The following is a 134,804-nucleotide window of genomic DNA, read 5'->3' as shown; positions in this document are numbered from 1 at the left end:
TGGTCCCCCTGTCTCCACCCCCAGGATCTGAGCCCCTGGGGATCCCCGAGACACCCCCCTTCCACCTGTGGGGCCAGGTGACGGACAGGCTGCCCGCCGGACAGACAGGGGCTCTCCCCGGCTGCCTCCCACACCCAGGGGCAGCCACTGAGTTTCGGGGCTGCGTAAAGGCCCCCCTGGAGCAGTGGGGAGCCCGAGCGACTCGTCCTTGTGACTAGCGGGGGAGGGGCAGGTGGCTCTAAGGGAAACCGTGATGGTCAGGAGGAGGCTGGCCAACGTTCGGTAAGTAAAGGGTTAAATCAGGTAGGTAGGGGGTGTCGGCAGGGAGTCAGGACAGCCAATGAGAGAGGGTGTTGAATGGGAATGGGGAGGGATACCTGCCTGCTGTTTCCTGTGTGTGAGTTTTAAGTCAGGAGCTGGGGGAAGGAAGATGAATGGAACCAGGCAGAACTGCCGGGCCTGCAAACAATGCAGGGCTTGGAAAAGGACCGAACCTTGAAGCTCGGGTAAGCGAGTAGATAGGAAATGGCTGTTTAGACACAATGAGGTTATTTTCTTTGTTTTGTTGTTTGATTAAACTTCTCTGTGCTAAGTCCATGTGCCCCACCCCTCCATACACTGTATCTAAGTTGTACCCAGAGATACTGTTCTTCTCTATGGTTTCATGTGTTCTTTTCTCAGTTGCTCTCTAACACCAAGCAGCCATGTCTGCTCTATCAAGTGTATCTTTTTGTTTGGTTAATAAAATCACTTTTTTTAAGGCGACGATTTGATTCCTGTGTCCTGGAAGGTAAGAGGACGTCTGTGGGTGCATGCCTCAGACTGAGAGGTCAGCTGTCAGAGACTGCAATTTTTTTTTACATTTCCCACCCTCCCCCAAGCTCTCTTGTGTTAAGAGCTGGGGAACCCCTCTGGAAGAAGTTCCAAGTGCTTCCTCCTGGGTTTAAGAAGAAAAGGGTTTTTCTCACTCAGGTGGTGGCAGCCTGTCTCCCAAGGCCTGAAAACCTGTCCCCCTGGGGAGCTGTGAAGCAGAAGCCGATAGAGGCAAGGTATCTGTAATGTCTCTGGCAGCCCCGCACCTTCTGCACTCAGCGCCAGAGTGGGAACAGCCTTGAGACGGTGGCAGGGCTGGTCGGATCATTTTGAACCAGGGACACAGACGTCAGGTTTTTATTAAAAGGACCCAGGTTTTTTTCTTATTCTCTTTAGCTGTTGGCAGTTTTATTTTCTTTTGCTGCCTGAAAAGGGGGAGGGGCACGTGGACTTAGCGCAGGGAAATTTAACCAAACAACAAAACAAAGAAAATAATCTGATCGTGATTATATGTTCGTTTTTCCTATGTGATGGGGCAGCGGCACCCCACACTTTGGAGCGTGGTGGCGTGTGCTCTGGGGAGACAGCCTGCCACCACGGTGTGTCTGCTGTGCCTGGGCCCAACCCTGCAGGCACAAGGACCCAGGGGAGAGCCGGGCGCCATGCTCGACGACGCAAAGCGCCCAGCACCGGACATCACCAGGGAAGCTGGCTTCCGGCAATAAAAGGGAGGAGAGTCAGACAAGCGAGGAGGTGGGACGACCCTCCAGGGAGGTAGGGCTAGTGGTGCGCTCCGGTGCACAGAAAGCACTGCAGCTGGGGCTTTCAATGGCCATGGGACAAAAGGGGAGGGTTTGGGGCTACCCACTCGATCCCTGGGCAGCCATATGTGGCCAGCCACCCGGACAGCTGGGGAAAGGCGTTCCGGCCTGGCAGGTCCTAAGGGGTGGCGTGGAATTCACCTCAGGGGCAGTAAACCCCTCAGGGCAGTCGACAGGGTCGGCTGGTGTCTCCTCTCAGCCCTGGGACGTCAGGAATCCCGTTCGGACCACAACGCGAGGCCCCAAGGACGGTCACGGGACCAGGCTACACGAGCAGACCAGTCCTGCTGGATACCAGGGGGTCCCAACCCCACCTTCGCGCTGCCAGCATCTACACAGCAGGCAGTTATTTCAAAACAATGTTGGAATACTATCCAGCTGGAGGACTTCTTACTCCAGCTCCTGTAACCCTCGTTGTACGAGGAAGAGCAGTCGGGGGAAGAGGGCTCTATTGCGACATAAGTGCTGTGTAGATGTTCCCAATTTCAGTTTCGAAATAAGCTATGCAACTGACAGAGCTCAATTTGCGTAGCTTACTGGAGCTAAGCCCTGCAGTGTAGACGCACTCCAAATGCTGCCAGCACTCTTCATATCCATCGCTCTCTCGGAAGCGGATGGCCAAGAGCAAAGAAGAAACCTGAATCCAGACAACTTCCCCCGAGAAAGAGATGGGAGGGGGACACGGCCTTCAGCTCCCGAGGAAACACCGGTGAGTGGAGCATCCCTCCCACAACTAGACCAGCGCAGGTACCGGAGGGGGCTGGGCTGGCTCCGTTCCACAGCCCCCGAGGCCCAGTGGCCAGGCCCTAAGGAATGTGGGGACCCAGTGAACACCCCCCACGGGGCAGGGTCCCTTTCCTCACCTGCACACCCCTGTACCTCAGGGGGCTGGGCCACACGCCCGCCAGGAGAGACGCCGACCTCCCCGCTGCCTCCCGAAGGTAGCTCTGGTCTCACAGGGCTCTGACCCTGAAAGCTGAACACGAGATTGGCTGTCACCGCTCACTGCCTTTTCCATTCTCTCTCCAGGTGGGGAGAAAGGGGGAGAAGGGAAGGGGCCTTGCCAACGGCAGCCCCAGGGATTCAGGGGGACAGGGGGGTGGCAGGGAGACAAACCCACCTGTCACCACGGGACGGTGCATCCGCCTAGGGGGGAAGCAGAGAGACGAGGGTTCAGATTTCGCTCAGCAGGAGGGTTCTGCCCCTGCCCTGGGGACGTGTCGCCCTCTGCCACCCCCCCCCCCCCCGGCTTTGTCTCTGGGCTGGGATTGGTCCCAGGCTGCTCCCGGCCTGTCCCAGCCCTCGGGTCAGACTCAGCCTCCGCGCCCGGCCGGGCAGCCCCTGCCCTTTGCCACAGCCTGGGCAGCCCCGGCTCACCGGGCAGAGGGGGGCCGGCAGCAGGGGGAGGGACTGGGGGGTCTCTAGCCAAGCAGGCTGGGGGAGGGGCAGAGCCCGGCTCCCCGCTCTGGTCAGCCCTGCATCCCTTGCCCCCCCAAGTCCTGCTGGGGGCCCCCACCCAACACCAGTATCTGCTCAAAGGGGAATCCCCACAGTGTCCCAGGGTGAGGGGGGCTGAATGGGGCCTGCCCAGCTCCCCATCCCCTCCCCCCACAGCTGCTCCGGCAGCCCCTTGTGCCCCCAACACAGATGCAGCGGTGCCATTAAGTGACGTAGTCCTGGGGGTGGAGGAGGATTCTATGATTATATAAACTGAGGTCCAAAAAGGAGACCAGGAAGATGGGAAGTAACAGAAGCGGAAGGAAGGAAGAAAGGCTGGAAGAAGACCAGGAACACCAAGAGGAGGGGGAAGACCTGGAAATTTTATATAATTGAAAACTGCTCTCATGTCCCCCCTCAGTCTTCTTCTTTCCAAACTAAACAAGCCCAATTCTTCCAGCCTTCCCTCCTAGCTCCTGTTTTCTCGACCCTGCATCGTTCTTGTTGCTCTTCTCTGGACCCTCTCCAATTTCTCTTTCCTGAAATGTGGTGCCCAGAACTGGATACAATCCTGCAATTGAGGCCTAATCAGCCAACAGATGAAGAGGTCCCTGTCCAATGAATCAAGCACAGGAGCCAGGCAAGACTGATTGGCTTACGGACCTAACGGACTCACCTGCCGTAACATGGATAATTACTCTACATTGTTATCTTGTACCTTGGGTTCAGCATCCCCTCCTGTGCCACTGATCTTGTGAATTGCTGGGTCCAGCGATCCTTGGCTGAGTTCACATTTGTGGGTCAGATCCTCTTCGCCGACAGGACTGACATGGCTCCCCGTCTCCTCCTGCTTCTCAGCCGCTGGCTCGCTGCCGGGTTCCCTCCCTGCCGGTGAATGGACGGTGGGTTATTGGCACCTGCTCCCGGCTGCGAGTCGCTCCTGTCCCCTGCTGCCCGGCCTCCTCCCCGGCTGACAGGCAGCAGGAGCGTCTCCAACTAGAGCCCATCACCCACCCCCCAGCTACACCCCCCACCCCACAGACCCCTCCCCCTGTGACCCAGCCTGGCCCTGGCGGGGGGTCTCCGGCAGCGCTCTGGTACCCCCATGGGCAGGGAGTGAAACGTGCCAGAGACTGGTTGGAAAGGCCCCTCCGAAAGGGCTGGGTTTGGGGGATGCGGCCCCTCCCCTCCTCTCACGAGGGGCTCAGAGCTCATGGCCCCCTGAGTTTAACGGGGGGCTATTCCTCCAGACCGCGGAGAGTCAGGTCTGTGGTGGCTCAGACTGGCCGCTCCAAGGCGGGGACCCTTGTGCACCCTGGGGTGAGAGCGCCGGAGAGGGGAGGGGAAGGTGCCAAACACGGCGCGGTAGCTGGGGCCGTGGTCGTGTGACCACAGACGTGTGGAAATGGCACCTCACAGACACGGGCGCTAGGCCTGGGTTGCTCACCGGGGTCTGTTCTATCCGAGAACAGGGACGTGGGGACAGGCTGTGAGGGCACCGACCCCAAAACCCACCCGCATGCTCACCAGAACCGGCTTGTTACCTGAGTGTCGCTCTCGCTCTGTCCTCTTGGAAACTTCCCTCCAAGGGAATTCGCTTTCTGACAGTGATTCCTCTGACTCTGTCTGAGAACCTGGATCTTCAGACCTGAACAACAATAATTACTCGTCACATTAACTCTGCTCTTTACGCTCTAGCGCAACGTACTGGAGAGAGGCAGGAGGAAGGGAAGGAAGAACTTTCAAATAATCGTTTTTACAGTAACATGGGGTGTAGCATTGATAGTCTGACCAAATCACAGAACCCCTAAAACCTCTTCAGAGGTGGGCGAGAGAAGAGTTCTCTCTCTCTGTATATAAAGACCCTTTTCTTGCAGGACACAGAGTGAGCCCTCAGGGCAAAAGAAGAAGGGAAAAACAAATCTCTCTCTATAAATCTTCCCCCGTGTGAGACGACAGAATGGCATCATCACATCACTCTGCATCCCACAGGAACAAGTCCAGGCCCAGCGCTCTCAGGCGGCCACGTGGAGAGCGGGGCCTGTCTCGTGACCAGGGCGGTCCCTGCCTGTGGGGCTTGGAGCTGGGCCTGGTGCGGGCTGCAGCCTGGCCCGTCCCCACCCATGTGGGTTACAGTTTGGGGATGGAGAAAAAGATCCCTGGGCTAGTGCGGTGGGGGCGGGAGAGAGAAGGGCCTGGGCTATCAGAGGGGAGTGGGGAGGGAGAAGGGCTGGGGCTGGTGCACCCCCCACAGCTGGGCCCTGCCTGGTGGCCAGGGAGTGAGCCGGGCTGCCTAACCCCGCGAGAGGGGGCTGGGAGCACAGTGAGCCGGGTGCAGCCCCCGAGTCTCTTCAGTAATTTCTTTCCCTTTCCATTATTTACCCCCCTCTCCCCGGACCTCACTTCCGGCCGGGAAACCCAGACTGAGTCCGGAGGGACCAAGGGGAAACTGGGTCTCACGTCTGGCCCTGCCCCACCCTGACGGCCAGCCTTTGCACTGGGGCGTGTGGGGCCCATCAGCGAATTCCATCCACTCACCTTTGCCCGGGGGTCTCCATGCGCTCCTAGATGGGAAGAGGGAAAACGAGTCCCGTCAGTTCTCAGTGCGGTTCCTACGTGGTTCAGTTTGTGCTCCAGCCTGATCTGCAGAAATCCCTGCCGGGCGGCCCCCCCCCCCCCTCACCGCGAGGATCAGGGTCAGGTCGGCGTGAGGGAGGCTGGACTGTGGGCGCCTGGCCCTGGCCTGGCTCCTTAGCACCGAGCACAGCCAGGCTGTGTGTGACTTTCCCACCCGCCTGCAGTGTGGGGGTGTGACAGCGCGTTGCGGTTTTCCCGTCTCCTGCCCCCCGTAGTGGCACGAACAGACTCCCCCAGCCAGTAGAACAGAGGGAGTTTATTGCTTCTCCAGGATACAGCACAGCACAGATGTCATCTGGTTACAGGGCAGGCCTAGGATGCCTCACCCCCCTTGAGATGGGGGAGCCTGGGCCCCTAAATCCCAGCCCATTGCCTAGGCTGTCTCCTCCATGATACCAGACAGAAACTAACCACCTCACTTCCAGCCCTGCCCCCAGCCAGGGCTCCACTTCCCTTCTTCCCATTGTTCTGCTCCCTGGGAGATAACTGGTCAGACAGGTTCTTAGCCCCCTTGTGTAATGACTCATCCCCTGCCCTGCTGGGCCGTGCTACAGACAGCAGCCAATGGAGGTCATTCACAACCCACATTCAGCAACCAGCAAGGTACCCGCCACTGTGTCACAGGGGTTGCTCTCTGCCCCCTCGGCCCTGCTGCCATCGGCCCTTACGGGACAGGCCGGCCACCCAGCTCAGCCCCCAGCAGCTTCCACTTGTTCTCAGTGGGGTGGGGAGCGCCCAGGAGGGGGGCCCAGTGCTCCCGACGGGAACGGCCCGAGAACTCCCAGCCGGGATCTCCTACTGCAAGTGGCCCAGTCTTGACAGACAGAGAACTGTCAGCAGGGCCCAGAAGCTGTGTGCGTGCGCCTGCAGGCTAATCCAGGGGTGAAACAAACACACACACACACACACACACACACACACACACACACACACACACACAGAGGCTACGTCTACATTGGCATGATTTTCTGGAAATGCTTATAACGGAAAACTTTTCCATTATAAGCATTTTAGGAAAAAGCACATCTACATTGGCAGGATGCTTTTCCGGAAAAGCACTTTTTGCGGAAAAGCGTCCGTGCCAATCTAGACGCGCTTTTCCACAAAAAAGCCCCGCTTTTTTGCGGAAAAGAAATCTCTGCTGTCTACACTGGCCCTTTTCCGGAACAGTTTTCCGGAAAAGGACTTTTGCCCGAACGGGAGCAGCATAGTTTTTCTGGAAAAGCACTGATGATTTTACAGGAGATCGTCAGGGCTTTTCCAGAAATTCAAGGGGCCAGTGTAGACAGCTGGCAAGTTATTCTGGAAAAGCGGCTGATTTTCTGGAATAAGTGGCCAGTGTAGATACAGCCACAGAGCATGCTCCCTGCTGGGGCTCGTGAGTGCTGTCTTGCTTTGTTGCTCTTTTAAGGGGAAATTCTCATTCAGACGGATCATACGGATTCCTCTTTGTGCGGGTGCAAACAGAACTCGGTGCCGGCTGCTCCTGGCTGGGTTCCTAGCCCTTCCCCTTTGCCGTTCGCTTTTCCGTAGGGGAGCTCACCTTCAAATCTGTTAACTTCTCACATACTCTCGCCAGCTTGCGATGTTCCTCTTCTCGTTCATTCTCTGGCAGGTGCTTCCAGACCTGCTTCACAAACTGGTGCAGTTTCCCACAAGAGGACTCGATTACCCCCAGCTGCTCTGCCATTTTTCCCTTTGGTAACAAAAGTTACAACATAAAAATAAATACACTGGGATGCTGGAGTGTTACTGGCTGTTCTCAGCGGGACTTGCATCTGACAACATGTGATATTGAAACTGTATTTTGTCAGGCTGCATCCAAGGAGCAATAAATCCCCTTGAATCGTGTGGTAACTGGAAGGAAGGATTCCACCGCCCAAGGCACTGACCCTCCTGGCCAGGCCTCAGAAGAACCTGAGCCAGGGGAGCCGAGCTGTTCCCTGGATGTGAAGATGGGGAAGGGGGTCGTTTGAGAGGCTCCCCATGGGAGAGTTCGTGAGCCTGGGTTGTTTGTTCTTGGTGGGGGGTTTTACTCCCACTGCAGCAAGGGTGCGAATCCTGTGCTGGCTGGAACCAGGCTAAACGGGGGATTCTCTGTAACGCTGCCATTGTATTGCCGCCCCTAGTTTAGAAAGCGTCTTGGACAGACTCACAGATGGACGGACAGACAGACAGAGACACGTTTCTACAATCGAGGGGAAGAGAACGACTGGCTCTCCTTCCCCACAGGTATAAGACCCGCTCACTCCCTTATCTCTCTCTCTCCACTGCGGTGCCTTGCCGGGTGCCACTTGCTCTGGCATTAGCCTTCCTGACTGTGTTTCTACTTGAGCCCTGCTGTGCGTGTTCCTCAGCAATTCATCCCTGTCCCCGCTCTCTGTGGGGCTCCTTAGTTATTGTAAAGTCACAAAACAGCTCCTGAGGGGGCCAGACTGGCCTCTTCCTGTCCCGCCTGGCATCCCTGTGCAGCAGGAGAGGTGGCAGGTGTCTCCGTGAGATGCTGCCATGGCGCCTGAGCCCCTTCCAGCCTGGGAACGTCTCCCCTTGGGACCGTATGTCCCAGTTCCCTGACTCGGTCAGTCCCAGGCCAGTGTCTGTTCTGCTCCTCTCTTTTCTGCAGACTCGGGACATTTATTATTTCACCGTCACTTTTCCCCGGGGTGAAAGGAAACTCTCTACAGGTACTGTCCTATCACAACCTGCCCCTCCCCCCCGGGGGGAGGGGGAGTGTGCTACACAACCGTACCTGTAGGAAATGTAAGCGTGGGGTGGAGTGCAGGGGGCTCAGGGCAGGGAGTGTGGAGGGATCATAGAATCATAGAACACTAGAATGGGAAGAGAGCTCATCCAGTCCAGTCCCCTGCCCTCATGGCAGGACCAAGTACTGTCTAGACCAGCGTTTCCCAAACTATGGGCCACAGCTAGGTACTGGGCTGCAGGAAAAAACTACCGGGCCTCAGCGTGGTTGCCGGGGTGTTCTGGGCTCCCCGAGTGCCCGTGTGGCGCCGGGTCCCCCAAGCCCCCAGCCGGCCTGGGCAGAGGCTGCAGCCGGATGTTCTGGCTCCCGGCAGAGGCGTGGCTAGGAGAGGTCGGGGGGGAAGGCGGGGGACTGAGCACATCTACCAGCCAGGCAGTTCGACACTACAAACGGATACGTCTAGTAATAATACAACCGACCTAATGGGAAGGTACCAGACATGTTCTACGTTCTATGTCTGGTATTTTCTCTGTTTGTTTTTGTGTGTTTATATTTTTGGGCTGCAAAAAGCAGAACTGAAAAAAACGGGTTCCAACTAACGTAAAAAGTTTGGGAAACCCTGGTCTAGCCGCTTTCTGTCTGTCTTACTGTCCATGTATCCAATCCATATTCCTTCACTTGCTGGCAAGAACATTGTGGGAGACCACATCTAAAGCTTTGCTAAAGTGGGTACCGGGGGCTTCCGGAGGGCCAGAAACAACTTCTTTGAATATTCATCATTTGATTAATGAATATGCAAATAGGAAAATGAATGTTACTCATCCTCCAAAAGCTCGTGAATGGATTTACTGGTCCCTGTGTCCAACAGTTTGGGAACCCCTGGGCTAGACCATCCCTGATATGTGGGAGCCAGGGAGGGGGCTGGGATAAGAGGGGAGGGGCTGGGGCTGGGTTAACTTACCTGGTCAGATCCGGCTGCTGCAGCCAGGCGGCTGGACAGGGGCCAAGCCAGGGCTGCCGTGGTCTCTCTGCCACAGCGGAGGGGGGGGGCTCAGGCTGGGCCACTGTGGCCAGCCCCTCCCCCAGCAGATGGGGGCCAGACCACAGAGCCTACACCAGGATCGGGGTTGGGCCCAGGCAGGAGCAAAGCCAGAGGGGGCTGCCAGCCCCTCCTGTGGCCACCTGGGGGCCAGACTGTGGGGCCTGACCCAGGATCGGGGTCACGGCTGAGCAGCCAGAGCCAGAGCCGTGTCTGGACAGGGGCCAATTCTGCCCCTGCCCCTGTTGTGGCAAACAACGGAGCTAACTACCCCTCCCCTTTCTGAGGAATAAAGTCCCCAGCCTGGCCCTAGAACAGAGCAAACCCCACAGGGCCAGAGCTGCTTCTCCAGCGCATGGCTGGGGAGTGACAGGCACCCACCACGGGCAGGTCTGTGTGCCGGGGATTCCTGTTACTGGGTCTTCCGGGTTGGGTGGGATGTGATAGACCCCCCCCCCATGACATCACTTCTATCCCCCTCTCCCCTTATCTTTACCCCGGGACTTTCAGCGGGTCTGACTCACCTCCCCCTGTAGCTGAGAACAAGGGTATGAAGAGCTGATACCAACACAACACACAACCCATGTGTCCGCCTGTCCCCGGGCGAGCTGTACCCCTCTGTGCACACACTGCCTTGGAGTCTGAGCAAAGACAAATAACGGTGCCCACCTTGTACTCCTGGAGAGCCTCGTCCATGGGAGCCACCGTGTGACCCCGGTGATCCTGGGACTCTCTGCACACCAGGCAGATGGCGATCTGATCCTCTTTGCAGTAGAGCTTCAAAGGCTCTTGGTGTCTCTTGCACATGGTCCCTGCTGCAGGTTTCTCCTTTGCTTGCGACCTGAATAACGCCACAATGCTCCTCAGCTTCTTGTTTCGCCGTACGGTTCCCTTTTGCAGCCACAACCTGCACTGAGGACAGGCGGCATCTTCACGTCCCTGGCAGAGCCGGGTGATACACCGTTTGCAGAAGCTGTGTCCACACGCAGTCGTCACGGGGTCCCGGAGTAACTCCAGGCAGATGGAGCAAGTGGCTTCAGCTTTAATTCTCTGTACGGAATCTGCAGCCGCCGCCGCCGCCATGGTGCCGTCTAGGAGAGGAGGGAAAGTTCCCTGTCAGCTCCACGGACCCTGCGCTGGGTTTGTTCCACAACAGGAAGGGGCCTCGCCCTGCAGAACTCGCGTCCGGCCAGAGGGCCTCGCTGCGTTTGCGCTGGTCCTGGGCCAGGGAGCTGCACCCTAGAGACCGGACAGAGACTCCTGCCCTCTCAGCCCAATGTCGCTGGGGAGCAGCAGGGGAGATTGCGGGAGGGGGGGGGGGGGGACAGTGGCCCCTGGGAGCCAGGCTAGGGCGAGCGCAGGGATAACGACCCGGATCAGTCTGACGTGGCTGCGGCTGCTGCAGGCGATCCCGGTCCCAGACCCTCCCGCCCCACTCTCCCTGCACTCGCCCCCTCTCGCCTGCCCCTCTGTCCCAGGACAGGGACTCGCTGGTTCCCTCCGTGCTCGGAAAAGGACCTTTTTGTAGTGAACACAATCCCCCTCCCCTGCCTGAGTGGGCGTTGGAAGCAGCCTGCCCAGTGGAGGAGGGAGAAACCTTTTTGGATAACAGGCTCGGTCTACACGACACAGTTTTTCAAAACTCCACCGTGTCCAGGGAACAGTGTCTGCTCTCCCAAGAGAGGAGGGTTTTCCTAAAGTTGGCCCAGTGTAGACGGGCCAAATTTCAGAAAAGCCTCTTCTGAAAAAAGAATCAGAAAAAGATGCAGAAATTGCTGAGTGCGAGTTGGGCACCTTTTTCCAGATAAGCAGTGTGGTGCAGACGTAGCCACACCCCAGAAGGGGCCCGTCCACACCAGCCCAGGGCACCGCTCCGAGCTCAGACGGGGCTGCCGAGTCTCCCCAGAAACATTTCTCTGCAATGCCCCAGCGGTCCCGCCGAGAGGCCCAGTCCTGGGGCCCTGCAGCGAGAGCCGGGCTGCACCCGCCCCAGCTATCTCAGCTGCAGGGAGAAGGTCTGTTCCTCGTGGAACAGGTTGTACTGGTAGTTCGGATTAGAGATCCTAATTCAAACTACCTACTCCGTGCCGCATGTAGCCGCGGGCACGGAGTCCGAACTAGCAGGGATTTAAAAATGGCGGCGCCCGGGAAGTTGCAAATGAAGCCCAGGATATTTAAATCCCGGGCTTCATTTGCAACTTCGAATGCCGACATGAGCCTCCCTAGTTTGAACTAGGGGGCTAGCGCAGACGTACCCTGCCATCCTCAGTCTGAGGCCTGAATCCCACAGGCCAAGACCACACAGGACCGACCCCGGGCTCCGCGCGGCATTTCAAATTGGCAGCGCAGCACGGAGCCTGGGGTTAGCGGGGACTCTGAGCCGGGGCTCCAGGCTGTGCTTCCGCTTTGAAATGCAAAGAGTCCCTCCCCACAGGAGTCTTGTGCGTTTCAACGCTGGCCCCCGCGTGCAGCCCGGGGTCAGGGGGACTTCCCGCCAGTCCCAGGCTGCAGGTGCAGCTCTGCATCCTCCTTTGCAACGTACAAGAGCCCCCAAGGAGGAATGCGGACGTGCCTATCGACTAGTGATGGAAATGCCACCGACGACTCAGCTAGTCAATTAACCGCTAGTTAACTTCCCTACCTCGGACGGGCCGTTGGGAAGCAGGAAATGCTCAGATCCAGGCGCCCCCTCAGTGAACGCTAGCGCGGTGATAAAGCAAACCGCACCCCCGGCACACCGGGAAATGCAGAGGCAGGTGCAGCTCCGCACCCAGCCCCACCACCAGCGCCAGTGAGCAAAACCTCCCCCTTCCTGACCCCAGAACCTCCCCGGTGACTCTCCTTCCAGCCCCACAGCACCCTCAAGGGTACCGCTACCCTGCAGAGGTTTATTGGGACACCCACGGCATCCCGGGAAAACACCGCCACACCGAGGGAGCCGTGTGTTTTCGGAAGCCCTGTCGTCACCCTCCCGCAGAGAAGGGGGCTCTTCCGAAAGAGGAGGCTCTTCCGAAATTCAGCCCAGTGTAGACGGAAAAGCCTCTTCCGAAAAAGCTCAGGGAAATGGGTTCACACCTTGCACAGCGCGATTTGCGCACCTGTCCCCCATAGATCCCCGTAGCGTAGACGTACCCAGAGCCTGCGCTTCCTCCGCCCGTCTCCTGCTCCCATCGCCGGGGGTCTGGTCGGGCTCTGCCTGCACCCGCCAGCTTCCTCCAAAGGCGAGGTCAGCAGTGGACTGCCGGGCACCTGAAGCCCGAGGGGGCCTAGGAAGGGGGAGGGGACGCTGGGCTGTGCAGGGCTCTAGGAATGTCGGGGGGAGCGTTGGACGGGGTCCCCTCACGAGGCAGGAAGGTGCCGATAGCCCCACGTGAGCCCTGGGCCTCCTTACATCTACCGACACTGAAATACCAACACCAACGGGGCCCTGGGCTCAGGGCGTTAGGCCTGGGGGGGCTCAGGCTTTCAGCCCTGCAGGTCCAGTCTCTGCAGGGGGGCGGGGATGTTCTTGGGGTTAGGGGCTTAGCTACAAGGGGAGCCTTGTTTTCAGCCCCAGAGCTTCCCCCTGTAGCTGAGGTCCCAAGCCCGGGCATGGCCCCGTCCAGCTGAAACTAGGAGTGGGGCTGCGAGAAGTCCAGTGCTGCCCCCTCTCCACCCACTCCTCTGGGTCCTGCCCCCCTCTGCTCCCCTTCCCTGTGTCTAGCTCCCTGGGCCCTTCGCACCCTCTGGCCCTTGGCCACAACGAGGCAGGAGCCTCCCTCTCTAGCCCCCTGAGCCTAGCCTAGCCTAGCCTAGCCTAGCCAAACTGCATCACCAGGGTCCAGGTCCTGCCCCTTCCCTGGTCAGGGCTAAACTGCCCCCTCGCAGCTGGGCAGCTCCTTATATACTGAACTGCCCCCGCAAGCTGCACCCTGATTGGCTATTACAAAGCCTCTCCCTGATTGGCCACACCTGTGCTCAGGTTCCCTCCAGCCTGCATAAGCCTCTTGTGGCCAGCGTGGGGCAGCAGCCCCACCACCCCAGGGCTGTGTCTAGACTGGCAAGTTTTTCTGGAAAAGCAGTTGATTTTGCGGAAAAACTTGCCAGCTTGATTTTGTGCAAAAGCACTGACGTTCTACTGTCCGAAATCAGTGCTTCTTGTGCAAATGCTTTGAGGTTCCCGTTCGGGCAAAAGCCCTTTTCTGGAAGGCTACATCTACACTGGCATGATATTCCGAAAACTTTTCCGTTAAAAGCATTTTTGGAAAAGCGCGTCTAGATTGGCAGGACGCTTTTTCACAGTAAAGCGTCTGTGGCCAAACTAGACGCGGTTTCCCGCAAAAAAGCCCCGATCACGAAAACAGTACTGTGCTGTCTACACTGGCCCTTTTGCTCAAAAGTCTTTCAGAAAAAGACTTTTGCCCGAACGGGAGCAGCATAGTATTTCCGGAAAAGCACTGATGATTTTACAGGAGCTCGTCAGTGCTTTTCCGGAAATTCAAGCGGCCAGTGTAGACAGCTGGCAAGTTTTTCCGCAAAAGCAGCTGATTTTTCGGAAAAATTTGCCAGTCTAGACACAGCCGAAATGTTTTTGCGCAAGAGGGCCAGTGTAGACAGCTAAAAACTGTTTTGCACAAAAAAGCCCCGAAAATGCCGATCGGAGCTTTCTTGCGCAAAACCGCGTCTAGATTGGCACGGACGCTTTTCCACAAAAAGTGCTTTTGCGTAAAAGCGTCTGTGCCCATCTAGATGCTCTTTTCTGCAAATGCTTTCAACGGAAAAACTTTTCCGTTAAAAGCATTTGCGGAAAAATCATGCCAGTCTAGACGCAGCCCTGGGGTATAAATATTTTAGCACACACAGAGGGCGCTGGATGCAGCAAAGGCAGCTGAGCTGGAGGCGTTCCTGTAGCAGTAGAAGGGGGAATCGGGGACTGTGGTGTGATGGGGTCAGGCTGAGAGACTGTAGGATCTGGGGTGAAGTGCAAGGAGCAGACCCCGGGCAGTGCCCACAGTATGACCCACGCCAGGGAGCAGAGCACAGACGGGCAGAGCGCCGGCCTGGCCTGACGCAGGGGTGGGGGAGTGAGGCCCGGCCTGCTCTCAGGGGGGACAAGGGTGCCCAGGTCAGCCCCTTGCTCTGAAATCACCCCTGGCTCTGACAAACTAGACCCCCCCCCCATCCCGCTGCTGGGGACAGATCGACCCCTTTAGCATCAGCCAACAGTCCTTCCTGAAACCCATGGATTGACTGTGCAGTGCTGCTGTTACCAGCCCCACCCCAGAGCTGGCTGCATCTCAGCACAGAGCAGGGGATCCTGACTGTGCAGTGCTGCTGTTACACAGCCCCACCCCAGAGCTGGCTGCATCTCAGCACGGAGCAGGGGATCCTGACTGTGCAATGCTGCTGTTACACAGCCCCACCCCAGAGCTGGCTGCTTCTCAGCACAGAGCAGGGGATCCCTGACTGTGCAGTGCTGCTGTTACACAGCCCCACCCCAGAGCTGGCTGCATCTCAGCACAGAGCAGGGGATCCTGACTGTGCAGTGCTGCTGTTACACAGCCCCACCCCTGAGCTGGCTGCATCTCAGCATGGAGCAGGGGATCCTGACTGTGCAGTGCTGCTGTTACACAGCCCCACCCCAGAGCTGGCTGCATCTCAGCACGGAGCAGGGGATCGTGACTGTGCAGTGCTGCTGTTACACAGCCCCACCCCAGAGCTGGCTGCATCTCAGCATGGAGCAGGGGATCCCTGAGTGTGCAGTGCTGCTGTGACGGGTGACTGGGGATTGGGCTCATTAACCCTGTTGCCTCTCAGTGGGGCAGGCGGGTGGGGGGAATATTTGGGGCTATTGTGGGACAGGAGGCTGTGAGGGGGGCTATTGTGGGGCAGGCGGGTGGGGGGAATATTTAGGGCTATAGTGGGGCAGGTGGGTATGCGAGTATAATGGGGTCGACTCACCAGCGTGGTGCCCCCAGCGAGGCGCCGTGGGGAATTAGGTGGCTGTTTCGACGAGCACCCTCTGTTCACTGGTGTCTCCCCCACGTCCTCCATCGGTTCGGTTTTGTCTTCAGGGCACCGCCCTCCGGCCCTGCCCCCTCCGGTCTCTGTCTGCCCCCCCTTCCGGGGGGGGGGGGTTCTTCCTTCACTGCTCTCCGGGGCCCTCCCTGCTCCCTGGGACCCCCAGTGCTTCTGCCCAGGACCCCGGTTCCCCTGCCCCCTCCAGGCCTCAGTGCCCCTGCCAGTCCCTCTCTCCCCTGTGTCCAGGCAGGCTCAGTCCCTGCCGGCCACTCCTCCCTGGCCGAGGGTGCGGACCGGCTCCCTCTGCCTCCCAGGCGGCCTCCTGCCCCTCCGGCTTCAGGCCTGGCAGCCTGGGGCTTCCCCCGCCCCAGCCTCCCGCGTCTGCCTCCCGCAGCCCTAGGGCCTCAGGCCTGCTAGCCCGGGTTGTCCAGCCCAAAGCCGCCCAGCCTGCCCTCTGCCAGGAAGCCTCTTGCTCCCCCGGCCGTCCGGTCCCTGCTGCCCTCGCCCAGAGCCACAGGCAGGTCTCTGCTCCCTCCTGCTTCCAGGAGTCCCGTTAGAGCCTCCAGCTGGGCTTCCCTGACCCCCCTCTCAGCCCTTAAAGGGCCAGTGCAGGGCCACACCTGCCACAGGGCCCCGCCGGGTCTGAGACGTGGCGCCGGCCGGCCAATCAGCGCGCACAGCGGGGCACACGCAGGTCCCATCCCCGCGGGAAAGAGACTCAGGCAGCGCCACCCGTGGGGGGCAGGGCTGTGGGGCACCTGCCTGGGGGCTGGGATGCCCCTCATGGGGGGGAGGGGCTGCTGCTGGCAGGTGACCGCGGATGGGGCAGATCGGGGCAGCCCAGTACACACAGGTATGGCCGGACTGCCGCCCCTGGAAATGTGCCGCCCCCAGGACGTGCTTGCTGTGCCGAAAGCCGGCCCTGGGTGGCCCATCCCCGCAGCGCGGCACCGGCGTCGTGTCCTGAGTCCCTGCTAAGCCGTGTGGCCAGGCCGTCCAGACACGCCCCAGAGAGGAGAGACGCTTTGGAGCTGCCAGCCGTTCCCAGGCTTTGTTCAGCCCTAAATGGCCAGTGTCCGATCTGCAAACCAACGGTCGCGCTGCAGTTTCTCTCTGAAGTCTAATTAAATCGGCACAGTCCTGCGGTGCGGACGGGCAGGTCACAGATCACACGGGACTCGACCCGACGAGGGTTATGCAGGGCCAGTGAGGCTCAGCAAAGACACAGCAAAGGAAAGCTGCCTGGCTCTAGTGTCCAAGGCGGCCAGGGCCAAGGGGAAAAACATGTGTGAAGGGCGATGCAAGGCCTCTTCTGGCATGCCTGTCGTTCTGGGAGATAGCTTCTTCTTGGACAGTAGGAAAAAGTTCCCAACTGTCCGGGTGGTGAAACACTGGAATAAATTGCCCAGGGAGGTTGTGGAATCCCCATCTCTGGAGATATTGAAGAGCAGGTTGGACACACACCTGTCAGGGATGGGCTAGATGGTCTTTGCTCCTGCTGTGAGGGCAGGGGATTGGACTCGTGACTCGATGACCTGTCGAGGTCCTTCCAGTCCTAGTGTTCTGTGATTCTCCACACCTCGGCTTATGAACCAGCACCATTGCAGTCGGTTTAACACAAGGCAGGCACACGTCAGACCAAGGGACCTGGGACACAACATGCCCACGATCTGCCTGCCCACGGGCTGTGCTGGGGAGGTTACAAAAACAGTGCAGGCGGGAACTCTTCTCCCTGTGCTGGTGGGTGAAACGGGGCGGGCAGGGCCTGCCACTTGCAAGAAGACAGGGCCCCTCTCGCCCCCACTGTGCCCCGGGGTGCCCCTTGCCCCAGAGACCTCTAGGGGTTTGGAACAGATGCCATAGGAAGCGAGGTTAAAAAGACTGGGACTTTTTAGCTTAGACTAGAGGAGACTAAGGGGGGATACGATAAAGATCAATAAAACATGACAGGTGAGGAGAAAGTGAATAAGGAAAAGCTATTTGCTTGTTCCCACAACATAAGACCTAGGGGTCACCAAATGAAATGAATAGGCATCAGGTTTAAAAGGAACAATTGCTTCATGCAGCGCACAGTTAACCTGTGGAACTCCTTGCCAGAGGATGCTGTGAAGGCCAGGGCTTTAACAGGATTTTAAAAAGGAACTAGATAAATTCATGGAGGACACGACTATCAATGGCTGTTAGTCTGGATGGGTAGGGATGGTTACATAGAATCACAGAACCATAGAACTGGAAGAGACCTCAGAAGGTATCAAGTCCAGCCCCCTGAGCCTCCGTTTGTCTGGAAATGACAAGAGAGAGATCACTTGATGGACTCCTGTTTGTCTGGACAGGGGAGGGGTCACTTGATGATTCCCTGTTCCGTTCACTCCCTCTGGGGCACCTGGCACTGGCCACTGTGGGCCGACAGGACACTGGGCCGGATGGACCTTTGGTCTGACCCAGCCTGGCCACTTCTACATATGGGGGATTCACATGGACTCAGCACATAGGAATTTAAACAAACAACAAAAGAAGGCGGGGAAACAGCCTTGAGATGGTGGCAGCGGTGGGATGTGGAGGAATGGGTAGTGCCCCTCCCAGTCTCACACGAAGTGGCTTTGATGTTGGAAAAAGGAAAAAGAAGTGTCATTACTATAATGAGGTTAACTGACCTATGCACACTAGTGGCAGCTTTTAGACACCACCCGGTCTCTCCCAGCTGAGCCGTAGCAGATGCCAGAGCTTCCCGCTGCAGGAGAAACCAGTGATGTGGAGTCGCGGAATTTTCTTCCTTTTATTTGTTGTATTCATGCTGCACACACCAGCCACTGAGCAAAGGTCACCACCTGCCCCCAGGAAAACCCCTCTGGCCGCAGCCTCAGCAGCCACAAGACTGATCCAAGGAGACAGGAAACCTTCTTGCTGGTGTAAGCGCTTCCCCACAAAGCAAGGAGACTGCATGGCCAGGCTGAATTTGCCCAGGGATTGTCAGAGCTGAGCCTGGCAGCTCTCAGAGTGACGCTTCTCAGAAGCACCCAGGAACTTTTTCAGGGGAAAAGGCAAGATGCCGCCTTTATTGAGAGTACAGTAGAAAAGCTGTTAGCGTCTACACATGCGCGCACACACGTCCTGCAGAGGGTGCAGTTACCAGTCCATTGTAGATCAAGTCAGTCTTTTGCTACGTCTACACTGCACTGGTAAATGGGAAAACAACTCGCTATTTGTGGTCATTGCGGATCTTTTTCCAATTTACTTTTGAAAGAGGCTCTTCCCAAATTTGGTGTCTACATGGCACCAAATTGAGAAGGGAAGTGCCCTTTCGAGCCACCCCTTTTTCGTCGTAGAACGAAGTTCACAAGGACGGCGAACAAACGCCTCTGGTCTTCTCAATTTGTTTTGAAAAAGCAGACACGTTCCTTGGACACAGTATCCCGAAAAACCAATCCATCTAGATGTAGCCTGACTGGCCAGGCCAGGCTGACTGAGCGGGGCGTCGGGGTCCCTCTGAGGCTCCTCTGAGCCTTGGCTCGCAGGGCTGAACCCGGAGTTTTACTGGCCACAGACTCTCTTCTCACACACGTCAGTTCCCATTCGCACCTGTGGGTTTTGCAGTGTCCTGCTGCCCTTGGCCAGCCTTACGAGGAATTAATCTGTGTTCTCCGGAGTTCTGTGCGCAGGCTTCCTTAGCTCTCGTGTGTGTCTCACCTTCCGGTGTCTCCAGGGCCCAGCTAGTCTGCTCGTTTCTTCAGCCTCCATCCAGTGCCAGGGATGTTCTACCCCCGTCTCCAAGTGGCTCAAGTCTTTTTGGAAAAACTTAAACAGCAAATGGTCTGGTAGCACTCTAACAACTCACAAAACATGTAGATGGGGGCATGAGCGTTCGTGGGCACAGCACAAGGAGCTACCAGACTATTAGTTGTTTTTTAAGTTTTTCCTGTTACAGACTAACACAGCCCCCCACAAAGCTCAAGTCTTTTTGACTGTCTGACCCTTCCTGATGCCTCTCACACGTTCTCCACTCGCACCACACAATGGACAGAGCACTCCACACAAAGGACAACAGAGTTACTACAAAACAACTTAGTTTTCAAGGGGAAACGGGGAGCAGTGTCTAGGCCAGCACCCCTGGTGAGCCCAGCGTAACAGCCCAAGAAAGGAAACACCCAACCAGTGCTTCCAGCGAGCTGTGTCAGAAGCCAGACCCAGCAATTCAGGGCAGACCAGGCCTCGGCCGCGCTGCCGTTCAAGTGGGGAGTGGCAGACAGGAAACAGGAGTTACAGTCAGTATTTACAATAAAGCTACAAATCATCTTTGCAAATGGTAACACAATAGTTTACACAGCTCCCCTTCCACCTTCCCTCAACCCATCTGCGTGAAGAGGAAAATACAACGTGAGCGCTCAGACACCAGCTGTCGACTTGCACCCGGAGCCGTAACCTGGTGTCTATGAATGAGCAGCTGCCGTCCGTGTGTCTGTTCTAAACGGCTCCACGGGGCAGTGAAACGTTCACCTCTGGCACGGGGACAACGAGATACGGGATATTATAGACTGCAGGCGGAAGAAAGGGACGAGTCTCCCAGTGAACGTGGCTGTGCGAGAGGAGATCCGAGCCATGGTCTCAGCATTGTAAAATCTCACCTCTCCCCCTTCATAGTCCAGATAAACGCCGACCTTCCTGGGGACCTGAGATTTCTCAGAGGAGTCGAGAGCCCAAATCCCCAAGTCAGGTTTCAGTTGGATCCTTCCCTTCCTCTGCACAGAGTCTCTGGCGACCCCAATTGCCCAGCGTCCCCCTGATCCCACCTCCACCTCCCAGTAACGTCTCCCCGAGGTGAACCCCTCTGACCCGAGCACACAAACACAAGTGTCAAATCTCTCAGGGTTGTCGGGCAGATCCTGCCGTGGGTCTACACGTCTCACGCTTTTCCGATCCTCAGACAGGACGAGCCGGGGATGGGCCGTGGCTGGGTCCAGAGTCACCTCCACTGGGGGGGGGGGGGGGGAGAGAGAGAGAGAGAGAGAGAGAGAGAGCGCCAGTTTTACTATCAGGGTGACCAGCTGGCCGGATGCTGCAGGGACCGTGCTGGTATTTGGGGCTTTGTCTTGTACAGGCGCCTATTCCCCCCCCCCCCCCCGCTCTGGTTGCTGTCTGGTCCCCCTGTCCCCACCCCCTGGATCTGAGCCCCTGGGGATCCCCGAGACCCCCCCTTCCACCTGTGGGGCCAGGGGACGGACAGGCTGCCCGCCGGACAGACAGGGGCTCTCCCCGGCTGCCTCCCACACCCAGCTGCAGCCACTGAGTTTCGGGGCCGTGTAAAGGCCCCCCTGGAGCAGTGGGGAGCCCGAGCGCCTCGTCCTTGTGACTGGCGGGGGAGGGGCAGGTGGCCCCAAGAGCACAGAAGAAGCCTGAAGTTCCAGATCAGGGGTCTCCAACTTTTTTACAGCCAAGGTCACTTTTCAAATGTCAGAAGAAGCCAAGATCTACTGCCCCATCCTTCCCTCCGAGACTCCACCCCCTCCTTGAAGCCCCGCCCTCTCTGGTCTCCTCTTCTCCATCACGTGCTGTCCCCAGCCGTTATACACTCAGGCTACGTCTACACTGGCATGATTTTCCGGAAATGCTTTTAAAGCATTTTTGGAAAAGCGCGTCTAGATTGGCCACGGATGCTTTTCCGGAAAAAGTGTCCATGGCCAATCTAGACGTGCTTTTCCACAAAAAAGCCCCGATCGTCATTTTTGCAATCAGGGCTTTTTTGCAGAAAACAGTACTGTGCTGTCTACACTGGTCCTTTTCCGGAACAGTTTTCCGGAAAAAGACTTTTGCCCGAACGGGAGCAGCATAGTTTTTCCAGAAAAGTACTGATGATTTTACATTAGATCGTCAGTGCTTTTCTGGAAATTCAAGCGGCCAGTGTAGACAGCTGGCAAGTTTTTCCGGAAAAGCGGCTGATTTTCCGGAATAACTTGCCAGTGTAGACACAGCCTCAGGGTACGGCTACACTGCCGCTTTTTTTGTGATTCTTCTGTAGGAAGAGGTTTTTCCAACATTTGGTCTGTCTAGACTGGACCAAATGTCAGAAAAACCCCTTCTTTTGGAACGAGAAATACAGCGGTTGAGGAAAGAGCATGTTGGCCCTTCCACTAAAAAAAGTGGAAGAACAAAAATGTCCCTGGATGCGGAAGAGTTTTTCTGGGATATCTCTGGAATCCTGGAAAAACTCCTGGGTTGCGTCTAGACTGGCAAGTTTTTCCGCAAAAGCAAGTGCTTTTGCGGAAAAACTTGCCAGCTGTCTACACTGGCCGCTTGAATTTCCACAAGAACACTGACGATCTCCTGTAAGATTGTCAGTGTTCTTGCAGAAATACTGTGCTGTTCCCGTTCGGGCAAAAGCCGTCTTGCGCAGTGTAGACAATCCGGTATTGTTTTGCGCAAAAAAGCCCCGATGGCGAAACGCTCTTTTCCGCAAATGCTTTTAACGAAAAAACTTTTCCGTTAAAAGCATTTGCGGAAAATCATGCCAGTCTAGACGCAGTCCTGCAGTCTAGCTGGACCCTCGCTAGGTTGAGACAGGACGGGTGGGCTCTGCGGTGGGAATGAGGGATTTGGGTGTGGGAAGGGGTGAGAGATGCAACTAATGTGCCCCAACTGTGCTGGTGGGAGCAGGGGACGTGGTACTTGGGAAGGGTGCTAGTGGGTGCTGGGGCAGGGGACAGGGTGCCAGTGGGGACAGGGAGTCCCCAGCATGCACCTCCTCCAGGGACTGCTTCCCCCTCCAGAGGAGGGAAGCCCCAGTGTGCGCCGCCTCTGGGGATTCCTACCCCTCCCCATGCAGAGAGTCCCCGGCGCACCACAGACCTGGCTTGTGGTACGGCGCCAGCTGTCTGGGGGAGGGGGAGTGGCCTGAGCACATCCTGAAACCCCGGAAGTGGCGCACAGCTGCAGGTCTTCTGTCCACCCCGCAAGAAGCCGGCACTACCCTTGTCTCTGGAGGTAGGTAGTGGGGCTTCTTGGGGGAGGGGGGAGAGGAAACGGTGGGGGGCGAACATCTCATGATCAACTGGTTGGGGCCTCTCGATTGACCAGTCGATCACGATTGACCGGGTTGGTGACCACGGTCTTAGAACTTCCCCCGAGGAAGAGATGGGAGGGGGGACACGGCCTTTACTCCAGGGCATACACCAGCGAGTGGAGCGTCCCCCCGCATCCATGACGGAAAACCAGCGCGGGCACCGGGGGTGGGGCTGGCTCCGTTCCGCAGCCCCTGAGTCCCAGTGGCCAGGCCCTAAGGAATGTGGGGATCAAATTAACACCCTCCCACAGGGGCAGGGCCCCTTTCCTCACCTGCACACCTCTGTAACATAGGGGGCCGGGGCCACACGCCCGCCAGGAGAGACGTCCTGCTGGCTCCCTCCAGGATCCAGGGTTGCTCTGGCTAAAGTCAGATCCTGCAAGCTGAACGGGAGATTGGCTGGTGTCACTCGCTGCCTTTCCCAGGCAGGGACACCCGGTTCCCGGGGGGGGGGAGGGGAGCAGGGGCCTTGCAAACGGCAGCCCCAGGGGTTCACTGGGGTCAGGGGGGTTGCAGGGAGATAAACCCACCTTTTACTCAGGGACTTTCCGTCCACCTAGGAGGGAAGCAGAGAGACGAGGGTTCAGATTTTGCTCTGCTGTGCGGTTCTGTCTGAGAACCTGGAGATATTTCACTATGGGAGCAGCACAGGAGCCCCCTGGCTTTGTCTCCGGGCTGGGATTGGTCCCAGGCTGCTCCCGGCCTGTCCCAGCCCTTGGGTCAGACTCAGCCTCCGCGCCCGGCCGGGCAGCCCCTGCCCTTTGCCCGCAGCCTGGGCAGCCCCGGCTCACTGGGCACAGGGGGGCCGACAGCAGGGGGACGGACTGGGGGGGTCTCTAGCCAAGCAGGCGGGGGGAGGGGCAGAGCCCAGCTCCCCACTCTGGGCAGCCCCAGACATCGCCCTGTGGGGCAGGGCAGCCTGCCCAGCACCCCCCTGAGCCCGGCTGGGGGGGCCCTCCCAGCACCAGTCTCTGGTCCAAGGGGAATCTCTGCAGTGCCCCACACAGGGGAGAGGGGCTGCCGGGGCCATGGGCTGGGGGGCTGAATGGGCCTGTCCAGCTCCCCACCCCCCACACACAGCTGAGCACCTGTGATCTCCACCCCCCCCTCCCGGTCTCTCCCGTCGTTGCTGCTCTTCCCGTGCCCGTGTTGTCTGCAAACGTCCCCTGTGGGCGCTTGGACCGTTCACTGGGACGGGACCAGGCAGGGTGGAGAAGGGGGGGGGGGGCAGTACAGACCCGTCGATAACCCGACTGATTTGGGAAGAAATTCCCGCTGTGAGGGGCAGGGGTTGGCCTGTGTACGGAGCCGTGTCTGGGCTCCCCCAGGGCTCTGAGCGGCTTGGGGCTTGTCTGGGCTCCCCCGGGGCTCTGAGCGGCTTGGGGCTTGTCTGGGCTCCCCCGGGGCTCTGAGCGGCTTGGGGCTTGTCTGGGCTCCCCCGGGGCTCTGAGCGGCTTGGGGCTTGTCTGGGCTCCCCCGGGGCTCTGAGCGGCTTGGGGCTTGTCTGGGCTCCCCCAGGGGCTCTGAGCGGCTTGGGGCTTGTCTGGGCTCCCCCAGGGCTCTGAGCGGCTTGGGGCTTGTCTGGGCTCCCACGGGGCTCTGAGCGGCTTGGGGCTTGTCTGGGCTCCCCCGGGGCTCTGAGCGGCTTGGGGCTTGTCTGGGCTCCCCCGGGGCTCTGGGCGGCTTGGGGCTTGTCTGGGCTCCCCCAGGGCTCTGAGCGGCTTGGGGCTTGTCTGGGCTCCCCCAGGGCTCTGAGCGGCTTGGGGCTTGTCTGGGCTCCCCCAGGGCTCTGGGCGGCTTGGGGCTTGTCTGGGCTCCCCCAGGGCTCTGAGCGGCTTGGGGCTTGTCTGGGCTCCCCCAGGGCTCTGAGCGGCTTGGGGCTTGTCTGGGCTCCCCCGGGGCTCTGAGCGGCTTGGGGCTTGTCTGGGCTCCCCCGGGGCTCTGAGCGGCTTGGGGCTTGTCTGGGCTCCCCCGGGGCTCTGAGCGGCTTGGGGCTTGTCTGGGCTCCCCCGGGGCTCTGGGCGGCTTGGGGCTTGTCTGGGCTCCCCCGGGGCTCTGAGCGGCTTGGGGCTTGTCTGGGGCTCCCCCGGGGCTCTGAGCGGCTTGGGGCTTGTCTGGGCTCCCCCGGGGCTCTGGGCGGCTTGGGGCTTGTCTGGGCTCCCCCGGGGCTCTGAGCGGCTTGGGGCTTGTCTGGGCTCCCCCAGGGCTCTGAGCGGCTTGGGGCTTGTCTGGGCTCCCCCAGGGCTCTGAGCGGCTTGGGGCTTGTCTGGGGCTCCCCCGGGGCTCTGAGCGGCTTGGGGCTTGTCTGGGCTCCCCCAGGGCTCTGAGCGGCTTGGGGCTTGTCTGGGCTCCCCCAGGGCTCTGGGCGGCTTGGGGCTTGTCTGGGCTCCCCCAGGGCTCTGAGCGGCTTGGGGCTTGTATGGGGCTCCCCCAGGGCTCTGGGCGGCTTGGGGCTCGTCTGGGGTCCCCCAGGGCTCTGAGCGGCTTGGGGCTCGTCTGGGCTCCCCCAGGGCTCTGAGCGGCTTGGGGCTCGTCTGGGCTCCCCCGGGGCTCTGAGCGGCTTGGGGCTCGTCTGGGCTCCCCCGGGGCTCTGAGCGGCTTGGGGCTCGTCTGGGGTCCCCCAGGGCTCTGGGCGGCTTGGGGCTCGTCTGGGGTCCCCCAGGGCTCTGAGCGGCTTGGGGCTCGTCTGGGCTCCCCCAGGGCTCTGAGCGGCTTGGGGCTCGTCTGGGCTCCCCCGGGGCTCTGAGCGGCTTGGGGCTCGTCTGGGCTCCCCCGGGGCTCTGAGCGGCCTGGGGCTCGTCTGGGCTCCCCCGGGGCTCTGAGCGGCTTGGGGCTCGTCTGGGCTCCCCCGGGGCTCTGAGCGGCTTGGGGCTCGTCTGGGCTCCCCCGGGGCTCTGGGCGGCTTGGGGCTCGTCTGGGCTCCCCCAGGGCTCTGGGCGGCTTGGGGCTCGTCTGGGCTCCTCCAGGGCTCTGAGCGGCTTGGGGCTCGTCTGGGCTCCCCCAGGGCTCTGAGCGGCTTGGGGCTCGTCTGGGCTCCCCCAGGGCTCTGAGCGGCTTGGGGCTCGTCTGGGCTCCCCCAGGGCTCTGGGCGGCTTGGGGCTCGTCTGGGCTCCCCCAGGGCTCTGAGCGGCTTGGGGCTCGTCTGGGCTCCCCCAGGGCTCTGAGCGGCTTGGGGCTCGTCTGGGCTCCCCCGGGGCTCTGAGCGGCTTGGGGCTCGTCTGGGCTCCCCCGGGGCTCTGAGCGGCTTGGGGCTCGTCTGGGCTCCCCCGGGGCTCTGAGCGGCTTGGGGCTCGTCTGGGCTCCCCCGGGGCTCTGGGCGGCTTGGGGCTCGTCTGGGCTCCCCCGGGGCTCTGGGCGGCTTGGGGCTCGTCTGGGCTCCCCCGGGGCTCTGGGCGGCTTGGGGCTCGTCTGGGCTCCCCCGGGGCTCTGAGCGGCTTGGGGCTCGTCTGGGCTCCCCCGGGGCTCTGAGCGGCTTGGGGCTCGTCTGGGCTCCCCCGGGGCTCTGAGCGGCTTGGGGCTCGTCTGGGCTCCCCCGGGGCTCTGAGCGGCTTGGGGCTCGTCTGGGCTCCCCCGGGGCTCTGAGCGGCTTGGGGCTCGTCTGGGCTCCCCCGGGGCTCTGAGCGGCTTGGGGCTCGTCTGGGCTCCCCCGGGGCTCTGGGCGGCTTGGGGCTCGTCTGGGCTCCCCCGGGGCTCTGGGCGGCTTGGGGCTCGTCTGGGCTCCCCCGGGGCTCTGGGCGGCTTGGGGCTCGTCTGGGCTCCCCCGGGGCTCTGGGCGGCTTGGGGCTCGTCTGGGCTCCCCCGGGGCTCTGGGCGGCTTGGGGCTCGTCTGGGCTCCCCCGGGGCTCTGGGCGGCTTGGGGCTCGTCTGGGCTCCCCCGGGGCTCTGAGGGGCTTGGGGCTCGTCTGGGCTCCCCCGGGGCTCTGAGGGGCTTGGGGCTTGTCTGGGCTCCCCCGGGGCTCTGGGCGGCTTGGGGCTTGTCTGGGCTCCCCCGGGGCTCTGGGCGGCTTGTGGCTTGTCTGGGCTCCCCCAGGGCTCTGGGCGGCTTGGGGCTTGTCTGGGCTCCCCCAGGGCTCTGAGCGGCTTGTGGCTTGTCTGGGCTCCCCCAGGGCTCTGGGCGGCTTGGGGCTTGTCTGGGCTCCCCCGGGGCTCTGAGCGGCTTGGGGCTTGTCTGGGCTCCCCCGGGGCTCTGAGCGGCTTGGGGCTTGTCTGGGCTCCCCCAGGGCTCTGAGCGGCTTGGGGCTTGTCTGGGCTCCCCCAGGGCTCTGAGCGGCTTGGGGCTTGTCTGGGCTCCCCCAGGGCTCTGGGCGGCTTGGGGCTTGTCTGGGGCTCCCCCAGGGCTCTGAGCGGCTTGGGGCTTGTCTGGGCTCCCCCAGGGCTCTGGGCGGCTTGTGGCTTGTCTGGTCTCCCCCGGGGCTCTGAGCGGCTTGGGGCTTGTCTGGGCTCCCCCAGGGCTCTGAGCGGCTTGGGGCTTGTCTGGGCTCCCCCGGGGCTCTGAGCGGCTTGGGGCTTGTCTGGGCTCCCCCGGGGCTCTGAGCGGCTTGGGGCTTGTCTGGGCTCCCCCGGGGCTCTGAGCGGCTTGGGGCTTGTCTGGGCTCCCCCAGGGCTCTGAGCGGCTTGGGGCTTGTCTGGGCTCCCCCAGGGCTCTGAGCGGCTTGGGGTTGTCTGGGGCTCCCCCAGGGCTCTGAGCGGCTTGGGGCTTGTCTGGGCTCCCCCAGGGCTCTGAGCGGCTTGGGGCTTGTCTGGGCTCCCCCGGGGCTCTGAGCGGCTTGGGGCTTGTCTGGGCTCCCCCAGGGCTCTGAGCGGCTTGGGGCTTGTCTGGGGCTCCCCCAGGGCTCTGAGCGGCTTGGGGCTTGTCTGGGCTCCCCCAGGGCTCTGAGCGGCTTGGGGCTTGTCTGGGCTCCCCCAGGGCTCTGAGCGGCTTGGGGCTTGTCTGGGCTCCCCCAGGGCTCTGAGCGGCTTGGGGCTTGTCTGGGCTCCCCCAGGGCTCTGAGCGGCTTGGGGCTTGTCTGGGCTCCCCCAGGGCTCTGAGCGGCTTGGGGCTTGTCTGGGCTCCCCCAGGGCTCTGGGCGGCTTGGGGCTTGTCTGGGCTTCCCAAGTGGCGGCTGCTTTTCTGGACTTTCCTGCTGCAGAGGTTGGTTGGCTCCCGGGGCACCGTCCCAGCTGGAGTCGCTGCCCGTCTGGAGCCGCTGCCCGTCTGGGCTTCCCGCGCGGCGGCTGCCTGCTCTGAATTTCCCGGTGGACAATGTGAGGGGCCCAGGGGCACAATCCCTCAGCCACGGAAAGGGCGAGAGGAGGCTCTAGACGGACAGTCCCCAAGCCCAATGGGGAGAGGCCAATGCTCCAGGACCGGGCACCACAGGGCAATGGGGGAGGGATTCAGGGAGCCAAGACCCAGGACGTGGGAGAGTCTCAGACTCAGACGGAGACTCAGAGGCACCAACCTGGGGTCCCCCTGACGTGGGCGAGAGGGGAAAGGGGGACGTTCCTCTGGGCAGCCCAGGGGCCTCGCTGGGAGAAGGGGGTGGGGGATACTCGCCCATTCTGCTTCCCGGCTCCCGGACACTCAGCACTCACTGGTGAGTGTGGGACGGCTCTACCCCAGAAACAGCCCCCCCCCAAATCCCCTGGGCTGCGTCACTCAGGGGAGGGGGCTGGGGGAAGAGGCAGGGTGGGGGCAGAGCAGGCGTGGACTAGAGCAGCAGTTCCCATCCTTTCCAAGGTGGGGGACACAGTTTGACAATTCAGGGAGACTTGAACAACCGACGTCTGGTAGCACTTTATAGACAACGAAACACAGAGATGGGCTCACGAGCTCTCTGCAGGTTTCCTTGTCTATAACGTGCTGCCAGACCATTTGTTGGTTTTTCCTGTAACAGACTAACTTGCTGCCCCCTGAAGTTCCAGGAAGACTTGGTGACCCAGGGCAATTCAAAAAATGTGTGAATGGCTCCTTAAAAGCCACCAGGGGAGACACCTGGCTACCCTTTTGAAATGGAATGGCGACCCATATTTGGGTCCTGACCCATAGGTTGGGAAACCCTGGAGTAGAGGCAGGTCGAGGTGGGGTGGGAAGAGGCAGGATCTGGGGCAGAGGGAGGTTGTCCCTGCCCACCCCCACACTAGGGGTGATGTGGGAAGGAGTCATGTGTGTGGGGGGGAGGGGGGTTGTCATGTGTGTCATTGGCTCCGTTCAGTCTCTGAGCCCAGGGGAAGCCAGTGACGTTCCGCGGATGAAGGACGGAGCCTCCCGTTTCCAGTCCTTCTGCACCAAACAGCTGTGAGAGTTTGGAAAAGTTCTGAGCAGCTGCTGTGTGTGTCACTGCCTGTGCGAGGGAGCAGGGGGAGACGGCGCTGGACTTGGGGAGCCCCGACACAGACCCCACATTTGCAGCACAAGCCCCCCCAGCCCCTGCGGCAGAACGGGCCCGGTCTCAGCCCGACCCCCTCTGGGTGCAGATCTCAAAGCTCCCAGCGGCCAGGAGCAATTGCCGCGCCGGGGGCCGGCCCAGCCGCACGCTGACGGGACCCCCCTGCAGCTCTGGGACGCTGCTAAATCCAAAGGGGTCTGAGCGTCTGGTTCCAGAGCGTTTGCGCTGTCACTGCCCGGCCCGCGGAGAAGGGAGAAAACGCGGCGACGCCGGACCCCTGTGGGCAGCGGGAGCAGGCACCGGGCTATTGCCTACCTCGGACTGCGCAGCCTCTGTCGTGTCACTGATCCTGTGAACTGCTGGGTCCAGGGATGTCTGGTCGAGTCCATATTTGGGGGTAGGAGCCTCTTCACAGACGTGAACGACATGAGTCCTCGTCTCCTCCTGCTTCTCAGCCGCTGGCTCGCTGCCGGGTTCCCTCCCTGCCGGTGAATGGACGGTGGGTTATTGGCACCTGCTCCCGGCTGGGAGTCGCTCCTGTCCCCTGCTGCCCGGCCCCCTCCCCGGCTGACATGCAGCAGGAGCGTCTCCGACTAGAGCCCATCACCCACCCCTCAGCTACACCCCCCACCCCACAGACCCCTCCCCCTGCGAGCCAACCTGGCCCTGGCGGGGGGTCTCCGGCAGCGCTCTGGGACCCCCATGGGCAGGGAGTGAAACGTGCCAGAAAGGACCTTCCAAAGTTATTATGTGGGGTGCTGACACCCCACCCCCACACTTGGAGGGGAGCTCAGCGCTCCCAGCCCCCTGAGTTCACTGGGTCGTTCCCCAGCAGCCCTGGACGTCCGGTCTCTGCTATCCCAGCCGGGCGCCCAGAGTCAGGGACACGTCCGACAATCGGCCAGAGCTGCCCCCCAAGGCGGAAGGGGGGCGCTGAGAAGCCCTGAGCTCTGGGGGCGGCCGGGCAGTGTCTGTCTATGGGGAAGGGCAAAGGAACACGCCCCTGGGACCTGGATTTCACACCCGGGCCTGGTCTCAGTCCCTGCCCCCACCCACGTCTGAGCTGTGCCTGGTGCCGGACCCACAGACTCAGCGCTGCCGGGACAGGACTCCAGGGCTGGGATCCAGTGGGGGGGCTCTTGGGTCCGTCTGTGTCCCACGGCTCCTCAAACCAGGCAGAGGGACAGGAACTTGTCTGCTCAGCTGGATTTCCCTGGGTGGGGCTGGCTCTCCTGGGCTCCGGGTAACCTGGCCCTGCCTGACCCCTGACTCTGTTTGCCCTCTGGCCGAACAGGCTGATCCCCGGGGATCCAGCCCAGCAGGGCTCCCGGCTTATTGACTGCCCAGTGGCCAGGCCACCCCCACCCCAGCTGGGAGGCTGTCTGTGTCTGGCTGGGTGCTGCGCAGCCGGAGCGCCGATCCGAGACTGGGACTGGGGCGTTGCAGGGAGGGGCTGAGCGGAGCCATCGGGGGCTGCAGGTCCAGTTACACAAACACGGACCCAGCGCTCGGAGGTGCTGATCCACCCTGGTAGCTCCACAAACCCCCCAAGCCTCATGCGCAGGCACCGGGCCCATCGGTTACCTTGGCATTCTCGTAACTCGCTCCTCATGGCCACTCGCCTTCCACGGCCCCTCCCGTCAGGTTCACGTGGCTGGGGCTGAGAAGCGAGAGCTTCAAACCTGCGCAGAATGACCGCTCTCGTCAGTGTCTCCCCTCCTTACCCAGGGGCACGGCAAGTTCTTGGGGGTGGGGGGGGGGGAGAGGAGCAAACACCTTGTAACAATGGTACGAATGGCTAACACGGGACGTGGGATTGAGCAGAGATGTGGCCAAACCATGGAAAAAAATCTACAATTTTTCCCTCATTCACTTTCCTTTCTCACAGACCTTCCTGCCGACATTAACCTGCTGCGCTAGCAAAGTGACTCCAGTTTGCAGAGGGAAAACCGGGATCTAACCCCAGCGCTGTCCCACGCTGCCGAGCTCTCTGTACGCTGGGGCGTGTGTGGAACAGGGATCCTCCCCCAGAGACCCCCCCGCATCCCAGGGAATTTCACAAACTCACCTTTGCCTCGGGCCCTCTGTGTCCACCTGGAAGGGAAGAGAAACAACAACGCTCAGCTCCCGCCCTGCAGCGAGGTTCCCACGAGACGCGGTGCCGATGGATCTCTGCCTGGCGGACTGAGACCCCCTCCTGTCTCTGCTGGTGGCTCTGTCCAACTCCTGGGCCCAGCCAGGCTAAAGCCGGCTGGCTGTAACCCTGCCTAGTGGGGGGTGTCTCTGTCCCATGTATCAGACAGGTAGCCATGTTAGTCTGAATCTGCAAAAGCGGCGAGGAGTCCTGTGGCACCTTATAGGCTAACCGAAGTGTAGGAGCATAAGCTTTCGTGGGCAAAACCCACTTCGTCAGATGCATCTGATGAAGTGGGTTTTGCCCATGAAAGCTTATGCTCAAACACTTCGGTTAGTCTATAAGGGTATGTCTACATTACAGCACTAATTCGAACTAGTGCATCTAGACCTAAAAACTAGTTCGAATTAGCATTTTGCTAATTCAAACTAGCATGTCCACACAGAGTGGACCCTGAACCGAGGTTAAGGATGGCCGGAAGCAGTGCCGGCAGGGCATCAGAGTAGGACTTAGAGCGTGGAGATGCTGTCTCAGGCTAGCCGAGGGCTGTGCTTAAAGGGTCCCGACCCCCACCCCGGACAGACAGTTCTAAGGGGTTCCCCGCTTGCAAAGCAGTCCTGGCTTGGAGTGCCCTGAGTGCCCACATTGGGCACATCACAGCACTCGGCCATCAGACCGGCTGCACTTGCCGCAGGCTGCCATCCGGGGAGAGGGGTCAATCAAGGGGCTTCAGGAGAGTTTCCACCCCGAGGAGCCCGCAGAGCCACCCCAGCCCTCTCCATCGGGGGCTCGTACCCCATTCCTCCCTCACCTCCTTCCACTTACCCTTCCCTAGCCCCCCTTCCTGATGTACAAAATAAAGGACATGTGTGTTCAAAAATAGAAACTCTCTTTATTGAACAAAACTCGGGGAGACTGGGAAAAGGAGGTGGGAGAGGGGAAGAGAAAGGGTGGGAGAGGGGAGGGCAACTAAAATGATCAGGGGTTGGGAACAGATCCCATATGAAGAGAGGCTAAAGAGACTGGGACTTCTCAGCTTAGAAAAGAGGAGACGGAGGGGGGATATGATAGAGGTCTATAAAAACATGAGTGGCGTGGAGAGGGTGCATAAAGAAATGTTCTTCATTAGTTCCCATAATAGAAGGACTAGAGGACACCAAAGGAAAGGAATGGGTAGCAGGCTTCAAACTAGTAACAGAAAGTTGTTCTTCACAAAGCAAAGACTCAATCTGTGGAACTCCTTGCTGCAGGAGGCTGTGAAGGCTAGAACTATAACAGAGTTTAAAGAGAAGTTAGATAATTTCATGGAGGCTGGGTCCATGGAGTGGTATTAGCCAGGGGGTAGAAATGGTGTCGCTGGCCTCTGTTTGTGGAAGGCTGGAGAGGGATGGCACGAGACAAATGGCTTGGTCATTGTCTTCGGTCCATCCCCTCCAGGGTCCCTAGGGTTGGCCACTGTCGGCAGACAGGCTACTGGGCTAGGTGGACCTTTGGTCTGACCCAGGACGGCCATTGTAAGCTCAGGGCTCAGGGTCGGGGGTCTCACTGGACCACCTTGATTTTCATGCACACCTGCTCCTGGGTGGCCAGGCTGGCAGCTCTCCTGCCCTAGCCGGCCACTTTCCTGTGCCTAGTGCGGAGGTCGTGGATGAGGTCCATGATGTCTGCACTAGACCAGGTGGGCGCCCACTTCTTGCAGACCTGGGCAGGCTCCTGGGAGCCACCAGCCTGGTCCCGGGAAGAGGGGGTGGGCTGGGTGGCAGCGGGTGGCTGGCTCGAGCCGTGCCAGGTGCAGGGTCTGCTGGCTGGGTGCTGGCAGGCTTGCACCTGGCACGGGCACCGTAGCCAGCCCATGCCCCTTTAAGGGGTCCGGGGCCGGGAGGGGGGCAGACGAGTTTCCCTGGTGGTGCCCAGAGTGGCCACCAGGGCAAGCTGGGGAGGGCTAGACTCCCACTAGTTTGAATTAAGGGGCTACACAGCCCTTAATTCGAACTGCTTAATTGGAACTAGGCGTTAGTCCTTGTAGAATGAGGTTTACCTAGTTCCAATTAAGTGCTCTGCTAGTTCCAATTAAGCGCTCCACTAGTTCCAATTAAGTTTGAACTAGCGGTTTGCCTGTGTAGCGCCTAGCAAAGTTAATTTGAACTAACGGCTGTTAGTTCGAATTAACTTTGTAGTGTAGACAGACCCTAAGGTGCCCCAGGACTCCTCGCTGCTGTCCCAGGTAGCAGCATTCAGAGCCCACTGGCCGCGGGCGATGGGAAGGAGCGCTCTGTCTGGTTTGCTGGAAGGGGAAACTCCCTCGGGCTGCACATTTGTGTGTCTGTGTCTGTGGCAGACACACAGCTCAGGGCCAGCGGCTCCCTGCGGGGTTACTGGGGGGTCCCCGTTCGAGGCAGCCTGTGTCTGCAGAGTTTACCTTGAATGCAGTCACAGTGCTGTCAGTGAGTCCCTTCAGCCTCCCCTGCGCCTCCTCTCCTGCGCTGGGGGAAAGGTGTTTCCGGTCCCTGCTCACAAGCGGGTGCAGTCTCCTGTAGGTGGACTCGATTGCCTCCAGCTGCTTTTTCATTGTTTCCTTCAGAGACAAAAAGTACAATGAACAGAAGCGCAGCCCCAGCAGGGCTGACCGCAGTGGGGAAGCTTCAGAGGGTGGCCGAGTCAGTCTGTGCAGGATACACTTAACAAACAACACACGGGCTGGTAGCACTTTAGAGACTGACTAAACCTAAAGATGGGAGCGTGAGCTTTCGTGGGCACAACCCACTGCTTCAGATGACCGGAGTGTTGGATGTCCAGAACCAAAATAAATAGGGGAGAAGGGAGTGGGGGGAGGAGGTGAGGGGGTGGAAGAAGGAAAAAAATGGGAGGGGGGAACAACACGTGGATGGCTGTGTCATTATCGACCTACCAAACAATGAAGGTGACAATGGCTCTTTGTCTGGGTTTGGGGGTCTGTACGCGCTAGCAGACTGTGTGAGGTTTGCTAATGAACGGTTCCGCTCGGCCTCTTTTGACTATTCAGGGCCTGTGATAACTCAGTGATTTGAGCACGGGGGCTCCCACCCCTCTATTAGAGGGAAAAACAAGTTTCTTTCCCCCCTGAAGTTTAATGGAAAAAAACGAATGACACTGCCTACCCAGTGCTCCTGGACAGCCTCCTCCACGGGAACCACCGTGTGGGCGCGGTGAGCCTGGGATCTCTCACACACCAGGCAAATGGGGCTCTGGTCCTCCTTGCAGTAGAGTTGCAAAGGCCGTCGGTGTGTCTCGCACATGTTCCCTCTGCTCAGATCCTCCACTGGCTGTGACCGTAAGGACTCCACAATGTTCTTCAGCTCCCGGTTGGGCCGTAAGTTTCCCTTTCGAAGTTTCTCGTTGCACAGAGGACAGGCGACGTCTCCGTCTCCCTGGCAGTGCCCGGCGATACATTCCCGGCAGAAGCTGTGTCCACACTCAGTCGTCACAGGGTCCAGGAATAACTCCAGACAGATGGGACAGGTGACTTCGGCTTTAATGGTCTGTAAAGGCTCCGCTGCCGCCATGGTGCTCTCTAGGCGGGAACGAACAAGTTCCCTGCCTCCCTCATATCCCTCCGAACATGTCCGTCTGGCGGCAGGAAGGTGCCTCGCCCCTCAGATATCCTGTTAGGCCAAAGGGCCTTCCTGCAATTGAACAGCTCCAGGAAGCCAGAGACGGAACAAATTCCTTTGGCCTCTCAGGAGCATAGAAAAGCTTCTCTCTGCACCCCCCAGCCCGCCTCCCCGCAGGCAATAAGGGAGCCGCTCCGTGGTCCCCTCTGTGCGAGGAAAATGACCCATTTCTGACCCCAGTGCCAGCAAAAGGCCCATCTCACCCCCACTGGCACTGACAGGGCCCTGGCTGCCCCCGTCCGGGAGGTAAAAGCCATTTGGAGCCGCGCCCCAGAGAGCCTGCGAGGGCCCCTCCCGACCGGCCAAGGGCTCCGCGTCGCGCTCAGACAGGGCTGCCGAGTTCCTGCAGGAATGTTCTTCTGTGGAACCCCCCCCCGTGCCCACGCGGACGGCCCGTCCGTGGGACCCTGCAGCCTGAGCCGGGCTGGGCCCGCCCCAGAGACCTGAGCTGGGGGGGAAGGTCTGGGAGGCTGGGCAGAGGCAAAACCCTCCGACACGCCGAGCCCAGTGTCCTCAATGCCCCCCCCCCAGAAGTGCAGAGAAACCCAGAGCTCGTTCGCCCCAGAAATCTCTGTGCAGCCGCCTGCACCCGGGTGGCCCGTGGGACTCGGTGCCTTGGCCGCGGCCGTGAGAACGCAGGAAACACTCAGCTCAGCCCGGCCCGGCCCCCAAAGTAACGTTCCTGTGAGGAGCCACAAACCACAGGCCCCCGGCCCTGGGAAACAGAGACAGGTGCAGCCTCCCCCCAGCACCAGCCCCCGCGCTGAGCTCTCACCCCACGGCCTGTCCCCCCCCCCCGCACAGTGCACCCCCCTCTCTTCGGCCTCTCTCCCGTCTGGGATCTCCCAGCCCCCTGGTGTCTCCTCTACCCGCCCTGGTCTCCTGCCCCACACGGGCCTTTTCTCTCTGCCGGGGGGCTGGGGAGACAAGGGAGGGCATTACGGGACAAAACTATAAAGGTCAAAGCCCAAAATGAATTTAAATTAATGAGTGGCACAAAGGTGAAGCAAGAAAACATTCTCTGAATACATTAGAAACAAGAAAACGACCCAGGACAGGGCAGGCTCCTTGCTCGGTCGTCGAGTGTTAGCCAAACGGGCTCGTTGCCCCCTGGAGCTACTCAGTTACCCCAAGGAGGCACGGAAGACAAGAGGACAGATATCCAGTTCTTTATTTATCGGCCAGCTGAGCGGGTGCTCCCCTCGACTCCTGCCAGAGGGAGAGGCACACCGGGTTAAGCATACAGCGTAAAGTAAACAAACCGGTCTGCGCAGAACCACTAGCGTAGTCATTTTTCAAGTCTTGTCTCGCTGCACCTGCATCTGCCCGACTTCCCTTTATTGTGCTGTTTTGGGCAGTGACATGACCTGACCCTTTGACCTAACAATAGGAAGTTCAGTTTTCACCCTGTGACGTAGTGGGGGTACTTGCTGGGCTGTGGTGACCCCTGCTGTCTGGAGCAAGACCCAGCAGGGAAAACCTCGCTAGGCAGAGGTAAGGCCAAACTTGTTGAGCCAGGGGCCAGACACCCCCCATGGAGAGGAACAAAGGAAGGTGGAATGCTGCCCTGACTGGGGGGGCAGGGCTGCAAGGGAATTTAGTTAGTTGGTTGGTGGCTGTCTGGGAGGATGGATGAGACAGCCTAGGGAGAGGAGCTGGAGTTTTAGGGGCCCAGTCTCCCCTATCTCAAGGGGGCCTGAGGCATCCTAGCCCAGTTCCTGTAACCAGATTACATCTGTGCTGCGCTGTGCTGGAGGAGCAATAAACCACCCTCAATTCCACTGGCTGGTACAGTCTGTTTGTGCCATTCCGGGGTGCAGGAGACGGGGAACCCCCAACGTGCCATCACACTGGTGTCAGAAGTGGGATGCACTGCACCCCGTGGATGAAGCTCCCAGCGGCAAGCGACAAGGCGCTGTAGAAGCAGGAGCCCTGGAGCCAGGCGTGCTGGAGACAGAGCGAAGCGGTTCCTGGGAATCGTGGGGCGCTGCAGCACTAGACTGGTGAGTCTGCACCGAGGGGACCAGCGGGCAGATGGCCTACGCCCGACTCTTGAAGGCAGAGCTGGTGGGGCTGTGCAGAGAGAGGGGCTTGCCTGTGCGGAAAGCAACCAAGGCCCAGCTGATTACCCAGCTGGAAGATAATGACCAGCCACAGGGCCAGGATCTTGTCCCCAGGGGAAGCAGCCAGACCCCCCCTGAGAGTGTGTCAGGCTCAGAGAGGGGGAGGAGCGCTGGAACCCACCGGAGAGATGAGACAGCGTCTCCCGGGAGGCCTGCAAGCCGTAGCCCATCTAGGGCAGGGGCCAGCCCAGCGGAGCTGCGGCGCCTGGAGATCCAGCTGCGGATCAGGGAATTGGAAGTAGAGGACCGAGAGAAGGAGCGCCAGGACCGAGAGAGGCAGCGGCAGCATGAGCTGGCCATGGCAGAGCGGAGAACCGGCGGGGCACCGGCTGCGCCAAGTGCGGATGGGCCCCAGGGTCCCAGGACTGCCAGATGCTTGGAGAGGCTCGTGGTGGCCCAATTGAAGGACATGGCCGACATAGACGGGTTCCTCAGTGCCTTTGAGAGGGCCTGTGGACTGCAACGGGTCCCCCCAGCTGACTGGCTGCAGGAGCTCATCCCCGCACTGAACCAGGAGGCGGCCGGAGTGCTCAGTCAGCTGGAGGACCTACAGCCAGGGGATTACAACCGAGTCAAGGAGGCCCTGCTGCACAAGTTCGGGCTGACCCCCGAGATGTACAGGAAGAAGTTCCGGGGGGTACAGAAAGGGCCACGGGAAACCTATGTGGACCTGGCCTCCCGCCTGGCGCAATACTGCCGCAAGTGGGTGTCTGGAGTCGGAGCCCAGACCGCAGAGGAGCTGCTCAAGCTGGTCATGATGGAGCAGTTCTATGAAGCGTGCCCACCCAAACTGAGGCTGTGGCTCAAGGACCGGAGACCAGAGAACCCCCAGGAGGCCGGGAGACTGGCGGATGAGTTCACGGAGAGCCGGTCCGGGTGTGAACGGGAGTCCCGGAGAGAGAGGGAACCGCGCAGAGACCGGATCTCGGCTGAGCGACGGAGGGAGTCAACTACGGGGCGAGACCAAGGAACAGGTCGTCTGCGCCCCAGAGAACCAGCCAGGGCCTGGACAGAGACAGCCCAAAGCCTAACTTGCCATCGCTGCGGGCAAAAAGGCCACAAGAGGGCTCAGTGCACCAGGTCCCGGGACCGGGGACTTTCCAGGGTTAACTGGCTGGGGCGGGAGGAAGGGCAGGCTGCCCCAGAGGCAGGGGCTGGCAGGCAAACCTCAGCTCAGAGAGAGGGGAAGGATGCTCAGTGCACCTCCCCTGGGAGGTCTGACCCTCGGGAGGCGGATTTCTCTGTGTACCGGGTGGGGGCAGGACGGCCCCTGCGGAGCGAGTGCCTCATACCCCTGGAGGTGGATGGTAGGAAGGTGACGGGCTTCTGGGACACGGGGGCGGAGGTGACTCTGGCCCGATCCGACATAGTGGCCCCGGAGCGGATACTACCCCACGCGCAGCTGACCCTGAAGGGCATAGACGGGTCCCCGTTTAAGGTGCCTGTAGCCAGGGTGCATCTGAAATGGGGGGCGAAGGAAGGCCTCAAGGAAGTGGGGGTGCACCCGCACTTGCCCACCGAGGTGCTGATGGGGAATGACCTAGAGGAGTGGCCCCATGAATCCCAGCGGGCTCTAGTCACTACCCGGAGCCAGAGCCAGCGGGGGGCTGACAACGTGGGTCCAGGGAAGGACTCCTGGCAGCGTCCTCAGGGTCCCATCCCAGTGGACACGGGGTCCAGCCAGGCTGGGACTCCGGACCTAGGCAGAGGTGGGGGACAGGTCCCGATCCCTGCCTCAGCAGCTGAATTCCAGGCTGAGGTGCAGGCAGACCCCTCCTTGCAGAGGCTGAGGGACCAGGCTGGCCTCCGTGCAGCTCGGCCCCGGGGGAGAGGTGGCCAGGAGAGATTCCTGCGGGAGCGTGGGCTCCTGTTCCGGGAATGGCTTCCCCCCAGGAAGGCGAGGGCATGGGGGGTCCAGCGGCAGCTGGTCGTCCCCCGAAAGTATCGCCTCAAGCTGCTGTATTTGGCCCACGATGTCCCCGTTGGGGGCCACCGGGGGATCCGGAGCACCCGGCTGAAGCTGCTCCAGCACTTCTATTGGCCGGGAATCTTTACAGCCGTGCAGCGGTACTGCCGGTCCTGTGACTCCTGCCAGAGGGGCGGGAAGGCCCAAGACAGGAGGAAAGCGGCTTGGGGGTCTCTACCCCAGATAGACCCTCTGGGCTGGCTGAGAGAGTTATGGGAGGGGAAGACCTCCCTGGTTGGAGCATCGGGAATGGAAGCCGCCCTGGCTGTCCAGAGAAGGCTCACTGGGCTCATGGTCCCGGCCCGAGAGACCCTGGCCAGAGATCAAGGCCAGTGGAAGGGTGGGTGTGACCCCCGAGGACAGGCCTGCGCCAGTCGCCCTGGAGCGGGGCGGCGAGTGGACAGAGGGAAGCCAGCTCATGTGGGGCCTTGCCACGGCCGGCCTGAGTCAAGGGGAGCACCCATGTCCCCAGGGCGGGTTCCCACGCAGAGGACCCGAACTTCCCTAGGTCACGAGCGGAGTGACCCTGCTCAGTTCGCTCTCGGAGGGGGGAGAACTGTGACGTAGTGGGGGTACTTGCTGGGCTGTGGTGACCCCTGCTGTCTGGAGCAAGACCCAGCAGGGAAAACCTCGCTAGGCAGAGGTAAGGCCAAACTTGTTGAGCCAGGGGCCAGACACCCCCCATGGAGAGGAACAAAGGAAGGTGGAATGCTGCCCTGACTGGGGGGGCAGGGCTGCAAGGGAATTTAGTTAGTTGGTTGGTGGCTGTCTGGGAGGATGGATGAGACAGCCTAGGGAGAGGAGCTGGAGTTTTAGGGGCCCAGTCTCCCCTATCTCAAGGGGGCCTGAGGCATCCTAGCCCAGTTCCTGTAACCAGATTACATCTGTGCTGCGCTGTGCTGGAGGAGCAATAAACCACCCTCAATTCCACTGGCTGGTACAGTCTGTTTGTGCCATTCCGGGGTGCAGGAGACGGGGAACCCCCAACGTGCCGTCACACACCCCCACGGTTAGCAGAGATGAGACATCTAACTAGCGAACCCCAGTTTAAATCCTAGAGCCACCGAATCAGAGAATTGGAAGGGATCCCAAGAGGAGAACTAATCCCCTGTCCTCACGGCAGGACCAAGCACCAACTAGCCCATCCCTGACAGGCGTCTGTCCAACCTGCTCTGAAATATCTGCAGAGATGGGGATTCCACAACCTCCCTGGGCAATTTATTCCAGTGTTTCACCACCCTAACAGGAAGTTTTTCCTCATGTCCAACCTAAACCTCCCTTGCTGCAGTTTAAGCTTCTTGTCCTGTCCTCAGAGGCCAGGGAGAACAATTTTTCTCCTACCTCCTCTGTAGATGCAGAGGTAGGATTTCTGGTTAAATAGGTTAAATATTACTTAGAGACGTTAAATGACTTCAAGTCACCAGGGACCCACTGAGGAGCTATCTGAGCCGTTAGGGATCATCTTCAGGCACTCACGGAAGCGGGGAGAGCTCCTTGCTCCACCAAGGGAAGGTTCCCGTGGCTGTTGTTAATTCCCCCCTCGGGAGCCGGTGGCCAGGCGGCTGGAAGAATTCTTCCCGTGGCCGAGGCCAGCTCTGCACTAAAAGCCCAGCCCAGCGACACGGCTCAGGGCTGTGACAGGCCCACACTGAGCGGGGGTGAGGCCGACCGACGTCCCAGTGCCCCAGACGTGGGCTTTGCAGGGCGCCCGATGGCCAAGAGTTTGAGGCATTTGCAGCCCAGCGAGCCCCCTTCCAGCACCTCCCCCACCCGCCCAGCAGAGCAGGGCCAGGGGGTGAGCAGGGAGGGGCTCAGGAAGGGGGGGCTCAGGCAGGGGGGGTCTCAGGAAGGGAGAGGCTCAGGCAGGGAGGGGTCTCAGGCCATTTCAGGCTCCTCGTGTAAAAGCCAACGTGTCAAACCCCCAGGGAAGCCGACGGGCTGGCAGGGTGGACGCACCCTGAGCACGGATGTGACAGAGCCCAGCGCCTCCCCGCCAGCCAGCCCAGGCCTGGAGCCCAATGGAAGCGCTTAGTGACCAGTCCATTGGTGCTCAGGTCAGTCTTTTGCTAGGTCTACACTGCACTGGTAAATCGGGAAAACAACTCGCCATTTGCGGTCATTGTGGATCTTTTTCCTATTTACTTTCGAAAGAGGCTTTTTCCAAATTTGTCATCTACACGGCACCAAACTGGGAAAGGAAGTGCCCTTCCGAGCCGCCCTTATTCCTCGTAGAATGAGGTTCACAAGGATGGCAAACGAACGCCTCTGGTCTTTCAAAATTTGTTTTGAAAAAGCGGACATGTTCCGTGGACACAGTATCCCGGAAAAGCAATGCAGTCTAGACGTAGCCTGACTGGCCAGGCCAGGCTGACTGAGCGGGGCGTCGGGGTCCCTCTGAGGCTCCTCTGAGCCTTGGCTCGCAGGACTGAACCCAGAGTTTTACTGGCCACAGACTCTCTTCTCACACACGTGTGACGGCGCGTTGGGGGTTCCCCGTCTCCTGCACCCCGAAATGGCACAAACAGACTGTACCAGCCAGTGGAATTGAGGGTGGTTTATTGCTCCTCCAGCACAGCGCAGCACAGATGTAATCTGGTTACAGGAACTGGGCTAGGATGCCTCAGGCCCCCTTGAGATGGGGAGACTGGGCCCCTAAACTCCAGCCCCTTCCCCTAGGCTCTCCTCCATGCTCTCCGACAGCCAGCAACCAACTCACTAACTTCCAGCCCTGCCCCCCAGCCAGGGCAGCATCCACCTTCCTTTGTTCCTCTCCATGGGGGGGTGTCTGGCCACTGGTTCAACAAGTTTGGCCTTACCTCTGCCTAGTGAGGCTTTCCCTGCTGGGTCTTGCTCCAGACAGCAGAGGTCACCACAGCCCAGCAAGTACCCCCACTACGTCACAGTTCTCCCCCCTCCGAGAGCGAACTGAGCAGGGTCACTCCGCTCGTGACCTGGGGAAGTTCGGGCCCCTCGCTACGGGACAGCGCGTCGGCGATGATGTTGGCGCTCCCCTTGACGTGGGTCACTTCCATGTCGTAGTCCTGCAGGAGCAGGCTCCACCGCAGCAGCTTGGCGTTCGTCCCTTTCATCTGGTGCAGCCAGGTCAGGGGGCAGTGGTCGGTGAACACCGTGAAACGCCGGCCAAACAGGTACGGCTGCAGCTTTTGCAGGGCCCACACCATGGCCAGGCATTCCCTCTCTACGGTCACGTAGCTCCGCTCCCGGGGCAGCAGCTTCCTGCTCAGGTACACGATGGGGTGACGTTCCCCTTTCTCGTCCGCCTGCATCAGCACCGCCCCCAGCCCAGTGTCCGAGGCGTCAGTAAACACGATAAAGGGCTTGTCGAAGTCTGGGTTTACCAACACTGGGGCCTTGGCCAGGGCTCCCTTCAGTGCACAGAGAGCCCTCTGGCACTGCTCCCCTTCCTGCACAGCTCTGTGATCGGGGCAGCGATGGAGCTGAAGTTGGGCACAAACCTCCGGTAGTACCCCGCCATCCCAATGAAAGCCTGGACCTGCTTCTTGGTCTGGGGCACAGGCCAGTCCCGGATGGCCTCCACTTTGACCGGCTCTGGCTTCAAGCAGCCACTCCCCACCTTATGGCCCAGGTAGGACACTTCGGCCATTCCAACCTTGCACTTCCCAGCCTTTACGGTCAGCCCGGCCTCCCTCAGCCGATCCAGTACCTGGCTGACCTGGGCCACGTGGTCCTCCCAGGACTGGCTGAAGACGCAGATGTCATCGATGTACGCTAGGGCACAGTTCTCCATTCCCCTCAGCAGCTGGTCCACCAGGCGCTGGAAGGTGGCCGGCGCCCCTTTGAGGCCAAAGGGCAGGACCAGGAACTCATAAAGCCCCAGTGGCGTGATGAAAGCCGATTTCAGTCTGGCCTCCTGGTCTAGCGGCACCTGCCAGTAGCCCTTGGTGAGGTCCAGGGTGGTGAGGTAGCGAGCTCCCCCCAGCTTGTCCAGGAGCTCGTCGGGCCTTGGCATTGGGTAGGCGTCGGACACCGTGATGGCGTTGAGCTTCCGGTAGTCCACGCAGAACCGGATCGACCCGTCCTTCTTGGGAACCAGCACCACGGGAGAGGCCCAGGGGCTGGAGGATGGCTGGATCACCCCAAGGGCCAACATGTCCTGGACCTCTCTCTCCAGGTCCTGGGCTGTTTTCCCTGTGACCCTGAATGGGGAGCAGCGCACCGGGGGGTGAGTGCCCGTCTGCACCCGGTGGACAGCCAAGTTGGTGAGACCCGGCTTGTTGGAGAACAGCTGCTGGTGGGAGCGCAGCACCTCCCGGATCTCGGCCTGCTGGGCCGGGGTGAGCTGGTCCGAGAGGGAAATTGACTCCAGCTAAGAGTCCTCTCCGGTCCCAGGGAACAGGCCCACCAGGGGATCCTCCCCCTGCTCCTCCCAGGGCTTACACACGGCCAGCACCAAGTTCTCCCTGTCCCAGTACGGCTTCATCATGTTAACATGATACACCCGCTGGCCGCGCGTCCGGCCCGTCAGCTCCACCACGTAGTTCACCTCGTTCAGCTGCTTAACCACCTTGAAGGGGCCATCCCAGGCGGCTTGCAGCTTGTTCTTCCGCACGGGGATCAGGACCATCACCTGGTCCCCGGTAGCGTAGGCGCGGGCCCGTGCATTGCGGTCGTACCAGACCTTCTGCTTCCTCTGGGCCCTGCTCAGGTTCTCTCTGGCCAGGCCCATGAGCTCGGCAAGTCTTTCCCGGAATGTCAGGACGTATTCCACGACCGGCTCACCCTCCGGGGAGACCTTCCCCTCCCACTCGTCTTTCAATAAGTCCAGGGGGCCCCTCACTCGCCTCCCATATAACAGCTCGAACGGCGAGAACCCCGTGGACTCCTGGGGCACTTCCCTGTACGCAAACAGCAGGTGTGGTAGGTACTTGTCCCAGTCCTGCGGGTGTTTGTGCATAAAGGTCCGTAGCATCTGCTTCAGAGTCCCATTGAACCTCTCCACCAACCCGTTGGTCTGGGGGTGATACGCTGAGGCCCAGGTGTGTTGCACCCCACTCTTCTCCCACAAGCACCGGAGCAGGGCCGACATGAAGTTGGATCCCTGGTCCGTGAGAACCTCCTGGGGAAACCCCACCCTGCTGAAAATGGTCAGCAGTGCGTCTGCCACCGTGTCTGCCTCGATGGAGGGCAGGGGCAGGGCCACGGCCTCGGGGTAGCGGGTGGCGAAGTCCACCACCACCAGGATGTATTTCTTCCCTGTCCGGGTCGCTTTGTTGAAGGGCCCCACAATATCCATCGCCACCTTCTGGAAAGGCTCCTCTATGATGGGCAGGGGTCTCAATGCAGCTTTCTTCCTGTCTTGGGCCTTCCCCACTCGTTGGCAGGAGTCGCAGGACCGGCAGTACCGCTGGACAGCTGCAAACATCCCCGGCCAATAGAAGTTCTGGAGCAGCCTCAGCCACGTGCGCCGGATCCCCTGGTGTCCCGAGAACGGGATGTCATGGGCCAGGTGTAGCAGCTTGCGGCGATACCTTTGGGGAACCACCAGCTGCCGCTGGAGCCCCCACTTGCCTACCGTCCCGGGGGGAAGCCATTCCCGGTACAGAAATCCCCTCTCCCACCGGAACTTCTCCTGGCAATCTCCTCCTAGGGGTTGAGCGGCACCCAGGTCAGCCCGGTCCCTCAGGGCCTGCAAGGAGGGATCCGCTCGCACCTCCGCCTGGAATTCAGCGGCTGGGGCTGGGACAGGGCCGTGGTTCCCCCCACTGCCTAGGTCCAACTCTAGGTCTGCTGGGACGGGGCCCTGGGCCCCCTGTTGGGGAACCTCCTCGAGTTCCGGGCCGCAAGCCCCTCGCTTGCTCTGGCTACGGGTGGTGACCAGCGTCCTATGGGGTCCGTCTGGCCACTCCTCTAGGTCACTCCCCATTAGCACGTCGGTGGGCAAGTGCGGGTGCACCCCCACTTCCTTGGGGCCCTCCTTGGCCTCCCATTTCAGATGCACCCTGGCTACGGGTACCTTAAAGGGGGTGCCGCCTATGCCCCTCAGTGTCAGCTGAGTGTCGGGTAGCATACGGTCTGGGGCCACTATGTCGGGTCGGGCCAGCGTCACCTCCGCCCCTGTTGTCCCAGAAACCCGTAACCTTCCTACCATCCACCTCCAGGGGTACGAGGCAGTCCCTCCGCAGGGGCCGCCCCGCCCCCACCCGGTGCACGGATAAATCTGTCTCCCGAGGGTCAGACCTCCCAGGGGAGGTGCACTGAGCATCCTTCCCCCCTCCCCGAGCGGAGGTTTGCCGGCCAGCCCCTGCCACTGGGGCAGCCTGCCCTTCCTCCTGCCCCAGCCAGTTAACCCTGGAAAGTCCCCGGTCATGGGACCTGTTCTTGCGCCTGGTGCATTGAGCCCTCTTGTGGCCTCGTTGCCCACAGCGATGGCAAGTTAGGTTCTGTGGGCCCATTCGGGTCAGCTCTGCCCGGGCCCTGGCTGGTTTTCTGGGGTATCAATGACTGGTCCTGGTCCCTGGGGCTCGCCTCGGAGGTGTCTCTCTCCGTTGCTCCGCCGAGAACCGGTCTCTGCGCGAGTCTCTTTCTCTCCGGGACTCCCGTTCACGCCCGGACCAGCTTTCCATGAACTCATCCGCCAGTCTCCCGGCCTCCTGGGGGTTCTCTGGTCTCCGGTCCTTGAGCCACAGCCTCAGTTTGGGTGGGCACGCTTCATAGAACTGCTCCATCATGACCAGCTTGAGCAGCTCCTCTGCGGTCTGGGCTCCGACTCCAGACACCCACTTGCGGCAGTATTGCGCCAGGCGGGAGGCCAGGTCCACATAGGTCTCCCGTGGCCCTTTCTGTACCCCCCGGAACTTCTTCCTGTACATCTCGGGGGTCAGCCCGAACTTGTGCAGCAGGGCCTCCTTGACTCGGTTGTAATCCCCTGGCTGTAGGTCCTCCAGCTGACTGAGCACTCCGGCCGCCTCCTGGTTCAGTGCGGGGATGAGCTCCTGCAGCCAGTCAGCTGGGGGAACCCGTTGCAGTCCACAGGCCCTCTCAAAGGAGCTGAGGAACCCGTCTATGTCGCCCATGTCCTTCAATTGGGCCACCACGAGCCTCTCCAAGCGCCTGGCAGTCCCGGGACCCTGGGGCCCATCCACTCTTGGCGCAGCCGGTGCCCCGCAGGTTCTCCGCTCTGCCATGGCCAGCTCATGCTGTCGCTGCCTCGATCTTGGCGTTCCCTCTCTCGGTCTTGGCGCTCCTTCTCTCGGTCCTGTACTTCCAATTCCTTCATCCGCAGCTGGATCTCCAGCCGCCGCAGCTCCGCTGGGCTGGCCCCTGCCCTAGATGGGCTACGGCTTGCAGGCCTCCCGGGAGACGCTGTCTCATCTCTCCGGTGGGTTCCAGCGCTCCTCCCCCTCTCTGAGCCTGACACACTCTCAGGGGGGGTCTGGCTGCTTCCCCTGGGGACAAGATCCTGGCCCTGTGGCTGGTCATTATCTTCCAGCTGGGTAATCAGCTGGGCCTTGGCTGCTTTCCGCACAGGCAAGCCCCTCTCTCTGCACAGCCCCACCAGCTCTGCCTTCAAGAGTCGGGCGTAGGCCATCTGCCCGCTGGGCCCCTCGGTGCAGACTCACCAGTCTAGTGCTGCAGCGCCCCACGATTCCCAGGAACCGCTTCGCTCTGTCTCCAGCACGCCTGGCTCCAGGGCTCTTGCTTCTACTGCGCCTTGTCGCTTGCCGCTGGAAGCTCCATCCACGGGGTGCAGTGGATCCCACTTCTGACACCAGTGTGATGGCACGTTGGGGGTTCCCCGTCTCCTGCACCCCGAAATGGCACAAACAGACTGCACCAGCCAGTGGAATTGAGGGTGGTTTATTGCTCCTCCAGCACAGCGCAGCACAGATGTAATCTGGTTACAGGAACTGGGGCTAAGGGGCCTCAGTGCCCCCCCTTGAGATAGGGGAGTCCCAGCCCCCTCCCCAGCTCCTTATTCCCTGCCTTCCAGCCAGGAACTAACTAACCCTCTTCCAGCCCTGCCCCCCCAGCCAGGGCAGCATCCACCTCCCTTTGTTCCTCTCCATGGGGGGTGTCTGGCCACTGGTTCAACAAGTTTGGCCTTACCTCTGCCTAGTGAGGCTTTCCCTGCTGGGTCTTGCTCCAGACAGCAGGGGTCACCCCAGCCCAGCAAGTACCCCCACTACGTCACACCGTGTTGTTTCTGGTCAATTCCACAAGCCAAATACACACGAAGGCCTTGGAACTTAACTTCATTTACAGGTGTGGGACCCATCACAAAGGTATGAATAATGACATCACCTGGCTAGCACATGACCTTCCACATCCTGATGACTTAAAAAAACAAGCAATGGGGACTTAAGAACAATTTGCAACTTCTCTGTCAGCTTCATGTAACATGAACACTCTAATTCACCGTATTTTCCCTTCCTCCCCATGTACCCATCCCCTATTTATTTTGGAACTGGACTTTTAATACTCTGGTCATCTGAAGAAGTGAGCTGTACCCACCAAAGCTCCTGATACCATCTCCATGTTTTGAGAGTCTCTAAGGTGCTGCTGGATGATTCGTTGTTTTTGAAGTTTCTCCAGTTACAGACCAACTCGGCTCCCCCTCTGAAGCTTTTAAGTTACTAAAAGACACAATTTAGTTTGCAAGGCGGACACTCTTTGCTCATGAGAATCATGGGAAACAGGGTGAAACAGAAGCACACACAACTTAGAAGCAAATCTGTACACATCCAATCATTATGCATCATACTTGTGTCCTATAACCAACACTACAACACACATTTTTGGCTACATCAGCTTGGCAACTCATACGCTAGGCTTTTGCCACAGCAGTTACGAATGTGCAGAAATTGCAAGAGTCCCAGCACCTCTTCCATTGCAAATTGAGCATGGTGCATGCCCAGTGACCATGCAGCATTGCTTCAGAGACAGGGCCTGTCCTCCCACCCAACGGGGAAATGGGGAGCAGTGTCTAGACCAGTGCCCCCCTGGTGAGCCCAACGTAACAGCCCAAGAAAGGAAACACCCAACCAGTGCTTTCAGTGATCTGTGTCAGAAGCCAGACCCAGCATTTCAGGGCAGACCAGGCCTCGGCCGCGCTGCCATTCAAGTGGGGAGTGACAGACAGGAAACAGTGGTTACAGTCAGTATTTACTTAAAACTACAAATCATCTTCACAAACAGTAACACGATAGTTCACACAGCTCCCCTCCTCCCACCCATCTGTGTGAAAAGTAACATACGAAGTTAGCGCTCACACAACAGCTGTCGAGCTCTAACCTGGTGTCTATGAATGAGCAGCTGCCATCCGCATTTCTGTTCTAAACGGCTCTGCAGGGCAGTGAAACGTTCACCTCTGGCACGGGGACAACGAGATACGGGATCCTACAGTCCGGAGGTGGAAGAAAGGGACGAGTCTCCCAGTGAACGTGGCCGTGAGAGAGGAGATCTGAGCCATGCTCTCAGCATCGTAAAATCTCACCTCTCCCCCTTCATAGTCCAGATAAACGCCGACCTTGCTGGGTTCCTGAGAGATGTCAGAGGAGTCGAGAGCCCAAATCCCCACGTGAGGTTTCAGTTGGATCTTTCCTTTTCTCTGCACAGAGTCTCTGGCGACTCCGATTGCCCAACCTGCCCCAGGCCTTACATCTACCTCCCAGTAACGTCTCCCGGAGGTGAAGCCCTGAGATCCAAGGACAGAAAAAGAAGTGTCAAATCTCTCCGGGTTGTTGGGCAGATTCTGCTTTGCGTTTCCATGCTTTGCCCTTTTGCAATCCTTAGACACGTCGAGCTCGGGATGGGCCGTGGCTGAGTCCAGAGAAACCTCCACTGGGAGAGGGAGGGAGAGAGAGAGAGAGAGAGAGAGAGAGAGAGAGCCAGGTTTTAACCATTCAAAATGGGGCAGGTTTGCTCATTTGAGCAGCAGGAAATGCCCCGGCCTGAGAGCTGCCCCCCCCCCCCCTCAGCCGGCATCCACCAGAGCCCACGTGGGCAGCACGGGCGTGGGAACCAGCAGAGACGCCGACCAGCCAGGTCCAGTGTCTGCTCTAGAATTCAAGTGAGTTCTCGCAGAGCTAGGCCCAGCGACACCCAGAGGAGAGATGTAAGGCTCCATCTACATCAGTGTTTCTTAAACTTTTTGAGACTACGGAACACCAAACAATAATATTTTTTTATGTGGAACACCTATGAAGCCACTGAGTTTCGGGGCCTGCGTAAAGGCCTCCCTGGAGCAATGGGGAGCCTGACCGCTTCATCCTTGTGACTGGCAGGGGGAGGGGCAGGTGGCTCTAAGGGAAACTGTGATGGCCAGGAGGAGGCTGAGCAGCATTTGGTAACTAAAGGGTTAAATCGGGTAGATAAGGCGTGTCGGCAGGGAGCCAGGAGAGCCAGTGAGAGGGGGTGTTGAACTGTGAATGGGAAGGGATACCTGCCTGCTGTTTCCTGTGTGTGGGTTTTAAGCCAGGAGCTGGGGGAAGGAAGATGAATGGAACCAGGCAGAACTGCCGGGCCTGCAAACAATGCAGGGCATGGAAAAGGACTGGACTTTGATGCTCAGGTGTATGAGTAGAGAGGTTATTTTAGTTGTTTATTTAAAGTCCATGTGCCCCACCCCTCCATACACTGTATCTAAGTTGCACCCAGAGATACCGTTCTTCTCTGTGTTTTAGTCTGTTCTTTTCTCAGCAAGCAAGTCTGCTTTCTCAAGTCTATCTTTTTGTTTGGCTAATAAAATGACTTCTTTTAAGGCGATGATTTGATTCGTGTGTCCTCCAAGGCAAGAGGACGTCTGTGTGTGCATGCCTCAGACTGAGGAGTCAGCTGTCAGACTCTGCATTTTGTTTACATTTTCCCCCTAGTTCTCTTGTGGTGGAAGAACTTGGGGAACCCCTCTGGAAGACGTTCCAAGTGTTTCTTCCTGGGTTCAAGAAGAAAAGGGGTTTTCTCACTCAGGTGGTGGCAGCCTGTCTCCCATGGCCAGGGAACCTGTCATGCTAGGGAGGTTTGAAGCAGAAGCCAAGAGAGGCCCAGGTGTCTGTAAGGTCTCTGGCAGCCCTGCAGCTCCTGCACTCAAAGCACTAGAGTGGGAACAGCCTTGAGAGGGTGGCAAAGCTGGTGGGATCATTGTGAACCAGGGACACAGACCTCAGGATTTTATTAAAAGGATGCAGGTTTTTCTTTTTCTCTTTGGCTCTTGGTAGTTTCTTTTTCTAGCGCTGCCTGAAAAGGGGGAGGGGCACATGGACTCAGCACAGCAAAGTTTAACCAAACAAGAAAACAAAGAAAATAACCTGAGAGAGACTAAATGTTCATTTTCCCCCATCTACTCACATACATGATAATTAGGGTTATTTTGAAATAACATATTCTGCGTCTACACGGCAGGCAGTTACTTCGAAATAATGTCAAAATATTGTCGAGCTGGAGGACTTCTTACTCCGACTCCTGCAACCCTCATAGTACGAGGAGGAAGGGAAGTCAGAGGAAGAGGGCTGTATTCTAAAATAAGTGCTGTGTAGATGCTCCCAATTTTGAAATAAGCGATGCAACTGACATAGCTCAATTTGTGTAGCTCATTTTGAGCTAAACCCTGCAGTATAGACCCACTCCTCATATCCATCATTCACTGGCAGCAGATGGCTAAGAGCAAAGAAGAAACCTGAATCCAGACAACTTCCCCGGAGGAAAAGACGGGAGGGGGGACACGGCCTTCAGCTCCCGAGGAAACACCGGTGAGTAGAGCGTCCCCCCCATTCACAATGGAAAACCAGCGCGGGCACTGGGGAAGCTGAGCTGGCTCCATTATGCAGCCCCTGAGTCCCAATGTCCAGGCCATAAGGAATGTAGGGACCAAGTTAACACCCTCCCACAGGGGCAGGGCCCAATTCCTCACCTGCACAACCCTGTAAGTCAGGGGGCTGGGCCACACGCCCGCCAGGAGAGACGCCGACCTGCCCGCTGACTTCGGAAGGTGACGCTGGTCTCAGAGGTCCCTGACCCTGCAAGCTGAACAGGAGATTGTCTGTCACTCTCGCTGCCTGTTCCAGGCAGGGACACGGGGTTCCCAGGGGAGGGGGGGAGCAGGGGCCTTGCAAACAGCAGCCCCAGGGATTCAGTGGGGACAGGGGAGTGGCAGGGAGACAAACCCACCTGTCACCGCGGGACGGTGCATCCGCCTAGGAGGGAAGCAGAGAGACGAGGGTTCAGATTTCGCTCAGCAGGAGGGTTCTGCCCCTGCCCTGGGGACGTGTCGCCCTCTGGCCCCCAGAACCCCCCTCCCCCCCCGGCTTTGTCTCTGGGCTGGGATTGGTCCCAGGCTGCTCCCGGCCTGTCCCAGCCCTCGGGTCAGACTCAGCCTCCGCGCCCTGCCAGGCAGCCCCTGCCCTTTACCACAGCCTGGGCAGCCCCGGCTCACCGGGCAGAGGGGGGCCGGCAGCAGGGGGAGGGGCTGGGGGAGGAGCAGAGCCAAACAGAAACCCCCCAATCAGGCCTTGCCCACACTGGCACGGTTTGTTGCCAAAACTGCCTTTTGGCGACAACACAGGAAGAGCGTTCACACTGCAACGTGACTTTTGTCGGGAAAAACATCCAGTTTTGGCTACAGAAACTTTCTAGCCCTGCCAGAGACCTTTGTCCTTTCCTCTCCCTTCACTGTCAGCACAGAGCCAGTGTAGATGCTGCTGTTCATTTTGTCTAGAGAAGGGGCTTCTGCCAGTATCCCACAAGGTCTGACCTGCTGGCTGTGCTCAGTGTAGTGTGATCTCTGCTGCCCTGCAGGCTGCGTCCCTCCCCTCTCTCAGCTCCAGGAAGTGTCTGACAGCTGAGTGAGCAGCTCCGTTTGGGGAACAAACAAAGAGCAAATCATTGGGATGCTCCTGTTCTGCCCTGCTAGGAACCCAGTGGCAGGGCGGCTGCTGTTGAAGGGGGAGGGCTGGGAGGCGGCCGTGCTGCTTGGACATTCCTCAGCGCGGAGAGGTCAGAGTTAGGGGGGAATCCCCAGCAGCACAGGGATCAACTCTGCCTTCCCACCGCATGGCACTGTGGGACGCTCACCCACAATGCTTTGCTCTGTCTGTCAACAGGGGAGTTAGCCATGTGGCCAGGAAATATCCACAATGGGAGGCAGAAAAATGGTTTGATGCATTTTCACTTTTGGTGACTTATGCACGTTGACAGCACTTTTGTCACTGAACTTGCCCAGTGTAGACACGGCCTTAGTTTTAGTAAGGGACCAATTGGCCCCGTATACTTAGGATCAGTATTCAAGAACATCAGAATGGCCAGACTGGGTCAGACCAAAGGCCAATCCAGGTCAGTATCCTGTCGGCCAACAGCAGCCAATGCCAGGTGCCCCAGAGGGAGGGATGAGAACAGGGAAGCATCATGTGATCCATCCCGTGGCGCCCACTTCCAGCCCCTGGAAAATATTGGCTAGGGACACCCTCCCTGCCTATCCTGGCTAGCAGCCATTGATGGACCCAACCTCTATGAATTTATCTAGCTCTTATTTGTACCCTGTTAAAGTCCTGATCTTTATAACATCCTCTGGCAAGGAGTTCCACAGGTTGACTGTGCACTGCATGAAGAAATACTTCCTTTGGTTTGTTTTAAACCTGCTACCCATTAATTTCATTTGGTGCCTTTAGTTGTTATGTGGTGGGAACAAGTAAATAACTTTTCTTTATTCACTTTCTAAATTCCTGTCATGATTTTTTAGATCTCTGTCCTATCCCCCGTTAGTCTTCTCCTCTTTTCCAAGCTGACAAGTCCCAGTCTTTTTAATCTTTCTTCATATGGGACCTGTTCCAAATCCCTAGTTTTTTTTTGTTGCCCTTTTTTGAACCTCTCCAATGCCAAGTGATCTTTTTTGAGATGTGGAGGCCACATCTGTACACAGGATACAAGCTGTGGGTGTCCCATGGTTTTATAGAGAGACGATAAGATATTCTCGGTCTTATTCTCTATCCCTTTTTACTGATTCCTAACATTCTGTTTGCTTTTCTGACTGCCGCTGCACACAGAGCGGGTGTTTTCCGAGAACCATCCACAATGACTCCCAGATCTCTCGAGTTGGGATGATGTTTTCCAATGTGCATTACTTGACATTGATCCACATTACATTTCATTTTCCATTTTGTTGCCCAGTCACTTAGTTTTGTGAGATCTTTGTGAAGTTCTTCACAGTCTGCTTTGGTCTTATCTACCTTGAGCAGTTTGGGATCATCTGCACATTTTGCCACCTCCCTGTTTACCCCTTTCTCCAGATCATTTATAAATGGGTTGAACAGGATTGGTCCCAGGACTGACCCTGGGGGGACCCCACTAGTTACCCCTCTCCACTCTGGAAACTGACAGAGCTGCCTGGAGCAACCTGTGTCCTCTCCTAGGGAGCTGGACAAGGTAAGTGTCCCGGTCTGTCCCCCCCCACCGCGTACCCCCTTCAGCCCTGGCCCCATCCCCACCTGCACCCTCCTTCCCTCGCTTACCTCACACCCCCACCCTGCTTCTCCCAGCGCCCACTGCCCCTGCCCATCTATTCCGTGGGGTCTCTCGTGACATTTCACGCCCAGCGTGTGGCAGCTTCTGTGGTTTGTGCTGGTCGGGGCCTTGGGCTGACACGTCTCCGGCGGCCTCGGGGACGTTCAGTCGTGTGCAGAGTCCCCCCCGCAGGGAACGTTTCCTCGTTCTCACACTATCCCCACCTCTCGCTTCCCATCGGGTGCTGGGCTGATCATTCAATTGCCTGGTGGCCACTGAGTAGCCGGTGAATCAGAGCAGAGACTCCTGGGTGGGGCCACGGGGCTCCCTGACCCTGCAGCGGTGTGACAGTCCCACGACCTACCAGCTGCTGTGTCTCTGAGGGAGGCAGAGCGATTTGCCATTTCAGAGGCAGGGGGGGAGGTTTGGCCTTTGTGGGGACACCAGCGGCGGCCGCTTCCAGATCCTGAGACTCTCGCCCTCCTCTCCCTGCGAGTGACACCAACGGGGGGTTATTGAATCGCAGAATCATCGAATCCCAGAACCCCAGGGAAGGCAGAGACCTCAGGAGTCCTCGAGTCCAGCCCCCCGCCCACGGCAGGACCAACCCAACTCAATCAACCCAGACTTAGCCCCAGTGTCTGGCCTGGAGCATCGTCCCTCCCGCCTGCCTCCCCCTTCCCCTGCTCCCCAAAACAACAACCCCAGCGATGAGCTTCCAACACCCGCTCCTCGTCAAAGAGCTCCCCCAACCTCCCCCCCCCCCGCGAGTCCACGGTGCTGAGACATTGTGTTGCTCATGGCAGGAAATCCACAACCAGCGTACACCGCACACACACAGACACCGAACACCACACACACCACACACACACCGCACACCAAACACCACACGCACACACACACACACACACACACACACACACCAGGCTAGCAAGGAGCCGGAGTGCGACTAACAAATCTGACATTTCCTGGGTTCAACTCACAATCACACTGGTGGGAACAGGCCCGCCCAGGAACCAGCCTGTGGGTCCCAGTATGGAGCGGCCCCTCCTGCCTGCCCCAGACGTGGTCACGGAGCTTCAGGGCCCATCCCAGTGCCACGGGGCAGCCAGTGTCCTGCCATCTGACCCCCGCCCCCCGGGAGCCTGCTCCGACCCGTCTCCACTCAGACACGTAGCTTCTCATTACACCGCTGGTGTGGGAGGTGCAGCCACTTGAGGGGGGGGGGGGCTCTTTGCTGGGCACCTGAGAGAGCCAGATCCTGAATCCTGACCCCAGGGGAGGGCCCAGGGCCTGTATCTCCGGGGCAGGGACAGGCGAGGGCCCTGCCCCACCACAAGGGACGGGCCCGGTTACCAGACACCGGCCAGGCCTTAGCGAATGGAGGGACTGACGCGAATGCAGCGAGACCTTCTCACCGGGCCGGGCCCCTTTCTGTCCCCCCCCCCACCCCCGTCACTCGCCCGGGGAGGCCCCGTTCCCGTAACAGAGCCAAGCACCAAACCCAGCCCACGGCACCTTCCCACGGCGCAGGGCCCCGGCTCACCTGTGTCACCCCCCGACTCGATCTGGGTGGCCCCCTGCCCTGCAGGAGAGACACCGGCCTGGTCCCCGACACAGATCTCCCACAGGACTGGAGACAGCCACTCTAAAAACCTAGACACAGAATTTCCCGTCATCACTTGGTGCCTTCTCACCACCCACCCACCGGCACCAGGGGGAAGGGAGGGACGTTGAGCTCCTGGCCCGGGGGTCACAGGGGGACGGGAGAGTCAGCGGGGAGGCAACGCCGAATGGCACCAGCCATCAATAGCACGTCCCTCGTTTTCTGTCCCCCCCCCTCCCTCCCACCTCCCCCAAGGGCTGAAATGACTCAAGGAACAAGTGAAATGTCCCCATGTCGATGGGGAACAGAGCAGGGGATGGGGGAGGGGCAGGGGGTGCTAGTTTCTGGGTCTCTCCAACCTAATCCACAGCTCTTCCCGTTGTGGTGCCCGAGTGGCGGGAGGTTTCCCCAGGGCCCTGCAGAGCGATTCACAAACCCACCTGATCAAGATCGCCATCACACCCGCCTGCCGGGAAACAGGGAGAGAAGAGGCACCGAGATGAGATTCCATCAGAACGTTCCACCTGACGCGCTGGGGCCTGCGTCACCCTCTGCCCTGCGGACACCACCCCCCTTGGCGTCCATCCCCTCCCCTCCCACGGGGAGAAGGTCTGAGCAGAGAGGAGGGGAAGGGGCTGGCGGAGCTGGAATTTCCCTCCAGCACGGCCACAGCTGATCTCTCGCCATGGCCCCTTGCCATGATGTGCTGGAGCCGCTGCCCGTCTGGGCTTCCCGCGCGGCGGCTGCCTGCTCTGAATTTCCCGGTGGACAATGTGAGGGGCCCAGGGGCACAATCCCTCACCCACAGAAAGGGCGGGAGGAGGCTCTAGACGGACAGTCCCCAAGCCCAATGGGGAGAGGCCAATGCTCCAGGACCGGGCACCACAGAGCAATGGGGGAGGGATTCAGGGAGCCAAGACCCAGGACGTGGGAGAGTCTCAGACTCAGACGGAGACTCAGAGGCACCAACCAGCCCCTGAGCCCTCCCGGCGCTGGACTCTGTTCCCACCTCCCTGCCGAGGGGCTACAGCCGGGCAGGGCTGCAGGCAAGGGGGGGACAGGCGGGGGCTGGGGGTTGCTGGGTGTGACGTAGTGGGGGTACCTGGCTGGTTTCTATGCTGCTGGCTCTGGGGGAACCCCCACTGGCTGCCGTGGGTACCACGACCCAGCAAAACAGGTTGAGTCACTATGCAAACCAGTGGCCAGACACCCCCCATGGAGAGGAACAAAGGAAGGTGGATGCTGCCTTGGCTGGGGGGCAGGGCTGGAAGTTAGTGGGTTGGTTGCTGGCTGTCGGAGGGCATGGAGGAGAGCCTAGGAGAAGGGGCTGGAGTTTAGGGGCCCAGTCTCCCCCATCTCAAGGGGGCCTGAGGCATCCTAGCCCAGTTCCTGTGACCAGACTACATCTGTGCTGCGCTGTGCTGGAGGAGCAATAAACCACCCTCAATTCCACTGGCTGGTGCAGTCTGTTTGTGCCATTTCGGGGTACAGGAGACGGGGAACCCCCAACGCGCCGTCACACTGGTGTTAGAAGTGGGATGCACTGCACCCCGTGGATGGAGCTTCCAGCGGCAAGCGACAAGGCGCAGTAGAAGCAAGAGCCCTGGAGCCAGGCGTGCTGGAGACAGAGCGAAGCGGTTCCTGGGAATCGTGGGGCGCTGCAGCACTAGACTGGTGAGTCTGCACCGAGGGGCCCAGCGGGCAGATGGCCTACGCCCGACTCTTGAAGGCAGAGCTGGTGGGGCTGTGCAGAGAGAGGGGCTTGCCTGTGCAGAAAGCAACCAAGGCCCAGCTGATTACCCAGCTGGAAGATAATGACCAGCCACAGGGCCAGGATCTTGTCCCCAGGGGAAGCAGCCAGACCCCCCCTGAGAGTGTGTCAGGCTCAGAGAGGGGGAGGAGCGCTGGAACCCAACGGAGAGATGAGACAGCGTCTCCCGGGAGGCCTGCAAGCCGTAGCCCATCTAGGGCAGAGGCCAGCCCAGCGGAGCTGCGGCGCCTGGAGATCCAGCTGCGGATCAGGGAATTGGAAGTAGAGGACCAAGAGAAGGACCGCCAGGACCGAGAGAGGGAGCGCCAAGATCGAGAGAAGGAGCGCCAAGATCGAGAGAGGCAGCGGCAGCATGAGCTGGCCATGGCAGAGCGGAGAACCGGCGGGGCACCGGCTGCGCCAAGTGCGGATGGGCCCCAGGGTCCCAGGACTGCCAGACGCTTGGAGAGGCTCGTGGTGGCCCAACTGAAGGACATGGGTGACATAGACGGGTTCCTCAGTGCCTTTGAGAGGGCCTGTGGACTGCAACGGGTCCCCCCAGCTGACTGGCTGCAGGAGCTCATCCCCGCACTGAACCAGGAGGCGGCCGGAGTGCTCAGCCAGCTGGAGGACCTACAGCCAGGGGATTACAACCGAGTCAAGGAGGCCCTGCTGCACAAGTTCGGGCTGACCCCCGAGATGTACAGGAAGAAGTTCCGGGGGGTACAGAAAGGGCCACGGGAGACCTATGTGGACCTGGCCTCCCGCCTGGCGCAATACTGCCGCAAGTGGGTGTCTGGAGTCGGAGCCCAGACCGCAGAGGAGCTGCTCAAGCTGGTCATGATGGAGCAGTTCTATGAAGCGTGCCCACCCAAACTGAGGCTGTGGCTCAAGGACCGGAGACCAGAGAACCCCCAGGAGGCTGGGAGACTGGCGGATGAGTTCACGGAGAGCCGGTCCGGGTGTGAACGGGAGTCCCGGAGAGAGAGGGAACCGCGCAGAGACCGGATCTCGGCTGAGCGACGGAGGGAGTCAACTACGGGGCGAGACCAAGGAACAGGTTGTCTGTGTCCCAGAGAACCAGCCAGGGCCTGGACAGAGACAGCCCAAAGCCTAACTTGCCATCGCTGTGGGCAAAAAGGCCACAAGAGGGCTCAGTGCACCAGGTCCCAGGACCGGGGACTTTCCAGGGTTAACTGGCTGGGGCGGAGGGAAGGGCAGGCTGCCCCAGAGGCAGAGGCTGGCAGGCAAACCTCAGCTCAGAGAGAGGGGAAGGATGCTCAGTGCACCTCCCCTGGGAGGTCTGATTCTCAGGAGGCGGATTTCTCCGTGTACCGGGTGGGGGCAGGACAGCCCCTGAGGAGCGAGTGCCTCATACCCCTGGAGGTGGATGGTAGGAAGGTGACGGGCTTCTGGGACACGGGGGCGGAGGTGACTCTGGCCCGATCTGACATAGTGGCCCCGGAGCGGATACTACCCCACGCGCAGCTGACCCTGAAGGGCATAGATGGGTCCCCGTTTAAGGTGCCTGTAGCCCGGGTGCATCTGAAATGGGGGGCCAAGGAGGGCCTCAAGGAAGTGGGGGTGCACCCGCACTTGCCCACCGAGGTGCTGATGGGGAATGACCTAGAGGAGCGGCCCCATGAATCCCAGCGGGCTCTAGTCACTACCCGGAGCCAGAGCCAGCAGGGGGCTGACAACGTGGGTCCAGGGAAGGACTCCTGGCAGCGTCCTCAGGGTCCCATCCCAGTGGACACGGGGTCCAGCCAGGCTGGGACTCCGGACCTAGGCAGAGGTGGGGGACAGGTCCCGATCCCTGCCTCAGCAGCTGAATTCCAGGCTGAGGTGCAGGCAGACCCCTCCTTGCAGAGGCTGAGGGACCAGGCTGGCCTCCGTGCAGCTCGGCCCCGGGGGAGAGGTGGCCAGGAGAGATTCCTGCGGGAGCGTGGGCTCCTGTTCCGGGAATGGCTTCCCCCCAGGAAGGCGAGGGCATGGAGGGTCCAGCGGCAGCTGGTCGTCCCCCGAAAGTATCGCCTCAAGCTGCTGTATTTGGCCCACGATGTCCCCGTTGGGGGCCACGGGGGGTTCCGGAGCACCCGGCTGAAGCTGCTCCAGCACTTCTATTGGCCGGGAATCTTTACAGCCGTGCAGCGGTACTGCCGGTCCTGTGACTCCTGCCAGAGGGGCGGGAAGGTCCAAGACAGTAGGAAAGCGGCTTGGGGGTCTCTACCCCAGATAGAGGACCCTCTGGGCTTGCTGAGAGAGTTATGGGAGGGGAAGTCCTCCCTGGATGGAGCATCGGGGGTGGAAGCCGCCCTGGCTGTCCAGAGAAGGCTCACTGGGCTCATGGCCCCGGCCCGAGACCCTGGCCAGAGATCAAGGCCAGTGGAAGGGTGGGTGTGACCCCCGAGGACAGGCCTGTGCCAGTCGCCCTGGAGCGGGGCGGCGAGTGGACAGAGGGAAGCCAGCTCATGTGGGGCCTCACCACGGCCGGCCTGAGTCAAGGGGAGCACCCATGTCCTCAGGGCGGGTTCCCACGCAGAGGACCCGAACTTCCCTAGGTCACGAGCGGAGTGACCCTGCTCAGTTCGCTCTCGGAGGGGGGAGAACTGTGACGTAGTGGGGGTACCTGGCTGGTTTCTATGCTGCTGGCTCTGGGGGAACCCCCACTGGCTGCCGTGGGTACCACGACCCAGCAAAACAGGATGAGTCACTATGCAAACCAGTGACCAGACACCCCCCATGGAGAGGAACAAAGGAAGGTGGATGCTGCCTTGGCTGGGGGGCAGGGCTGGAAGTGAGGGAGTTGGTTGCTGGCTGTCGGAGGGCATGGAGGAGAGCCTAGGAGAAGGGGCTGGAGTTTAGGGGCCCAGTCTCCCCCATCTCAAGGGGGCCTGAGGCATCCTAGCCCAGTTCCTGTGACCAGACTACATCTGTGCTGCGCTGTGCTGGAGGAGCAATAAACCACCCTCAATTCCACTGGCTGGTGCAGTCTGTTTGTGCCATTTCGGGGTACAGGAGACGGGGAACCCCCAACGCGCCGTCACACTGGGTGGGTGCAGGGAGCCTGGGGGTTGCTGGCTGGCTCTTTGTACACATGGGGGCGTGGCATGGGGGGTACTGGGGGGGGTCTCATGTTCCCAACACCATGGGCAGGAGGGGCGAGGGGGAAGTTCTTCTGGGCAGCCCAGGGGCCTAGCTGGGGGGGGGGGGATACTCGTCTGCTCTGCTTCCCAGCTGCCGGCCACCTGTGGGGACACAGCCGGGAGCCGGGAGAGCAGAGTGGGGCTCCATCATTCCCCTTCCCCCACTGGTGAGTGCAGTGGAGCAGCCCCCCAGCCAGCAAATCCCCTGGGCCGTGTCACTCAGGGAAGAGGCAGAGTGGGGGTGGAGCAGGCGTAGAGAGGGGGCTGGTCGGGGTGGGGTGGGACGATGCTGAGTCTGGGGCAGAGGGGAGGTTGTCCCTGCCCTCCTCCGTGCTCGGGGAGGAGTCATGTGGTGGGGGGCTGTCTTGTGTCTCATTGGCTCCGTTGAGTGTCTGAGCCCAGGGGAAGCCAGTGACGTTCCGCGGATGAAGGACGGAGCCTCCCGTTTCCAGTCCTGCACCAAACAGCTGTGAGAGTTTGGAAAAGTTCTGAGCAGCTGCTGTGTGTGTCACTGCCTGTGCGAGGGAGCAGGGGGAGACGGCGCTGGACTTGGGGACCCCCGACACAGACCCCACATTTGCAGCACAATCCCCCCCAGCCCCTGTGGCAGAACGGGCCCGGTCTCAGCCCGACCCCCTCTGGGTGCAGATCTCAAAGCTCCCAGCGCCCAGGAGCAATTGCCGCGCCGGGGGCCGGCCCAGCCGCACGCTGACGGGACCCCCCTGCAGCTCTGGGACGCTGCTAAATCCAAAGGGGTCTGAGTGTCTGGTCCCAGAGCGTTTGCGCTGTCACTGCCCGGCCCGCGGAGAAGGGAGAAAACGCGGCGACGCCGGACCCCTGTGGGCAGCGGGAGCAGGCGCCGGGCTATTGCCTACCTTGAACTTAGCCTCTCTCGTGCTACTGATCTTGTGAATTACTGGGTCCAGGGATGCCTGTCTACGTCCATGTTCTCGCTCGCTGCCGGGTTCTCTCCCTGCCGGTGAATGGACGGTGGGTTATTGGCACCTGCTCCCGGCTGGGAGTCGCTCCTGCCCCTGCTGCCCGGCCCCCTCCCCGGCTGACAGGCAGCAGGAGCATCTCCGACTAGAGCCCATCACCCGCCCCTCAGCTACACCCCCCACCCCACAGACCCGCTCCCCCTGCGAGCCAGCCTGGCCCTGGCAGGGGGTCTCCGGCAGCGCTCTGGTACCCCCATGGGCAGGGAGTGAAATGTGCCAGAAAGGACCTTCCTAAGTTATGATGTGGGGTGCTGACACCCCACCCCCACACTTGGAGGGGGGCTCAGCGCTCCCAGCCCCCTGAGTTCACTGGGTCATTCCCCAGCAGCCCTGGACGTCCGGTCTCTGCTATCTCAGCCAGGCACCCAGAGCCAGGGGCACGTCCGACAATCGGCCCGAGCTGCCCCCAAGGCGGAAGGGGGGCGCTGAGAAGCCCTGAGCTCTGGGGGCGGCTGGGCAGTGACTGTCTATGGGGAAGGGCAAAGGAACACACCCCTGGGACCTGGATTTCACACCCAGGCCTGGTCTCAGTCCCTGCCCCCACCCACGTCTGAGCTGCGCCCTGGTGCCGGACCCACAGACTCAGCGCTGCCGGGACAGGACTCCAGGGCTGGGATCCTGTGGGGGGGCTCTTGGGTCCATCTGTGTCCCACGGCTCCTTGAACCAGGCAGAGGGACAGGAACTTGTCTGCTCAGCCGGATTTCCCTGCGTGGGGCTGGCTCCCCTGGGCTCCGGGTAACCTGGCCCTGCCTGACCCCTGACTCTGTTTGCCCTCTGGCCGAACAGGCTGATCCCCGGGGATCCAGCCCAGCAGGGCTCCCGGCTTATTGACGGCCCAGTGGCCAGGCCACCCCCACCCCAGCTGGGAGGCTGTCTGTGTCTGGCTGGGTGCTGCGCAGCCGGGGCGCCGATCTGAGACTGGGACTGGTACAAACAGGCCGTAAGGGAAGGACTGTGTCTAACAATGGACTTTTTCTGAGACTAACACCCCAAACCCCAGCAGGGTAACAGGGCCCAGGCTGGCTGCCTGCTGGAGGTACAAGGAGGCTGAGAACGAGGGGACTCTTCAGGGTGCAGAAACAGGGAAATCTTGGTAGCTCCATAACCCCCTTCCCCCAAGCCTCATGTGCAGGCACCGGGCCCATCGGTTACCTTGGCATTCTCGTAACTTGCTCCCCGTGTCGACTCCCCTTCCACGGCCCCTCCAGTCAGGTTCACGTGGCTGGGTCTGAGAAGCAGCATCTGCAAACCTGCGCAGAGCGACCACTCTCGTCAGTGTCTCCCCTCTTTACCCAGGGGCACGGCAAGTTCTTGGGGGTGGGGGAAAGGGAGAGGAGCAAACACCTTGTAACAAGGGTACGAATGGCTAACGCGGGACGTGGGATTGAGCAGAGATGTGGCCAAATCATGGAAAATTCTGCAATTTCTTTCCCCGTTTCTTTTCCTTTCCAGACTCTCAGACCTTCCTGCTGACATTAACCTGCTGCGCTAGCAAAGCAAAGTGACTCCAGATTGCAGAGGGAAAACCGGGATCTAACCCCAGCGCTGTCCCACGCTGCCGAGCTCTCTGTACGCTGGGGCGTGTGTGGAACAGGGATCTTCCCCCAGAGACCCCCCCGCATCCCAGGGAATTTCACAAACTCACCTTTGCCCCTGGCCCTCTGTGTCCACCTGGAAGGGAAGAGAAACAACAACACTCAGCTCCCGTCCTGCAGCGAGGTTCCCACGAGACGCGGTGCCGATGGATCTCTGCCCGTCGGACTGTAAAGCCGGGTCTGAGACCCCCTCCTGGCTCTGCTGGCGGCTCCGTCCGGCTCCTGGGCCCAGCCAGGCCAGACCCGGCTGGCTGTAACACTGCCTAGTGGGGGGGTCACTGTCCCAGGTAGCGGCACTCAGAGCCCACTGGCCGCGGGCGATGGGAAGGGGCGCTCTGTCTGGTTTGCTGGGATGGGAAACTCCCTCGGGCTGCACATTTGTGTGTCTGTGTCTGTGGCAGACACACAGCTCAGGGCCAGCGGCTCCCTGCGGGGTTACTGGGGGGTCCCCATTCGGGGCAGCCTGTGTCTGCAGAGGTGTTTACCTTGAACAGTGTCGCTAGGTTCTCAGCGAGTCTCTTCAGCCTCCTGTGCATCTCCTCTCCTGCGCTGGGGGAAAGGTGTTTCCAGTCCAGGCTCACCAGCGGGTGCAGTCTCCCGTAGGTGGACTCCATTCCCTCCAGCTGCTTTTTCATTGTTTCCTTCGGAATAAGGAATGAATAAACAAACAATGAACAAAACAACGTGGTTTGTGCTACTGGCTGGCTCGGGTGTCGGCCATCGCGTGGGGCGGGGACGGGCAGACGCGTTCTGGCCTGATTAAAGCTGCTTCCTGTGGGGGCCTGCTGGGGGGGGGGGGGAGCAGCAGGTGTCCAAACTCGGACGCTGCAGAGCTGCCCCGTTCCCAGGGTCTGTGGGCCTCCAGCGGGCAGAGTTAATGTGGTGTTGCAGGTAGGGTTGCCAGGTGTTGGGTAAAAAAAAACTCCAGAAAACACGGGTGTGACGTCGTGGGGGCTGTCGACTCTTGTGGCCCTGCTCTGGTTCTGCAGTCGCTGGTGGCCGTGGGTGACCCCTACTGGCCTGTGCTGCTCTGCAGAGACTGTGTGTGTCTGTGTGCACTGCCCAGCGGGGGGGCGGGTCCCTGAGGGCAGGTATGTTTGGTATTTTGTGTGTAACTATCTGGCAACCCTAGTTGGAGGAGTCGGGTGACCCTGGGTCTTGTATCTTCTTGTTTGTAAGGATTTACTAGTGGGCTCCCCCTCCCCGCTCCCTGTGCTCACCAACCCCCCCTCCCTGGGGGTGGGAATCCCCGGCTCTCCCCACTCCCGACCACTGGGACGAGGCCGTAAAAGCCCTGAGCACAAGGCATGGGGCACCACCCTGCCTTGGCAATTCAAGGTGATGTCTGCCTTGTCCAAAGTGCATTTCAAGTCTGGGGCGGATGTGGATCTCTAACTGCACCGGGAAACGCGGCGTCAGCCCAGCGGCTCTAAACATTGAAGGGATTCAAAAATGAATTCCTTTTCCAGAGCAAACAGCCAAGGGAAAGATCTCGCCTCCGGGAGCCAAGTCTCCAGTGACAGCCCTGCCACCGACTGTCCTAACACTTGCTTGGGCTGACCATTGATTTGGCAGCCACTATTAGTTTGGCCGCACATGACACACATGAGAAAGTGCCCCAGGGTGCACACACAGCAGAGTTATTTTGAAATAACAATGTGAGTGTCTGAAATGAGCGTGCTGTGCAGACGCACCCAAGGTGCTCCCTGGCTCTTTGTTGTTCAGTTAGAGCACAGACGTCCTCAGTCGGTCTCACTGCTGGATCCCGGGGGCCCGTTGCCTCTCTGGGAAATCACTCACCTTCCTGTGCACGGCAGAAATCAGCACAGCAAAGGCCTGTAAACACGGGGCCCTGCGAGAACATGGGGATTGGAGCATGGGGGCTCCTACCCCTCTCTGAAAACGTGGCCCTTTCTATTACAAAGAAAAACACGTTTATTTTCCCCCTGGAGTTTAATGATCAAAGACAAATAACGGTGCCTACCCAGTGCTCCTGGACAGCGTCCTCCACGGGAACCATCGTGTGACCGCGGTGAGCCTGGGATCTCTCACACACCAGGCAGATGGGGGTCTGATGCTCTGTGCAGTAAAGCCTCAAAAGCTCTTGGTGTCTCTCACACAGGTTCCCTCCTCTCGGCTCCTCCACTGTCTGCTCCTCCACCATGTTCCTCAGCTCCAGATTGGGCCGTAAGTTTCCCTTTTGAAGTTTCTGTTGGCACTGAGGACAGGTGATGTCTCCGTCTCCCTGGCAGTGCCGGGCGATACATTCCCGGCAGAAGCTGTGTCCACACTCACTCGTTACAGGGTCCCGGAATAACTCCAGACAGATGGGACAGGTGACTTCGGCTTTAATGTTCTGCAAAGGCCCCGCAGCCGCCATGGTGCTGCCACCCTCCCCTACCTCTTAAGATGGCCGCCACTCGTCCAGGAAGTGAGACGGGAAAGACACCGTCAACCATATAACATGGCGGCGCCCACAGGCGCAGCCCCTCCCTCTGCTCCAGCCTGCCAGCTGCTGCTGGGTGGGGATAGCGCCGCACACGCCGCCCGGCTACCAGAGACGCTCGGCCCAGTGCCCGCCGGGATGCCCCCCCGTGAGCACAAAGCGAGCGGGCTACGAGCCGCATGGGCGCAGCCCTCTGGGAGCCAGAATGGGAGCCGCTATCCTGCGGTACGGCGCCCGCGGAAGGGAAAGGAACGTCCGGTTCTCTGCCGTAACACCACGGGGGCCAGAGATCGCTGGAGGACAGTCCCATCGTGAGCCGAGGACGAGGGGAGCTAGCTGGAGGCAACCGTTATTTTAAAAGTAATGTGGGTGTTCCTGTGTTTCTCTGGTGTCCTCTCCGCCTCCCCAAAACAACGAGCAAACATTCAAGCCGAACAGTACACCACGTCCTAGGGAAGTCTCACTCTGCACGTTGCATTGAATACGTGAAATAAACACCACAACGAGTATTGGGAAACCTCTATTTAAAGTCCTCGAGAGGCTGTAGCTACAAATCAAATACCTTTCGGGTTCAAGTTGTCTGAGACGCTAAGCGGTACGTGTTTGGCATTATTCACTTCCGTGGCATATTTAGCAAAATACAAAAAAATAATTAAAATAAGCAGCCACACTCACTCACTCCCTCACCCAGTGTGGTGAGAATAACATGAAAAAACCCAGGGCAGGAGCAGCTGAGAGCAGCCTAGGATTGTAAGAAACATTTTCACTCTTGTTGGACATTTTTATTCAGGGAAACAATTGTGTATCCGTTGATTGTTAGTTGCCATGAGCTCACCCCACCCTCCTCGGACATGACATTCCTGCTGTTAGTTTTCTAGTCACTTTCCACAGGAGGAGAGAAACACGGACTATATAAACGCTTCCACGGGCAGGAGGCAAAACGGCAAGACCAGGTAGAACTGACCGGGAGGAAGAACGCTGCACTATAATCCAACCCTCCTAGTCTTCATACGGCTAGTGGTGTGTTAGAGAAATACCTCCAAAGCAACAACTTGTGGTCATTAGTCCCATGAGACCCACACTGGATCCTCAAAGAACAGAGACTAAGACACCTAACAAGTGTGATGGGGAGAAAGCCAGCGAGAGAGGGGTGCCGTCACACTCCCGCAACACGCCAAACCCGCACCCTCGCACTAAAAGGAAAAGAAAAAAGCCCCGAGAATGAAAATGTAACAGCATGTTTCTATTTGTACTAATCGTATATAGAACTATCTGCAACACAATTCACCCACCCGCCCGCTTTCTCTCATCACATTGAAGTGGCCTTTCAGAATTGTCTTGTGCAGATGTAAATTTGTCAAGTGTATCGTGCCTTTAAATCTGAAACCTCTCACACCACCCCAGTTCTCTTCTACCCTGTGATTTTGTCTTCCCGAAAGAGGAAAGGGTCTGATGAAAGAAAAGTGACAGCACAAAGTTTAAAAGAGAGAATACTCCAACTTGGGGGAAAAAACATTTGTATTTAAAATTGTGCCTAAATGAATCGCCCAGTGTGAAAAAAGCACCAACCAGGCAAAAACGTCTCTAAATCCAGTTTACAAATACAGGACATGGGACTTTTACTAGGCTCCTCATTTTGTACATTGAGAAGAAAGTTGAAATTCTGGGGTACAGGATTAGAAACACACCCACCCACCCACCCGCCCCACGCACTCACAGAGGGATTCTACAATCAAAACGTAACGTTTGAAAAACCAAGGACAGAGATCAACTCTCCAACCTCTGACGAAACCTGCCCCTCCGTGCCTACCCCACACCCCACCTCTGGCTCCTGACTTTTCTTTCTTCTACAACTTCCCTCTTCTGCTACACACCCAATTCTTAACCACGTCAAAGAAAGGTTTAAATACAAACTATCCTAACTCTGAAAAGTTTGGCACAAAAAACCCAACCAGGGCACGAGGCTAACAGAGCTGGCCTGGACTGTAATGGATGCATTGACGATTGTCTGAAATACTTTTGAGTGGAACGTTTGCAGGCATTTATTCGTGGCTCTGCTTTAGCAGGGGCATCTGTCCTACAGAAGCTTTCCCCAGCTTTCACGAAGCGCTAAACCCTCTCTTGCTTTGTCAGTCTCTCTCATCGCTTTGTCCTGGCCCGTCAGAAACAGCTAACAAAGAAATACAGGAACTGTAACAATCACTGGGCAGGGGCTATTTGGTGGGGATATTGCCATGTATTTGCTTATATTTATCGTCCCGCTGCAGGGATCCACAGGAGGCATTCCCCCCCCCCCCCCGTGCTCACAGAACACTTTGCATTTTACTTTTACGCACTGTCACCCAGGGCTTGTCCCCACCACACGCACCACCTGCGGCAGGACTGCCTGGCTGCGGCACATCCGGTAAAGACGGGCTCTGTCGACGGCCGAAAGTTCTTCCTTGGCACAAGGAAACTGCCTCTACATAGCGCCCAGCCCAGAGTCGCTTACCTCACTCAGCGGGGTGGCTTATTCACCCCGCAGCATGGCGTAAGTGTGTCCCAGCCCCTAAGAACGGCCAGTCGGGGTCAGACCAAAGATCCAGCCCAGTGCCCTGTCTGCCCACAGCGGCCAATACCAGGTGCCCCAGAGGGAGGGAACTGAACAGGGAATCCTCACGTGATCCCTCCCCATCATCCATTTCCAGCCCCTGATGAACAGAGGCTACAGACACCATCCCTATAGCCACTGAGGGACTGTCCTCCATGAATCTATCTAGTTCTTTTTTGAACCCTGTTAAAGTCCTGGTCTTCACCACATCCTCTGGCGAGGAGTTCCACAGGTTGACAGTGCGTTGCGTGAAGAAAAACTTCCCTTGGTTTGTTTTATACCTGCTGCCTATTTCCCTCGGTATTTTACTGTTAGATGACACAAGAGAACAGAGGCGGAACTGAGACATTACAGAAAACTGAGCCGTGGCGAGTACAACTGCACTGCAGCCAGAGGAAGGAGGCAATTCAAAGGCATCGCTGAAGCAGAGGAGGGTGTGACTGGAGAGGAGATTTGAAGCAAGCGGAGCCGGCTGGTTCCAGGGTACCCACTTCCCTCCACACGGCCCCATGCAAGAGCCTCTGAACGAAGCTGTGAAACTGCACTTAAAGGAAACGCCTTCTAGCCAGGGGCGGGGCAGCTCCCTACTTCCTGCCCCCGTGTTCGGAGGATGCCAAAAGAGACGGGGACCCTGATTCTGTAGCTTGACCTTGGGGACAGAGATCTGGTCTGGAGGCTGCGCTCACCCATGACCGGCAGAACGCAGGGGGTCACATGCAGAATCATCTGAGAGAAGCCGTCTGAGGATGGCTCAGCTCGTGACACGGACGTCCCAGGCCAGACCCGCCAGGATGAGAGAGCTGAACTGGGCACGGTGTGAATGGCGAGCTCTGAGCTATTTGCGCCTGTTTAGCCCGGGAATACCGTGCCCCCGCCGCGCACCACGTGGCCGATGCCAGGGACCCAGGTAACGTGTTAGATACAAGCACCAGCCCCCCGGCTAGAGGGCGAATGCAGAATTTTCAGCCTCTTCTCCCAAATCCCCGAGCCCCATTTAGACCAAGGCGTTTTACACAGGTCGGGCGGCCTTGGGAACAACACTGCCGGTGCAAAAGTAAAATACAAGTGTGCGGGGGGAGGGGGTGTAAATAAAGCATCGCTGCAAACGGCTGCGAAGCACGTTCCTCCTGCCGCCCCGCTGGGGGCCCTACACGAACACACCAGCCCTGAACTACTCGGCTTCTCCAGCACTCGTGGGAACAGCCCCGGCCTGCAGCGTCTGGCACCGGCTTCTCCCTGGCAGGCCCGGGAGCGACTTGGACCTGATTCACTCTCCCGCGTGAGCCCAGAGTGGCGGGAGGACGGGCAGGGCAGCCTCTGTCGATCGAAGTGCCGCGCGTTCCAGACTGGTCGGGTTTCCTGGGTGCCCAGGGCTCGAGCGTTGCTGCCGTCCACCACGGTGCGCCTAGCTGGGGCCAGCGTGAAGCCCCCAAGATGGGCAGAGAGTCTCCCAGCCAGCTAGAGATGAGAGAAAGCAGCACGCACAGCGGAGTAATAATCAAGTCCTGCCGCAACACGGGAACCCTGCCTCGGCCTCCGGCTCTGTCCAGGAAGGAGGTTCCTTGATAACCCAAACCCATCTTCACTGCCCGGCCGCCCTGGCCTGACCCTGCGGCCGTGGGAACCGGCGCTAGCGGGACCCCTTCTGCGGTTTCTCCGCGCTGTGGGTTCTCTGGTGCGAGAGGAGGTAGGTGCTGCGGGTGAAGGTTTTCCCGCACTCGGGGCAGCGGTAGGGCCGCTCGCCCGTGTGGGTGCGCTGGTGGATGATGAGGTCCGAGCGCAGGCAGAAGCCCTTCCCGCACTCGGGGCAGCGGTAGGGCCGCTCGCCCGTGTGGGTGCGCTGGTGCTTGCGGAAGTGGGAGCGGTCGCTGAAGCTCTTGGCGCAGGTGAGGCAGGTGTAGGGCCGCTCGCCGGTGTGGGTGCGGTGGTGGGTGACCAGGTAGGAGCGGCGCCGGAAGCTCTTCCCGCACTCGGCGCACTGGTAGGGCATCTCGCCGGTGTGGATGCGCTGGTGCGTGTTGAAGTGGGACTTGTCGCTGAAGCTCTTCCCGCAGGCGGGGCACCGGTAGGGCCGCTCGCCCGTGTGCGTGCGCTGGTGGATCACCAGGTAGGAGTTGCGGCTGAAGCGCTTCTCGCACTGGGGGCACTGGTAGGGCTTCTCGCCCGTGTGGATCCGCTGGTGGGTCTTGAACTGGGAGCGGTCGCCGAAGCGCTTCCCGCAGGCCGGGCACTGGTAGGGCCGCTCGCCGGTGTGGGTGCGCTGGTGGATCACTAGGTGGGAGCTCTGGCCGAAGCGCTTCCCGCAGGCGGGGCAGGGGTAGGGCCGCTCGCCGGTGTGGGTGCGCTGGTGGGAGGTGAGGAGGTGGTACTGCGCGAAGCTCTTCCCGCAGTCGGTGCAGATGTAGGATTTCTGCCCCAGGTGGGCCCGCTGGTGCAGGTTGAGCTCGGCGCTCTTGCTGAAGCTCCGCTCGCAGTCCGGGCACTTGTAGGGGTTCTCGCCCATGTGCACTTTCTGGTGAATGATCAGCACCGACCGCCAGCGGAAGCTCTTCCCGCACTCGCCGCAGGGGAAGGGCCCCTCTCCCGCGGGGACGCGCGGCTGGGCCGGCTCCTTCGGCTTCTCCGCCCTTCGGCGCCTCTGAGCGGAGGGACCCCGCCTGGCCCCTGGCGGCTGCCTCGCTGGCCTCTCCCGGGCTCCTCCCTGCACCGGGCTCCGGGAAACAGCCCCGTCTCCACCTCCCGGTGCCGTCTTGCACAGCGCCACCTGCTCGGGCCCTCCCGGCGGAAGATTCCCCGGCTTGTTCTCACTCAGCATCCCGCCACCTGCGGGGACAGACACACAGTCCAGAAGGGAGTCGGTCATAAGAGCGGCCAGACCAAAGGTCCCTCCAGCCCAGGTGCCCCAGAGGGAGGGAACAGAACCGGGAATCACCCAGTGATCCCTCCCCTTTTGCCTAGCTTCCCTCTAATGTTCTTTGTCCATTCGTGTGCAGAATAAATTTTATTATGTGCACTATGTGCAGATGTGCACCACCAATAGGAACACACAGAATCATAGAAAGCTAGGACTGGCAGGGACCTCGAGAGGTCATCGAGTCCAGTCCCCTGCCCTCACGGCAGGATCCAGTACTGTCTAGATCATCCCTGATCGACATTTATCTAACCTGCTCTTCAATATCTCCAGAGATGGGGATTCCACAACCTCCCTGGGCAATTTATTCCAGTGTTTAACCACCCTGACAGTTAGGAACTTTTTCCTAATGTCCAACCTAAACCTCCCTTGGTGCAGTTTAAGCCCATTGCTTCTTGTCCTATCCCCAGAGGCCAAGATGAACAAGTTTTCTCCCTCCTCCTTTTGACACCCTTTTAGATACCTGAAAACGGCTCTCATGTCCCCCCTCAGTCTTCTCCTTTCTAAACTAAACAAGCCCAATTCTTTCAGCCTCCCCTCCTAGCTCCTGTTCTCTAGACCTTTAATCATTCTTGTTGCTCTTCTCTGGACCCTCTCCAATTTCTCAGCTTACCGGGAACGCAGCCAGTCCCCCATTCACAGCTTCTGGCAAGCAGAGGCCAGGGACACCAGTAAGACACGGACAGAGACCAGGTGCGGGGAGAACCACCCCAGCGAGTACTGGGGAGGGCCACCTCCTCACCCCATCTGAGCCCCAAGGAGGGCAGGGGCTGTCGGGCTGCCCAAGGGACACCTGCCCTGAGGATCAAACGACCGAGGTTTCTAGGTCACGCCAGCTGCCGCCGTACCTGCGTGGGTGTTTCTGGGGGCCCCCTTCCCCCCATCACCCGGCAGATCAGGGGCCCACGGCTTCTCCTCGCAGTCCAGCCGGGAGATCATGTCGGATTTGGAAACTGGAAATCCTGCTTGGGGGGGGGGACAAGGGAACAAGTGTGGATCTTGCTCATTCACCTCACTGCTGCTCTTCCAGACCCCAAGCCCAGAGCGGCCCCGCCCTCTTCCCGCCCCCACTCCTCAGGGACCGGGCTCTCCACCGGGAAACATCCCACAAGGCTCTGGTCTGGGGCAAGGTTTCACGCACGCTGCCTCGGGAAGGGTCTTGCCTCATCCCCAGGAGGAGCAGCCTTCCATTGCTACCCTCTTTAAGCACCCGGGGTACAACCGCGTCTGTACTCCCAACACCTCCACACATCCACACACCCACCTCCACACACTTCCACAACACAAGCCGGAGCAGGAAAACATTAAAGGCCAGTAAAAACTCCACACCCCAGAGCGACAGAGGCCAGGTTTCCCCTTCCCAGAAGATCGACGCTTCAGTGGTCAATTTTCCGGAGTTTGATTTAGTGGGTCTAGTAAAGACCCGCTACATCAAATGCAGAGGGTGCGCCTGTCGATTTCGGACACTCTGGGGCATTGGCCGCTGTGGGCAGACAGGACACTGGGCCAGATGGACCTTTGGTCTGAGCATGAGAAACACAGACCTGCCTTCCTCTCTTCCCTCCCCGCCACTGCGGCCCCATCAAATTATTCCAGCCCCTAACTAAGCCCACGCTCATCCCCATGAGTGCGCCGTGCCCTTCCTGGCTGGGGGAAGCGAGCAGAGACCCACGAACACCGCTGGCGGAGGGAAGGATGCATTTGAAACCCGGCCGCCGGGGACCCGAGTCAGGAGACACTCGTCGGTCTCAGACGGGCCGAGGGACCAGCGGAGGCCTGGCCTGGGACAGCGAGTTGGTCGCCCCTGAAAGCCTCGGTCATGGGAAGGGGAGCAGCACCGTTCCCAAATCCCCTTTCCTGGAGTGTGGGGGGGGGGGGGAGTCTCTCGCTCTGGGACTCTAGTGGGAATTCTGGGAACCATGAAACACACACATACATACATACACACACACACACACACACACACACACACACACACACAGGAGCAGCAACCCTTACCCAGCGAGATCACCCCCCCCCACACACACACACGGGGGCAGCAACCCTTACCCAGCGAGGTCACCCCACACATACACATACACACACACACACACCCACCCCCCCCCCGAGGGAGCAGCACACACACACACACACACACGAGGGAGCAGCAACCCTTACCCAGCGAGGTCACCACACACACACACACACACACACACACACACACACACGAGGGAGCAGCAATCCTTACCCAGCGAGGTCACCACACACACACACACACACACACACACACACGAGGGAGCAGCAATCCTTACCCAGCGAGGTCACCATCTCGTAATTCTCCTGCATGACCCCCCAGTAAAATGCTCGCTGGCCCGGGTCCAGCAGCGCCCACTCGTCCTCGGTGAAGTACACAGCCACCTCCTCGAAGGTCACCGGCCCCGCCGCAGCCATCTCCCCTCCCTTGCCCCCGGGGACGGGGCAGCCTGGACTCAGATGCTGTTCTGCAGCCTGGCGGGGGGAGGACGACAGCTGAGGGGTTTCATCCCCTGCACACCCCGACTCCCCCCAGGTTCTCTCTGCCGGCACAGTCTAGACTCAGCACATGGCCCTGGCACCATTAGGAATGTAAATACGCCCCAAATCCACCTTCATTTCTCTCAGCCGCTCATCCGAGCTTCCAAGATGATCAACCTCCCACATTAAAACCAACCAGTCGTCCCATGGCCCCTGTGAGACCAACCACAATACAGAGAGTCGGGAGCCTTCGTGGGTAACATGATGAATTGGAGTGGAAATAACAGAATCCAAGATAAATATCACAGCAGCAGTAGAGCCTGTCAATTGTAAGACCCGTTTTAATGAAGCTAATTAAGTGACCCGGCTGTGTCCCATGCATAGCTTTGGAGGTGGAAACGTGAATGCCAAAGGCAGGGGAAGTTGGCTTTGTAATGCGCCAACCAGACAATGTCTTTGTTCAAGCCCAGGGGAAGAGGTCAAATCTATAGATGAATCCAGTTCTGCACTCTCTCTCTCTAACTGGCTGGTGACATTCCTCCGTAGGAGAATGGCTGCTTTTAAATCCATGACTGAGTGACCAGGCAGGTTAAAACATTGAAAGGCGAAACACCAACCCTTCAACGTTAGAATTTGGTTCTTAATATCTTTTACTCAGGGACCTGATTACGGACTTTGAAACCCACCTTTCGGCTCCTGAGGTCTTGTTAAAGCCTCTGGGCAATAGATTTAAATGCAGTCCCTGGGACCTCTCGCAGGACCACAGGCAGCAGGTCAGGAAGTGTCTGCCAGGGCTGAGCTGAAGGCAGCACACAAATCCTGTCAGAGGAACAAATACAAGTGTGAGCGCAGCATGGAGAGTCGCCCACCCTCACCACAAAGCACGAGCCAACAGATCTGTCCAGGCCACGGAGCGGAGAGGGGCTGAGATAGAATCATGGAATCATAGAACACTAGGCCTGGAAGGGACCTCGAGAGTCATCGAGTCCAGCCCCCTGCCCTCATGGCAGGACCAAGCTCCGTCTAGACCATCCCTGATAGACATTTATCTAACCTGCTCTTCAATATCTCCACAGATGGGGATTCCACAACCTCCCTGGGCAATTTATTCCAGTGTTTGACCATCCTGACAGGTAGGAAGTTTTTCCTAATGTCCAACCTAAACCTCCCTGGCTGCAGTTTAAGCCCCATTGCTTCTTGTTCTATCCTCAGAGGCCAAGATGAACAAGTTTTCTCCCTCCTCCTTGTGACACCCTTTTAGATACCTGAAAACGGCTCTCATGTCCCCCCTCAGTCTTCTCCTTTCCAAACTAAACAAGGCCAATTCTTTCAGAATAGTGATAGAAATGTAGCCGTGTTAGTCTGGTGTAGCTGAAACAAAATAAACCATCTTGTTAGTCTTTAAAGTGCTACATAGTCCTGTATTTTGTTCCAATTCCTTCAGCCTTCCCTCACAGGTCATGTTCTCTAGACCTTTCATCATTCTTGTTGCTCTTCTCTGGACCCTCTCCAATTTCTCCACGCCTTTCCTGAAATGCGGTGCCCAGAACTGGACACAATACTCCCACTGAGGCCTAAGTAGCGCAGAGCAGAGTGGAAGAATGACTTCTCGTGTCTTGCTCACAACACCCCTGTTAATGCATCCCAGAATCCTGTTTGCTTTCTTTGCAACAGCATCACACTGCTGACCCCTATTCAGCTTGTGGTCACTATAACCCCTAGATCTCTTTCTGCCGTACTCCTTCCCAGACAGTCGCTTCCCGTTCTGTGTGTGTGAGACACTGAAATTCTCCATCCAATGTTCAGTTTCTGGCCAAAATGTTTAACATCTGAGAGCAGCTGAAAATGCCTCAAACTTTTTTCTGCCTGGTGATTCTTCCGCCTCCTGCCCCCTCTCAGAAACAGGCTGAGGAGTGTTACTAAAATAAATTCTCCCGTCTGTGGGAGACTCATGGCAGCACCCCAATGCCCCGGCCAAAATTCTGTTTGCTAAATGGGGGGCTCCCTCATGCCCCCTCCCTGCACCCCCTTCCCGTCACCGAGACAGAAATGTTCTCCCCCTGTAGTTGAAGACGAGACCTGCCAGACTGGGTCAGAGCCCGGGTCCAGCTGGGAACTCTGAGCCTGTTACAAGCAAAGGGCCTGGACCCTTCAGCCTAACCCTGTGTGGAGAGCGGGTGCAAGGAGCCGCTTTGGGGGGGGCCTGTTCCCCAGGGCAGCACGTTCCCTAGATAGCACCAGGCCTAGGGGCCTGGCTTTTCCTCTCCCTGCCCCTCCCCTGGTCCCACCGCAGCACCTGGCCCAGCTGCAGGGAATGGGGCTGTGGGCCCCCCCGCCACAGGCTCTGCCCCAGCTCCCTCCTGCCCCCTCGGGCTGGGAGATTCAGGCCCTGGCCCGGCCCGGCCGCTCCCCGGGGCTGGCTGGGCTCCCGCGGGCGCTCCGGGGCGCAGAGACGGGGGGCGCCGGGAGGGCAGCAGCGCTGAGACCCGCCCCGCGAGCAGCTGGGGGACGAGGGGCGGGGGGGGCAGAGTCACTTCCCTGCCCGGCCCGGCCCTGCGTCCGGGGCGCGCCCCTCACCTGCAGGCGGCGGCTCCGGGGCTGGGCGCAGGGCGCGGGGCGGGCTCCGGGCGCAGCGGGGACCGGGGCTCCGGGCCCGGCGCACAATGGAGGCGGCGTGTGACCGGGAGGCCCAGCCCCGGATCTGCGGCCGGGCGGATGCTCCGTGACAGCTGCTGACGCCGCCCCCCGCCCCTCGCTCCGCCCGCAGCCCCCGGCCAGGCAGGGCGCAGGGGGTCTGGGCGCAGCGGCCAGGGCGCGAGGCGCAGGGGAGCCCAGGGGCCAGGAGGGCGCAGGGGAAGGGGGGAACCGGGGCGCGGGGCGCAGGGGAAGGGAGGCGCAGGGGGGCCAGGAGAACGCAGAGGCCAGGGCGCGGGGGGGCGCAGGGGCCAGAGCGGCGCAAGGGGAAGGGGGGCGCAGGGGAACTGGGGCGCGGGGCGCAGGGCAAGGGGGCGCAGCGGCCAGGCGCAGGGGAAATGGGGCGCGAGGCGCAGGGGAAGGGGGCGCAGGGGAACTGGGGCGCGGGGTGCAGGGGAAGGAGGACGCAGGGTCCAGGGCGCGGGACGCAGGAGCTGGGTGGATCTCCGGGTCCAGGCGCTGCCCGTTGGGCCGACCGGGAAGCCGGGTTTGGGGGGGGGGGCGTCAAAGGGAGGCCAACTGCAGGGGCTGCCCAATAGGGCTGGGGGGGGGGTGTTGTGCAATCGGTCACTGCCCCCCCAACAAATTGTAGAGCACACACACACACCTGGAACACACAACACACACACACGAAATGCACATGTTGAACACACTCCCAATCCTCCTCCAGTGACAAACAGTAGAGCATACACACACAGCACACAAACACCTGGAGCACACACGTCTGGAACGCACCACACCCACGTGGAACACTAACACATACACACAACACACACACTTGGAACACACAATACACAGGCAACACACATGTGGAATACAACAGACAGAGAACACACAACCCACAGGCCTACACAGAAATCCTCGGTTCCTGTGTGTTTGGGGAGATTTAAAGAACCCCTGGCCTGGGTCTGTGAGGCCCCATTGTCTGACTGACCCTCTGGTCCGGCTGCCAGGCCTGTGACCCCAGCACCTGCCGCTTCTCCCCTTTTCCTCCTCCCGCGCTCCCCGCTCGCTTGACTTGCCCCCAGGTTAGCGTGTGGGACGGGAGGATGTGATTGTTCGGGTTCTAACAGTAAACAATTGAAATGTTAATGATTAACGATGAATATTACATTATGCAAATAGCATCGTAAGCAATCACACCCATTTTACTGGGATTTTAAAGTACGCGATTCCCACCCCACGGTCCACACTTATGAGCTGTGACGTGCGACTACGGCCGGCTGATTTCTTGGGCTGTCCAGTGCAGTTGCTGGACTTTCTGACCCACGGAGGCTGGCCTGAGGCAGATCTAACTCCCCAGAGACGCGGGAAGTGCCGTGGCCCAGCCGGCATGAAAGCGCTTTCCAAGGCACCCTGTACTGCGGGTGTTACTCGCCCTAGAGACACACCGCCTGCAGCCCTGCCCATTCAAAACTCGGCCCCCCAGATTCTGAGCACCACAACATCCATCCATCTGGGGTTCTTTGATTTTCGTTTCCGTGCCTGTCAGGTGCACGAGTTTCGTATTTTCCACCTTTTTTCCCTGCACGCATGAAGGGCTGGAACTTTTCTTGGTGTTTTGTGCTCTGCCACCATCTTGCAGGTGGGCCGTGGGCTCAGGGTTCGCACCCCCTCCAGCATGGAGCCCACATGCTGGCGCGCCAGCCCTGTCACCCCCCCCCCCCAAGATACTCCCCCTCCAAGGAGTGGCAGAACCAGCTTCCCCCTGCAGGTAGCGGCGAGACTCATGGGTCGGATCCAGCTTGCAGGAGAAGGAAGCGGCTCCACACACTCTCCCTCCCTCCCTCCAGCAGGGGGAGCTGTCTCTTGGAGGCTTTTCCCATTGCTCCCATTGGCCGGAACCATGGCCAACGGGAGCAGCAGGGGCAGGGTCTGGGCGTGGCAGGAGGAAGAGTCAGGTAAGTGCCCCCTGCCAAGACCCCGCATCCCCACCCTGCTCCTTCACCGTCCCTTCTGTCCAGACCCCTCCCCCCCCCCCCCCCCGCCGGCTCCTGCACCCAACCTCCCAGCCAGACCTCAGACCACTGCACCCAGCCTCCAAAGAGGCTGGAGCGAGGCTGTTCTCAGCTGCCATCAGGCGCCCCCCATCAGTTGCCCGGCTCGCCCACCCCTTAGTCCGGCCCTGTTGCTGCTGCATGTTTCACTGCTCTGTGTCTTGCTGGCCAATCTATTGCAAGTTTGGAAATTAAACATCACACCACTTTCCAGGGAAGAGGTGGAGAAACTGGAGACAGTCCAGAGAAGAGCAACAAAAACGATGCACGGTCTAGAGAACATGGAGACTGAACGAACTGGGCTTGTTTAGTCTGGAAAGGAGCAGACTGAGGGGGACAGGAGAGCAGTTTTCAAGTACCTAATAGGGTGTCATAAGGAGGAGGAGGGAAAATCGTTCTCCTTGGCCTCTGAGAACAGGACAAGCAGCAATGAGCTTAAACTGCAGCAAGGGAGGTTGAGGTTGGACATTAGGAAAAACGGCCTGCCTGTCCGGAGGGTGAAACTCTGGAATAAATTGCCCAGGGAGGTTGTGGAATCCCCATCCCTGGGGATATTGAAGAGCAGGTTGGACACACACCTGCCAGCCAGATGTTGCAGGGTCCCTCAGTGAGGGCCGGGGACTGGACTCGACCTCTCGGGTTCTGGGATTCTAGACTCTGTCCGACCCGAACGGGATTTAAACGTCACAGTTGCTGCCGCTTCAGGATGACGCTAAGAAGCCCGGCCCGGCGGGAAATGGAAAAGCCACGTGGCTCTGGGCTGCCCCGGGCGTGTTACTTCCGGGAGGCAGCTGCCGCGAGCGCCCCGGTTTCCAAGCAGAGCGGCGAGTTCGCCAAGCCGGAGCTGTGGCCTTTGTGTCTGATTTTCACGGACCCCCCAGTCCTGCTGCAGGGCGGGCGGGGGCTCAAGCAGAAACCAATTAGCAAAGGCCGCCGTCGCCATGACAACCCGGCCCAGAGAGACCCCCCGAATGGGCAAGCCAGCTGCACGGATGGTTGGTGCCGCAGGGACAGGGGCCACGAGTGTGCACGGGGGGAAGAGGGGGGCTGGCTTTTGTGTGCGCAGGGAGCTGGTTTCCTCAGGCGCACTGGAAACACAAACACAAAGGGCAGGCCGGGGATGCAGGGACGTGCCCAGCTGGCCGGCCGTGGATGGCGTGGCTTTCCCTGCCCACGTGGCAGGCTCAGAGCGCCCCCCCCCCCCGTATAACAGTCAACGCGGGCACCACCCTGATGATGTTCTGAAAGTCTATGGGCCGTGCGCCGGCGAGACTGTAATACCGCGCCCCAGCGGCCTCCACGCCTCAGCCCCCGTAGCCAGGGCGGTGACTGGTTAACCGGTTACCTGGTTAGCACCACACTGACCAGCGGCCTGGCACAGCCCCCTGCTCGATTGCAGACGGGGGGCTGCTCCAGCCTCGTCAGATCCACCACGCCATGCTGCACCGGGCGCTTCAGCCTGGCTTAGCTTCTCACCCCCGGGATCCCAGTGCACTGGTGAACTCACCGTTTCACTTTTTAACTGGGATTTTCCAGCCCCCCTTAGCACAGGGCCCTGCAGCTCAGGAGCGGGGCTGCTTGGGAGCACCTATCTCCGTCGCCTGAGGGGGTTTTGGTCTAGTGTAAAAACAACAAGCGGTCCTGTGTCAGCTCAGAGACCAACAGGAACATCGAGAGGGCCACGGGCTTCCGTGGGCACAGCCCCCTTCCTCAGACGAGCTGGAGTGGAGAAAAAAGGGGACTCAGTTTGTGGGAGGGAGGGAAACGTCCCCTTGCTCACCAGCAGGGACGGAGCAGAAGGTTTCTGCATTTCAAAGCCTCAATTCGGCAGTGGCAGCCCCCGGGGGGGTCACGAACAGGGCTCCTAGAAATCCGCTTGCGGAGGAAAAATGCAGAATTTGCAGGTTTCACAGAGACTCTTCCCTTCTCGCCTGCTGTGAACAAATAAAAACCGTGGGCAGTCGGAACCCTTTGATCTGAGCCTCCATCAGCTGGGCTCCGGATGAACCGAGCCACCGGCATACACACGGGAAAACGGGAAATTGACACGCCAGCGCTGCGCCCATAGGGTTGCCAGGTGTCCGATGTTGGCCCGGACAGTGCGGTATTTGCAGCCTCTGTCTGGTAAAAAAAACAACCAGAAAATACCAGACATGTAACATTTTTTTTTTTTTGCTCAACCAATTTTTCCCCACCATGTTTGGTATTTTTGGTGGACGTATCTGGCATCCCTACGTGCCCACGGCTGACAGTCTGAGCCCCGCCCGATTAGCCACATTTCTGATCGTTTGGGGGTTACCCAGCCATCGGAGTTGGACAGCAAACCAGCCACCCCACACTTCCCCCTCCGTCCTCCTGACTCCTTCTCCGTCCTGGACAGAGAAACCCGCTGAGCAAACACACTCACGCCGGCTGCCAGCTAGGGCTCCGGGCAGCTGGCGGGGCCATCGGATGCTTTGGGGGATCCCCTCACCCCCCGACGCTCCTGGTCTCAGTTCCACCTGTGGGGCCCACGGAGAGGGGAGGGCAGGGCCCAAGCAGCCGCACTACATCCAGACTCACTGGTGAGATGGGCCTGGCTTTATGGGAGCAGCAAGATTCCCAGCTTTGGGGGAGCAGCCCCACCCAGGCACGGAGAAGCGACTGCTGGGGAGGATGGGCAGTCGCTGGAACTGGCGGAAAACTGCCCAGGAATTTGCTTTGTCGCTTGCTGGGGTGGGTTTGTCACTAGCAGTGCACCTCGACGCACTGAGATCAGCCCCTCCGTTGTGCCACACGGACCCGAGAGAGGTCCCTGCCCTGGGCAGCTCACAATCTCAACAGAGCAGGCAGGAGCGTTACCCCACCCTAAGCCATGCAGGGAAACTGAGGCACGCAGGCATTCTTTTGTGCAGGGCAGAGGCAAGCCGTTCGGGGAAGCCTGTGGCTAGTGACTTCGCGGGGACGGGCTTCCAGCAGCCTCCTGTGGCCGGGCACATCAAGCTTTCCATGCTGGGGAACCCCCTCTGATAACGCTCCGTCGCGCCCCTCCCCCCGCCCGGGGGGCTGGTACAGAACGGTCGGACTGCCGGCGCGTTCCCACTCTGAGCGCGGGGCCGGAGCGTTTCCGTCTTTCCACACTTTTTATTCAGCAGGTGGGTTTTTTATTTAAAAAACAAACAAACCCCAAACCCGAATGGTTCGTTATTTTTTGCTAACTGTTGCTACTTACACAAGCGGCCCGTTCGCCAGCTGGGCCACAGACCGTCCCGTGAGCCGGGCTCGTCAGGAAACCTGGCCCCGCTCCCGGCACTGGGGCCCAGAACGCGTCACCCCGGCATCTCCCGACCGCCCCCTCCCACCCCTGCTCCTCTGTCCCCGTGGGCAGGAACCGCAGTGGCACCAGGCTAGGGATGCGAATGGTTAACCAGCAAGCACCACTCTTAACGGTGACGGTGAAACGGTGGGGGCCGGAGCAGGCACCCCACTTACTCGGTTAACTGCTTACACATAACTTTTAACCAGTTAACTAATTAAAGAGGATTTTGCATCCTGCCCCCCCTCCTGTACCCTCCCCGGTTTCAGCTGCGAACAGCCGAGCTCAGTGCTTGGACTCCATGCGCCCCCCTGCACCGAGAGCCCTCGTGGAAGGAGCTTAAGGGAGTTAGGCACTCACATGCATCGACATGCCCAGCAGCTTTGGAAAGCCCCGCCTAGGCCCCTAAATCCCTTCTCACGCCTGGGCTCCCCGCGGACAGAGGCTGCTCCGGACGAGAGCAACCCCTGTCTGCAGCGGGCCCGGCAGCCCCTCCTCCAGCCCCCGCCGGTGACAGGTTAGCCAGAACCAGTTAACCGGTTAACCTTTCACGTCCCTAGCCGGGCCCGGCTCCCAGAGGCACCACAGGGGCTGAGCCCTGAGAAGGGTCCCATAGCAGGTAGCACCAGGTGGGCGCAAGGTCCAGGCGCTGGACAGGGTGTTCTCTTGGGGGACAGGGTGGCACAATGGGCCCCCCCTTTCTTAGTGCTGAAATCCAGTGTCCCCCGGAGCGTATTGGCCCGGGCTGGACCCCCCGGCGCGCAGGGAGGGGCGAAGGAGAAGGGCTCGGTGCACCACGGCCCGGGGTGCCCCCCTCGCGTTCTGCGCATCCACAGGGTCCCGGCCGGACGTGCCCCCGTACGCTGCTCTGCCGGCCCTCGGACGCCAGCCTCAACAGGCCAACTGCCCCTTTCGGCAGGGCCTCCCCCCGGGTCACCGTGCCCGGGGCCCTTTGCCGCTGCTGGACAAGCGCCAGCAGCTCCCCGCTGAACGGCCCACGCCCTCTCCTCAAGCCGCGATGGGTCGGGGTCAAAGTCTGGGAGGGACCCGTCTCCACCTGTGGGATTCCTGAGGGACTCCGTTCCCACGCAGAGTCCATAAGGCGGCATCAAAGGCAAATTCACTCCCGCGAGCGTGTGAACGGGGCGCGAGGGAGAACTCTCACGCGAGGGGCGACCCCGGAGCGAGGGCGGGAACGGTCCCCAGCCGAGGGGCTCGCGGCCGAGAGAGCCGAGCTCCGGCGCCGTGCCGACATCTCGCCCGCCTTGCGGTGAGCCCGCAGGGGCTGCTGGCCGGCGATCGGCCAGGCATGGGAGGAGCCGGGTCCCCGCGGCACCCCCCAGCTCTAGGGGGGGCCCTTGTGGCGTGGCTCCCCGCTGTGGGTGCGGTGGTGCCGGATGAGGTCGGAGCTGCGGTAGAAGCTCTTGCCGCACTGGGCGCAGGCGTAGGGCCGCTCGCCGGTGTGGATGCGCTGGTGGGTGACCAGGTTGGAGCTCTGGCTGAAGCTCTTGCCGCAGTCGGGGCAGGTGTAGGGCCGCTCGCCCGTGTGGACGCGGTGGTGGGTGATGAGGGTGGAGCTCTCGGTGAAGCTCTTGCCGCAGTCGGGGCAGGTGTAGGGGCGCTCGCCGGTGTGGGTGCGCTGGTGGCAGATGAGGGTGGAGCTGTCCACGAAGCTCTTGCTGCACTGGGGGCACTGGTAGGGGCGCTCGCCGGTGTGGACGCGCTGGTGCCGCATGAGGGAGGAGCTGTCGTTGAAGGACTTCCCGCACTGGGTGCACTTGTAGTGCTTCTCGCCGGTGTGGATGCGCCGGTGCCGCAGCAGGGTGGAGTTCTCGCTGAAGCTCTTGCCGCAGTCGCCGCAGGGGTAGGGCTTCTCGCCGGTGTGGGTGCGCCGGTGCCGCAGCAGGGCCGAGCTCCAGATGAAGTGCTTGCCGCAGTCCCGGCAGGCGTAGGGCATGGCCCCCATGTGCACCCGCTGGTGCTGCACGAAGTAGGAGCTGTCGCTGAAGCTCTTGCCGCACTCCCCGCAGGCGTAGGGCCGCTCGCCCGTGTGGGTCTTCTGGTGCCGCGCGTGGGTGGAGCGGATGCTGAAGCGCTTCCCGCACTCCTCGCACCGGTAGGGCTTCTCGCCCGTGTGCACCCGCTGGTGCTTGACGAGGGTGGAGCCGTGGCTGAAGCGCCGGCCGCACTGGGCGCAGGCGTAGGGGCGCTCGCCCGTGTGGACGCGCCGGTGGGCGATCAGCGCCGAGTTCTGGTTGAAGCTGGTCCCGCACTCGGGGCACTTGTAGGGCCGCTCCCCCGTGTGGATGCGCCGGTGGATGATGAGGGCCGAGCTGCTGCTGAAGCTTTTCCCACAGTCCTCGCACCGGTAGGGCCGCTCCCCCGCCTCCTTGGGCTGGCTGCCGCCTCTGCCCGGGTGGGAGGCTCTGCTCTGGCTTGCACTGCCGGCGCGTCCCTGCTCCGGGCTCCGAGAAACGTCCCCGGCAGCATTTCCCGTCCCGGGCGGCTCCCCTGGCTCGGGGCCTTCTCGCCGGGGGACCTCCTCCTCACTCATCGTCCCGTCACCTGCTGGGACAGAGAATCCAGGCCAGTCACCCCAGGCCGTGTCTACACGGGGCAGGTTTGGGGACAAATAAATCACTTTTCTTTATTCACCCTCTCCGCACCACTCGTGATTTTATAGACCTCTATCATATCCCTCCTCAGTCTCCTCTTTTCTAAACTGAAAAGTCCCAGTGTCTTTAGCCTCTCCTCATATGGGACCCGTTCCAAACCCCTAATCATTTTAGTTGCCCTTTTCTGAACCCTTTCCAAGGCCAAAATATCTTTTTTGAGGTGAGGAGACCACATCCGTACACAGTATTCAAGGGCTGTGTCTACACTGGCAAGTTATTCTGGAAAATCAGCCACTTTTCTGGAAAAACTTGCCAGCTGTCTACACTGGCCGCTTGAATTTCCGGAAAAGCACTGACAATCTAATGTAAAATCATCAGTGCTTTCCCGGAAAAACTATGCTGCTCCCGTTCGGGCAAAATCTTTTTCCGGAAAACTGTTCCGGAAAAGGGCCAGTGTAGACAGCACAGTAGTGTTTTCCGCAAAAAAGCTCCGATCGTGAAAACGACGATTGGGGCTTTTTTGCGGAAAGGCGCGTCTAGATTGGCCATGGACGCTTTTCCGCAAAAAGTGCTTTTCCGGAAAAGCGTCCTGCCAATCTAGACACGCTTTTCCAGAAATACTTTTAACGGAAAACCTTTTCCGTTAAAAGCATTTCCGGAAAATCATGCCAGTGTAGACGTAGCCAAGATGTGGGCGTACCATAGTTTTATACAGGGGCAGTAAGAGATTCTGGGTCTTATTTTCTATCCCTTTCCTAATAATTCCTAACATCCTATTTGCCTTTTTGACCGCCGCTGCACACTGCGTGGAAGTTTTCAGAGAACTGTCCACGATAACGCCAAGATCTCTTTCCTGATTTGTCGTAGCCAAATTAGCCCCCATCATATGTACGTGTAGTTGGGGTTATTTTTCCCGATGTGCATTACTTTACACTTATCCACATTAAATTTCATTTGCCATTTTGTTGCTCAGTCACTCAGTTTGGTGAGATCTTCTTGGAGTCCCTCACAGTCTGCTTCTGTCTTGACTATCCTAAACAGTTTGGTATCATCCGCAAACTTTACCACCTCACTGCTTACCCCTCCTCACTGCTTACCCCTCCTCACTGCTTACCAAAAGGCGGTTTGGGGCGACCAAACGTGCCCGCGTAGACAAGGCCTCAGGGAGGGGGAAAGAAACCCAAGTAGCTACTGGATAGAAAAATCAGGAGACGGTTCCTTGGCCACAAACCATCCAGCCAATGCCTCACCTGCACAGACGACCCTCGGGAGCTCGTCCTGGGAAGCCGGGACCCCCACCTCTGGCCTCTGCTCCATGCAGGGGATCACATGGGGCTCGGGGTTGGGAAACCCTGCAAAGGAGAGAGAACAGCCGCGCTCAGGCCTGGCGACGGAGCCAGGGGACGTGTATCACAAAGAGGGAGCCGCGGTTTTAAGCCCGTCTCTGTACCGGCGAGCCGGGAGGAGGAGTCCGCTGGGGGAAGGGACGTGACACCATCGTGGGTTCCAAAGCCAGAGGGGCCCACGGTGATCGCGTGGCCCAGGCCAGAGACCGAGAGCCGAGCTCTTAGAGGAACGGCCAGGCTTGATTTTAAAATGGCCAGCGGCGGAGCCTGGTGATTAATTACTCCGCCTGCTAAAATCCAGGCCTGACATCAAGTCTGAATCAGGGATGTAAAATCCCCGTGAATCAATTAACCAGTTAAACGTTAGGTCAACCGAACGTGCAACCCGTTAACGAATTAAGCAGGATGCAGGCAGGGGACTGCTCCAGCCAGGCACAAACTGTGCCCCTCGGAGACCCAGCTGGCATCCGGGGTCCAGTCCTGGGGCCCACAAGTCATCACAAGAGCGCTGATAATTCGGAGGTTCAGAGAAGAGCCACAGCACAGATTAAAGGCTTAGAAAACCTGTCTGACAGCGGCTGATTCCAGGAGCTCAACCTGCGTCACTTAGGGAAGGCGAAGGGGTGATCGCAGCCCACATATTAGCTACACGGGGATCGAATACTGAATCAAGAGCTCCGAAGCGAGCAGAGGACGCTCTACCCGACCCAGCAGCCGGAAGCTGACCCCAGCCCCACACAGGCCGGACACGAGCGGCCCATTTTAACAGCGAGGGCCGGTAACCACTGGAACCACTGTCCCTCATGGATTCTCCATCCCTGACCCTTGTTACACCAAGACAGGGTGTTTTCTACAAGAGCTGCTCCAGGAATTACACGGGGGCAGGGCTCTGGCCGGCGTACAGAGGAGGCTGAACCAGGTGATCACGACGGTCCCTTCTGGCCTCGGAGTGTGGGGAAAAAAAGATCATTTGCCAGAACTATGGCCCTTTGAGCCCTGCAGACAGACAGACAGACAGACAGACAGACGTTCGTAGAATCATAGAACGCGAGGACTGGAAGGGACCTCAAGACGTCATTGAGTCCAGGCCCAGCACTGTCTAGACTATCCCTAATATATAAGAGCAGATTGGATGGGGACAGACAGACAGACACACACACACACACGTTAGCTGGTTAACCTTTGGCCCTTGAAGACTCCTAAGCACCAGCGAATCCACTCCGCCGATGCTGACAGTTCAAAACTCTGCACCTTAGCACGGGGGCCCCTGGGGTACCTGCGCCAGGAGATGCTTTTGGACGCGACCAGGCGGCACCGTCGAGCCGAGGAAGACGAGACAAGGCGCAACGGCTGGAGCAGGGAGGCAGCCACGTTCAAAGAGTGAAGAAGCAGCCTGATCCAGGGAGGTGTCGGAACCGGCCACCGGAAGGGTCACAACGGGCCCTTCCGGCCTGAGCATCCGTCGCGCTCCGACTCCCTGCCGGGACACAGAAGCGTCAGACGCCGGAGCGGGGGACCCGGGATCCCGGCTCCTGCAGCTCCCTATCGACTCACTGGGCACCCAGCCCCTGCTGCCAGAGCTGCGCCCCTGGGTACCACTGTGGGCCTGCTCCCTTCTCGGCCCCAGGCCTGGGGGGCGCAGAAAGCTGGAGACCCCAGAAAAGCCCCACGGATCCATCCGCCGCAGCCAAAGCCTGTTTGGGTTTGAGACCCCCAGGGTGTAACAGCCCCCTCCTGGGCGGCTGTGGCACTCGCGCTGTAGCAGGCGGGGGCAGCTACCCCGGGGGCACGTGTGTAGCAGGGACCCTGCCCAAAACTCACTGGGGGGGGGGGGTTAAAACAACCCAGCACCTGCCCACGTCTGCCCAGAGGCGGCACCTCTGTCCACTGCCCAGAGCTCTCCCCTCCCCCCAGCTCAGCCCCCAGCCACGCCGGCGGGGGGGGGGCTCCCCAAACCCGGCTCCCCGCAGCCAAAAGCTCCCCCAGCCCTGGCCCCAGGCAGGCAGAGAGTCCCGGGGAGCAGCCAGAGCGCTCCCCGCTGTGCAGCCACTGGGCTGTGCGCCCCCCGGCCTGACCCCAGCCAGGCATCGCGCACACACCAGCCGCTTTGGGGGGGCCCCCGGGCAGCCCCTCCCCCAGCCGCGCAGGGACCGGGCAGGTCCTGGCTTCGCCCCAGGGCAGGCTCTGCAGGGGGGCGGGGGGGCAGGAAGCCGGGACCCCCCCATTGCTCCTGCCGCCCCCGCCCGGCCCGGCCCGGCCCTGCGCCCAGGGCGCGCTCCTCACCTGCAGGCTGCGGCTCCGGGGCAGGGCGCACGGGGAGCGGGGCGCGCAGGGAGCCTGGCTCCAGCCGGGCCGGGCGCCGCGGGACGCTGGGGACGCGACCGGCTCCCTCCCCGCGGCGCAGCGAGCGGAGCAGCGGGGGGGCGGTGACCCGCGAAGCCCAGCCCCGGATCTGCTCGGCACAGAGACCGCGGCAGCTTCTTCCCCGCCCGGCCCGGCCAGGGCCCTCTGGTGGCCACAGCCCGGGCCAGGGAGCCGGGCCAGACCCGGGCACAGATCAGGGGCCTCTTCCCTGCGCTCCCCAGCACCCCAGGCGGGCAGAGGCCTCGGGGGCGCCTCCCCAAGCGCCAGCCGGGGCAGGTGGCTGGGAGCCAGGCGCAGAACAGGCCTTGCTCCAGGGGCTCGCAAAGAGGGAAGGGCACCACGATGCCGGGCGTGGAAACAGCCCGAATGTGCCAGCCCCGGAGAGCAGGGAGCCCCGGACACTGGCCCTCCGCTCGGTCTCCCCGGGCCGGACCCTGACCCCCGCCCCGTCACTGCCACCCCCCGCAGCGGAGGACGTGAGCGGGGTCGCCCCCGAAAGCGGATGTGCCCAAGTCACTCGGTCTCCCCGGGCCGGTCCCTGACCCCCGGCCCGTCACTGCCACCCCCCGCAGCGGAGGACGTGAGCGGGGTCGCCCCCGAAAGCGGATGTGCCCAAGTCACTCGGTCTCCCCGGGCCGGACCCTGACCCCCGCCCCGTCACTGCCACCCCCCGCAGCGGAGGACGTGAGCGGGGTCGCCCCCGAAAGCGGATGTGCCCAAGTCACTCGGTCTCCCCGGGCCGGTCCCTGACCCCCGCCCCGTCACTGCCACCCCCCGCAGCGGAGGACGTGAGCGGGGTCGCCCCCGAAAGCGGATGTGCCCAAGTCACTCGGTCTCCCCGGGCCGGTCCCTGACCCCCGGCCCGTCACTGCCACCCCCCGCAGCGGAGGACGTGAGCGGGGTCGCCCCCGAAAGCGGATGTGCCCAAGTCACTCGGTCTCCCCGGGCCGGTCCCTGACCCCCGGCCCGTCACTGCCACCCCCCGCAGCGGAGGACGTGAGCGGGGTCACCCCCGAAAGCGGATGTGCCCAAGTCACTCGGTCTCCCCGGGCCGGTCCCTGACCCTCCGCCCCGTCACTGCCACCCCCCGCAGCGGAGGACGTGAGCGGGGTCACCCCCGAAAGCGGATGTGCCCAAGTCACTCGGTCTCCCCGGGCCGGTCCTTGACCCCCGCCCCGTCACTGCCACCCCCCGCAGCGGAGGACGTGAGCGGGGTCGCCCCCGAAAGCGGATGTGCCCAAGTCACTCGGTCTCCCCGGGCCGGTCCCTGACTCCCGCCCCGTCACTGCCACCCCCCGCAGCGGAGGACGTGAGCGGGGTCGCCCCCGAAAGCGGATGTGCCCAAGTCACTCGGTCTCCCCGGGCCGGACCCTGACCCCCGCCCCGTCACTGCCACCCCCCGCAGCGGAGGACGTGAGCGGGGTCGCCCCCGAAAGCGGATGTGCCCAAGTCACTCGGTCTCCCCGGGCCGGTCCCTGACCCCCGCCCCGTCACTGCCACCCCCCGCAGCGGAGGACGTGAGCGGGGTCGCCCCCGAAAGCGGATGTGCCCAAGTCACTCGGTCTCCCCGGGCCGGACCCTGACCCCCGCCCCGTCACTGCCACCCCCCGCAGCGGAGGACGTGAGCGGGGTCGCCCCCGAAAGCGGATGTGCCCAAGTCACTCGGTCTCCCCGGGCCAGTCCCTGACCCCCCGCCCCGTCACTGCCACCCCCCGCAGCGGAGGACGTGAGCGGGGTCGCCCCCGAAAGCGGATGTGCCCAAGTCACTCGGTCTCCCCGGGCCGGACCCTGACCCCCGCCCCGTCACTGCCACCCCCCGCAGCGGAGGACGTGAGCGGGGTCGCCCCCGAAAGCGGATGTGCCCAAGTCACTCGGTCTCCCCGGGCCGGTCCCTGACCCCCGCCCCGTCACTGCCACCCCCCGCAGCGGAGGACGTGAGCGGGGTCGCCCCCGAAAGCGGATGTGCCCAAGTCACTCGGTCTCCCCGGGCCGGTCCCTGACCCCCGGCCCCGTCACTGCCACCCCCCGCAGCGGAGGACGTGAGCGGGGTCGCCCCCGAAAGCGGATGTGCCCAAGTCACTCGGTCTCCCCGGGCCAGTCCCTGACCCCCCGCCCCGTCACTGCCACCCCCCGCAGCGGAGGACGTGAGCGGGGTCGCCCCCGAAAGCGGATGTGCCCAAGTCACTCGGTCTCCCCGGGCCGGACCCTGACCCTCCGCCCCGTCACTGCCACCCCCCGCAGCGGAGGACGTGAGCGGGGTCGCCCCCGAAAGCGGATGTGCCCAAGTCACTCGGTCTCCCCGGGCCGGACCCTGACCCCCGCCCCGTCACTGCCACCCCCCGCAGCGGAGGACGTGAGCGGGGTCGCCCCCGAAAGCGGATGTGCCCAAGTCACTCGGTCTCCCCGGGCCGGTCCCTGACCCCCGCCCCGTCACTGCCACCCCCCGCAGCGGAGGACGTGAGCGGGGTCGCCCCCGAAAGCGGATGTGCCCAAGTCACTCGGTCTCCCCGGGCCGGTCCCTGACCCCCGCCCCGTCACTGCCACCCCCCGCAGCGGAGGACGTGAGCGGGGTCGCCCCCGAAAGCGGATGTGCCCAAGTCACTCGGTCTCCCCGGGCCGGTCCCTGACCCCCCGCCCCGTCACTGCCACCCCCCGCAGCGGAGGACGTGAGCGGGGTCACCCCCGAAAGCGGATGTGCCCAAGTCACTCGGTCTCCCCGGGCCGGTCCCTGACCCCCGCCCCGTCACTGCCACCCCCCGCAGCGGAGGACGTGAGCGGGGTCACCCCCGAAAGCGGATGTGCCCAAGTCACTCGGTCTCCCCGGGCCGGTCCCTGACCCCCCGCCCCGTCACTGCCACCCCCTGCAGCGGAGGACGTGAGCGGGGTCGCCCCCGAAAGCGGATGTGCCCAAGTCACTCGGTCTCCCCGGGCCGGTCCCTGACCCCCCGCCCCGTCACTGCCACCCCCTGCAGCGGAGGACGTGAGCGGGGTCGCCCCCGAAAGCGGATGTGCCCAAGTCACTCGGTCTCCCCGGGCCGGTCCCTGACCCCCCGGCCCCGTCACTGCCACCCCCCGCAGCGGAGGACGTGAGCGGGGTCGCCCCCGAAAGCGGATGTGCCCAAGTCACTCGGTCTCCACGGCCCCCGGGCTCCTCCAGGGCTGTGCGGAGACGGGCGAACGCAGCCCCCCAAGACAGGGATTCCTGCAGCCGACCTAGGTGCCTGCGTGACAAGGACAGCCCTGCGGCACCAGCCCTGTGGCCCCCCAGCCCGCGCTGCGCTCCGGGACCCGCTGCGTAAGCCAGGCCAGAACCCAGCTGTATTAGCTCATCCTGTTCCCCCCCTGCTCCCATGGGGAGCCCCTCTCCTCTGCCTCCCTCCCCACCTGAGCCCCCTTCCCCATCCCACATGGAACTGGCCACCTGAGCTCCCCCCCCCATGGACCTGGTGTGAGCCCCTCCCCCTGCTATTCACCCCCCTACCCTGTTTGGCAGAACCGGGTGTTTGTCCCAGTCGCTCGTGCTGGCCAGCGGCTGAGCAGCTGCCAAGAGCCAAGCGGACACGCGCCCAGTTTTGCCAAAGCCTCAGGGAGTCCGGGACAGGACTTAGCCCCCCATCATGGCCCGAGGAGCTGCCCTGAATCCCGGCCAGCGGCCGCCCCTCCTCAATTGCCCCGTCTGTGGTCTGGCCTGCGCCCTGGGCTGGAGAGCAGCCCCCAGCCCCTATCCCCACCCCCAGGGCTGGTGGACAGTCCAGGGGTGCTGCCTGGCCAAGCCAGGGGGCAGAGCCATGGGGAAAGAGCAGGGGACAGGAGCTTATGGCAGGGGGGCTCCAAAGAGACTTTGGGCCCAGGGCCCCCCCCCGTCAATCTTCCCTCAGTTTGGCTGCCTGCCCTGGGGCTGTGGGGATTGGCTCCCCCAGGGCTGCCAAGCGCTGCACCCATGCCCCATCCCTAGCTAGTTCCCTGCTCACCGCTTCCTGCCAGCACAGACTCTGCAGCAAGGTGTCGGAGAAAGGGAACAGCTGTGCAGCTGCAGGGACCTCCCAGGGAGCTGGGCTGGGTCTCAAGGGGAAGGTGTCAGGGAGCCTGGTACCAGGGGGCTGAGGTGGTTACCAGGGGGCTGGGCTGCAGGGGGCAGGGCCCAGTGCCAGGGAGCTGGGATGCAGGGGACAGGGGCCCTGTGCCAGGGAGCCGGGCTGCAGTAGGTCCCAGGTTGCAGGCTGGGTGCCAGGGATCCGACCCGAGCGCTGCAGGGACCCAGCGGAGCAGCCGCCCGCCATGGCCGGGCCGGACCCGGTGCAGGAGCTGCAGCTGGAGGTGACCTGCAGCATCTGCACCAAGTTCCTGGAGGTGCCGGTGACGCTGGACTGCGGGCACAACTACTGCCACGCCTGCATCCTGCAGTACTGGGACCGGGTGGAGGAGGAGGAGGAGGATCCAGAGCAGTGTCCTCAGTGCCGCCGGGCCTTCCGCCAGCGCAGCTTCCGCCGCAACAAGCTGCTGGCCAACGTGGTGGCTATTGTGCGGCGGCTTCCCTCTCCAACCGAGGCCCAGCGCTCCCGAGTCAGCACGCTGAGTGAGGCGGCACCCCCGGGGCAGCAGGTAAAGCGGCGGGAGGGAGTGGGAAAACCCCCATGCCTGGGTGGTGCAGGTCTGAGCTCAGTGCGGTGGGGAGGGGGCCTCAGGAGAGCTTGGAGGGCCTAGCTAGCCCTGCAGCCATGGGGCACCCCACAAGCCAGGCAGTGGGCAGCCAGGGCAGGGGTGCTCCCTGGTGCATCCCATGTTAGGCTGATTTTGCAAGACTTGGAGAGTTTCCCACAACTGCAGCCACTTTGGAGCTGGGACTGGAGGCAGGCCCTGGGCATGGAATATTTCTGAGGTCCAGGTGCCACGGGCCCATGGAACTCGCTGCCTCCGTTCGCCTCATGGTAAGGCCAGGCCCGATTCAGGGGAGTTTCTTCCCTGCTCTCTCTAACCAATTCATTCACAGGGGCCCACCCAGTATAGGTCAGGGCTCTAGCCTTGAAAAGGGGGCCTCCTAATACTGGGGGATGCTCCCACAGAAAAGCCACCCAAAAGATGAAGCGATGGATATGTGGTTTGGAATACATTCCCCTGCTGATGAATGAAATGACCGATGATGGGGGATAAATACAGGGGACACATGAATGAATTGGTTAGAGAGAACATGCCAATCATACCAAATATTCTGAGACTCCTGACTTTTTTTTAAAGGTTCTCTTGCACTACATTCACCAGAAACTGTAAATTCTCCCAAAAACAAGTGATATACTCCCCTACCGGCTGTTTGCTTCCTCAGTCCTGTCCTCCCAAGAGCCCTGAATCAAATCAAATCAAATCAAATGTGGAGATAGTGTCAAATTTGCACATGAGGGCCGGTTCCGCAGCTTCTTTCTCCGGTTGATTCCTGAAATTGTTTTGTAACTGAATAGCTAGTCTCAATTTCAGCAGTTTCTTTCCTCTTGGTCTTTGGGAGTGGCACCTTCTCTGTCTTATGTTCCCACTGCTTTGGGGACTGAAAGAGCTCCAACCAAACCAGTTTAGCTGCAGAGCTCTCTGATGGTCAAGGTATGCGGGAACTTACACTCTACCCTTTGATTACAGTCTATGAACAAAGCGCTCGTTTCCTGATCTAAGGCTCTCTTTTGATGGGTTCGTTTTCAACCAACCAACCAACAATGGGGTACTTAGAGAGGTGCAAATTGTTCTTATCAGTATCTTGCAACTTGAACAGTCTAATTCACTGCTTTTTTCTCTTTTTTCCCCCCTGCTCCCCCTCTTTTCCCTCTGCCTTCCCTTATTTATTCTTGGATCTGGACTTCTAATACTCCAGTCACCTGAAGAAGTGGGCTGTGTCCCCGAAAGCTCATGATACCATCTACATGGTGCTGCAAGACAATTTGTTGTTTTTAAGTACTCCCATAAGGACATAAGAACGGCCATACTGGGTCAGATCAAAGGTACATCCAGCCCAGTATCCTGTCTACTGACAGTGGCCAATGCCTGGTGTCCCAGAGGGAGTGAATAGAACAGGTAATAATCAAGCGATCTCTCTCCTGCCATCCATCTCCACCCTCTGACAAACAGAGGCTGGGGACACCATTCCTTACCCAGCCTGGCTAATAGCCATTAATGGACTTAACCTCCATGAATTTATCTAGTTCTCTTTTAAACCCTGTTACAGTCCTAGCCTTCCCAACTTCCTCAGGCAAGGAGTTCCACAGGTTGACTGTGCACTGTGTGAAGAAGAACGTCCTTTGATTTGTTTTAAACCTGCTGCCCATTAATTTCATTTGGTGGCCCCTAGCTCTTATATTATGGGAACAAGTAAATAACTTTTCCTGATTCACTTTCTCCACACCGCTCATGATTTTATAGACCTCTCTCATATCCCCCCTCAGTCTCCTCTTTTCCATTGCTGTTCGGTTCACAGTTCTTGGCAAAGAAGCTGGGAATAGACGCTCGCAAAACTGCTTCCTTTTCAGCCTCAAGTTGTCCCTTAATGCCAAGGACCAACCTCTCTTCAGCCACACCGTAAGCCAAGGTCTAGGACTTTGCAAGGTAGAAGGGCCCCAAAGCTGGAGCTGCTGCCTTGATCCATAAATAAACTGTTCTTTAGCCTAAGCCCTGCAAACAGACGTCATCTGGCACAGGCAAGCAGTAATGTCTAATTGCAGCATAGACTTACCCTGCCGGACTGTCCCAAATTTCCTTGCACTTTCAGCTTCCCCTCAGCAGTCACCCTATTCCAGGGAAGATGGGATTCTGGGGTGGCCATGTTAGTGCTGTGAAACACGGGCGTGGCAGGGCCTGGACTGTAATAAGGAAAGAGGAAAAGAATAAAACTCTGAGCCAGCCAAAGGGAGAAGACAGGAGAGGTACAAAGACCAAGGAGGGGGAGATGATATTTGAGGGGAAGGGGTGGAAGAGTGGAATAGAGCTGGCCCTGTGAAAACCTGCTGCAAGAGTCAGCCATTGAATTGTGGCAGATGTAGGAGCCAAACACAGGTCTGCTGAGCCCTGGCATTGGCTTTCTCTTTCTCTGAGGGCCTCTTTAGGGTGCTGTCAAGGCTGTTTCCCACTCTGGCATGATAAATACAGTAGTTGGGGCCCACAAGAGCACTCCAAAACCTTGTCTCTGTGGGCTTTGGTACAAAACTCCCCCCCCCCCCCCGTCCTAATACCTGGACTTTGGGGAATCCGCTGCCACCATCAAGTGCTTTTGAACCCACAAACAAGGGTGGACACATGAAACCAACCCCAAGGGTACCCCAAGCTCCTTCCCCCCTAAAATAGTTTGAAAAAGAAAAGAAAAAAACATGCTGCAGTCTGTGATCATAGAATCATAGAATCCTAGGACTGGAAGGGACCTCGAGAGGTCATCGAGTCCAGCCCCCCGCCCTCAAGGCAGGACCAAGCTCCGTCTACACCATCCCTGAGAGATGTCTATCTAACCTGTTCTTAAATATCTCCAGAGAGGGAGATTCCACCACCTCCCTTGGCAATTTATTCCAATATTTGACCACCCTGACAGTTAGGAATTTTTTCCTAATGTCCAATCTAAACCTCCCCTGCTGCACTTTAAGCCCATTACTCCTTGTCCTGTCCTCAGAAACCAAGAGGAACAAATTTTCTCCTTCCTCCTTGTGACACCCTTTTAGATATTTGAAAACTGCTATCATGTCCCCCCTTAATCTTCTTTTTTCCAAACTAAACAAGCCCAGCTGACCCCCTCAGTCAGACAGCCAGACAGACCTTCCCAGACACAGAAATCAACCAATATCAGTTCATTGGAAAAAGAAAACAGTCTTTTATTATCAAAACAAAACTACAGTTACAAGCATAATAAAATGGCTGATGAAAAAGAGCCACCAGTTGATAAAGATTCTCAGGGAAACCTCCCTGGACTAACTTAGTGGGAAAAAAGAGGGAAAAAACACTTTTAAAGAAAGAAAACCAACTTTTAACCGCGCAGACCTCAATTCCAACAACAGAAAACAACAAAATCCTGATGGACTATCTAAACTTTGTCCTATTTACACATCGGGAGACGTCTTTTCTTGGAGAGAGATGGCCTCCCATCTCCCTGTTACCAGGAAGAAACCGCTCTGACTCAGACAAAGGAGGGAAAAGATAAAAATTCCTTCGTCCCAGTTTGAAATTCCTACCTGCATTGCTATTGGCTGAGCAGATACCTGGAGACGTAGTTAACCCCCTAATCCCCAGGTTATGGAACTGGGAGGGGACAGGATGGGAGGGTAACGCTCTTCCCATGACCCCAGGAATTCTGTCTGCTGCCACTGCTCAGAGGATCCATTGTCAAGCACCCACCCTTCCTCCCCCCAGGAGCGCTTCCGGCAGCACCTGGAGACGCTGCAGAGGGACCTGGAGACCGCGCTGTGCCGCCCGTGCAAGGGGGAGATGCGAGAGGCAAGTGTCCCCACAGCCCCATCAGCCACACCCAGCTCCAGGATGTCTGGCAGCCGTCCTGCGCCCCCCAGGCCTGGACTCCCCTCACCCGGTCTCTGGGCTGGCTCCGGCACAGAGAACATGGGGATGTGTCTACATCATGGCACATGGAGGCTGGGCTCTGCTGCAGGACTGCGAGCCAGTCCCCCCTCCCCTCCGCCTGCCCACATGCTGCTCGCTCTGACTGTGGTTAGCAAGAGCTCAGGGCTGGGTCCTAGCACCCGACCCGGCCAGGGGGTGGATCAGTTCCCGGTGCCCATTGCAAGCCCTGCCACTCTGCAGCCTGGATGCAGAGGTTACAGCACCTCCTTGCTCCTTCGCACTAGAATCGGAGAACCCCAGGGTGGGCAGAGACCTCAGGAGTCATTGGGTGTGTCTAGACTACAGGGTTTTGTCGACAACACTAGACCTGCATCTACACTGCCGCTGAGGGCTGTCGACAGAACGTCAACAGAACTCAGCAGTTTTGTGGACGGCGGTAAACCTCATTCGACGAGGAATAACGCCTTTTGTCAACAGAGTTCTGTCTCCAGAAGGCGTGATTGCAGCTACACTGTCCTTTGCGTCTACACTGTCATGTTGACAAAGCGGCTGGCTTTGTCAACAGAGCTGGATGTCGTCTAGACGCTCTTTGTCGACAAAACTTCTGTCGACAAAAGCCTGTAGTGTAGACGTACCTATTGAGTCCAGCCCCCTGCCCAAAGCAGGACCCACCCAACTCAATCATCCCAGCCAGGGCTGTGTCAAGGCGGCACTGAAACACCCCTAGGGACGGAGATTCCACCCCTCCCTCGGGAACCCAGCCCAGCGCTTCCCACCCGCCTAGGGAAAGAGTTTTCCCTAATATCCAACCTCAACCTCCCCCACTGCGACTTGAGCCCATTGCTCCTTGTTCTGCATCTGCCCCCACTGAGAACAGCCTCTCTCGAACCTCCCTGCAGGAAGTTGCAGGCTGCTCTCAAATCCCCCTTCACTCTGCTCTTCTGCAGACTCAACAGATCCAAATCCCTCAGCCTCTTCTCATAGGTCATATGCTCCAGCCCCCTAATCGTTTTGGTCGCCCTCCGCTGGACCCTCTCCAATGTATCCACATCCTTTCTGTAGTGGGGGGCCCAGAACTGGACACAATACTCCAGATGTGGCCTCGCCAGAGCTGAATAAAGGGGAATAATGACATCTCTGGATCTACTGGCAATGCTCCTCTTAATGCACCCTAATATGCCATTAGCCTTCTTGGCTACAAGGGCGCCCTGTTGATTCATACCCAGCTTCTCATCCACTGTAACCCCCAGGTCCTTTTCTGCAGAACTGCTACCTAGCCAGTCGGTCCCCAGCCTGTAACAGGGTTTGGGATTCTTCATCTCCCATCTCCCACCCCATGGCCCTTCCCCTGACAACTTGGGCAGCTGAATTCCCAGTTCTAAGCTGGGGAGGTAGCTCTGGCAGCACCCCAGTTCCTCAGCCTTGTCCCACGGCCTCTGTAGGGTGTTGCCCTGGGGAGCACTGACGCCCCCGAGTGGGCACCGCTAACAGCCCACTGTCTGCACTGCAGCATCTTCTCCACTTCCTGCGGGCTGCGCAGCAGAGGATCTGCCAGAAGCTGCAGGCGATGGAGGGGACCGGCCCAAGGGAGCCAGGCCCAAAGCTACAGGTGAGATGGTGAGACAGTGTCACAGCCCAGACCCAAGGGGCTAGGGGAGACACCAGCTGTGCTGCAGGGAGGGGTCCAGCAGGGGGCGCTCTCCCCTGGATGGCAGGGCTGGTCCCAAAGGCTCAGTGGGGCACTAGGGGGCGCTGGTGCTGCAGGGAGGGGTCTAGCAGGGGGCGCTCTCCCCGGCAGGCAGGGCTGGCCCCAATGGCTCAGTGGGGCACTAGGGGGCGCTGGTGCTGCAGGGAGGGGTCCAGCAGGGGGCGCTTTCCCCTGGCAGGCAGGACTGTTCCCAAAGGCTCAGTGGGGCACTAGGGGGCGCTGGTGCTGCAGGGAGGGGTCCAGCAGGGGGCGCTCTCCCCTGGATGGCAGGGCTGGTCCCAAAGGCTCAGTGGGGCACTAGGGGGCGCTGGTGCTGCAGGGAGGGGTCTAGCAGGGGGCGCTCTCCCCGGCAGGCAGGGCTGGCCCCAATGGCTCAGTGGGGCACTAGGGGGCGCTGGTGCTGCAGGGAGAGGTCCAGCAGGGGGCGCTCTCCTTGGGCAGGCAGGGCTGGCCCCAGTGGCTCAGTGGGGCACTAGGGGGTGCTGGTGCTGCAGGGAGAGGTCCAGCAGGGGGCGTTCTCCCCTGGCAGGCAGGGCTGGCCCCAATGGCTCAGTGGGGCACTAGGGGGTGCTGGTGCTGCAGGGAGAGGTCCAGCAGGGGGCGTTCTCCCCTGGCAGGCAGGGCTGGCCCCAATGGCTCAGTGGGGCACTAGGGGACGCTGGTGCTGCAGGGAGGGGTCCAGCAGGGGGCGCTCTCCTTGGGCAGGCAGGGCTGGTCCCAAAGCCCCAGGGCAGCAGCAGTGGCCGGAGGTGCAGGGCGCAGGAGGGGGTCTCTCTCCTCCTGTTCAGACACTGGACGCCCTGAGAGAGGCAGGGCCAGAGGGGCGTGGAGGATTTTACTGAACATGTTGAATAGTAACCCTACAACGTAACCCCCCCCCAACCCCTTTCTCTTTCTCTCTTGTCTGGTGCAGGATGAAAACATCCCCTCCAGCAGGTAAGGGCCCCCCCCCTCGGGCTGCAGCGCCTTTAATACAAGCAACCCCTACCAGCCTCATTAAACAGAGGCCTGGCTCCTTCCCTCTGGCATTGGAAAGCCCCTTTCCCTGGGGACTCTGCCCAGACGCTCCGGAGGAGGGAACCGACAGCTAGAGGGGGTGGATGGACGGATGAGCACAGTCTGGCTGGCTGAAAGCCCCTGATGCAGACCCGCCTCTTGCCCTTCAGGGCTGCGGAGCTGTGCGGATCCTGGGCTGGGATCCCGGGAGCGGCGTCCGCCCTCCATGCTGGTGTGGCGTGGCGGGCGGAGCATTGCCCGGCCAAGTTGCCCTCACACATCCTTGGGGCAATCCACTGGCAGGCTGCAGGAGATTTTGTTTACAGTGACCGTTCATGGGCACAGCCCCACTCCAGCATCTCCTGGCCCCAGTTTGCTGTTCCTAGCCAATGAGAGCTGCAGGAAGCAGTGGCTGGAACCTCCCAGGGCCAGTGGGAGCTGTAGGGAAGTGGGGAGGGCATGCCCGTAGACAGTCACCATAAGTGAAATGTCTTGTGGCCCACCAGCGAATTCGGAGAGGAAGAGCTACCCAGCGACTTAACCCCAGACACTGCAGTTGTCGTAAGTGCACAGCAAGCAGCCCAGCATTAATAGCGGCACGGGCAGATGTGCTCAGATGTGCCGCCAGCACCACACAGCTCCCGACAGGTCCCCACACTGCGGTGCCTGGCTGAGCACAGCCCACTGCTGTAGCTCACTGTGCCTGGCTGAGCTTGTCTGACAGCCCTCATGGCTGGCTGTTCACAGTCAGCAGACAGCGTCCCCACCTCCATCCTGGTAGCAACAGTTGTTATGCAGGACACAGCAGGAAGCTATAACCACTGGGATATTTTTGTAGTGAGTAAGTAAACACCACCAGCACCCTTTCAGCCTACCTGTCCTTCTAGCCTTGCTGAGCTGGTAAATGAATCTTTCCTAGGGAGAGATTTGAGAGGAGTTGCAGAATACCTTCGCGTTTCATTGAGAGCTCCCCGGAAGATCCAAAGGGACAAATTGCTCCACCTAATTCTACAATGGAAAGCAGACAGGAACGGTAGCTCTCTTTGTAGTACCACTTCCTCTTCACCTAGGAGTCCATTATTGAACATTACCTTCATCCTGCTAATTTGAGGGTTTCAACCTGTTCCCAAGGTTCCTTCCCTTGCCTTGGGCTCTCCTGCTGTTGGCTTCTAGGACTGACGAGGGAGCGCTGGAATCTCAAACCGGTCCTGGCGCATAGCATAAGTGGTCTTCCCAGTCACCCGGCCCCCATATGCCTCCTCTTCTGTCCCACCCCCCTCCTCCTCGCTGTTCACAGCAGAGGTCTGACTTGGGCTCCTATTCACTGTGGAGCTGGTCTGGAGAGCAGCACGGAGCCCGGTCGGGTCGCTGTCCCAAGGGAAGAAACACAGCCCAGGGGAGGAGGTAGCCGGGGCCGCGCTCCCAGTCTCCCAAGATCTCTAACTGCGCCTCTCTCGGTGCATTGCAGATCAGACAGCAGGAAGCCCTCAGAAGCCCGCTCGCAGACACCGGAGCCATGCAACTGCTGGCTGCCCTGGCCGAGCAGCGTCCAGCAGATACAGATGAATCATTACAGAGGTGAAGCAGGAGCAAGTCCTATCCCTCTCCCCCTCATCGATGTGGCTAGGCAGGGTTAGGGTCCTGCTGCACTGGAGCAAACTGGCTGCACTTTGCTGTCTGTGGCAATTTGCACCAGCTGTGGATCTGTCCCGAAGAGACTTTCAGGGATAGCGGCAGCCCCAGTGAGGGTCAGTAGAAGGAAATGTGTGGGGATAGACTGAGTCACAATTTGGGGGCGGCGGTGGGGAGGGGAAGGTGATGACAGATCTGTAAAATCATGACCAGTGTGGAAAGAGTGAATCAGGAAGTGTTACTTACTCCTTCCCGTGACAAAGAACCATGGGTCACCCAGCAGGTTTAAAACCAACAAAAGGAAGTATTTCTCCACACAGTGCACAGTCAACCTGTGGAACTCCTTGCCAGGGGATGCTGTGCAAATCAAAACTATAACAGGATAAAAAAGATAGATACTGTCATGGAGAAAAGATCCAGCACTGGCTATTGGCCAAGATGAGCAGGGATGTAACCCCATGTTCTGGGAGCCCCTAGCCTCTGACAACTAGAAGCTAGGAATGGGCGAGAGGGGAGGGATCCCTTGGTGATTCCCTGTTGTGTTCCCTCCCTCTGGGGCACCTGGCCTTGGCTACTGTAGACAGACAGGACACTGGGCTGGATGGGCCTTTGCTCTGACCCAGCCTGGCCGCTCTGATCCACCCTGCTTATCTCACCCGTGTCATTAAAACAGTCAGTGGGACAGATTTCAAGTCACTGCCAGCCGAGCCATTCTGGAATCGACATCTTGGGGGAAAGGCCCTGTGTCCCCAAGTCAGCCAGCCCCCTACCCCCACCCCCACCCAACCCTGGGGCCCGATTAGAGCTACACAACCCGGGAGAGAAAAGGCCCCGTGAGCCCCACGGTCTTTCTCCCTGGCGCCTAGTCAGAGCTGGCAGCCCCTTGAGGTGAAAGCGCCCATGTCCCATTCCCCGCATTCCTTGAGTCAGCCAGTCACCCCACTCAGAAAACTCTGAAACACTCGGGGGGAGGGGGGGAGGGTACTTAGTGGCATATTCATTTCTTTTAGTAATGTTTCCCTCCTTGCACTGGTCTGATCTTATCTCTTTCCCCAGCCCAGATCTACACACTCTATCTAATCTAACCCCATACACACCCTCTTTCTATCTATCTATCGCCCCCCACACCCATCCATCCATCCATCCATCCATCTATCTATCTATCTATCTATCTATCTATCTATCTATCTATCTATCTATCCCCACACACCCCCTCTATCTATCTATCTATCTATCTATCTATCTATCTATCTATCTATCTATCTATCGATCTATCTATCTATCTATCCCAACACACCCCCTCTATCTATCTAATCTAATTTTATCTATCTATCTGTCTGTCCATCCATCCATCCCTCCCTCCCATCTTTTCTCCCGCCGCAGACCCATCCATCCACCCAGATTCTCTTTCTCTCTTTTTCCAGTGGAGGTGACCCTGGATCCTAAAACAGCCAACCCTAAGCTCATCCTCTCCAGCGACGGGAGGAGCGTGAAACTAGGAGATGAGCAAAAGGACCTGCCCAGCACGTGCGAGAGATTCGACACTGACCCTTGTGTGCTGGCCAGCGAGGGGTTCTCATCTGGGCAATATTACTGGGAAGTGGAGGTGGGGGACGCTGGTGGCTGGGCTGTGGGGGTGGCGAGCAAGTCAGTGAAGAGGAAGGGGCCTCTCTACCTCAAACCTGAGCATGGCTTCTGGACTGTGGAGTTGCACATGGGCAAATACTGGGCTCTCGGGACCTGCCTGGCCCGTGTGCACAGCAGCAAGAGGCTTCGCAGAGTTGGGATTTACCTGGACTGCACGGAAGGGCAGGTGGCCTTTTACAACGCTGACGCCTTTGCCCATCTCTACACTTTCACTGCCTCCTTCACGGAGGAAATCTTCCCCTTCTTCTACCTCAAGGACAAGACGACCCCACTGGTCATTAATAGGTCTGCGTTGGAAGGGTGGCCTCCATTAATGGAACAGACCTTTCCCCAATAATTTGATTCCAGGGTGCCTTCCACTTCCCCCAGTATGGACTGAGCACCGGCGCATCGCTTGCATCTGCATTGCCGCCAAACATCCCGTTGTAATGCCCTCACAGTGCTGCGTTCAGATTTTCCCCGGCTGAACCAGTGTCAATGTGAGCGGAAAGGAATGTTTCCGGTTTCAATGTAAAGCTTTTCATTTTTAATTTTTTTTTAAAGTCCAGCTCCCAAGGAAATATTTGGATTTTATCAGATGACACATTGCGATGGAGTGCACCCATTTTAAAAAAATAGTTGTCTTGTAAGAAATTTTAAATTTTTAAAAAATCATTCCTGTTTGGAGCGAAAGTGAATGCTGAAATGGCTGCATTTCCCATGATATGAAAATCCCAGTTCTGGCGTATAGAGGACTAGGCTCTTCTGGTTCCTAAGACTGGAGAGGTCCCATTTTTATGCCATGATGAGGGAGAAAAAGCTTTGTTTTACGTGAGGGGTGGGTGTCTTTTGCCATGGCAAGATCCTGGGAACTTGGGCTTTCCAGAGAACTGCCTGTTATCACAAGATGTGCTGGACTTGGCTCTGGCACCAGGATGAAAGATCCCAGTCTTGCTGTGGGCATGGTTTATATTTGATATACAATTATTTTTACAATGTCTCGCTGTGTACAATGTCGGGGGCTCGGCCGGCTTGCCCCGGGGCAATCGGCGGGAAGGAGGGATTCGTTCATAGGAGGGTTCCTCCAGGAAGACACCCCACCAAGGCTGGTAACCGTAGCGACAGGCCAGGGTGTTGCCAGGGTGGGGGCTGGGATGCTGCCACGTCAAAGCATCCCTCCCTGGACCACCCCGCGTTGCCATGGCAACGGTCACCAGGGCCTTCGTTGCCATGGCAACTGTGGCTCGGGGCTGTGGGAAAAACGCCTCACGCTAAATCTACCCAGAAGTGAGCGGGGCCTTGTGACCCTTTTGACTGCTCATGTTGTCAATTAACGCCATCGTTATTTCTGTTACAATAATGGTTTCTTCCAGCTATCTCTCCCCCCTCTCACCCGGCTCACTATGGGACAGTCTCCCCTGGGATCTCTGATTGGCTGCGGAGCGCCACGTGGTACTGAACGGAGCGGCGGTTGGGGCGGGTAGGTCACGTGGCCGTCCTGTCTCCAAGATGGCGGCGCCAATGCGGCCCGCTCGCTCTGCGGCCCTGGCGGGCGGGCGGCGAGTGCGGCGCATTCCCCACGCGGCGGCGGGGGGAGGGGGTGCGCCCGTGGGCGCCGCCATGTTGTACGGCAGAGGTGGGGGAAGGGCGCGGACGTGGCGGGAGAGCGGCTTCCGGTTCCGGTTCCGGTTCAGCTGGAGGCGGGGCTGCAGCTCGGTGTCCAGCCCGGAAAGCCGGAAGTAAACAGCGCGCGCCCCGCCCCCACCTGCGCCGTGGGGGGGCAGCTTGTGCTGGGGGGGGCGGCGGTTGCATTAGTTTGTGCCGCGGGTTGTTGGCTGGCGCTTTGGGGAGGGGGCGGGGCGGTGGGGTGGGGTGGGGGCTGGGTGCATTGGGGAGGGGGCGGGGCGGTGGGGTGGGTGGGTGGGGAGGGGGCGGGGCAGTGGGGTGGGGTGGGGTGGGGGCTTGGTGCATTGGGGAGGGGGCGGGGCAGTGGGGTGGGGTGGGTGGGTGGGGGCTGGGTGCATTGGGGATGGGAGGGCGGTGCGGTGGGTGGGGGCTGGGTGCATTGGGGAGGGGGCGGGGCAGTGGGGTGGGGTGGGTGGGTGGGGGCTGGGTGCATTGGGGATGGGGGGGCGGTGCGGTGGGTGGGGGCTTGGTGCATTGGGGAGGGGGCGGGGCAGTGGGTGGGTGCATTGGGGAGGGGGAGAGGGGTGCCTGCGTGGTCTGGTGCACCAGACATGAGACAGGCCAGAAAACCACACTATGGACAAAGCTGACATCACCAGCTATTGCCACGGCGGGGTAGTACAGGTTCCCCTTACGTTTTTATTTAATAGGAGCAAATAACAGTTTTCACAAATTATGTGTTTATTGTAATGTTATAAAATACAATCCCCTAATCAATGTCCATTGGCTCCTCCACATCACAGCTGGTTGGCTCGTTCTGGGGCTCCGACGGGTCACTGGATCTTTGACCCCCTGCTGCTACACAGAGTTCTACAGAAAAACCTCCCCCGGGCAGGAGGAAGATGATTATGTGCAGGGAGAATGAAGCATGGAAGAAATCTGCAATTGGAGCACAATGATACAGTCAGGTGACAGCTCCTAGAGGTGTTGCGACTTAAGGATGTTAAGAAGGAGGTAATTGACTAATCTATAATTTGTACCAAGAACACAAGTAATCAATAAAGATCCCCGCTGCAGCTCTGCAGTTTAAAAGCAGTAGGAGACCGGTGTGCAAGGTTTATTCATTGGCAGGGCCACAGAGTAGTTCAGACTAGTTGCAGGAACCAAGAGCAATTAGTACCATCCATTTTGGGGATGGGGAACCCAGAGCCCCAGCTCTGGGCCGCTGCCCTAGCGCCCCAGGGCAGTGAGGCTCCCTTTTCCCTCAGCCAGCTGAAAGCTAAACTCTCACTCCCAGGCACTGAGCCCAGCCCCCAGGCAGCCCCTCCTCCTACTTTGTTCTGCTTCCATGTTACCTGCTGTAATGGCCCTCAGGCTGGGAGAGACTGAACATACTTCCTCAGTGAGTCATGCCCAGCCTTCCCCTCCTCATGCAGCTAGTGTTGCAGTGCCCAGGGAAACTGAGGCCCACACCCACACAGAAACAGAGTTACCCCAGAGCTGCACACAACAGTAGTATCATGTAGAGCACAACAGAGTAAATACAAATCCGAGTGAATCCTGGGACTCCCGGCGTCAACAGAGGCCCCCACTACATCACAGAACGTGGGCAAGGACATCTGGCAGGGACACTTTTCAAGAACCAAGTCTCATAACTGTATCAAGTGTCACAATGTAAACAGAGCCCTAAGTTCCTCTTCATCCCAAACTGTAGCACCCACCCCCAATTACTATCCCAGCCTGGGGCTTTTGCACTGCAAAGGGCAAAGCCAAGTTGTTGAGAAAAAAAAGTTGCAGACCCTTTAACAGCTGTGCATGGTGCAGCCAGGCTTCTGGTGGCTACCTGGCAGCTTCATACACAGCTGGAAGGAGAAAAATGTAGGGATGGAATAGTGTAGTCAATCAATTAACTGATAAGCAAAGAAATAATTCATAAAGTTACTTGACTATTCAGTCAATTGATATTTAACATCCCTACCCACAGCCCCTTCCGCTCTTTTCCTAGGTTGCCCCGTGCAGCTCTCCTGATGGACTTCAGACCTCCTGCCGCAGATACGGGATGGGGCAGGATGGGAGTTTATCACTTATTCACCAGTCAGGGGGCAGCACTCAGCCCCACAGCAACAAAACCTTTACAGCAGGGATGGGGGGCGGAGTGGCATTTCTCTCTAGATTCCCAAGCAAGATTCCCCCCACATTGCACCCCTGAGCCATGGGTACAACTGCACAGGGTGGGGCTAAAACTGAGTGATAGTATCAGACTCAGTACATTGGGTCTGGCCCTACAGAGCTGCACCCTGGGTCACACATGAGTGTCTGTGTAGACAAGCAGCAATGGGCTTAAATTGCAGCCAGGGAGGTTTAGGTTGGACATTAGGAAAAAGTTCCTGCCTGTCAGGGTGGTGAAACACTGGAATAAATTGCCCAGGGGGGTTGTGGAATCCCCATTCCTGGAGATATTGAAGAGCAGGTTGGAGAGACACCTGTAAAGTATGGTCTAGATGATGCTGGGTCCTGCCAGTTCTAGTGTTTGATGAGAGCACAGAACAGAAACACTCCTCAGCAAACTCCCTCGTCCCAGAATCATAGAATCCTAGGGTACTAGAACTGGAAAGGACCTCGAGATGTCATAGAATCCAGTCCTATGCCTCCATGGCAGGACCATATACTGTCTAGACCATCCCTGATAGACATTTATCTAACCTACTCTTCCATATCTCCAGAGATGGGGATTCCACAACCTCCCTGGGCAATTTATTCCAGTGTTTCACCACCCTGACAGGCAGGAACTTTTTCCTAATGTCCAACCTAAACCTCCCTGGCTGCAGTTTAAGCCCATTGCTTCTTGTCCTGTCCTCAGAGGCCAAGGTGAACAAGTTTTCTCTCTCCTCCTTGTAACATCCTTTTAGATACCTGAAAACCGCACATGTTCTCTAGACCTTTAATCATTCTTGTTACTCCTCTCTGGACCTTCTTCAATTTCTCCACGACTTTCTTGAAATGTGGTGTCCAGACATGGACACAAGATTCCAACTGAGGACTGATCAGTGCAGAGTAGTGCACGTCTTGCTCACAACACTCCTGTGAATGCAGCCCAGAATCATGTTGGCTTTTTTTTGCAACAAAGTCACCCTGTTGACTCCTATTCAGCTTGTGGTCCACTCTGATCCCTAGATCCCTTTCCACAGTACTCCTTCCTAGACAGTCGTTTCCTGTTCTGTGTGTCTGAGACGGATTGTTCCTTCCTAAGTGGAGCACTTTGCATTTGTCCTTATTCAACTTCATCCTGTTTCCCTCCGCCCATTTCTCCAATCTATCTGGGACATTTTGAATTATAGCCCTGGGAGAGACACTCACACAAGACAGCTCCAGCAATGGATCCCTGTAGAGTGTCAGGTCCTCCTCCGCTGCTCACAATGGTTATATCTGGAGGGAGAGAAGAACCAGAAGTGCACATCTTGCTCACAACACTCCTGTGAATGCAGCCCAGAATCATGTTGGCTTTTTTTTGCAACAAAGTCACCCTGTTGACTCCTATTCAGCTTGTGGTCCACTCTGATCCCTAGATCCCTTTCCACAGTACTCCTTCCTAGACAGTCGTTTCCTGTTCTGTGTGTCTGAGACGGATTGTTCCTTCCTAAGTGGAGCACTTTGCATTTGTCCTTATTCAACTTCATCCTGTTTCCCTCCGCCCATTTCTCCAATCTATCTGGGACATTTTGAATTATGGCCCTGGGAGAGACACTCACACAAGACAGCTCCAGCAATGGATCCCTGTAGAGTGTCAGGTCCTCCTCCGCTGCTCACAATGGTTATATCTGGAGGGAGAGAAGAGCCAGAAGTGTTTACCCGAGGCCAGGCCAGCGGCTCTGTGGCCATGAAGATGTTCTGAGCCCTGCGATGCCTGTGCAATGGGAAAAGCTCTTGTCTGCAGCTGGATCTTTTTTTCCCCTGAAGCTTTATGGGGCAGGAGGCCTAAAGCCACAAATGTAGGAACCGGAGTGAATCTTGGCCTAGCCCCCTGCTTTTGCTGTTCCTTCTCCCAAAGCTTTCAGACGTGTCTGGCTGTATCCACCCAGCCAACCCCCATTCACACACACTCAGCGAGAACCAATTCAGGCTCGTTGGTGGGGACAGCAGGGTCACGTGAGGGTAGGGAAGCTTTCAGAGGGGTTTAAGTTGTGTCTTCCCTGCCTTTTCAGTGTTTTTTGTCTTCTGATTTACTTTGGTTCAAGGAGAGTTGGAGTGGGGCAGGGGAAGGTCTTTTGTGAGCCTGACAGGCTGGATACTATGCCCTGCATTCCCCAGTACCACCATGGTGACAGGTAAGACCCCACAGAATGAAGTTGTGCTATAAAAACAGGCCGCAAGTAAAACAGATGGAATTGCCAACACCATTAACTGCTACTTACTTAAATGGATTTCAATATTCCCTGCTGAAGTCATCACGGTTCCTGTCTGTGTACCAGTAGATGTCGAGAAGGTGCTGTGGGGTTTAGCAGTGAGAGCTAAGGAATTACCATTAAATACACAGCCATGAAGCTTCCCTCTGCTTCTCTGCAGTGCCCTGAAAGCAGGGTTGGCCTTACCATGAGGCGAACTGAGGCAGCTGCCCCAGGTGCTAGACTGGGAGGGAAGGAGGAGACACCACTAGGACCCAGAGTGTAGAAAATTGTGTCTGCTGAGGGTGCAGATGTAGGTAGCGGAGCGGTCCCAGGAGAGGAGTAGAACAGGAAGGAGGCAGAACTGAGACCTTTCAAAGTTTTGGCCCAAAGTTTTGGCACATGGGGGCGTCATTTGAGCTCCCCGCCTCAGGTGCTAAAATGTTGTGGGCCAGCCCTGCCTTAGAGGGGTAATAAAAACGTCTCTGCGCCCTTTATGCCCCCCTCCTGTTTTATATACTCAGCAGGTGTCTCATCCCACTGGGGTAACTGTTGCCCCCCCAACCCAGGGGCTGGCAGCATCTCCCTCCGGAGCATACCCCTCCCCACATTAGAGCAAATAAAAATGCCCCCTCCCTGCTCTCTAGTTTTTCTCCTGAAGCAGTGGTTCCCAATCTTTTTGATACTGGTCCCCAGTATCATTCACAAGCTTTTGGCGGACCGGTAACATTTATTTGCACGTGTGCATATTCATTAAGCAAATGATGAATATGCACATTAATTGTTTCTGGTCCTCCCAAAGGCCCCAGTGCCAACAGGAGTGGGTCCGGTCGACTGCGCTGGGCAGTTTCCTGACCCCCGCCACAAGGTATCTACTTCACCTCTGTTTGGGAACGGTAAGGTTAGAACAGGGGTCCCCAACGTGATGCCCGTGGGCGCCATGGTGCCCGCCGGGGCATTTATGTGCACTTGCGAGTGACCATGGCCGCCCCAAGCCATTCCTGCGCCCCAGGCGCGCGATGCAAGTGCGGTTCCGTCCCGGGCACATGGCGAACGCACGCCCCACCCCCCCCCAACGCTGCTCGCCTGACGGCAGCTGTAAAAGCCGCCACGCGGCCGCTGGTCCCACCCATGCAGCGCCTGGTGGCAGCTCTAAGGGGGGGGGGGGGCCGTGCGGCTGGGCATGCGGTGCCCCTTACAGCTGCCATCAGGTGCCCCCCATAGGTTGGCGCTCCGGGCAGCTGCCCGGCTAGGCCCCCCTTAATCCGGCCCTGGACGCGCGGTGCATGCGCAGGCCTGCTCCTGGGCGCCCAGCAGCCACAAAAGGGTTAGAAGATCCCTCTCAGGCCTGCTGGGTTACTCGGCTCGTAGGGGCCCTGGAGTCGGGTGAGTAGCCCTGTGTCCTCTCCCCCAGTCCCTGCATGGTGGGTTTAACCATGTGCCGAGGAGTGTTGCTGGCCCTACCTGTCAGCGATAGTTCTTCTTCCGCCTCTTCTTACGCACAACGTACATGCGTAATCTGCAGTATAGCACATGCGTAATCTGCAGTATAGCGTAATCTGCAGTATAGAGCATGCGCAGCCGGCTCTTGCGAGACTCGTACGCGAAAATTTTTCTAAGGACCACTGTGGGAAACTCTGCTCCAAAAGCCTCATCCCACCAACACACTCAGCCCCTGGCTCTCTTTTCCCACCACCCATGTGGGCCAAAGGGATGCAAACCCCCTCCCCCCCGCGCTGTGAGCCCTGCTGTGGGGGAGACTCACACTGAGCATACTAGACATTGGGGGGGAAGCTACATCCAACCAAAACCACCTAGATACCTCTACAGTTGTGCAGTAAATTCTGTCTTCACATCGTCCATCAACACCTGTGCTCCTTCTTCCAGGGTAAGCGAGTCAAAATGAACCACCACAAGCGCTTCACCCCTCCTAGGCCACAGCTCTTGTCCCAGCTTCTCCCCTTGGTTCTGGGGTGCACACAAGTCTGTAATTCCCACTCCAGGGGGTGTGTGTCGCCTTCTTCCCAAGATGCAAGGGAGCGAAGGGGACAAGGAGATGGTGCAGGCAGGGCTGGTGGTGTTGTTCCAGGTCAGCACTCTGCCCCTCTTGCCCCATGTAGAGTCCTTCACTGGAGTGGTCCTGACGGGGGGCTTCCCCAACAGCAGGCCTCGAGGTTGACATTCTTTTCAGGCGCATGGGGTAGCACTGCCACCTCGGGGTGATTATCTTGGGCATTATGCTGACACAGGCGGATGTTTCTGTCTCATTGACTCTCAGGCTGTCATTCCAAACTTGTCTTCCCAAGGACTCAACTTTAAAAAAGAAAAGAAGTCTGAGATCACACAGCAAGGCCCTAATCAGGACAATACTGTTTATACCTTTATTTGGTCTGGACCAGTCCCATTCAGAGTCACTCCTGGCCTCTCATGACTTAGACAGGTGCACAGTTCTAGCCAGGACAGATTTATAGATTTTCCATACCAGGGCCCCCCCCCTCAAAACCTGCCCTCTCACTGGGACCCCTCCCTTGGAGGGGAGATAACGAAGAACTATCTAACCGTTAAAATGACAACTATCTACACTCTAAAGAACAGCTAACAATGCTATCTACAGGGGGCGCTGCAGTTACACAAGTATGAAAACCAAGTAGCAGACTAATTTTTCTTGCTTGGGTCTGCAAAGAACCTGCCACAATGACTGTAAGATGGGAAGTTGCCTCATGCATCTTAAGGAGCACCGTGGGGCTCCCCTACCAACCCTGCATTATCCCAGATTTCTCTTTCATCTCCTGTATCTAGGGAAGGGGGTGACACAGACACTGAAGTGTGAATGATCAAGAAAGAGCTGTGGGTTTGGAGAGCCTCCCCTTTCAGCGTGTGTGGGGAGGGAAAGGAAGCAGCTATTCCACTGGGATTTGGGCTGTTTGGACACAGCTTTGGTTCAAATTAAAAGGAACATGAGCGTTCACCGGGGCTGTAATGTTAGATGGGTCTAGCGGCAATATAGATCATGATGTTTCAAAATCTCCACGACTTCTGGGAAAGTCCCACGCCCTGTTGCCAGTTCTGATTTTAGATAGTTGGTGTTTTCCGAAGCTCAGCTCCTTAGGGCAAACAATTAGAGGAGAATCTCAGTTTTCAAGTTTTTAAAAATTATTAAGTGACATTTCCAGCCTTTGCGGATGCAGAGAAATGTCTGAATGTGTGGTCTGAATGTGTGTCTGATTCCACCCTTGTAAAGACTGTAAAAAAACTGATTTCTTTGCATTCATCTTCATCACAGAGGACTTAAGGGACATATCTACTATACCAGTCCTGACCTAATCAAGAAATCAAGTTGAGTTATTGTCAGATATTGGAATAATACATTAAAGAGCAATAAATCACCTCTTGAAATCCCTACCTCTATAATTTGGCTAGACTTTAATGATACTTCTCCTGATGATATTGAGATAGTAGCCACTAAAACTTAATCACTCAATTACTGTCACTTGAATTACTTAAGGCTAAGTCAAGAAGCAGTCATGAAAGGTAGATCAGAAATTACTTGAGTAAACATTGAGCTCACAACCCTGGGCATAGCAGGCCAATGCGCAAAGCACTGAGCTATCCCTGCTCCCTGTGTTTCAATAAACATCGCACTGTTCTCCACTGTCTAATACAGGCATTTGATTTTTCGCCATGCCCCTGTGATCTCTACCACTCAGAATCAGACAGTCACACAGTTCTTTAGTATCCTCCTGTATCATCTGTAACTCCTTAGTATCATCTATAACTTTTTCCCTCTCCCCTTTTAAAATAAGAACACAGGTCTGTCCCTCACACAACCTCCAGTAATTCTGCTTACCGGCTTGGCAGGGCTGATCATTGTTCGCCTTCCCTTGGATTTCTGGCTCTTGAGTGTGTCTGACTCTTAGTGACACACTAAATTAGGGAAGGAGAGCTGTTATAAGTACATAATCTCCAGTGATTCAGCAGGTTTAAAAAAAAAGGAAGTTGGCTTGTTTGCTATTCCGCTTTTTATGGAAGAGCAGTCTCAAGCGTTACTATGGCTCTTGCCAGGTCGGTGCATGATGTCACATTTGTATGGCTGCAGCACCAAGTACCACCTTATTACTCGCGGGTTTGACTGCAGCCACTTAAGTGGGGCAAGGTCTGTCACCAGCCGAACGAAACTTCCTAGGAGGTAGTATCACAGGGATTCTATCGCCCACTTCACTGCTAGTGCTTCTTTCTCCACCGTTGCATATGCCTGCTCCCTAGGAAACAATTTCCAGCTTAGGTATATATAGGGTGTTTTTCCCCATTCATTTCCTGTGCCAGAATGGTTCCTAGTCCAATGGCCGAGGCGTCGGTTTGTAAAATAAAGTCCTTAGTGAAATCGGGGTGCACCAGTACCGGTGCCCTTGTTAAACAGTTTTTTAGTCTCTGAAAGGCCCTCTCACATTGTTCTGACCATGGTACCTTTTTGGGTTGCGATTATCAGTGAGGGGGGCTGTGATGGTCGCGCAATTGGGTATAAGCCTATGGTAGTATCCCACCAAGACCAAAAACTGCCGCACTTGTTTTTTCGTCGTGAGTGCTTTGTATTCTGCTAGGGCTGTATCTTACTAATCAGGGGCCTTAAAACCCCCCTCCCCACTGTGTACCGCGGATATGTAACCTCCCACAGTGTTCCTGGAACGCCTGGTCCATCAACCTCTGAAAGGTCGCCGCTGCCCCGTGTAACCCAAAGGGCATGGCCTTAAATTGGAACAATTCTTTGGAGGCGGGCATCAAGGGGATTTGGCAGTACCCCTTTGTTAAGTCCAATGTTGATGTGTATTGGGCCCACTCTAACCTCTCCAATAGCTCATCTACCTGGGGCATAGGGTAGGCATCAAAGTGAGAGAGCACATTAACTTTCCTAAAGTCTACACAGGCGTGAACGGTTCAGTCAGGCTTAGATACCAGCACTATCGAGCTCCTCCAGTCACTACGGGATTCCTCAATCACACCTAATCTCAGCATATTCTGTACTTCTGCTCTGTCTCCCGCGTCTCACAGGGCTTCCACTTTTTTCACAAGTTAACATAATAAACCTGTAATCCCTTTCTTTTCCCCACTAAATGCACTTCGTAAACCACATTCCCTGCTCTTCGAATGATCTCAAAGGGGCCCTGCCGCTTTGCCAACTATTCTGACTCCTTCGTGGATAACAACAGGAGTACCCTGTCCCTAGTTTGAATTCCCTCAGTTTGGCCTCCCAGTTGTAATAAGGCCTGTCGACTCTGTGCTTGCAACAAATTCACCCTAGCAAATTTCCCTAACCACTGCAACTTCCCCCTCAACCGGAGGACGTATGGTACAGACCACTGCACCCTTGTCTCCTGGTCCTCCAGGTTTCCTTAATGAAGGCTAAGATTCTCCGGGGCTGCCAACTATACAAGAGCTCAAATGGGAAGAACCCCGTTGATGATTGTGGCACCTCCCTCACAGCAAACAGTAAAGCGGGCAATAATTTATCCCATTCATGAGGGTTGTCCTCTGTAAATTGCCAGAGCGTGGTTTTAAGGGTTCAGTTAAAGCATTCTACTAAACCGTCTGTTTATGGGTGATACACGGATGTTCGCAATGTTCGCAGAGGGCTGTTTCAGTAGCTTACATACTCGCATATTAATCGGGAGGAGACATTAGTCCCCTGATCCGTCAAAATCTCCTTAGGGATCCCTACCCGAGCAAAGTTCTTTACTAACTCAGTAGCAATCATAGGTGCCATAGTGTTTTTTAAGGGTGTGGCTTCCAGATATTGTGTGGCATAAACTACAATGACAAGTATATATTGGAAGTCTGCCTTAGAGCATTCTAAGGGTCCCTCTAAATCTAGGTCCATCCAGTCAAAGGGGACCCCAATGACAGGCAAAGGCACTAAGGGAGCTTTGGGTCCTAACCGAGACTGAGTCCACTGACCTTCGGGGCATGATTCACAGAAATCTTGTACTGCCTTATACACCCCGGGCCAGAAGAAGTTTGCATTTTTTACATCAGTGTCACGATGTTGACTCATATTTAGCTTGTGGTCCACTGTGACTCTTAGATCACTTTCTGCCATATTCCTTCCTACACAGTCATTTCCCATCCGTTAAGATAAATAGTTTGACACCACTCAAAACACCCTACTATTATCTTCATTCAGTGTTGGAATAGAATGTGGTGTATTATAACTAATGTTGCTGTAATAGGGTCACAAACCACATTAGCCCTAAATGTAGGAACTGTAAAATATTACACCAGTGCTTGCAGGAAAAGATACTGTCATTGTAAAGAGTCTCAGATGGACAAGCCTTCCCCTTCCAGACTCAAGTGGATGTAGTTGGGGGGCAAGGGGCTTCAACTAGTCAGTCTGCCAGCCATGAACTGTAAGACTGGTTCAAGCTGTCTCCTTTCCCTCCTCTTCTATGGATAGACCTAAAGCAGACTCCATAAGGAGACTCTTTGTTATTCCAGTGGAAGCTGGAATCTTTTGGCCAGCCTAAGTGGTAGCTAAGAGCTGAAATAACTAAGAACTGAAGTCACTAGTTTGGCCTGGAGCCAGACACATCGGCTGTGTCTACACTGGACCCCTTTTCCGGAAAAGGGATGCAGATGAGACAAGTCGGAATTGCAAATGAAGTGGGGATTTAAATTTTCCCCGCTTCATTTGTATAAACATTCCTCTTAAAATCAGGAATAAGGGACCTTTCGGAAAAGGCTTTATTTTCCAAAAGATCCCTGTCTAGACTGGCGCTTTTTTCCAGCAAAGCCCCGAGCCAGAAAAAAGTGGCAGCCATGTTTATACAAATGAAGCGGGGAAAATTTAAATCCCTGCGGCATTTGCAATTCCGACTTGTCTCATCTGCATCCCTTTTCCGGAAAAGGGGTCCAGTGTAGAGACAGCCATCGTGACTGGCAGCCAGTCGGTAGGAGCAGTGACAGGCAGCCAGCAGGGCAGCTGGCAGGAGCAGGCAGCCAGCAGAGTGGCTGGCAGGAGCGACCAGTGGGTGGCCATTAAGAGCAGCAGTGGGTGGCCAGTGGGGTGGCTGGCAGGAGCAAGCAGACCACAGGAGCAGCACAAAGGTCCTCAGGCCCAGTGAGTGGAGTCATCAGGGTGATGTGTCTGGGTCCGCACTGACTGGACAGAGCTGTAAGTGGGGTGTTTGACGTGGGGTGCAGAAAAAGTTTGTGTTTGCAGGAGGGACTCAGGGCCAGGCTGCTGCGAACACTCCCTGGGTGTGCTGCAGTGGGGGGAAGGGTACAGTTCGCCCTGGGTTTTGCAACTGGATAGCTTCTCCATTCAGCCCAGGGAGGAAGCAAAACGCATCATGTGGTGAAAACGAGGAGGAAGTGGAATCTGTTGGTCTTAGCTCTTAGCATTTAGGAGGAGTTCTTGAACAAATGGACGGACGGACAGATGGACGGACACACACACACACGTTATTTGCTGTCACCTGGGCCTCAGGCCGGGAGAGACTGAACATACTTCCACAGAGAGCCATGCCCAGCCTCCTGCTCCTCATGCAGCTAGTGCCGCAGGGCCAGGGAAACTGAGGCCCACGCCCACACAGACACACACACACACAGAGTCCCTCCAGTGCAGTCTAGGGCATTAGGAATCACACGCAGCACAACAAAGCGACTGCCAGACCAGAGTGATCGCAGGACCGCAAGAGTGGACACAATCCTCACTCTGTCCCACACTGGGCTTGCAGGGCGGGGTTTGCAGAGGGCTGCCTTGTGTTTGTGTGAGGCACACACCACTAGGTGCCTGGACAGAGCAGCAGAACTGGGTACTGATGGGCCACGTCATGTCATGGGAATCTGCCTCCAAGAGTCCCACAAAACTCCGGGCAACCGGCCTCCACGGGTTCTTTTGCAGAGCGGTGGGTTCTTGCCCCAGTAAAGAGCTGCCTTGCTCTCCCTCCACCCCCAACCTTTACTGCTCAGCCACAAGACCCCGGGCCTGACCCCTAACTTGAGACCCACTGGATTGGGGGGAATATTGGCAGGGGTGTACAATAGGTTCCTCTAAGTGGGTGCAGCCCCTGTGGCAGGGGACATGGTTGCTGTGTGGATCTGTGACCTGGTTTGCAAATGAAATTCCTCCCCATCTGCAAAGCCGGGTGGAGCGGGGGGGGGGGGGCAGACAAATACCCCGGGGCAGGGGCGCTGTGAAGGGAGGGGGCTGTTTCTGTCACTGTGCGGGGGAGGGGCTGGGGGCAGCTCTAGGCAGGGACCCACATCTAAGATCTTCCCTTGTGCTCCTGCCTGGTGGGAGAAAACAACTCTCCGGGATATGTCCACACAGCACAGGCAGCCCCGGTGTGAGACCAGGCCCTGGTTTCATCCACACACAGATCAGGCCGACTCAGCTCAGCCAGCGCCCGGGATTCTGCACGGGTCTGAGCCTGTGTCCTTGACTGGTGTGACTCTGGTTCCAGACCTGTCACTTTGCAGTGTGGATGCAGCACAAGCTGCAGACCCGTCAGAAGGTCTGTGCAGTGCCATGTGGCCCATGGGCCTGGCTGGGAGAGCCAGGGCCAGCAATTGCCCAGGCTCGGACATCGGTCCCCAAGCCGGGTCCCCCACAGCGTTCCTAGCGACTCACTGGCATGGCCAGTCCGGGCGTAGCTGCCAGGTGGCTGGTGGGGAGGCAGGTGAGAGGTAGCAAGAGGAGAATTCTAACTCGGAGGCATTTCACACCCCCAGGCAGGGGGCAGGGCTGGTACAAGGGGCTGGGCAGGGGAGGACCCAAGTCCCTGTGTGCGCTGGAGACTCCCTGGAGAAACTGCTGTAACTTCTGCCTCCTGCATTCCTTGCCTTGGACCATTTTATGACACAAAATTGGGGGCTACGGAGCAATTCCCCACCCTTACAGCCCTCCCCCACCCTGTATTAGTCTCCAGCTCTGTGTTGTGGGTCTCCTGCATTCCTGCCCTTGCAACGTGATGAGGCCAAAAGCAGAAGTGTGGCAATTCCCTTCTTATACTTCCCCAATCGGCCAAACGGCCTGGAGGGGGGAAGGGACCGTGTGTTTAGCTGCCTTTGACTAGGGAACCATTTGCTGGGGGACTGACTGACCGAAAAGACATTTCCACTAAAGGGGCGGATGCTGTCGAGTCTGTTTCCCTCCAAAACCTGCATCTGAAAGCAAGCCTGGAAAGGGCAGCAGGCATAGGGAATACATGTTCATACAAGGCTCTGCCAACCTGTGGAACTCACTGCCACAAGATCTTATTAATCTTGTCTGAATCCTGCCCAGCTCTCGGCATTTATAGGGCTAATGGGACCATGCAGAATAATAACAATCAGTATTACACAATAACATGGTGTATAACCAGTGGGGGTGAGGGAGGAATTGGTCCCTGGGGCAAGGGATCACTGGTAGCAACTCCATCATCAGACAAAACCAATCAGAGGTGGGGATCTGATCCCAATAGGATGCTGGCTCATTTTACCAGCTGGGAGGTTGGGCTTAGGGATTTCAGTGACACTGCCCCACCTCACACCCACCAGGGTCTCGCCTCACTCTCTGTCCGTGGAACTGGCCCCATCCAGCACATGCCTCCCTGTGTCTGTCAGGGGATTAGGGAGCCTGCAGCTCTATCTGCTCTACCTGCCAGTTTGGGGCTGGGCAAAGAAAACTCTTTGGTTGCAAAATCCTGAACAGGTTCAGCCGAAACCCAACAATTGTTCAGACCCAAACTGCTGAAAAGTGATGAATTGGGGGATTTCTAAGATTCCCAAGAAAAACTCACCTTTTTTGGGAAGTCCAGCTCTTCTTGCATAGGCCTGGTAGAAACTGATCCCTCAAGATTGCCACAGGCATCCACGTGCAGGTACACACCCAGCTGAGTTACATGAACTGTCTCCCAGCCACTCACGAACTCACAGTGGGGAAATTCCAACCAGTTCCCTCCAGCACCCCAGCCTTTTTAGCAAAGCACAGCTGTTCTCTTCTGCAGGCCCCAATATGGACAAACTAAGGAGTAAAGGAGGCAGTCATGGTCTGTGCTTAGAATTACAAGAGAGATCTAGTGCAGCTGTTCTTCCGGTCTGTGTGTCACTCCGGAGCCCAGACAGTCTGTACAGTCAGGATATGTCTACACTAGCCCCCTAGTTCGAACTAGGGAGGCTAATGAGGGCAACTGAAATTGCTAATGAAGTGCGGGATTTAACTATCCCGTGCTTGATTAACTTAATCCCAGCTGGTTGCCATTTTGGAAAGTGACTAGCCCAAAGTAACTGCCCGTCTACACACGGCAGAGAAGTGGGATTCCGAGATAAACCCCTTAGTTTGAATTCACTGTTAAACCTCATTCCACAAGGAGTAACAGTTAATTCGAACTAAGGGGTTTATCTCCAAACTCCTTGTCAACGCTCCCAACTCCTTTCCAAAGCTCCAAACTCCCTCCCAATGCTCCAAACTCCTTCTCAACTCTCTTCTCTTCCACCAAGCCCTTTAACCTGCTCTGTCACAGGTGTAAAAAGTACAAAAATAATAAAGCACTATCAAACTTACAACAAAAAAATCAGTTTTCTCCAAATTTTAGTGGTGTGGATGTACCCCCCCCCCCCCCCCCGACTTCTTTCAAATATCCCTATTAAGAATGTTAAGAAGCGGGTAAGTAGCTGTAGCTTCAAAGTAGAAACAGGTGCCTACAGCCAAAGTGACAAAACTGACGGCGCCAGCAGGGGCACCAGGCACACCCAGCTGAAAGTACACAAATGCTGATCCATCATCTGATTTCATTCTAGAGTGTTTGTTTCTTCGTTTTCTCATTAATAATAGCAATAATCACATCTCTGTGTTGTTCAAATGAGAATCATGGCAAATGTCCCCCTTTGACAGATAATTAAGGCAAAGAGACTTGGGCAGTATTTCTGGCATGCCCGCAGCTGCCAGGCTCCACCCCAGATGCAGATGCATTTCGGGACAAACGGAGCCACCCTTGGCTGCCTGTTATCCAGCTGAGGTCGCCCCGCTGCAAAATGCAGGCAATGACCATTGTAGAGGGATGGAGTTGAACTGTTGGAGTATAAAGTGCACTGGGATCTATTTTGTCTCCAATAGTCTGTTGTCTAATCAAGCCTCAGGATTTTCTGTCTGGCGTCTACAAGCAACGCCCCTCACTGGTGTCTGAGGGCCTGGGATTAACCCAGTTCACTTTAGAAAGGGAGGGATGTTAATGGTGGACCCCCCCCCCCCAGGTGAGGTTTGGCCCTGGACCACTAGCAGGTGAGATCTGGGTGTACAAGGATGCTCTGACCCAATGACACTGATACGCCGCTAGGGGGCGCTGTCCCGCAAGGAACAGATTGGGGATCTCTGATTGGCTGCGGCGCGTCACGTGGTACGACGCGTCCCCGCCGCACGCCTGGGCGCCGCCATCTTGCGTTACGGCAGGACGCGAGGCGTTCCAGAGAGCCGGATGTTCCTTTCCCTTCCGCCGGCGCCGTACCGCAAGATGGCGGCGCCCATGCGGCTCGTAGCCCGCTCGTTTTGGGGGCAGCCCGGCGGGCGCTGGGCCGCGCGGCCCTGCCAGGCGGGAGGCGTGTGTGGTGCCATCCCCGCCCGGCGGCGGCTGGCGGGCTGGAGCGGGGGAGGCTGCGCCCGTGGGCGCCGCCATGTTGTACGGCAGAGCGGGGAGTCCGGCGCAGGGTGAGTTGTCGCCTGTGGCGCGAGCCTCGTTTCCTTGAATCTTTTCTCTCATTGGCTGAGACTTCCTGTCAATCAGGCGGGGCGGGAGCAGCAGCCTCTCTCATTGGCCGTGGGGAATGTCAGTCTGGCGCCGCCTCCTCAGCCTTTCTTCTGGTTGGTGGGCTGGTGCCGCCGGGGGCCAATCACACTCCCGGCTGGGGGCGGGGCTAGTCTGGTTTTCCCGCCTGTTTGCAAGCCCTGCAGCCAGGTGTGAAGTTGTTGGAGTGGGAGGGGGGGACACGCGCCATGGGCCAGTCTATGGGCGGGGGGACAGTCTGTGTTTCCCCTGGGCTGGCAGAACACCTGGGGTTGCCAGATGGTTTAACCCAAAATACCAAGCAAAAAAAACCAAAAACCCAAAAAACCAAAAACCCAGCGTGGCCCCTTGAAGAGGCTCTTTGGCCCATGGGTCCAAAGTTGTTGTGTTTTAACCAGACACATGCCCGTCCACTATCGGACATGTCCTCCAAGGGCAGTGTTAACTTCCTTTTAAATTTGATTTCATATTAAATAAACAGCAGAAGCATTGCTCCTTGTGAACTATCCCTTGTTTTAATGTATGTCTTCCAGCCCTATTGGACTGTTTAATACCCCTCCCGCCCCCAAACACACACACACCCAGTGTGATGGATCAGGGCTGGGTCTGGGCACCACTGCGGGCATCAGCTCAGGGCACATTGCTCAAAACAAGGGCCACTTACAGCCCTCGACTAGAGACTCTTCCCAAATAGGCCACAAACCAGCCACGCAGAGCGCTTCAGCTGCCAATCTGGCCTGCAGGAAGCCTCATAAACAAACCCCTCAGACACCCCAGCTCTCCCTGTGCCGCAATCAGCCCCGGGCCTACACACAGGTTATGAAAGGTTATAAAACCCAATCTCACCAACTAAAAACAGATCTTCCCGGTCCCAAAGAACCAGCCGCAGTGCCCAGTTGATTTACACTCTAGATATTACCCACAAGGCCACGCCGGGTCAATCCTTTAGAATCAAGGGGTACGTCTAGACTGCAGGCTTTCAAAAGAAGCTTTTTTGGAAGAGATCTTCCGAAAAAAGCTTCTTTCAAAAGACAGTGTCCGCACCTCAAAAGTAGATTGAAAAAGTGATCTTCTTTTTCAAAAGAGAGTATCCAGACTGCCTGGACACTCTTGCATGTAAGCCCTGATTGCAACGGATGGAATGGCTACCAGGGGCCTGTGCTTTTTCCTCTTCCCTCTTCTTTCGAAAAAAGTCCCTGTTCTGTGTCCACACATGCCTTTTTCAAAAGAGTTCTTTCGAAACATGCGCTAGTCCTTGTAGTTTGAGGTTTACCAAGTTCGAAAAAAACCCTGCGTCCATTCAATTTAATTACGAAATAATGCAGTTACAGTGTGGATGCAGGTGAAGTTGATTCATAAAAAAAGAAAAGGTTTAGAGTAAGTTTGTTAAGGAGAATGCATTTTATACATCAATTGCCATGTTTTCCATGCAGGCACTTAGCAGAGATGATACAAATTTCTAGCTTAGAAGTCTCTGGTGTCCATCCTGTGTCAGGATGGGTCAGCCATCCTTCCCGGCTCTCTGTCCCTCGCAAGGCTGCATCTGGGATCAGTAGCAGGACTGAAGACAAGATGGAGATGCCTCATGGCACTTTTATATCCCTGGTGTCTCCCAGGCTGGAGCTGGTCACATGACCAAGTGACCTATCTCTGTGTCACATGCAAGTAGCCACAAGGCACTGGCCAGTCTGCAGGTTTCCAGACGCATCCTCGGGTGTGTATTGGCCAATCCCGGAGCCATTGTCCATGCAGTAGTGTGAGTGAGCACAGCCAGTCACTGACCAATCCTTCCTCACAACAGGCAGTCCAGGCACATTGCTCGCTTCCAGACAGAGAACATTTACAGTACAAGTACAGAGCCCATATTCCTAACCCCACACACAGACATCACACAAGTACATGAGTATCATACATAGAATCAGTAGAGCACAAGCTTTCATTGACACCTCACATGACCCACGTTGTACCGAATTTGGAGCAAACACCCTCCGTGGGCACAGCAGTGATCTGGCTGCTCCCTTTAAAACCCACTAACATGCCACCTAGGTTTTTTGTTTGCACTGGTGCTGCATATCTACACACAACCCCAGTACTGGTGGTGCACGTAAGAATTTCGACCCACCCAAAAGAAAATTCAGCCCACCCAGGCATAGAAAATATTAGAGGGAACACTGGTGCTAACCCCCCTGCCTTATCTCAGGGAAGGAGACTGATTGGGGAGTAGACCCAGAAGAAAGGGTAGAGCGTCCCTGAGAAAGAAGAGGTGAAAGTGTAGATTGGGACCTCCATGTGTGGGTGATAAAATGACACCAAACCCTGATCATAGTCCAAATACACCCCGATTCTGTGAGGGCCCTCATTCAGGGGCAGGAGGGTGTCTGGGGTGGTTCGAGCCCTATAATGGCTCCCACACTGATCCACGGCCCAGATCCCCTCCTCGGGAGAAAAGCTGATCCAGCCCTTCCTCCTGACAGACTCCCTGGCCACCCCTATAGCCCAAGCCCTCCCACCCCCGACTTCCACCTCCCAGTAGTGTCTCCCTGACGTGAACCCTCCCAAGCCCAGCACGCAAGTTTCACAGTCGAATCTCTGGGGGTTGTCAGACACGTCCTGCCGCAGGCCCCATCTCACGGATCGACCACTCTCGGAAATCCCGAGGCTGGGATGAGCCGTGTCTGGATCCAGAATCACTGTCACTGCGCAGAGGGGTAGAGTGTCAGGGGCAGAGCCCAGCTCAGTGGGGCTGTTTCCCTAACCGCCCGCCCCCCAGCTCTGATTTGGCCTGGACACACACTCATTTCCTCCTGGGACCAGCTTCTCTGAGACTATGTCTAGACTATACTGATCTATCAGGAAAAGATAGCAAATTGCGCTCCACAATTTGTGCACCTTTTTCCGATTGTTTTTTCGGAAGAAGCTTTTCCGAAATTTGGCCTGTCTACACTGGACCAAATTTCAGAAACGCCTCCTCTTTCTTCATAAAATAAGGAGTACAGGGCTTCCGAAAGAGCACGTCTGCTCTTACACAAAAAATGTTGGAAGAGCAGATGCGCTCTCTGGATGTGGGGGAGTATTTCCGGGATACCTTTGGTATCCCGGAAAAACTCCGTAGTGTAGACAAAGCCTGAAGCTACGTCTACACTGGCAGCTTCTTGCGCAAGAACTCTTTTGCAGAAGAGTTCTTGTGCAAAAACTCTTCCAGCAGAGAGCATCTACACTGGCATGTGCTTTTGCGCAAGAGCATCCCTGCCAGTGTGGACACTTTCTTGCGCAAGAAATTCATGTTGCTTGTCTACACTGGCCTCTTCTGGAAGAGCTCTTGCGCAAAAGGGCTTATTCCTGAGCGGAAGCATCAGAGTTCTCTCGCAAGAAGCCCTGATGGTATACATTAGAACGTCAGTTTACTTGCACAAGAACACGCGGCCAGTGTAGACAGGCAGCATGTTTTTGCGCAAGAGCGGCCACGTTGGCACAAGATTGTGCCAGTGTAGACACAGCCTGAGTTCCCAATCTAGGCCTGAATTGGGAGCCCTTTATTCTCATCCCCACAGAGTCCCGCCCGATGCAAATTTGGCAGATTTGAGGTAAAATTTTTCTACCACAGTTGAACTGAATTGGCCAAAGGCCTGTTGCTGGACAACTCGGTACCAATATTGATTTCACCAGATTTCAGAAAAGCTTGAAGACATTTGCCTGTCTGACAGTTCTGTCCAATTGCAGCCTCCCTCCCATCTGCCGCCCTGAGTCCCCCCAGCGGGAGCTGGGATACGACAGCACTTGCGAGAAATTGGAAGTGGCTTTCACCCCGGGTAAGCATTAGTGTCGTGCAAGGAAACGGGGGGTGAATGTGGCAGTTTCGTTGCCCGTCCTGCTCCTTCTTGTGGCCTGAGACACCTGGGCATCTGCTGGGCAGCGTGTGGGTCTGCCATTGAAACACCAGCTTCACATACCTGGATATTTGGTGACTTTGCTCCAGCCTGAAATGGAACACAGCGAGAGGTGAGAGGCGAGCCGTCTCTCACGGGCTGCCCGAGCACGGCGGGTAAAGGGGACACACGGCACTTACCAAGCTCCGCCAGGGATTTCTCTGCAAAGAGAGAGAGAGAGAGACGTGGGTATGTGGGGTCAGTTCTACACCCGCTCCCGGGGTAGGGAATGTGCCTTTCACGAGCCACTTTGCCCTCCCCCTGGGCCCTCTGCTGCCCTCTTTCCGCACAGGGCTCCTGGCCTGAGCTCCACCCTCGAATCCCAGAACCCCAGGGCGGGCAGAGACCTCAGGAGGCATCGAGTCCAGCTCCCTGCCCCAGGCAGGACCAATCCCAACTAAATCAACCCGGCCAGGGCTTTGTCAAACCGGGACTTCAAAACCTCTAGGGATGGAGATTCCCCTTGCTCCCAAGGAAACCCATTCCAGCGCTTCCCCACCTGCCTAGGGAAATAGTTTTTCCTAATATCCAACCTGGACCTCCCCCACCTCAACTTGAGCCCATTGCTCCCTGTTCTGCCATCTGTCACTACTGAGAACAGCCTCTCTCCATCCTCTTTGGAACCCCCCTGCAGGAAGTTGCAGGCTGCTCTCAAATCCCCCCTCGCTCTTCACTTCTGCAGACTAAACAGACCCAAGTCCCTCAGCCTCTCCTCGTAGGAGATCCTCACAGATCTCCACCCATCACACTCCCTCCCTGACATCTCCCTTGAGCGGTAGAGTTCACGCCCCCCCAAGTTCCAGGGAGCTTGGCGAGGGTCTAGGGCCTGAGAACTTGGCGATGAGGGTTGGCTTCGTAATGAGCTTACCCTGGCCCCTGGATCTCAGCTCACCAGCCTGGCAACATTGGCTGGGTCCTTCTCCCTGAGCTTGTGTCAGAGCACAAGGAGACTCAGAGACTCTGCTGAGCCCCTCTGCTCTCTGGGCAGCAGGAGCCAGGACTCCTGCCCCCCTTCAAATTCAGTGGTAAAAAGGCCCATTGGCCCAGGCAAACCCGCCCCCTCTGTACAGGGGTCCTCCCCTGGGCGAAAATCAGGCTCCTGATGGAAACTGAGCAGCAGCCTCCTCTATGGAGCAGTGACCCCGCTCCATGATTGCTCAGAGCTCGCCGTCCAAGGGTGCCGGTAGGGGGGAGGGCAGTAGGTCCCCCGAAGTTTGAACCCCAGGATTTCCATAGGTGAGGCCTGCTGGACACACACCCCTTTGCGCCAGAGGCAGTGCTGAACTGCAGCAGAGTGGCTGCGTCTACACTGGCATGATTTTCCGGAAATGCTTTTAACGGAAAAGTTTTCTGTTAAAAGCATTTTCGGAACAGAGCGTCTAGATTGGCAGGATGCTTTTCCGCAAAAGCACTTTTTGCGGAAAAGTGTCCTTGCCAATCTAGACGCGCTTTTCTGCAAAAAAGCCCCGATGGCCATTTTCACGATCGGGGCTTTTTTGCGGAAAACAAATCTGAGCTGTCTACACTGGCCCTTTTGCACAAAACTTTTGCGCAAAAGGGACTTTTGCGCGAATGGGAGCAGCATAGTATTTCCGCAAAAAGCACTGATTTCAGACAGTAGGAAGTCAGTGCTTTTGCGGAAATTCAAGCGGCCAGTGTAGACAGCTGGCAAGTTTTTCCGGAAAAGCGGCTGATTTTTCCGGAAAAACTGGCCAGTCTAGACACAGCCAGTCTGCTGCTCCCTGCTCTGCCTTTGGAGCAGGGAGTTTGATTTAAGAACAGAGGGAGGCAGGGTCAAAAGGCCGGTCATTCTTCTACAAAGGAATTTCATAAGCCAACTACAGTGCGGAATTGTCCTTCATCTGGAGATTTGACGCCTGAACAAAGACTCGAACTGGATGGCATATTATAAAACCAGCTTTTCCCCCTGCTCCAGCTCATCTGAGGAAGTGGCCTTTGCCCAGAAAAGCTCAGGATTGTGTATATTTTGGTTAGCCTCGAAGGTTGTTTAAATGTACCTCTCTCGTTGTTCAGCTTGGCGTGCAGAATCTCTGGAGGAGAAAAAGAAGAGCGAGGTGAGGTTTCATGCCGGCATGTTAACGGGGTTGTTCCTAATGTTACTTCAGGGCACTTGTCCCAGGAACTTACCTTTCTCTCTCTCCAGTTCAGCTTGCAGGTGGGCTAAAGATAGAAGAGGTTTCAAGAGGTGAGATCCATGCTGTCTGATACACAGTGACAGCCCCCAAAGAGCAGCTATTTTACAGAAAACCTCCCTGCCCCCCTTCACAGAGCTTAAGGCCACTGTGATGGAGTCAGCAGCATTTGTAGTGAAAATCACGGAGAGGTCAAAGGCAATAAACCAAAATTCACCGCCAGTGCTCTGTCCCTAACTTGTGTTATAAATGTCCCTGACTAAATCTTAGGGGAGTTGCTGCTGGGGGCGGTAAGGGTTCCTTTAGGCCAAAGTACTTTCTCCCCGTGAAGGCATTTTTATACTATAAACAAGTCACTTTGAAACCTTCTTTTAGGTAAAGTGGTTGAATTTGCTCTTTTAAATCACCCAAACGCTTTCAAACCGCAGCTCAGTTCAGCAGCCAAAAGTTAAAACATAAGAGCGGCCAGATGGGGTCAGGCCAAAGGTCCAAGCTGCCCAGTCTCCTGTCTGCCGACAGTGGCCAATGCCAGGTGCCCCAGAGGGAGTGAACAGAACAGGTAATGATCAAGCCATCTCTCTCCTGCCATCCATCTCCACCCTCTGACCGACAGAGGCTGGGGTCACCATTTCTTACCCAGCCTGGCTAATAGGCATTAATGGACTTAACCTCCATGAATGTATCTAGTTCTCCTTTAAACCCTGACATAGTCCTAGCTTTCACAACATCCTTAGGCAAGGAGTTCCACAGGTTGTCTGTATGCTGTGTGAAAAAGAAATTCCTTTTATTTGTTTTTTGTTTTAAACTTTCCTCTAGGCCCTCAGCATGCCAGCTTCACACCTGGAGCCCTGCTCAGCAAATCCATCTGTGGTGGTGTGTCGGGGTTCCCCGCCTCCTGCACCCCCGTAATGGCACGGACCAACTCCGCCAGCCAGTAGAACAGAGGGAGTTTATTGCCTCTCCAGGATACAGCACAGCACAGATGTCATCTGGTTACAAAGCAGGCCTAGGATGCCTCAGGCCCCCTTGAGATGGGGGAGCCTGGGCCCCTAAATCCCAGCCCTTTGCTTAGGCTGCTTCCTCCATGATACCAGACAGAAACTACCAAATCTCTCCCAGCCCTGCCCCCCAGCCAGGTGCTGGTCTCCGCCCCCCTCCATTTGTCTCTCCCTGGGAGGCTGAGCCTGGGTGTCTGGTTAATCCACATGTGGAAGAGTCAGTGAGAATCCCCCATCCCAGTGTGGGGGAGGGGGGGCAGGTCACAGAGCAGGCCCCCCCACTGCGCCACACCATCAAACTGGATGCTCGAGGGAGGCTGCGTGTGCAGAGACTTTCGGACAACACGGATAATAAACCAGGGCAACCCATCCTGAATGGACCAGGACAGCCCTGAAATACCAAAAGCCCCCACCCCGTGCACCTCCTCTCCCCACTGAGACCCCTCTCACAAGCCATGTCAGAAGCTGGGACAGCTGTGGGCGTCCTCACACCCTGCACCTGCCCCGGGCAGCTTCCCACGTGGACTGAAGGGCAGGCAGGCCTGGGACCCTCCTCACCCTACCTCCGGGGGGTGGGGAGTAACTTGAATGTCTTACAGACACTGTCGTATTGCTCACACCCCCACCCCCGGCCCTCAGAGCAGGGGCTGTGAGGGGGTGTATGGATACAACAGGACCTGTCAGGGAAGGGAGTGGGAATGATGCAGGAGTCAGGGCAGAGGGTTGGATTCAGATGGATTCATTGAACAGGGTTCCTGGGACCAGGCTGCCCACCCGCCTGCGCCCCAGGGCTGGAGCCGGGATGAGCTGGGGTTTCCCTGTCCTGGATGTAGCAACACAAGTTCCAGGTTTGGGAAGCTTCCCCCCAGGGCTGCAGGACACCGGACAGCCACTCTGTCGTTATCGCCGTTCCAGTCTGCACGGGCAGAGGCTGCACATGGGTCAGGGAGGGGGAACGGTTTCCTGGCTGAATCGAGACGCTTGGTCGGGATTTGGGGTGGGGAGGGAAAGAGCCCCATGGGGCAAGGAGACATCATGAAAGGTGAAACGCGCGGTGGGACAAGATTTTGGATAAAAGCAGAGGGTGACTGTGAGGCTGCGTGTGCCAGCTGGAGTCCTGGGTACATCTGTTCCGTAGCTGTTATGTCAGGGGACTGAGGTGGCTTCTGTTAGTACCATAAGAGTTCCCTTGGAAAAGACCTGGCAGGAAGCAGGCTGCAAGGTGGGTGTGTGACAGGATATTTGCATGATGAAAGTTCACACAAAGTTTAGAGAGGTGTTAATGGCTTGAAGTAAGAAAGAAAAAGATTCTTTTAACAGATTTTGGGTTTTTGGAGTGTTGCAGAGATCTAAAACTCTGATCTTAATCACGTTCTAAATCCTGTGTTACTACTTAACACATGGCAAACTATATTGCACTAAGGCCAGATCTGTGCTGTGTGGCAGAGTTCTGCCTCTTAGGAGTCAGGAGGAGCAAGTACTAGGTGTAATGTTAGCTGTTCTGAATTGTCCTTCATCTGGAAATTTGACGCCATTGCCCTTGGCCTGAACAAAGACTCGAACTGGATGGCATATTATAAAACCAGCTTTCCCCCCGCTCCAGCTCATCTGAGGAAGTGGCCTTTGCCCAGAAAAGCTTAGGATTTGATATATTTTGCTTAGCCTCTAAGGTGCCACAGGACCACGCGTGGTTTTAAATGTACCTCTGTCCCTCTCCAGCTCAGCACGCAGACTCTCTGGAGGAGAAAAAGAAGAGCGAGGTGAGGTTTCATGCCGGCATGTTAACGGGGTTGTTCCTACTGTTACTTCAGGGCACTTGTCCCCGAAACTTACCTCTCTCTCTCTCCAGTTGAGCTTGCAGGTGGCCTAAGGAAGAAGAGGTGGCAAGGGATGAGATCCATGCTGTCTGATTTACAATGACAGCCCTCCAAAGAGCGGCTATTTTACAGAAACCCCCTTTACAGAGCTTAAGGCCAGAAGGGCCCTTTGTGGCCTCCTATACATCACAGACCATAGAACCTCACTCAGTTGTCCTGTACATGCCTAAGGCTACGATTGAGTCAGCAGCATTTGCAGTGAAAATCACGGAGAGGTCAAATACCAAAATTGACCCCCAGTGCCCTGTCTGTGACTTGTGCTGTAAATGTCCCTGATTAAATCTTAAGTGAGTTGCTGTTGGGCAGGAAGGGGAAGAAGGGGGGGAAGGGGCCCTTTAGGACAAAGTACTTTCTCCCCGTGAAGGCATTTTTAGACTATAAACAAGTCACTTTGAAACCTTCCTTTGGGTAAACTGGTTGAATTCTCTCTCTCAAATCACCCAAACGCTTTCAAACCGCGGCTCAGTTCAGCAGCCATAAGTTCCACCCAATGCTAATTTTACCCAGGATGGACTGGCTCTTTTGACCCGATTTAGGGGGGGTCACCATGGACAAAACATTTGGCCTGAGCTTCCGGGTTGATGCTGTGGGGAAAAAATGGTGACTGTGCAAACAGGGGAGCAGTGAGCAGGCCCAGAGAGGAGGTTTGTCCTCCAGAAACAGCCCCAGTGAGATCACCAGTCTAGTACCGCAAACATCGCTGGTGGCCTCAGGTGAAAAAAAAGATATTGAAATACTGGAGAGGCTGCAGAAAAGAGCCACAACATTACTGAAGGGCTGGAAAAAGTTCCTGACAGTGGGATACGGGCTTACAATAATGGGAGTATTCACATGTATACAGTGGAGCCTGTATAAAAAAAATAATTGGAGATTGCCTATCTCCTAGAATTATTGAATCCAGGGCCCTGCCTTCTCAGCAGGACCAAATATCATCCCTGATGAATTTTTGCCCCAAATGGCCTCCTCAAGGATTGAACTCACAAGCTTGGATTTAGCAGGCCAATGCTCAAACCGCTGAGCTATCCCTCCCCTCTGTTTAAGTATCTTGCTGAATTGGGGCCCTGATCGCTCTGGGCCTCAGTTCCCCATGTGATGTGCTCAGAGAGCGATGACTCGGGGTCAGAGCTGGGAGTGCGGCTTGTTCCTGGCTGTGGGGAATACTCCCCCGCCAATGTAGGAATATCCTGTGGGGAAGGGAAAGGCCTGGTTCTCATCTGTAACCCTGGGAAGAGGTCCTGCTGAGGATGCAGTTGAAGACCATTTCTGGCTGAGGTCTGAGTGGGGCTGTTGAGATGAAGTTGTCTGTGGACGTTAGCAAGTATCCCGGGCAGTCGGTGGGGCACTGGGCGGGGTCTCCGGAGAGCAAGGCCGTGTGCCCGGCTCTGCCACTGCCTTGCAGGTGTCCTTGGGCATGTCCCAGCCCTGTTTTGTGCCTCAGTGTCCCTGCTGCTGCCCCGGGCATGCCAGCGCTAATTAGATTATTAACCCTTTGGGGCCAGGCCCCTCTCCCGTTAGGCATGTGTGGTGCTTGTAGGTCACGCAACCGCTCTACTGGGTCTCATTCCTGCTTCAGATGGGGTGGCCCCGACACGCACTGATCCCCTAAGGGCAGGGGCAGGAGCAGCCAATCCACAGCGAGACCCACAGGGGTGACTCTACAGCTGCTGCTTCTCAGTTCACACACACCGTTGTGCATCATCCAAATTCCCATTGGGTCCCCCCCCCGTCACCTGACCTTTTTCTCTGTGCTGCTTCCAGAAGGCATAACCGGCCAAGGCGAGGAGGCAGGACACACCAGCCAGGGCCACCGCCAGAGCCACCTGGGAGGGCGAGATCCTCGGGAGGAACACGTCTGCAAGGCAAAGTGGCGCTGAAACGCGGACAGAAGCGATGGGGCAGTGGCGGGGGTCGGGGAGGTGGCCTGCGGTGATCTGGGAGGGCCTCTCAGGTACGGGCAGCCTGACTTTTCAGAGACGAGATGTGGCCCCTCCCACGTAGCCGATGAGAGTCCCAGCAAAGTCCCAGCTCCCTGCTCTTGGTTCGCTTTCCCCGCCCGGGTGCAGGAGGGGAGCATTGGGGGCTAAGAAGGAAGGGGTGTGAAAGGGGACCAGGGAGAAGGGGGAACGGCAGGGGCCAGTGCACAGGGGGGTTGCTGGTGTTCGGGTGAAGGGGACCCAGTGCAGGGGCTGGGGTGCGAGATGGGGTTCAGCGGTTGGGGAAGGGGGAAAGGCAGGGGCCGGGGCACAGGAGGGGAAAGCAGGGCTCAGATGACAGGGGGTGCAGGAGAGCTAGGGGAGAAGGCAGCCTAGTGCAGGGGTTGAGGGGCAGCAGGAGACCTGGGCCCTAGGAGAGAAAGGGGCAAAGTGGTCTGGGGTGAAGGGGCAGCAGAAGGGGTCAGAGGAGAAGGGTTTTTCGTTATTATAGTTGTTGTGTTTTTCACATATAGTGTCACGGGGCCAGGGTGAGGAGGGCGTGGGAAGGCTCCCACAGAGACGGGAATAAGGGGGGGCCAGGTACCCAAAGACCGATGCACCCGGGTGCCATTTCCCCAAGGGCCAGTCCCGGACCTGCTATGTGCAGCGCCGCCGTTCTCTCTTGGCCGAGGCGGGGGTTGGACACGGAGCAGGAGAGGTTCTGGGTCGAAGCGTCCGTGACCACGGCAGTGCTGTGCACATTGAACAGCCCGTCGGCCTGCCTGGATATTTCCTCCATCGCTGGTGCTAGCTGCTGCCCCCGGGCGTCTCTCCACATCACCTGGGGCTCTGGGTACCACCCGGCCGACTGGCACACCACACGGATCCCTCCGTCCCGGTAGCCATCGACAGAGAGGTGAGGGCTGGTGCCCAGACCTGGAGGGGAAGGCAGGGGACCCGTGTCACTTCTACCCCCGGGGCCCACAGGAAAACCGCACATGCTAGGAGCTCCTGCAAGCAGAGGGCTCTGGAACATTTCCATGGGCTTTCTTGGAGTACAAGGGAATTGTGGGAGAAGGAGCCGCGCCTCCTGGGATGAGCAGCCATGTCTGGGGCAGAGCTCCAGACTGGAGGTCAAGGAAACAGGTGGGGCCTGACCTTGGCTGAAATAGACACCCCAGCACCAGGGGGGCAGAGGAGCTGGACACAGAGGTGGGGATGTGAGGAGCTGGCCGGCAGGTGCATCAATCCTGTTAACAACCAGCCGCATTCCCTAGTTCTCCAGTAACTTTCTTGTGAGTAGAAGTGACTAATCTGCACAGACCAGACCCGAGGGCCAGGGGAGGGGGCGTTCATGACCAGTGCTCACTGGTGTTGAGCAGAGCAAACAGCCCATGCTACTGACCAGTCACCTGCAGCTCCAAGATGGCTTCTTTGTAGAAGCTCAGTGATTGGAAGAAGCAGCCGTACGTCCCTTCGTCAGAGGGGGTGATGTTGTAGATGCTCAAGGAGACGCTCCCGTTGGCGATACCGTCCTTCAGTAGCTTCGTTCTGTTCTTATACTGCGCGATCTGCTGGTCGGCCTGATCTCTCCCGTCCCGGTAGAGATGGACCACTGCAGAGAACATGGATCGGAACCAGCGCACCTCCATGTGCTCAGCACTTATCCGGGGGGAGAGGTGGCAGGGCAGCAGGGCGTCCTCTCCCACAAGGGCCCGAATGGGGCGGTCGGGTCCAATGACTTTGAAACTCTCTGTCGAAGGAGGCAGAACAAAGGGAGCTGTAGCCAGAGAGGATCAGCCGGAGGGCTGCCCCGTGGCAACGCAAGCTGCATTTCCTGTGGTGTTTTTATCAGCAACGTGCGTCTCCCCGCCAGGCTCTGGCTGCACAGGGGTTAAAATGCCTCTCCAGAAAGCTGGGAGGCAGGAGGTGTCTGAAATACATGGACTCCTGTTCCAGGCCAGAATTATGACAATGAACTGACCAGGGCCTGGACGTGGGAATGCGGGATCCAGTCTGGACGAGACAAGGGAAGGGCGAGAACTGGGACATTATCACATGGCGGCTGAGAAGCCAGTGCAGGCTGGGCTGGGGATGTAACCGATAAGCCTGGGTGTATTGCACTTCTTCCCTCCCTCTCCCCTCCCCACCTGTCTATCACCACAGGCAGGGGGCTGCTCCCGCCCCATGGAGCCACTGTGGACTAGGGGGTAGCTGTCCACCTGCCCCACCTTTAGTCAGTTACCCAGTTAAACATCACATTTAGCTGGTTATCCAATGACCTCCCTGTGCTCAGTTAATATGTTTGGTTTACTGCCCAGTTACCGGACAAAACAAATTAAAACAAAAAACAGTTGGGCTATGTCTACACTCGCGGCTTCCTGTGCAAGTAATATGCAAATGAGGCTATGTGTGGAATATCGCCGAGCCTCATTTGCATACCTAATGAGCCATCATTTTTGCAGAAGAGGCTCTTGCGCAAGAAGGAGCGTCTACACTGCCCCTTCTTGCGCAAGAAAACCCCTCTTGCACAATGCTGTTACAGCTATTACTTTTCAGGAAGAACGGCATTGCACAAGAGGGGTTTTCTTGCGCAAGAAGGGGCAGTGTAGATGCTCCTCCTTGTGCAAGAGCCTCTTCTGAAAAAAAATGGTGGCTCATTAGGTATGCAAATGAGGCTCGGCGATATTCCACACAGTCTCATTTGCATATTACTTGTGCAAGAAGCTGCAAGTGTACACATAGCCTTGGTGGCAAATTTTGAAAGCCAGTTGAAAAAAATTTCCTGCCAACAATAACTGGCATTTTCACACAGTTCTAATCACACCCGGTTCTGCCAGGCTGCCTCCCTTTTAATTGCCGGCCTTTTGAGAATTATCTTTGTAACTTTATGTAAATTCCCCCAGAGTTTGGAAGAGTTGGGCCAAGGACCTGCTGTGCCCGGCCTCTCTCCTTCCCTTCCATGTGGGGCCTTAAAGCCCCAGGGATCCTACCTGAGCCCAGCTGGAGAATGTGGAGAGAAATGAGGAAAATGGTGCGACTGAGCAGCAGGCGTGACCTCGCGGCGCCAGGGGACCATGAGGAGTCCTCCATCTTCCCGCTGCCCTGACCACACAAACCCAGGGTGAGCAATGGTGAAATGTACTTTGTGGCAGGCAGGACTGGGGGGCAAAGAAAGCAGACTGCAGTCATTAGTGGGAAAACACTGTCTCTCTTACCCGTGTACCAAAAGAGAGCCGGGTTCTTTCCCTCCCCCCTTTTTTGATAAGAAAGGTTTTAATACATGAAGTGAGGGCTAGAAAGAGATTTGGTGCCTGTTATAACAGGAGTTAAAGTATGTTTACAAGGGTGAAGCAAGATTTGTTCTGTTCTGTTAATGGTAAAAAATGTGTCTGCATTCTGCTGTGCTGAAGGATTCATTTTAGAGTGTGTCTGTCTGTGAGTCTGTCCAGAAACTCCTCCTAAACCGTAAGTGCCAGCACCATCAATTTTGCTAGGCTGCTTCCTCTTCTCCTCACGTAAAGCACGGTCAGGGTGTGGCTGTGCCAGGAAAAGGGATGCAGTTTAGACACAGCCCCTGTGTTCTTATGACTTTCTGATGAAAGAACGCAATCGCAGTGTGGACAGAAGTGTTGTTTTTCCAGGAAAACTGCCATGTTGACATGCCCCTAGGGTGGCATCGTTCCTTCTGCTCCAGAGAGCCAGCCTCCCCAGGGCTGCAGCCTGGTGCCTTTGGAAGGGACAGAATCGGTCTCTCTGCTCTGACATTCAGCCGTTTAATACAACGCTTCAGAGGGGGTAGCCAAGATAGTCTGTAGCTGGGGAAACTTAAGAAACAACGACTGATCCTGAAGCACCTTGGAGACTAACAAAAATGTAGATGTTATCATGAGCTCATAGGCACAACCCACTTCAGTTTCAGTGCCCACGAAAGCTCATGCTCCGCTCGGCATGTTCTGTTCGTCTCGACGGTGCTGCAGGACAAGTTGTTGTTTTTTAACTTTTTCCAGTTTGGGAAAAGGAACTAGAGGAGCGGCTGGAAAGTAGTTGCCGGCACAGCCTGTTTTGGGCCAGAGATCAAATTCCCTTAAAGACGCACAGGCACTCCCTTTCCTGTTTTGATATCCGCAGACCCATTGTCCAATCTGTCCTGTTTGCAGGCCGCTTGCCTTGTTCTCAGCGCCCCAGGCAATGAAAATAAACAGCAGCCCTTCCTACTACCGTCTGTCTCCCGGGCACGAAACTCCCCCCCCCCCCCCCATATTTCTGGCACCAACAGGATCAGACAACTTAGTGGTGCCCTGGGGAATTCCCTCTGTGATGCAGTACAGTAACAACTGAGCACAGCTGCACCTTTCAAAGTGGTATGTACGGGGGCCTTGCCTTCATCTGTCACCGAGGCACTGCTTCTGCAAAGAAACTTCAGAATTAGAGTTCTCTGAACATGCCAAAAAGGATAGTAGAAATCATTTACTCAGACTTGCCACAGGCCCTTGGTGGAGTCCCTGTCACATCACGGCATCAGGAGAGGAGAGGCAAACTATTGTCGTGGGTCAGAAACTGGCTTGCTGACAGTGGTCACCCAAAGACGCTGAGGTCCGTCAGGCCGGGAGGAACTTC

General features: G+C 58.1%; 9 protein-coding genes and 1 long non-coding RNA gene across 18 annotated transcripts in view; 4 read left to right on the top strand and 6 right to left on the bottom strand.

The window, feature by feature from the left end:
• LOC102452364 (E3 ubiquitin-protein ligase TRIM39-like) overlaps nt 1-35,165 on the bottom strand; it is a 63,946-nt gene extending 28,781 nt beyond the window's left edge. Inside the window, exons 1-7 of one of the 3 annotated variants that reach the window (XM_089771317.1) lie at nt 10,118-10,749; nt 7,252-7,404; nt 5,610-5,635; nt 4,616-4,719; nt 3,790-3,956; nt 2,755-2,780; nt 2,498-2,610 (exon numbers count right to left, since the gene is read on the bottom strand). In XM_089771317.1, the coding sequence (XP_089627443.1) occupies nt 2,498-2,610; nt 2,755-2,780; nt 3,790-3,956; nt 4,616-4,719; nt 5,610-5,635; nt 7,252-7,404; nt 10,118-10,531 (1,003 nt within the window). In that variant the 5' untranslated portion in view covers nt 10,532-10,749. Of the gene's footprint in view, nt 1-2,497; nt 2,611-2,754; nt 2,781-3,789; nt 3,957-4,615; nt 4,720-5,609; nt 5,636-7,251; nt 7,405-10,117; nt 10,750-30,454; nt 30,553-30,938; nt 30,965-33,423; nt 33,580-34,141 lie in introns of those variants that run through there. The other 2 variants (XM_089771316.1, XM_089771315.1) reach the window with 2 other exon arrangements.
• LOC149523143 (E3 ubiquitin-protein ligase TRIM39-like) lies at nt 18,259-23,062 on the bottom strand. Its single transcript, XM_089771427.1, has 3 exons — nt 23,033-23,062; nt 22,775-22,885; nt 18,259-20,417 (listed from the first exon to the last, which is right to left on the bottom strand). The coding sequence occupies exons 2-3, from the start codon at nt 22,791-22,793 to the stop codon at nt 19,939-19,941; spliced, it is 498 nt and encodes a 165-aa protein (XP_089627553.1). The 5' UTR covers nt 22,794-22,885; nt 23,033-23,062; the 3' UTR covers nt 18,259-19,938.
• Nucleotides 35,166-45,969: 10,804 nt separating the features above from the next.
• Nucleotides 45,970-66,172, bottom strand: LOC142823192 (E3 ubiquitin-protein ligase TRIM21-like). The gene is made up of 11 exons (XM_089771331.1): nt 64,296-66,172; nt 62,797-62,952; nt 62,362-62,387; nt 61,869-61,966; nt 60,593-60,690; nt 55,262-55,287; nt 54,762-54,871; nt 53,580-53,704; nt 50,888-50,913; nt 50,631-50,743; nt 45,970-48,565 (listed from the first exon to the last, which is right to left on the bottom strand). The coding sequence occupies exons 1-11, from the start codon at nt 64,689-64,691 to the stop codon at nt 48,087-48,089; spliced, it is 1,653 nt and encodes a 550-aa protein (XP_089627457.1). The 5' UTR covers nt 64,692-66,172; the 3' UTR covers nt 45,970-48,086.
• Nucleotides 66,173-66,774: 602 nt separating this feature from the next.
• LOC142823179 (uncharacterized) lies at nt 66,775-87,278 on the bottom strand. The gene is made up of 7 exons (XM_089770540.1): nt 86,982-87,278; nt 85,879-86,175; nt 84,603-84,704; nt 82,092-83,305; nt 72,550-72,745; nt 71,107-71,223; nt 66,775-70,170 (listed from the first exon to the last, which is right to left on the bottom strand). Exons 3-7 carry the CDS (start codon nt 84,667-84,669, stop codon nt 68,978-68,980), a joined length of 2,787 nt encoding a protein of 928 aa, XP_089626666.1. The 5' UTR covers nt 84,670-84,704; nt 85,879-86,175; nt 86,982-87,278; the 3' UTR covers nt 66,775-68,977.
• A 2,094-nt stretch (nt 87,279-89,372) lies between these two features.
• LOC149523142 (E3 ubiquitin-protein ligase TRIM11-like) lies at nt 89,373-96,094 on the top strand. The gene is made up of 3 exons (XM_089770539.1): nt 89,373-91,664; nt 95,430-95,513; nt 96,089-96,094. Exons 1-3 carry the CDS (start codon nt 91,341-91,343, stop codon nt 96,092-96,094), a joined length of 414 nt encoding a protein of 137 aa, XP_089626665.1. The 5' UTR covers nt 89,373-91,340.
• Nucleotides 96,095-96,957: 863 nt separating this feature from the next.
• Nucleotides 96,958-103,027, top strand: LOC102443565 (E3 ubiquitin-protein ligase TRIM39-like). The gene is made up of 5 exons (XM_089771419.1): nt 96,958-97,203; nt 98,216-98,238; nt 99,218-99,331; nt 99,767-99,876; nt 101,355-103,027. The coding sequence occupies exons 1-5, from the start codon at nt 97,162-97,164 to the stop codon at nt 101,912-101,914; spliced, it is 849 nt and encodes a 282-aa protein (XP_089627545.1). The 5' UTR covers nt 96,958-97,161; the 3' UTR covers nt 101,915-103,027.
• An 8-nt stretch (nt 103,028-103,035) lies between these two features.
• Nucleotides 103,036-104,277, top strand: LOC149523141 (uncharacterized). Its single transcript, XR_016347400.1, has 2 exons — nt 103,036-103,192; nt 103,986-104,277. It is a non-coding gene; the product is annotated as an uncharacterized LOC149523141 (long non-coding RNA).
• LOC149523140 (uncharacterized) lies at nt 103,711-111,555 on the bottom strand. Of its 4 annotated transcripts, XM_089771433.1 has the most exons (6): nt 111,412-111,555; nt 109,387-109,877; nt 107,595-107,668; nt 106,932-107,000; nt 106,540-106,608; nt 103,711-104,121 (listed from the first exon to the last, which is right to left on the bottom strand). In XM_089771433.1, the coding sequence occupies exons 3-6, from the start codon at nt 107,626-107,628 to the stop codon at nt 103,952-103,954; spliced, it is 342 nt and encodes a 113-aa protein (XP_089627559.1). In that variant the 5' UTR covers nt 107,629-107,668; nt 109,387-109,877; nt 111,412-111,555; the 3' UTR covers nt 103,711-103,951. The 4 variants fall into 4 exon arrangements, 2 of the variants coding, with proteins under 2 accessions (XP_089627559.1, XP_089627558.1); XM_089771432.1 differs by having other exon boundaries at nt 107,595-109,877; XR_016347397.1 differs by lacking the exon at nt 106,932-107,000 and having other exon boundaries at nt 103,982-104,121; nt 107,595-109,877.
• Nucleotides 111,556-119,015: 7,460 nt separating this feature from the next.
• On the top strand, nt 119,016-133,226 carry LOC142823172 (uncharacterized). Of its 4 annotated transcripts, XR_016347396.1 has the most exons (8): nt 119,016-119,241; nt 123,038-123,126; nt 125,278-125,318; nt 125,408-125,587; nt 126,213-128,154; nt 130,030-130,219; nt 130,825-131,100; nt 133,091-133,226. XR_016347396.1 is itself a non-coding variant. In XM_089771431.1 (6 exons), exons 1-4 carry the CDS (start codon nt 119,048-119,050, stop codon nt 125,426-125,428), a joined length of 345 nt encoding a protein of 114 aa, XP_089627557.1. In that variant the 5' UTR covers nt 119,016-119,047; the 3' UTR covers nt 125,429-125,449; nt 126,213-128,154; nt 130,030-130,164. The 4 variants fall into 4 exon arrangements, 3 of the variants coding, with proteins under 3 accessions (XP_089627557.1, XP_089627555.1, XP_089627556.1); XM_089771431.1 differs by lacking the exons at nt 130,825-131,100; nt 133,091-133,226 and having other exon boundaries at nt 125,408-125,449; nt 130,030-130,164; XM_089771429.1 differs by lacking the exons at nt 123,038-123,126; nt 130,825-131,100; nt 133,091-133,226 and having other exon boundaries at nt 125,408-125,449; nt 130,030-130,164.
• LOC102443807 (butyrophilin subfamily 2 member A1-like) lies at nt 119,769-133,376 on the bottom strand. Its single transcript, XM_089771339.1, has 11 exons — nt 133,178-133,376; nt 131,590-131,937; nt 130,839-131,120; nt 130,007-130,123; nt 128,228-128,260; nt 128,098-128,130; nt 125,392-125,424; nt 125,262-125,294; nt 123,384-123,404; nt 123,268-123,294; nt 119,769-122,013 (listed from the first exon to the last, which is right to left on the bottom strand). The coding sequence occupies exons 1-11, from the start codon at nt 133,374-133,376 to the stop codon at nt 121,514-121,516; spliced, it is 1,626 nt and encodes a 541-aa protein (XP_089627465.1). The 3' UTR covers nt 119,769-121,513.
• Between the last annotated feature and the right edge of the window lie 1,428 nt (nt 133,377-134,804).

Source organism: Pelodiscus sinensis, chromosome 19 (genome assembly GCF_052426305.1).
Source record: "Pelodiscus sinensis isolate ZL-2025 chromosome 19, ASM5242630v1, whole genome shotgun sequence".
In the NCBI taxonomy this organism is placed as follows: domain Eukaryota; kingdom Metazoa; phylum Chordata; order Testudines; family Trionychidae; genus Pelodiscus; species Pelodiscus sinensis.
The sequence above is the reverse complement of the archived record's forward strand: the minus strand, read 5'-3'. Positions and strand labels throughout refer to the sequence as shown.

Bases quoted from the DNA above. Each gene is read 5' to 3' on its own strand.
- LOC149523140 (XM_089771432.1), bottom strand. From the start codon at position 107,628: ATGACTTCAGCAGGGAATATTGAAATCCATTTAA. The intron at 107,001-107,594 runs GTAAGTAGCAGT...CTCTCCCTCCAG, and splicing joins GAATATTGAAATCCATTTAA to ATATAACCATTGTGAGCAGC. The intron at 104,122-106,539 runs GTGAGTGTCTCT...CTCCAATTGCAG, and splicing joins CATTGCTGGAGCTGTCTTGT to ATTTCTTCCATGCTTCATTC.
- LOC142823172 (XM_089771429.1), top strand. From the start codon at position 119,048: ATGGCGGCGCCCATGCGGCTCGTAGCCCGCTCGTTTTGGGGGCAGCCC. The intron at 119,242-125,277 runs GTGAGTTGTCGC...CTCGTTGTTCAG, and splicing joins AGCGGGGAGTCCGGCGCAGG to CTTGGCGTGCAGAATCTCTG. The intron at 125,319-125,407 runs GTGAGGTTTCAT...CTCTCTCTCCAG, and splicing joins AGGAGAAAAAGAAGAGCGAG to TTCAGCTTGCAGGTGGGCTA.
- LOC102443807 (XM_089771339.1), bottom strand. From the start codon at position 133,376: ATGACTGCAGTCTGCTTTCTTTGCCCCCCAGTCCTGCCTGCCACAAAG. The intron at 131,121-131,589 runs GTCAGTAGCATG...CTTCCCCTCCAG, and splicing joins CTTGGAGCTGCAGGTGACTG to GTCTGGGCACCAGCCCTCAC. The intron at 128,261-130,006 runs GTCAGGTGACGG...CTTCTTCCTTAG, and splicing joins GAAGCAGCACAGAGAAAAAG to GCCACCTGCAAGCTCAACTG.
- LOC102443565 (XM_089771419.1), top strand. From the start codon at position 97,162: ATGGAGGGGACCGGCCCAAGGGAGCCAGGCCCAAAGCTACAG. The intron at 98,239-99,217 runs GTAAGGGCCCCC...AATCTTTCCTAG, and splicing joins GAAAACATCCCCTCCAGCAG to GGAGAGATTTGAGAGGAGTT. The intron at 99,332-99,766 runs GTAGCTCTCTTT...GGTGCATTGCAG, and splicing joins ATGGAAAGCAGACAGGAACG to ATCAGACAGCAGGAAGCCCT.
- LOC142823179 (XM_089770540.1), bottom strand. From the start codon at position 84,669: ATGGAGCAGAGGCCAGAGGTGGGGGTCCCGGCTTCCCAGGACGAGCTC. The intron at 72,746-82,091 runs CCCCCCTAGAGC...TCCCCCCGCCAG, and splicing joins GGGAGCCACGCCACAAGGGC to GCTGCAGAACAGCATCTGAG. The intron at 70,171-71,106 runs GTACGGCGGCAG...CTGTCCCCGCAG, and splicing joins CCCCAGAAACACCCACGCAG to GTGGCGGGATGCTGAGTGAG.
- LOC149523142 (XM_089770539.1), top strand. From the start codon at position 91,341: ATGGCCGGGCCGGACCCGGTGCAGGAGCTGCAGCTGGAGGTGACCTGC. The intron at 91,665-95,429 runs GTAAAGCGGCGG...TCCTCCCCCCAG, and splicing joins CGGCACCCCCGGGGCAGCAG to GAGCGCTTCCGGCAGCACCT.
- LOC142823192 (XM_089771331.1), bottom strand. From the start codon at position 64,691: ATGGCGGCTGCGGGGCCTTTGCAGAACATTAAAGCCGAAGTCACCTGT. The intron at 62,388-62,796 runs GTAAACACCTCT...CTTCCCTTCCAG, and splicing joins ACCTAGCGACACTGTTCAAG to GTGGACACAGAGGGCCAGGG. The intron at 48,566-50,630 runs GTGAGGAATTGG...TCCCTCTCCCAG, and splicing joins TGACTTACAGGGTTGTGCAG to TGGAGGTTTCTCTGGACTCA.